A 144179-nucleotide genomic window follows, 5' to 3' on the forward strand; every position below is an offset into this window, starting at 1 on the left:
TACGCTCTTTTAGTACCATTTTATGTTAAATTACATCATTTACTTTTTCAGCTTCAACACACAAAGTGATAGGATGTTGTCTAGGTTCCCAGGTTGTTTTTTTAAATAAAAAATATTTTAAAAAGGCCCTCTCCACACACAATCTTAGAAACTGAAATTCCTTTCCAGAGAACGTGGAATAATATTTGCAAGAAGTTGCATGCTACTGTAGGTTTTCTGAGAACAGCTCTTGAATAATGCAGTCCTGTGTATTTGAAATGCTTGACTTAGTTCTGAAAAGGTAGTTCTCTCCATTATGTTTGAATATCAGGTTTTACCACATTTTTTGAGTGAAATTCCTTGTGACCTTCCCAAGAAAAAAAAAATTATATTAGGCTGAGTGACAGGCTTGGACTGAAGTGTACTGGCTCCTGAAATTCGCGCCATCCCCTGTCCCTCCTCTGCCTAAATCAAAAAAGTTGCCAGTCTGCAAAATTCCAGCGCTGTGTTGATAAGTCACAATATGATCAAATACAAAATCAGTAACTCTTTATTTAGAAAGCAAATGCCACAAAATGCTACCATGATTGTGTGGATCTTATTTTAACCCCAATTTTTGGGATTCTTCTAAAATATTGAGACAGATATAGTCTAACCCTCTGTTCAAACACAGGCAAGCATCTGCAAGACAGTGACTCACTTTTGTGGCTTGCAGACAGAAGGAAGTACCAGGATATGGGATTTAATCGTGAACAGCAGCCTGTGGACTTGATGTGTTAATGTGTTAAACACACAAGCATGAGGTAAGACTTATACATGTTTGACGTGATGCTCATTTAGTTATTGAAAACCTGTAGATCAATTGTTGGTTGCTTCATTGAAGGTTTAATTATAGCTTGCATGGGAAGCAAAAGGCACCTATACAAGCTATACCAATGTCAGAAAGCAATTAATAATTATTTGATAAGAGTATAGTAGTAACAATATAATGAACATAATAGAGATGTGGGCAAGTGCTCCAGATTGCAAGTGGTAGGCCTCACTTGTAACATCACCTCAATCACGCCAGTGGAAACAGCAGGAAATTTACACAAGAATTCATTGGCTCTGTGTGTGGAATTTCCGTACACAGTTCAGTAGTCTGATGTGTACGGAGTATGCTATTAATAGTTTCAAATAGCCTTGGGGTTGTTCCAGCGCTTTTTAATCCGCTTAGAAAACAACAAAAGACCCAGTTTAGGAAGGCCCTTGCTACATCCTGAAAAATGTTTTTTAGATCCAATAAAAAAAAACAGTAATGGTGAAGAACAGTCCGACCAGCAGAGTGAATGATCAGGTGACTGGCTGCCTTCATCTTTGTACTACTAAGAAGAACACCTATGTGTGGCTCTACTGTTTTATTACAATACATTAAAAATAAATATTCATCCATTTTGTAACCGCTTCTTTCAATTCAGGGTCACGGGGGAGCTGGAGCCTGTCATAGCAAGCAACAGGCACGAGAAGGGATACAACCAGGACAGGGCGCCAGTCCACCACACAAAGTTAAATATATAAACATACTGTAAATATAGGTTTTATAGCTTACACAACCCACAACCAAATTCTAGCTAATTAGATGAATATTAAACACACAGCCCTTCTTTCTACTTTAAAAAGTGTTCTTGGGGTTAGTGCACCTTTAACAATTTGTAACAATGTTAAACAAAATGTGTGTTGTCATTAAATTCAATTTTGCTGAACATTTAATTATCCTCGATCATTTTTCACAAAATGGTGGCTGGAATTGGTTCATCTTTAAATTTAAACTTGCAGTGTCTGGAGGCCCAAATTCCTCTGGGTTGTTTTCTGGAAAACCATTGAACTGCTCAAATTCACAGGCTGGTGCTTGAGATTGAAACATGTGCTCAGTATAAATGAGGAGCATGGTGTCTGCATGGGAGGTCCAGTAGCATACTCTGTGAGAGAAATGAAGGTGGGCTGAAAAACACTTAAAGTATTTATGTAAGGCACCTTTCTGCAAATTGGTTTACCTCCAATTCAGAGCAGTGTTAGCACTAAGAGAACAAAACCAGAAATGTCAGGTGGAAAAAATCACATTATGCACTGTTTATTAAATGTCAGGATGAAGACTGCTTTCTGTTTTTGCTGTATGAAATGCTCCCCAGCTACAGTATGTATGCTAACATCTGTCACGGTTGGTACCAATTTAAAATGAACATGATTGTAATATTGCTTTGATAGAGGTTTCCAAGTCTCTCCTGACGATGTCTTAAATGTAACAGTACATGTAACTCACAGGGCAAATCACCTCTGCCTGTGACGTACTTTTTCATTACCTGAGGGAATCCTGTCCTTGCATGACAAGCAGCATGCGTTGTTTCCTGAGAGAACCACCAACATATTTTGCACATTCATTTGCATTTCAGATGGCATTTTCCTGCAGCAAAATTAACAAATTCACACATTTATCTATGTGCCTCTTAAAATACAGTTTATGTTTAATAACACAATCCGAACTGTCTAAAATGGTACAAAAATATCTGATTCCACATGAAGCTTCTCTTCCTTTTATTAAGCGAGACTTTTGAATATGTAACTTGAACTGGAATGATTTGTGAAGCTTTTTTCTTTTTTTAATCATCTCTGTATCAGATTTCACCTCACCCCAGGCACATTGAATCTCTAAATAAAGAAATGATTGTTTTACGCAATGCACAGTCCAAAGGAAAGACCTGTGATAAACACTGTGTAACTAATCAAATTTTATTTCCCTAAATACCTCAGATGTAAATAGCTAACAAAATAGTCCAATATAGATTAGTGGTGTGACTTCATCACTTTTTAATACTGAAATGCCTTTCATACAAAGCTGATTTCCGTTTCAGAGTGAAAGGCGATTTTAAAGATTGTGTTTGAAAGAAAAGACCCATTGTAAGGGCTGTGGCTCTGCAACTAAACAGAGTATGAATTGAATCATTGGGAAAATGTTCATTCTTATCCTGCACCATAATAACCTTGAAACTATTTATGCACGTATTTTAAAGAGGCATTTGGCACTTGCATCCTTAAGGAGTCAAATGTGTGTACTGTATATCCTTGGGAAATGCTTTAGATGTTTCAGAATTTCCTGCATCTTAGAACTGCAAAACAGAGAGCCGTGTTGCTCTGTTGGTTAGTGCTGCAGTCTCACAGCTCTTGGGATCTGCATTCAAAGCTGGTCTGGAGTGCTTTCTCTATGGAGGTTGCATATTCCCCCAGAGATTGTGTGCATTTTCACCAGGTACTGCCTGTGCCCTGAGATGTCTGCTTCCCACTTTGTACACACTGCCTGCTGGGTTAGGCTGCACTTCTGCAGTACTGTATGTTGGATCAATTGGTAATTGAAAATGGATGGATAGATAAGACTATAAAATATTACGGCAGATTGTCACAGGAAAATGCCACCTCAAAGAAATTAGAAGACTGGTCATATTGCAAAATGTGAGCGACTAAGGAATGGACTGAATTACTGTAAATAGCTCATGTCAGGTTTTGAAACTTTTCAATCGTGTTAAAAAAGACATTGTCGGCGCCCCTTTGATGTAAATTCAAAATGACATTTTTTCCAAAGGATATTTGAATGTTTGCTGTTCTGTAATTTAAAGTGTGTTTTTAAAATGTTAAGTGAAAAAAGTGTTGTTTCAGAGGTTCACCAGAACTATTAAAATTATTATTCTACCTTTGCAGCATCCCACATACCACTGGGATCCCACTGCATCCCACAGTGTTGACTCTGTAGTGCTATTTTCTACTATCACTGCAGTTTTAATTCTGCTATGGCTTCCTGGGGTTACCATACCACTCCACTCCGCTTTGCCAAGACCATGATTTTCAGAGGAATGTTTTCTACTGTGTACTATCAATTGTTGAATTTACCATTGTAAATGGTCATAACAAATTATACAGTGTATCAAAAGCAAAATAATATTTTATTTAGTTTAAAGACTCTTCATCAGAAAATTGTCTTTTTTTTAGCAGTTTCCACATGTTGTTGTTTTCCTTGGTATAGACCTAGTAATAACCAGAGCAATAAGAGGAATGTGCAGCAAAGACAGTGCAAGACACACATCTCAGTCAGTGGAGCATGTCCTGCTGTTCCATGTCTTTTTTTTTTACTTTTTCGAATGGACAATGAATTGGGGCATCAGAAGAGATCACACAAGGGAACTACTTGATCTTTGTCAGGAAAACTAAGCAAAATTAACAAAGAATTTCATTTAAACAAAAAACACAGAGCTATCAAGTTTGGAATTGTGAAGCATGTTGCAGAAACTGTTTTTTTTTACTTTATAACATGAAACTGTATCAGAAGACATTTCAGAAAAGAAATCTTAAAATGTAATTTCAATATGAGTGATTTTCCTTGCTTGTACAATTAACATTTACTTTGTCTTCTTCAAATGAATTTCAGAAGCTTCCTTCAGAATCTATTTACAATTGATGAACAGGGCAATTACTAGCTTCTCAGATCTCCATACAAAATAGATCAAAATCCTGTTGGCACCAAAGTAGGACAAAGTGTGCTGAAATGTGCCAGGTTTTCTCCTAAATGATCGGGCCCCAGTGTTGCAAGGCAGCAATACTAACCACTGCGACATCTGTCTGCCCGCAAAGCCATTTCTCCAAGGCACCTATGGAGTCAGCGTCAACAGTGTAGCTAAGGATCTGAGGATCTCCTGTCTGGCTTGTGTTGCTTTAGCCAGCAGTTATGTCACCCTGCAACTCACAACTGGCAACCCACTGAAGCTACATATGCGTGAGCCTGGTCAGTAGAACCTCCTGGGAAAAACTAAGGCTGCTGCTGGAAGAGGTGTTAGTGGGACCTGTAGGGGGCACTCACCCTGTGGTCTGTGTGGGTCCTAATGCCCCAGTGTAGTAATTGGGACACTATATTGTAAAAAGGTGCTGTCCTTGGGATGAGATGTAACTGACTCTCTGTGATCATTAAAAATTTCAGGGTGTTCCTCAAAAAGAGTAGGGGTGTAACCCTGGCGTCCTGGCCAAATTTCCCATTGGCCTTTACCAATCATGGCCTCCTAATAATCCCCATCTATGAATTGGCTTCATTACTCTCTTTTTCTCCCCACTGTTAGATGGTGTGTGGGGAGCGTTCTGGTGCGCTATGGCTGCAGTCTCATCATCCAGGTGGGGCTGCACACTGGTGGTGGTGGAGGGGATCCGCATTACCTGTAAAGTGCTTTGAGTGGACTGTCCAGAAAAGCGCTATATAAGTGTAAGCAATTATTATTATTATCACCTTGTCCACAGCTTTCAGTGTAAAGAAATCACTCTTGTGTTCTGTCTTCAGTTCTCCTAAAATTAATTTTCACTTGTAGAGCCTGTTTCATGTATTATTTTTTATCCTCAACATAAGAGGTTAGAACTGAGAGAGAGAGCAATTAAATCATCTAGCTTGTCCATTAAGTGAAGATATTTCCTGGATGGGTTCAGTCAATACATTTTAATATCTGATTCAAATTCCCATATAATCTTCTCAGTTTGGGGGGTTAAAAAGATTCATTTCCCTTAATCTGTCCGAGACAGACATTCTCTGTGGACCACGATCTAGTCTGGCTGGTCTGCTTAACAGTTCCAAGAGAGCAACAGTTTTTCTTTTATAATGAGGTGTCTAAACTGAACACGTTCCATAGGAAATATGGATACAGCATCGTCTAATTTTAACATGAGGTTCCTTAATTTGCTTTCTAAACTAACTTTCATTATCATCTCCCACTGAAGTACAGACCCCTGTCTGCACCTGCAGCTCACTTGCATAGCAGAGAAAGAGGAGAACAGAGACAGTATTTAGCCAATTAAACTGCTGAGGGACATTCAGATCAGACAGAGGGAGAGAGCCTGAACTCTTTTGAATACTGCTGTGGGACCTTTAATAACCACAAGTAGTCAGGACCTTGGTTAAATGCCTCATCTGCAATTGTGGAGTTGCTGTTAAATTGATGTACTCCAAATACCATTAGCAGCTCTCAAAGAAAATTCATCACAGCAGTCTCAATTAAGAATCCTTTATTATCTAAAAATCAAGCCACACACCAGCCTCCTATGCAGCTCCTGAGTGCTTCTAGCCAATTTGTGGTTGTGTCGAATATTGTAATTTTTCACTGGTGAAAGAAGTTTAATCCCAAGCATTTACATAGGAAATCAATGCGGTTTGATTTTTCAAATAGATGGCATTTCGGAGTACATGGTCTCGCAGATACAAGATTGAATGAAAACGAATTAATCTGTGGGAGGCGAAAAAGCACTCAGTGAGGGGAAATAAAATATGGCCGGGGTTCAAAAGTGTTGGTTTTCTCTAGAAAGCCATTATAGAAGAACTTCCGTCAAGTCAAGCTCAGACAACATCCGATCATTCTGTGAGAGGAACAGTACCTATCCCCAATGAACCCATAACGTGCATAAAAAGTTTGGAGATATTCTTTATTTTATAGCCAATGATGATCATTTCCCGCAAACTACACGGCAATCCTTTATGTAATGAAATTGCCTTTGTTGTCTAAATTTACACAACACGCTCCGAATAGGACCTGTAAGAAAAAAAAGATGTGTTGTAGCAGACGTGTGCCCAGGCCAGGATGTCGGGGACACCGTGACACCAGTGTGGGGAGACTTGTACTGTAATGGTGTCAACATGTTCAAGATGGCAAAGAGGGAGGACTTACTGAGGGAATTAAAGGCGTGGTCTCAGGGGGCAGGAAATTTTCAGCATCAAACTCCCATGAAGAAGTATGTCCTGTGTCGTCTTTTTCTGCCACTGTAAGAAGTCTACAAATGGGGGTCTTGTTGTTAGAGTGCTGCAAGAGTTACTTTCATCAATGTTCATTTCTGTTAGCACCTGCTCCGCATAAGTGCCTTTTTATCCTTGAGCCCATCCACTGTGTCTTTAACTGTGAGTTAGTCTTCTAGTTCTGAAATGAGCTGTTTCACAGTGCAAGCTTTGGATTTGACTATTGGCTTATTAGGTGGCTGAATTATATATTTTTTGCAGTTATATAATTCTAAATAACTATATCGTTTAAAACAAATATGAAACTAACAAAGGCCAGACATGCACACTGAAAGTGCAGGCTAACACAATGTGCTACTGTGCCTAGAGTAAGCATAAGAAAATTGTGATTAAGGGCTAAATTGATGCTTATATTTTTTATTTTGAACTTTACCAAGGACCTGGTTACAGTCTTCTCTCAGAGTGCCTTTCTCTCTCTGTTCTGTGAAATCTTTTTAAATAGGTTCAACATTATAAAGTCAGATTTATGTTGGGAGGAAATTTCACTTGACTTGGTTTTATTCTACTGTTATTCTTTACCATTTCAAATGCTCTGAGTAATCTTATAAGGAGAAATACTGTATTTCTCTCATTCCAATCTTTTATATGAATGTTAGTCATCTCAGTAGAGTAGATCATGCTCAATGTCAGGAGAGAGTTGTACCTCAAAGGAAGTGGTGACAGGCAGATTCTACACTGTGCAGATAGTTTCATACTTACTAATGTATATATAGTACAGTATGCAATAGGTATTAGATGCTTTACAATTTCCTTTTCTTCTTGCTCTATGTTTTGTTACAGGCTGAAATGCTTTGGGTAGTTTTACCTTAGGCCAACATTACTGTTATCTCTAGGAAAATGGGGAGAGAAGGTGGATTGAGAATGAGTGAAAGACGTTGGGCACATTTTGTGAATGGGAGGCTTGTCTCGGCACAAGCTGTGAACAGTGTGCACGTAGGCTTTCTGTGCAGAGCTGAGACAGCAGTTTGCCCTCTACAGGTTTGACTTGGACAGGCACTGTTTCTTCTTCACTACCTATCCCCCACTGTGATATTTAATGTTAGTTTCAGCTGAGAGGAAACATTTCACAGTATCCAAAAAAAAAAACCCCAACAAACTATTATTCAAGGTGTAAACTCAATTTGAGTCTGTAGAGCTGTTTGTTTTCACTGGGGATGTTTATCTTTTATTGTTTTTATATCTGATACTTAGGCAGGGAAATGTGAAAATATGAGAACATTCTGTAACATGTTCCATCTGTTTAAAAGTAGATCTAAACCGTCCTTCTTCAGCAGGGAAAAGGAAATCATGTTAAATGTGGGTGTTCTGAATTATTTTGTAAAATATGCCAGAACGATTTTCTATGGCACTTGTATACTGTTACAACCTCTGTACCTCCATGCCTACTGCTGCTACTACAGTTTTTCATTTTTACATAAGAAATAAGAACTGGATTCTACACATAAAATAGATATGCTATCTTCCAGAAATTACTGATATACCTTCTAGAGTGGTGCAAATGAAATGTCATGGTTTTGCATTTTAATATTTCTGTATCTTTCTTTCTGTTTTTATAGTCATGTACATTATGAATTAATGCAGATGGAACTGTATCTCCATGTCTTTCAGAGGTTGTTAAATGCTTCACATCCATGGCTATCCTTTTATTTTTAAATAAAAACTGGAAAGGCAGCTTAGTCTGTGTCTGAGAATCTGGATGTTGTTATTCTTAAAATGTGCTCTTCTAGAAAGCACAGCCAGGAGAGACAGCTGTGTATCAAATGTGTACTATGTGAACCAGAGGCATATTTTTCTACAAAGCATGTGTCCTGTTCCTCTACACAGGATGAAAGAGCAATGTATATAAAAAGCCATTAAGAACAGGCCGGGCCACTAAGCTCTCATGCCCAGGTCAAACCTACCTAGAGGGAAAAGATCTTTGACCTTCTAAAGACTGAACTGTTCAATGGGAAATTTACCTCACGACCTATTAAAAATCAAGAGCGCAACTAACTAATTTCAAAAGCCGACCATAACAGCAGTGATTTAGGAAAACAATCATTACCAATCCAGTCCAGTTTTTGCTGTGAAGATGAACCCTTTTCACCATCACAGTGGTTTGCTTGGGAAAAGGCAGCATTATCTTTCCTCTCAGCCCATGTTGGATTTCTGCTTTCTTATTAATCACACCTAATTATATGCCATTTCGTTCATGACATCCGGAGGCCCGCATTTCAATTTGCCAGAAAGGAAATTATTCGTTTCAAGAAATGTTCATCCCTCTTTCTACAACTAGGATTGTTATTTTACTTTTAAATTGACAGACAATGTTAATAATTCCATTACTTTTTTACTTACTCTAATGGACTGTCACTGTGATGGGATAATATTGATGGACAGAGTGGAAGATGGGCTTTTCCTTTCTTCAAAAACTAAAATCATATCTCACTGAGTGATTCACGCACAAATTTAATCTCTGATAAAATTATCAATGCGTTTGCTTCCAATGTACATAACTAACTACCTTCTCTTTCCTTTCCTTCCCTCTCTCTGTATATTTTCAAGTTACGGATCATAGCATTCTTCAGACTCCCCTGAATATTTATTTTGAAGAGAAGAAGAACAACAAAAAGACAACTAAAATATTTAAAATCCTGTTAAAATTTCATTGCATCTTGTCCTTTTGTATAATTTAAAGGAGGGCTTTATATGCACTGCATGCTGGCATACCCAGGGACTGAAAGGGATGCAGAATGCTTTAATTAGCTCCAGTATATAGGAATATATGCAGCTATTTGTTCATGTAGTTCTGGAGGAGGTCTAGTGATGTTTTCTCTCACTCTGTGAAGCTGGAGGCTGATTGGCAATGAAGACTAGCAAAGCTGCAGGAGAAATCAGGGTGGCTGAAATGTCTGCGTGGGTGAAAATTAAGCAGGCTTCTTACTGCAGAATTAGGTACTGTTCAGCTCCAAGCTTCCTCTGAATACCATCAAAGCCATTCATTTAAACAGTTTCACCAGGATAACAAATGGCATGATCTGGCTGTTTCTTGTGCGTGTAGTGTGAAGTCTTTTCTGATGAAAACCGTGTGGCAGTATGTCTCTATTAATGCATTGAAAGTAATGTAAAATGTCTTTCTCCCCTGTTTTTGCCTTTATACAATATTAACAGTTGCATGGCAAGTAAAAAAAAAGGTAATTTATCATCTTTCTAAAGATTTTGATAAGCTGAAGATTTTCTGTTACAGTAATGGTGATTCTAACCAAGCCAGTTAAAATATCCATAAACAATCTGAACAAGTAGGCAAGGAGAAGCTACCTTTCTGCTTAAAACCTTTCAGTTTCTAATCACCAAAGCGGAGGAAAGCAACAATGAATTTTCTTGTGAGCTGATTATCCCCTTCTATAAAAAAGACAATGGGCAACAAACAATCCCAAAATAATACTGGACAACAAATGTGGATAATGGTAATGTGCGTGCTGTGAGTCAATCCATTCCAAGTTATCAAGTATATTAATTATGATTTTAGTAGAAGTAACAGCCACGCACTGCAGCTTCTTCCTAATTCCCCATGCAGATACTGTATTTCCTGAGGAAGAGTGTCCGTCAGTGAAGGAAACTAAATATAATCTACCCCATATACAGTAGAATGCACAGTTTTAATGAGCAGCAATCCTATTTGAGCCTTCTTGAACAATTGTTTTTTAGAACGGCCTTGATAGCAATGACAGTTCCTACATGTTTAGTTCCCAAGGTACATTCTAAGATTTAAGATTCTGTTTTTGCAGCTGTGTTTCATTCATAAACTCAGAGTTATATGTTAGCTAAGTCCTGTGTAATAGACCTCTCTGGAATATGCTGCCTAACGTTACAGAACATAAGGGACAGAAATAAAAGGGCGTTGGAGCGCTGAAGACATATAAATGCATTGAAAAATGTTTGACAAAGGACGCCAGTAAGTCCATACTGTTTTCTGCACGTTTTATTGCTCGGCCAGTCTTATATAATATTAACAATACTGTCTTCGCGCTTTGCGTGAAAAAGGAAATGTACATTCTTACTCCGCTTCTGGGATCATGCTTTTCAACGAAAAATACAAATCGCGGCCTCATTATTGCAAAAAGAATAGTTATTCAGTGCAGTTCACTGTCAAATGTGTTATTGATAAACTGATAAACGATACAGCACGAAAACAGTTAATTTTTCTACTTAGCCTAATTGCTATTTTTGGCAAGATGCACCAACGGCCAAAATTAAAACAAAGTCTGTATAGTGCTGAGTGGTGCGTAAATGAGGTAAAGGAACTTTAAGAATGCGTATCATGGTGTGCATACTGTATGTACAATACTCAGTGGTTTCTATTTGCAAAAATGAGTTTGTTACTCTAAAGTGATGATTAGAAAATGCGAAATATAACATTCATGAATTAGAGAGAATGTATTGTCTTTGAAAAGTTCTAAGGACGTTGTATAGGCGACGAGTTACGGTAGTGGAGCGGTCTACTGTAGCTGTTTCATGTAAATTACGGTAAATGTGTGGGTTTTCTGTCGGATTCTCTGATGTGTTTGCTAAACCAAAGCAAAGCGATGTAAATATATGAGACTCAAGCCTTTCACTTACAGACCGAATACGAAGGAGATACAGAGAAGGCATTGGGATAGCGTGCTGTAAGCCTGTAAGTACACACTTTATCCGTTTTCAATCGTTATGCTTTTTGTAGGGTTGTGACAGTTTTTTAAAGATGATAGCAAGTATTTTTATAGGCATGGGTAGTTCCGCTGAAGAATCTGCTTTTGATGAGCTTGATAATATTCGATATAGTTTATTTATACTGATGGTAGTGCACCTGTGTACGTTATAGTTGTACAAACGTTTGTGCGAAATTTCACCCATTTTAGCCTTCACCTTCATCTGAATGCTTCAGAGAAAACGTTTCCCCCCCAAAAAAAATCATTCACTAAAGATGCAAGCATGGAACACGCTAAAAGTTGCCATTTATGTCGAGGCTGTTCCATTTGAAAACCTTGAAGATTGAATAGCAAATAAACGTACTTTGACGGAAAATAGGAGCGGACTTCAGATATTTTGCTTAAGGGGACGTTAATAGTTTTGAAATCTTGTAATACCATTAAGCTTTAGAGAGTCACTGGATTTTTTAAAAAATACGTCTGCTTCCTTAAAACGACTCTGCAATTTCAGACGGGAATTAGCTCTTCATCTGTTACACCTGAGCTACACAGGTTTACAAAACTTGGTTACTTAGTGTCGTGAGCGAATTTAATAACATGGGTTTGATTCGAATGCTCTATGAATGGCGCAAGCAGGCTTTTATCCCCCTTCTTGATAAATACCGATGTAGAAAGATTTGCGGACTTTCATTTCTGAACGTGCACACGATTCTCGGCTTTGGCTGTTCAAACCATGTAGGTTTATATCGTCCAGTCAGGCTATAGATTTGACTTTTTTAACACTTAAGAAATGTTCGTTGTTTGAAACGCTTGCCTTTTATCTGAAGTATATTCTTTCCCCGAGAAGAGACAACAGGTTTGAGATACGTTGCTGTTTACCGGTTCCAGTGTGTAAAGCAAAGGCTTGTAAAACGAAGAGTACGAAAACAGGAAACCGATTACAGCATTATATTTCACAACCCGTGAGTCTGTTCTTTTATTTAAAATAGTAGTTATTGATAGAGACACTTTGCAAGTTTGTGTTCCATAGTTTTGCGCATAATATTGTCTACGGTCTATATGTGATTTGCTCCTTTTGTGGTTGATCAGTGTACGCAAGATGCTTTTTTTGAAGGCTACTTCAAAGTGAAGACCGCATGTTTTTTTATTGCTTTCTTGTTTTCTTTCGCCCTTTATGATTATCAATGAACCAGAGTAATGCGTCAAGCGCTGGCTTCTAGACGGATTCATAATGAATTCACAGCCCATTATAAGCCCTGCACTTTATTTTATAGCTATGCATAATGTATCAGTCCGTAACCCCAGGTTATCTTTAAAACCTAATCTTTTAAAGAATTTGTATATGAATCCTGTGTGCACCCATTCAGCATGAAAAGTTTTAGAAGACCTTAAACCGACATCAAAACTGTTCTTGGTAATTCCAGTTGTTTCAAGGAACCTAGCTTTTGACACTCTGATATTACAGTTTAAGGAAACGTCTGACTCGGTGTACTAATTTATAACAAAAGCTAATTAGCCGATATTCGCGAACACGAGCCATTTGTAAATATGCTTACAGTAAGTTTAAATTGAGATGCGAATCGGATGTTCTTCAAACGTTGTTTTTTTTAAGCTGCATAGTTACTGTTTCATACAGTACGTGGCTGTTTGTGGTTAAAATATCGCATTTTAGGAAACAAAAATCTCATTTTTTGTCCACGTGTGTAAAGCAATGTGCACTCTGCTTGGTGGAAGCATATTGAACTCCATAGTTTTGGAAGACGAAACTGTAAATACAGGTATCAGTCTTCAGGTGCTATTTTTTTCTCAAGCTCAGGAATATCGTTTTTGTCCTTTCAGGTTGCCAGCTATTTCAAAAGTGTCATATGCATTGGGATAATTTGAACCTTTGCTTACAGATTGATTTGAGCAGGACTAAATCTTTTTTAGAGATCTTTTCAAATCCTTGTTCCCCTGTATTTGTGAAAGTATATCAACCGGTGAAGAACTTATTTGGCTTCCCTTCTTAACGGTAAAGATGCGTTTAAGAATTAGTGTATGTACAGAAATGTTATAGTCCATTTTTTAAAGACTGATAGAAATGGATTCTCCAACACAGAACCTTTTATTCTGCACAAAACCAAAGTTCTGAATTATGTTTTCATTGCTATCTGAACAAAATAACTTGGTGCTCATAGATCCATGTGTTTTCTGCACTGAAAAAGCAGAATGAATAATTCCTGTTTTCCCTTTTGATTTTTTTTAAAGGTGTAGTCCTAGTGTTACCTGTACTGCTGTATCATCTGGAAAAAACACATTTGTCAATATGAAGGATGTTATGTTGGTATGAGGGAGGTAATGACTTAATGTTGTGTGACACATACAGTATACTGGTAATCCTTCCTGTGTTTTGTGTTCTGTACTCTGAGGGTTTAGATAAAATGTACACAAAAAACAGAGTGCCAGATCTGATAAGCAATGAAACCTACAGTAAAGCACATGGGAAATGTGAAGTTTCCCACTGTAGGAAATGTGATAGTGCATACAATTAATATTTGTGTTTTGCTTTATACAAATATAGATCTAAATACACAATACTTTTAAAATATATGAACACATGCTGTGTAAAATATATACTTGAATTTGACCAAATGCTTTTCAAATACGATTAACCACATCCCTGTTTTAATGGTTTAAAGCAAGGATAAGTGCTAACAATATACTCAGAAATAGAGTGCAACAAATTTTATGTCAGTAGTAATACTGTTTTGTGTAGCATGTCAAGTCATCTCAAAGCCCCACACAAAGAAAAACAGCACTTCTGTATGACAACTTGCTAGAAATGCCTTACTAAAGAAATGTTTTTTAAAATGGCCTTTGAAGACAACATGGAAAGGCTCACACAGTCTCCGGCAGAACGTTCCACAATTTAGGTGTACATCCGTGTGAAGCCCTGTCCCCCAGTCTGACGTCTTGTCATGGGGACCCACCCCAAGTCGAAATTGTAAGAACTGTTAAGGTGGAGAGTAAAAGTGAGGTAGGAAGGAGTCTTGATTGAGCTGATTTAGTGATTTGGAGGTCAAGAGAAGGGTTTTGAAATTGGTTGTATATCAAGCTACCTAAGGAGCAGCATTGAAACAGAAAGTTGTGGAACCAAAATGCTTTCTTATAAAAGTAACAGTGTGCTAGCACGTAAGATCAATAGAAATATAATCTTTTTGCTTATTGAGTTGTGGCAGCACAGTTGAGGTTGAGTATGTTTTCCAGCTGCCTCAAATTCTTAGACAATGAAAGGTTGAGAAAACACTTCCCACAGGTCAGGCTGGGGGATATAGTTGTCTGCTCATGGCTGTAAGGACCATTTCAACAACCACAGACTCTCTTTGCAGACCCCACAAAAACTGGTTAACGAAAGGCTAGACCTTTCAGTCTCCTTTCCTCCTCTTTCTGCCATTTGTCTGCCTCCAGGGTATGATGTTTTTTCTGAAAGTGAGATCAGTTCTGTGTCTTTGTCTTGAGCTAGAACATGATGTCACTGCCTCGCATCTTAATGTTCTCTGTGATGGAGTGCATCCTTGAACCATTTCCTTTGGTCCTCATATCTCATTTCCTCATTAGCCTGCAGCCTGAATCTTTCTTTGAGGTAAGTTGGAAGACAATGTGTTACGGCTTTGCCAGCCCTAAAAACAATCTCATCTCGTTTTTGCTAAGAGCAGAACTTTAGGGGGTAGATAATTGAATATTTGTATATACTGTATACTGTACACACTACAGCAGCTGTCCACACAATGTGGAATTGCCACTTGTGTGTTTCTCATGTCTCAGCTTATGAAATCTCACATGAAGGATAATGAGGAAGAGTAGGCAGATGTTTCTGACCCAACCATCTTTGAGCCATTTTACAGTGGCCGGCAGTGCATCGCTGGGCAGGAGGTTCAGAGTCGATTGGAGGTGAGGCGTGTTCCTCACCTCCAGCACCACAGGCCTGCAAGCACCCAGGGAGCTTCAGAATCGCTTTGTCACCAGGGGCCAAGAGACCCATGGAAGATACTCTCATCTCAGCTTTGTTGGCAATTTGTGCATAGATATCAAGAGGATCCTGATCATAGCTGGCTATTGACATGACCCACACACCCACGATCCTGCAACACTTGGATCATGGAGTTCACCCTGTGCTTGGGAGAGCACCTCAGGAGCCCACGGTACCCAGATATGACCTTTATTCAGGACAGTCCTACAGTAGATGTTCCCTTCTCCAGAACAAGTCTCCTCTCTGACTTCCCTCTTCACAGCAAAGGTTTGTCCCCCCTTCTCTTATTTTTTTTTTTTAAATGTGTGAATTCTGTCAAGGTCAGAAGTTCTGTCTGTATTAATGTAGCTGACCCTTACAGTCTTAGATTTTAAAATGCGGCCACAGTGGGCAGTATACATTTGTATTCTAGTCTGCCGAATGTCCTGGGGAGCTTAATGTGAAAACATCCACCATATTGTGTGGAGCCATGGAGCTGAATGGTGATAATAACTGAGCATAATACTGGAGGGACCTGGAAAATGGCGGTTTTGTTTAGCCATGTGCCAGTGTCCTCAGAAAAACTGCATGTACTGTAACTTAGCAGCTAAGTGGAGAACAAGGACTTTAATTGCTTATATGAATATAAGCAGCAAATAAATTAAGGCAGTAGTTTGTTCAGTTAAAGGAACTATGGGCATCGAGGTCTGAATGGTTTTGAGAATTTGGTACCACATGATCTCTAAATTGGTCAGCACAGTGGAGCAATGGTTAGCATTGCTGTCTAGTGGCGCTGGGGTCCTGGGTCTGATTCCTGGGTTGCTGTCTGCGTGGAGTTAACATGTCCTTCCCTTGTTCATATGGTTTTCCTCCCATAGTCCAAACACATACTGTACTGGTAGGTTAATTTGACTTCTGGGAAAAATAGTGCGTGTGTGCCCGTGTGTGCCCTGCCTGTGCCCTGCGATGGACTGGTCTGTGTGATCCAGGGTCTGTCATGCTTTGTTCCTGTTGTGTGTTGAGATAGGCTCCAGCTCCCCTACAAACCTGCACTGGATAAAGTGGTTAGAAAATTGATTAATTGCAAAAAATAACCAGTTTAATAGATTAGAGTAATAATGTACCAGGTCTTTAGATATTAATGATTTAATGGCAACCTATAAAACCTGCTGTGTACGACATTTCTGGAAGCAGGGTTAGAGACAAATTCAAATTATTTAATTTATTGCAGAATTGTAATGCTGCACGTATGACCAGATTCTGAGGTATTTACTGATAACTGGTAGCATTATGGAAGTCACTGCTTTAAATCAAGAAAAATCTATCCTGTATTTGTCTAACAAATAAAATAATTCTGTTAATTACTTAATTTACTGCTCAGCTGAAAGGAAAATAAAGGCCTCTTAGAACAGAGACCTCTTCTATAACCTGTACAGCTCAGAAGAGGACAGAAAGAAGATTATTGGCTTGTCCATTATTTTGATGTTTTCTTTGATAGTAGAGTTTATCAGACCTGACATTCTTCTCGTCAATACTGCTGACTAGTTTAGCCTAAAAGCATACAGTTGTTGCACAAATGCCCTGAAATAGTGATAATTCTATTAAATATTTTGATTTCAGTCTTCGCTGTTACTTTTACCATGAAAAGACTAAATGAAATATTTATTCTCCGTATATTATTTGTTAAACAAATCTTATTAATTTGGTCCTGATGTTACAGATGACTACAGAAACTGGCCCTGTTTTTGCTGGATGCTCAGGTTATTGTTCCCTAAAATGCATTATTTATATTTTATTTTCCTGACAAAATGCAATGTTCCAGAAGAAGTCTGTGAACAGAATAATAAATCTTGTAACTGCTGTATTGATCTGAAAGGTTGCCCTGCTGTTTTAGATACTGGAAAATATCATCGACGAACAGAGACACTGCCTATGCAGTATGACTGCTGGATAAGTGCAGGGCTCTTCATGTATTCTCACTGGACCCAGTGCTTTGTCTTGACAGATGGCTCTGCAGAGTTCTTGGAAGTGTGCTGTGACTATATTGTTTTGCACCTAATTTAAAAGAGATGGCTGTCACCCTTGACTGGAAGAGATGTGAAATTAGTACTACTGCCTGGAGGGTTTTACTTTGAGACCACTTGTTTCCAAAGAAAAACACTCTTGTAATTGCTGCGACTTCATGTAATCTGCTAAACCCAGTTTAATTGTTTCTGTTTTGTTCATGGTCAATAGTGATGGAGGGAAGGTGATGGAACAGTATATTGGGATACAATATGTTTTTAGAAGGTATAGTGCTAATGATATTTTCTGTCATATCATGAAAATATATCTAGTAGACTATGATTCATCTTAAACCAGAGTATTGAAATACAGTATATCTTATCAGTGTCTTAGATATCAATGTTTCATTTCCAATAATCTATATTTATTCCACTGTCTATCATTGTATATTTAAGTTTAAAATATGCAGTGATTTGAGGGTTGCAAAATCAATGAGTGATCATTGGGCTTTCAGGTCTTAGAGTACAAGGAAAGAGAGACGAGCTGTTTTTCATTGTTACATTGGTGATCTCTGAACTTTAATGACCATCTTGTATCTTGAGCAATAATTAGCAAAGTACTTTCCCTCCTAATCCAAGAACTAAATACATTTTGTGGCTTAAAGTAGGAGACCTCTGGAGTTTCTTTCAGTGATTGAAAGCATTCCCACAAAGTTCTTTCCCAATAATCTAATGCACCTTTATTTAATATTAATGAAGTAGGTACATTTTATGCCGAATAATAAAAAAGTCTTCTGTGTACTGTGCTCATGATGGAATCCATTAAGAGTTTTTGTAGTAATGTACTGTGTACATTTTCAGAAAAGGTTTTATCAAGGCAATTTTAATTCCAGTTATTCCACTTGCCAGCAAACAGGTTATAATTAAAAAGTTATCACTAAACAGGTGACTAAAGACATCCTTCCGAAACCACATTGGAATGGGATCTAAACCATACTAACTGATCTGTTTTATAATCATGATAAGATCTTCTGCAACAATATTGACACTTTGGTTGACTGCTTTCATGCTTCTAGGTTTATTATTTCTCTGTGGATGAATTCATTAATTATTTCTAGTTCACATGGCACAGGCACTGCATGTCTGATGCATTGCTTTCAGGATTTAAGGGGTGTTGTCTTGGGGGTCCTTAGAGAAGACACAGCAGGTTGTGATGGATTCTCGCAGTTAAAGCAGATGGTGGCCTACTTATTGTTATTATTTTTTAATCAGTAATCTATCATGAGAAATGTCTCTATGAATAAAGTACCCCATATTCATCCTCCAGTTTGTCCTGTTTTTCACAGTTGAACCGATACGTACTGTATGGAGGTTTGCGAATTACATGGACAGGACTACATCATAGGGGGACTTCCTTTCACTAAATGAAATCTTCATCCAGAGTGGCTTTTTTATGTTTTTTGAATTTTTCTATAATGGGAAGTTTTGTGTTTGATAAACCCTGCCTTAAAAAGAAGCGTGTGCACTTCAATTTCAATTTTCTGCATAGCTATTGACAGAGAGGGAGAAAAAAATAATTAGATGAATTGTATTAAAATAAACAATCTGGCATAAGGTTGAAATTTTGTGCAGTTTTAACAGTATACAGTTAAATATTGTATACTGTGAAGAGAAAACATGCGTACACATACGTCTTCAAAGGGAGGCAGCCAGTGAAAAGTTATACGCTCTTGACATTCTCTCGAAAAAGTTCAGAAAATAATTGGAAAATGTGTGTTTGGAGCATGGCTGTTCATTTTGGTATTGCTGCTGATTTTCTGGGACCAGCAGCTACCTCGATGTTTTCGCTGTAAAAATCTCTCCATGGATGGTATTAGCTACTCACAGCGTCGAAGGAGTGTTTATGGAAATCTTTGTGAGTGCGCTGAACATGATTTAAAGTTCAAGGAGGTTGTTTTGTAGGTTTATATGCAGTAGGTGAGAGAGTATGTAATCTGCTGCTGTTTCTCTCTTTTAAAACTGACGTGAACATGTAATGCCAAAATGGAGTGATATCATAGGAGTGACAGCTAGTTAGATTTTGAAAGAAATTTATCAGACAGTGTAAAAGAGTCTTACACGTGTAATGTGTTTCCAAAAGGCAGATCAGCATTTCGACATCGTGATGCTCTCACTTCAGTTTCAAACTTCGAAGAGAATGAAGTGTCTTCAATATAGCTCTTATGCTTCTTGCTCTGTGGTATACACTATGTAATTTGCCCTAATATCATTACAGTTGATTGCTGATTATGAAGAACTGTAAAAGGGGGTATTTACATGCCTGATTCCTTCAATTAAAGAACCTTAACCATACAAATGTCCATTGGGTTGGCATGTGTTCCAAAACCCCAAAAGAGTCCATAGCCTTGATCAGAACTGTCTTTTGTAACTCACTGGCCATCAGTGGCTGCTTGAATGTTTAAAAAAAGAAACACTTTAATCTGCAGTTTGCAGTTGTCAGCACATAGTGGTTTGGCAGTGCAAGATTAAATTGCTTATCTGTGATGGGGGTTTCTTCTAAAATCAGAAACATTGAGCATTTGCATTCTATTTATCATATTGAATGTATTGGCCATTTTGTGTGGGTTGATATGGTCCTTTTGTATAGAAGGAAAAGTTAAAGTACAATAAATCAGAATGAATGAAGGTCTTTGTTGCTGCCATCTGATCTTGAAATTGTATGATTGCTGGAGTAGTGAATGGGATTTGGTTGGATTTGAACATTATTTTAAAACAGGCCAGACTTTCTTTTCTGTGATGGTAGTTTATGGCCTCTCAAACAATATCCATACATGGTCCTGTAATGGGGCAAAACAACCTGCAATAAAACATTTCCACACCAAGTTAGTGTTATAACGTTCAAGAAGAGTGCCTTTCCTTATTTAAGTCAGTAATCTCCGCCTCTTTTCTTTCTGCTCTGTTGAAGTCTCATTGTCTTAAATTTAAGCCCTTATTTTGTTTTGCATTTTTTGTTAATCCTGTATGAAATAAACATTGTACAATAACAAGTGCATGATAGTCTCAGAAAAATGAATAGTTTAAAAATATTTTGGTATTGTTTAATGGAAAAAAATAAGACTAGAAGTTGAAAAATAATTAATTGAAAGCTATGTATGAAATACAAGAAAATATTTTTTGTAAATGTGATCATGACATGATTACTGTATAAAGTCCAGAATCTTTAAATCGGGGAAAAAAATCCTTTGTAAATCTTTTTATCTTTGTAAAATTACAAATTGCCCTTCAGTTAAATATGCTGTTACAATGGATTTTCCCATTGTTATGACTTTCATACATGACTGCTGACTTTCAAAGACAAGGTACATGTCATGTAGCTCCTGAATTCAGTGTAATCTAAATAAGAATAAGGTAGACATAGTTCTCCAAATGTATTTCCACTGATGAAATAAGAAGGGCAAACATCAAGGAAGTCTAGAAAATTATAGTACCCTCCAGATTTATTAAATCACTTGATGAAATAGGAACAAAATGCTATGATGTTTAAAGTATAACACTATTAGAATTTATAATTAAGATTATTGAGACAATTTATCCAATTTGGTCCTCATTCTGCTAAATGGTGTGTTTTGTTCCTGTTTCTTTGGGTGCATGATTAAATCTGGAGGAAACTGTAAATGTGATGAGGAACTGGTGATGCCCAAAAAAGGTCATTGAACGCCTTTCACTGTCTGACTACATTGCATGGCCTCTTCCAATAAGTACATAAATAAAGATGTTTTGTTCCTCTTTCTCTGGGATTATGATTAAACCTGGAGGACACTGTAAATGTCTCATCTTGTGTCCTGTGCTCCCAGATATAAGTTACCATGCCTCCTACCAGACACAAGGTAAGGAAGGATGCTCTCTTTCACTTAAAGAACCTTAATATTTTTAATTGTTCATTTAAAAATATCACACTAATATTTACCAAAGATGTAAGGAGGTCACTGTCTGACTGGGATTCCCTCAGTGGCAGCCAGACACCACCATGGTAGTGTTTGGATTAGCTGGCCAGCACTCTTGGCTTGCTGACAATCGGTGACTCCTGTGATGGAAACAGGTGCCTTCAGGCTTGCAGTAATGTAAGGAAAAGATGTAATAGTCCTCTATACAAGATCCCCAGTGTCAGGCACTGGGGATCTTGTAGCTACACTGAAGTGAGGAGGTGAATGACTGAAGAAGGCGGGTATAAAATCAGATCAGAATTTTCTGTGGGTGTCGTTCTCATAGAGTTAAAACAATGGACAAATGCATTTTGGGTGAGTATAAAGTCTATATATAAAGTAAAAAGGAACTGGCAATCCCAGAAATGGTTATTGAACGCCTTCCATTGTCTGACTAAATTACATGACCTCTTGCAATAAATACTGACTAGAGGGAACTTTATTCTGCATAAATACGTAGGGAAAAATTATTGAAGATCTTCATGTAGCTCACACTTAAACATGTACCAATGACAGTAATAGCTAAAAGCAAATGAAACTTTGGTGTGCTTTCTCTTAGGTTAGGTAACCTGTTTTTGTCTGTAAAACATTCCTGATTTGTTTTAGTACCATACCCCAAGGAAGCCATTTCCAAAATTCATGACTTAAGAATACCATGGTCCTACTGTATATTAAAGAATATGTGCAAACAGTTGTTTTGATATGTTAGCACATATTCCCAAAAAGATCTTTCAAGGATATTGGCACTATAATAAAGAAAGTTTTTTTATTGCTGCATTATGAGATGATCAGTTCTTTCCAGTGTGTCTATAATGCCTCATGCCTCCAGAAATGAAGAACTGACCTTTTGGAGTGGGTTAGTCCCTGACCAAATTACTTTATAGCAGCCTCTTTCTGTAACTCTTTTCTGTTGTGCAGTTGTTCTCTGAATTATTCACCACTGCTTTTCTTCTGCCTGTTATTGGCCAATCTTACTGATTCCTCCTTCAAAGTATATATGTTTTATAAATAAAAAATGCTTGTCAGAGCTGAAGAAAAGAATGGGCTGCCAAATAAAACCAAGGCTACTTATCCCCTAATATTACTACATGTATTTCCAAAGACCACTTTTTTAATACGCTTCCTGGAATTTGTTTTTTTCTCTCCCCGATTTGCTGGCTAAAATGTCAAACAGAAATTGAACCAGGAATGACAATTCCTGCTATGTAACAGAATGTATCTACAGCAATGGTTTATTTAAAATCAATGTAATTTGCATTGCTAGAAACCATCTCAAAGATCTAAGAAAGCTGTTGTACTCGTCTTGCTCATTTATTTGCAAAGATAAATTAAAATGTGAGATACGTTTAAAAAAAAAAGAAATGTATGCTTTCTCCCCTGTATCCTGTCTTTTATGGAACATAGGATGGGAGTAGTTATTCAATTCTAATGATACTTTGTGGAAAACTGAAGCCATACACACAATAGTACATTGTGTGTGTTGGACATTTTTAGACATGACGTTATATGTCCACTAGTAAAGAGGACCTTTCTTTTCAATATACTGTAAATTCCCTTTCACATTCGCAAACGATATGCACAGTATATTCATTGTGATAGGATTGTCATGCCGATTTCTTTCTGAAGTCAAACAAAATTATTTTAGGCTTCTTTTTTATTACATTTTAAACTCAACCTAATCATACACATAGTACAACAAAATGAAATGATTCTTCCTCTGAATTGCTTCTTGCATAATACTGTATATTCCTGAGGGCTTTTCTGTAAGGATGGCAGGGTTGCATGTTATGCTGTGCACTGTGAAATAACATTAAAGAAGCAATCATAGACATCCAAAGGCATTTTTGAGTGCAAACACTAAGTTCAGCAAGGTTAAATTACTACAGTAAAGAATTCATGCATAACATCTCAAACGATTATTCCCGGACAGGCTGAAAGGTTTATTTGTAAGATTTTGGACCATAACCCTTGAGTATTTTAAAATCCAGTGGTGAACTCATTTATCCCCATAGATGTTGCATTTTAAAAAGCTTTTATTCTAATGCTAGTTGCAGATTTTGTCAGGGGCTTTCCCTGCCTCCCCATTAATTTTTAATCGTATTGATCAAAACGAAGTATCTGGGAGAGACTATTATTTTTACCTCATATGAGCATGTTTATTCCTCTTAGGAAATAGGAAATGTAAAAATAAACCTGTACATACTGTATGTGTAGTATACTGTGATAATGTTATGCTGTTGGTTTGTGCAATGTGGTGTTCTGATTGCTTTAAGATTCCTGTTTCACGTTCTTAATACTTTGCTGTTTTCAGAGAAAGACTGATTGCTACTGCAAACTGCACTGCAAATTTTCGAACTGTATTGGTTATTGACTTACTGTATGATATGTTGCAGAATGCTCGTAGGGTTAGCACTTTGATGTACTATAACTGTTGCAACTCGAACAATGATGCTCTTGAAGAACCATTGTTAATATACAGCATATGGTTGCTTATTCCTGATTTAAGGCTGTTTTGTCTTTCTTTTGTAAGCTGTTCCTCGGTTTGGCAGTATTAAAGGCCTGCTTTGTAAACCAGAAGGTGCCTGTCCTTTAGAGTATAGTTCCCCTGTCTGTTTCTCCAGCAGGGAAATGTGCAGTATGTCTATGTTGAGTATGAAAAGCTTGCTTCATGTCTGTCTGAGAGAACGATACAAATCGTTCCCATTCTCAGACAGCATTGACAGTATTCTTCATTCCTTATTGTATTTTGAATTTACCTACTCATAGTAAACACCATGACCATTGCTTTTTACTTTTAATTGTAAACATAAATTATGCCAATGGTAATATTTTGTGTGGCTAAATGGTATGAACAGCCACAAAGTCACATACTGTAAGGTGGTTTTATAAAAATGCAGTTAATGCAGTTAATGCACTTAAGCAATTAACAGACCAAATTAAAAGGGATGAATGTGCTCCCATTTTCCCAGTGGATTTAAACTTTGACACTTAGATTTCTGTGGCAATTAAAGAGCAGTTAATTCATTTCCGATGCATACTGTCTCGTAACAGTTTAATTAAAATGCTGTTACTTCTGTCTAGAAATACTCATTATCTTGTCGTGCACTTAACATAACAACCAATCCCACACACTCTGGGTTTTACTCATTTCTAAATGTAATTAAAAGTTTTTAGAATTTCATGATAATAATTGGCACAGGATAACCCAAGAATGCCCTTTAAGAAACAAGAGCAACCTACTGTATATAATCCCATGTTACTGCATGAAGCAGTAGTTAAAACATTTAGATTTGTATCTTTAATTTTATCATGGCTTTTTCCTAACTGAATGTCTAGTTATGTGTACTCTGTGGATTTTTTTTCTCTTGAGGATTAAAACATTATCTTTAAATTGCCTTGCTGAACAAACGTTCCAGTAAAAACACAATGAACTACATAGACCCAGTTTCGCTGAGTGCAGTTTTCCAGTTAAGTGCGCCTACAGTACAAGAACAGTTTAATGTGGTATCTGACTCCCTTCCTTATATGGAGAGAAGTTTGCTAAAAAATAACCTTGCACATGTTTTGATCTTGTTCATGTTGGTTATACACAATTGCAGTCCTTAATGGGCTGAACGTCTTGACCAAGCACAGTGTAAAGAAGTAATATCAGGCTAACAAATAGACAGTTTAGTGCTCTGGCACTCAATGGTGGAGTATTGTGCAGCAAAACGTAAATGACACAGACATTTTTCCCTCCCTCATTTCATCATGCGTACCCTTAAGGAATCATTTTTATGACTAAATGAATTAGAATTTGTCATCATAATAGCAGAAAAAGCAAAAGAGAAACCCTAAAGACAATTTTAGACAAAAATGCAATAAACTACATGATTTCCCTATGTGTTGCTCTGTGTCTTGCTTCCCAAAGGCTTTTATGAAAGTATACTGGGAAGGTATTCCTATAAAGTTAGTTTTGCGTTTGTTCAATATCCCATTGAATACCACATTAACATTTATGGTACATCATAAAGTGAATTAAAGGTTTGATAAAACCAAAAGATTTGTTTGTTTCTGAGTAGTGAGCTACAATAATATGTTTTTGGATGTATGCTGAGCAGAAGGCATATGCTTTTGTTATCACTCATTCCATAGTGCTTACTATTCTGTTCTTTAATGCAAATCAATACTTTTGAAGTGCAATAATGAAAATACATTTCCTGCCTAGTTCTGTTGTTTAGCCTTTATCCACAAAATATGTGCTATTAAAGATCTGTATTTCTCGTTGTTCATTATGCTAAGTAATCAGTCCTTCTTATATATCTAACAAACATTCATTCTCACTAGCTTGCTGTGATGTGTGCCGTCTGTGAATTTGTGAGGCAGATTAGGTTGCTTTTTAATGTGGCTGTTTGATTTTTAGCTATTAATGTGTTTGTGTTTGATGGTCTGCCAGAATGACTTTCAGCAAAAGCTTGTCATTTGTTCTTTATTTCTAGATAAGTTTATTTCATGAAAGACTAAGTGATGGATTTGTTTTTAAATTTAGCAAGTTTAAGCCTCAGTATAGCACATTTGCACTAAATATATGGAAAGTACCAACCTATTTTTGTTACTCCTAAAATATTTTAAATACTAAGATGAGGGGACTAAATTGTTATAAAGAGAAATAATTAAGTTTATAGAGTTCTCCAAAATTAGATGCAAAGTTATTCAGAAACTGATTAATGTTTCTTCACTGTGTAATCCACCTTTTGGTCCTCTGTTGTATTTAACTTCTTAGAGTAGCAATTTATTTTTCTTTCAAACATTTGACATTTTACAATCTTATCTTCATCACAATATATCATATCTCGGTTTTGGTTGTAAATATTGTTCTTATCTTCCCACACAAATTCACAGGTATGTATTGCCATCAGTCTGTTCATAGTATCCGCCTCTGTGCTCACACCCAACAGAAAACACTGTAAATCCTAGTCCTGGTGAAGAGTCGTGATCCCTAATTCCAGATTCTGTCGGGTTATTCCTATGAAATTCTTAGGATTTCTAAGACCGAAAACTTGTTCTGCATACTGTATATGCAGAATTGATGATACACACCTAGTGAGACACCTAGTGCAAATTTACCTTAAGCTCTTCAGGACCATTTGAAAACTGGTGCCAGTCTAGCCCATTGGAAATTAAATGTGACCAAGACTAAAGAGCTTCTCTTCAGTGTTTAAACTGACTGTGTGTACAGATGGCTTATAACAGCCTTGTTGAGAGTGTCTTTGTATTTAATATGACAGTTTGCTATGAACATCTGGGGTTGAAAGGCAAAATCTATCTATATAGAATCGTGAGAATGGCAGGAAACATAAATGAGAAACAGCAGACCCAGGCTGGTGATTTATACCACAATTCAGCAGCATAACCTATCCCACCCATCCATCAGGGACATGGTTTAGGGGACTAAAGTTCCCTGTGTAAAAACTACTGAAGGAAGGTAATTAAATGGATTCTCCCTACTTCACCCAATTTATGTGCTGATTTATCTGTCATGTGCTGTAATGATTTTATGCATCTGTTTGTGATTTTATGTGACTATTTTGTGATTTTAATGTTTTCCTTTGTGTGCACCTAATGTTTAAAGTACTTCTTAGGGAGAACCAAAGACGCATCTCCTCAAGAGCGGAAATTAAGCACTTCATCTAGCTATATGGTGCTTTTTTGTGGTGTGTTGAGTGCTGTTATAGGTTGAAAGTTGATTGAATCTCTGTAGGAGCTAAGCATTATGAATTAGTTTGTTGTAGTAATTTGCATGCTCAGCAGGGATGTTTTCACATGAGATGTCTTAGTAGTTCTCTTGACTTTACAAGCCAAGGCCATGCCAAATGTTCTGTATGCACACCTGTAAAGAACGATATACAGTTATTCCCCTCAGAGCTGTTTTCCTCTGTAAGCTATCTTCAGGTTGGCATACTAGAATCCTGCCTCTTGTTGTCTTGTGGCTGACAGATCTCCACTAGAAAAAACACATATGTTCATTCATATAATTCATGATTATTTTGATTCCAGAATGTTTTGCAAAAGGAGGAGATAGCAGTACTCTGTGCATTGAGTGCAGAACAGTGGTAAAATAGAACATTTGGACATTTGGCAATATGAAGGAAATAATGGCTAATAAACAATGAGTAATTTGTAAAATGAGAGAAAAAAAGTCTGGATTGCAGAATATTTCCAATCCATTAAATACCCCTCTTCAAGTGTGCAGTAATCCATCTCTTCCCTGGACAGGCCAGTGTCCTCTAGCAAAACGTTTAGATTTTTTTTTGAAAGACTAGATCTTAAAGAATAAATATGTAAGGCATTATGGTGGCAGTAAAGGAGTCTTGTTAATTAAAATTTATGTGATACATATATATTTATACGGGTGCCATAATAAAAGTGTTGAAGCTGCAAGGGATAGCGTTGACAAGTGTTTCATTTCAGAATTGCTGTCATAGGAGCGGTCCAATTTGAAAGTCTTATTTTTGTCTTTGAAATATGTGCAGGTGATAAAATTACATTAAGCACAGAGTTCATAAATAAGTGTGTTAAAAAATCCAGATAAGATGTCTAATATAAACAGAACTTCTATCTCAATAACAAGCTGTGTTAACAGAATTTTCATTCATTATTCAATCATATTTTATGTACTTTTTTTCAAGTTGGCAGTCAATTCTTGTTCAAGACTCAAAGAATTCTTTGGGTTTGCGAATGTGTGTAGTAACGTAAGGATCCAGATCTTCTGGGTTGACATTATTCTTTAAGACAGCGCCTTTCTGAACGCAGTCATTTGCCCTAATAGTTACCTATCTGCTTATTATCATCCGCTGCAGCATTTTGCAAATTACTTTTACACCAGAAACAAGCAGCATACTAGACTTTCTTCAGCAGCGAAAGAGGAGATATTAAATCTGAGTGGGATGTGAATGAAACGAAAACATCAGTCCCGTTTTTAACTAAATGAGATTTTAATTGTTACATCAATCCGCACCTGACATTTAGGACCTGGTGATGGCAAATTCATTATGCCTTTTGAGTGCCATCATGAATTTGGCCAGCAGGGTACCAGTGAGAATTTATTTGCATCGTATTTCAGCCACGGTCTCTGACAGGGAAAGGAAGTAAATCAATGGAGTCTGAAAGCTGATGTGCTTACTGAAGCCTTTTCATGGGCACAATATGGAATTGTAGTATACAGTATTTTTAATGGAGGTATAATAGATTACTAAAAGCTAATGTACAGTACTTAATGGAACACGCTGCTGAAATTGTGAATTGTGTGTTTGAAGTACTCTATGCAGTATTTAAATTCACATTGACAGAAGAGTGGAAAGTTTAACTGTTTATTTGTAACATCTTTAAACACCTGGTGGGATGTCAGTATTATGCTGTGCTGTTGCTGACTATGCACAGTTCCTATAAATTACAAACAGCTGGGTTTCCCTGTCACCCTACCCTGTGCGCTGAGGTCCACAACCTGATTCTGAACGAGATCCTTCCCCATCTGCTGCGTAAATAGCATGAAGCGAATAATCCTGCACCCCCCCCCATCCCCCCAGTCAACTCTCAGCTGTCATGACGTCATTAAAAATACGGTGCCAGGAAGAGTTGCCTTCCTGCTTTTGCTTCAGCATCCACAACCCCTGACATGCAAGTGTGTAGTGTCAACAGGATGTGTTGCAGATAAAACCGTAAGCTATACCGAGCATCAAAAGAAACACCACTATTTATGGGTTTTTTATTTGAAAAATTCAAAGATTTTAGATATTGATTGTATGTTTTGGTGTCATTTTGATTAATTAAACACTCATGTCTGACTGTGATAGACCTTGTTAACTTGGAATGTTGCATGAACTTTAAATCTCATGAGTGAGAGTGTTGACCGGACATGGATGAAGGTGTTTAATATTAACTGTGATGACAATCAAGAAAGCATGGAACCATTATTCCCTGTTTATCAAGAGAACAACACCTTTGTGTCATTGTCTTGTTGGAGCAGTATCTCAGGTGGACTTACCAGGAATAGATCCAAGATGTCATTGGCGAACTGAAGTGTCGTGTGGACCACCCTGATAAATGAACGTAATGCAAATGTGCACCAGTGTCGGTCATAATGGAAAAACTCAGACCAAATGGACATAATTGGCTTGAGCTATAATAAATAATAATACTGGATTTCAGAAAATCCTTTTTGCCTTATTAATGGGTCAAGTATGTCTTATTAATGAAGTCAAATATAGACAACTGCCGTAAAAGTAAATTCAAGTATTGCAGTATAAAATAGGAATAAATAGTTGCTTTTAATGAAGGGTCAGCCAAGACCTAGTGAGGCTTTTTTTCCTTTTAACGATTAGATTTAATTGAATCACTACATAAACGCACTGTGTAGTTTTCCTTGTCTCTTACAGTGGGAGCTCTTTGGTTCTGAAGCAGAATTGGTTATCAAGCTGAACTATAGAAGTCAAACCCTAGTATCTGTTCATATTTCAGAATTGTTGGAATTGGAAAGGGCAGGCTGTTGAGTGCTGCTTGCTTGGAGATGAAGAGAATTCTGAAGTGCTTTTTCAAGCTGATTGTGAATAAAATACGTAATAGAGCTCAATGATGGGTCACAAGTGCTGCTCAGCAGAAGGCTTATTGACATTACCAGACAATGAGATTCCGTTATCATTCACTATATCACAGTCGGCTGAAATTATTCCAGTGCTACCTATGAAAAGGCTGAAATAGAAATGACCTTGCAGGTTTTTTTTAACTTGCTGAAAGTACAACCTCACCTTTTTTTCTGTTTTTTTGACAGGCTGTTTTCTACTAGGTGTGGTTTTAAAATCTACTTCTCACACTTGGAGGATTCTAGAATTTTAAAGAGCCGATTTCCATTTCCATTTTCCCTGTTTGATGTGTTACTCTTTCCTGTTATTTCATGAATCAATCACTTTCTCTGTAAATGAGCTGTTTCATTAAAAACATGTCTGATTAAAAGGATTTATTGTAAAAACAAAAGTGTGCAAATGGAAAAAATAGCATTATATACTGTGCTGAAAGGCTGTTCTACATCAGTCTGTTTTCATCAGTAGAGGTAAAGAGAGGTGCGCAATTCTGTAGGACTGTTCTTATATCTGCAGTGTCAGTGTAATGCAGACAAGAATTTACAGTGCTTCTGAGGGATGTTTATATTTTAAAAGTAGAATAAGAGAGAAAAACAGTTAAAAAGTGAGGATCTGAAACAAAATGGAGCATCATTGCTGGGAGAAAAAAACATTTAACATCGGTTAACAAAATATTTTGTCATTCATCTGCTTTAATGCCAGACTTTGATCAGCAAACCGATCAAAACATGTTCTCCAACAGAATAAAAGATCAAGAAAAGATTCAAAATATATTTTACATGGACAATATGATTTAGGATGTTTGCTTAAAAATGGCATTCTAACGAAGGTTGACAGTAGTCATTAAGCATAATAATACCAAATGTTTTTCTTGCTTTCAAGTATGTGGACTATTCAGATATTTTCTTAGTGTGGTTTTTATTTGTCTCTGAAAAGCATGTTATTGGTTATGGATTTTGCCTGTTACTTTAGTGTTGTACACAACAATCTTTACTTTTTAATAAGATGTTATTGCCTATTTTCGTTTTAAAAAGTATGTAAAAGCCTTTGAGAAATTAATGTTTTAAAACAATGCCCTTACATTTTTCTGATAATGTTGAATCATATCTGTAATGTTACCAAGGCAAAAAAATAGCAGGAGGCAGGACTCCTGCTACAGTGTGATAAAGTGTATAGACAATGACTGAAAAGATGAGATGCTGTATGATTTGAGGGAATAAATAAAATTAGTCAGCCATTATACATCTTTATGTGAGAGCACATTGAGGCATTCAAACTGTTCTTTAAAAAGTCTGTATAAGAACCCTGACAAAACAGAAGCAACAATAGGCAAAAATAGTTTTCTTATCTATCCAAATGGATAGGCATACGCTTTTAGGCTAAATTCTGATCACTTTTCCAAGGAAAAAAACCTTTAGCTGTTGTTTTTGGAGTATTGTATCTAGCTAACAAAAACCTTTGTGCTGATGAAAGATTGGATGATCTTTACAAAAAAAAACAGTATCCTTTCTCTAGAAAAATATTTTATTTCTGCAGTGATATGTCTTAATACAAAACATTTTTTAAGAGTGGGTCTCAATTACTTTCCAGTGCCTGCTCATTCAGCAAGTTTTTCATAAACTTGGCCATAATAGCATAGAATGAAGACTTAGAAGGTTATGAATAAATGCATTGTCACATAATTTAATTAGTATGTTATGTATGAAGGAATTTAAATGTGCTTTATAAATCTTAATTAAATATGGTAAATTTACTAAACTGTGGTTAATAAAGCAGAACTGCATTAGATAAATTACTCCTCAAATAGACTATAGCTTTGAGTTAAACAAAACTATGAATTTTCTCAATTTATGTGCAGTCAAATTTTTGTTATAATTAGATAAGACTTGTCATGCTTGATTTCCATAGTAATTGACCTAGACTTTGTAAGATTTCGTAAACATGTTTTGACTACATGGGGTTAGGGAGCTATCTTTGTAAATTCCATGGATGTAGACATTTGGGACCATGTTTCTCAGAGTTAAGCAACCTCCTGTTATATACTTTAACTGTGTTTTCTAGGATAGGGAAAAGAAGCCAAAATAAACAGAAAAATCTTTAAGTGTTTGCTTTTTATTTAATTTTGTTTCTGAGAAATGAGGGGTTTGCTTTATAATAGTAGATAACACAGAAAATGTTTTCAAGCAAATATGTAATTAAACGTAACACACCCAATGCAAAACCACATTTTTGAAACCACATTCTTGGTATGTTTATTTTTAGGTGTATATTATAGTGTAAATGGTTGTTTTTTAAACTGTTTTGTTGTGGATGACAATGTTGACTAAAACATGCAGAACCTGGCTAATTTATTAGCCTTTTCTGATTTTGGTTTCTGCATGATCAGGCACAGCTGTGCTTTGTACTTTTTTCTTAATTTACATTTTCCGAATAATTACTTAATATCAGTCCATATGTTTTCCTTAAGTTTAAAGTGAAGGAAACTTGTGTGGTAAAGCAAGTGAGCAGAAAAGTCAGCTCCTTTAGGGATACAGTCATGATGAGCCAGTATTTGATTAGGGAGTTGTACAGCACCCAAGAGTAACTCTGGATTGCAACATAATGCATTTCACAGTCATGTCCTGATTATCTTAGGTATCTCATGCAGTGCACAGCAGAGTTCCATTGATCTTCACACGTTAAGTGGTCTTCAGCAGGAAACTTAAAAGGGTGAATGTACTGTAGTGCAAATCGAAAATCAATCCTATAAACTGTATCGCACTGCAGTTCAGAATGTATTAGGTCATAGTATCATAAAAGCATGCTCTGAAACATGTCTGTAATGCCAGACAGCCAATCTAAAAAATCTGTTTTCTGTGGCAGCTTTCAGGGCCACTAAACACCTTCAGTATAAAACTGCACTTGGACAAAGTAGTTTTGTACGTCACTAGGTGGCAATATCCCATATTCACAAATGTAATCTCGGTCCTCCATCCTTGGCTATCGAGTACTGTATGGGTACCTTTATACCTTCTATGTGTGTATAAGTATGTATCAGAAGTAAATAAGATGAATAATAACAGTGACAGGTAATTCAGCCATTGCTTTGTGCTGGGAGCACAGAAGTATGGAAATGAGTGAAACAGTTCAATGCAGTTTTGCCCCAAGCTGTTCAGAGCTGAAAACTGTTTCCACACAGACTGTCCAAGGATGCTGCCTGCAGCAGTGACGTCATTTGCCTGTGTGGCAGTACAAAAATTTGTGATCAATAATAACATTCTTTATATAGTGCCTTTCATGGCATTGATGCCTTCATATATTCAAAACTGTATTATGGTGTATTTTTTTGTTTTGCACTGGATTTTCCCTTTTTTTTTATTTTCCAGCATTCTATGAAAACTGCTGTCATCTTGCATTGTCTATAGCATATATTAGCTGTTTTGAAAAGTTACCGATTACAAGCACATGGCTAAATTTAACTTTGCCTCTTTCTCAGCATATTTACGTCAATTTTCCCCTGTAGCAAGTCATTAGTAAATGCATTATTTGCTACCACTAGCAATAATAATTTTCTTCCCTGTTACTGTTTCTTGAAATTACAGGTAATTTATTAAATGTTACAGTTGACCGGTTTGTGCTTTTGAGTGACGGTTCTGTTTTCATTATTCCAATATTGGGTTTTACAGCTATATAACATTATTGAGTTATACATATTATTTATAGTTTCTGTGGTATGTATGGTAAGATATTTTCACTTTTTGGTCTTCAAAAGATTTTCAAATGATTGATGTTTCCCTTAGGAAAAATCTAAGCAATGTATATCAAGCGCTTAAGCACTGGTTTACTTACTGCCAGCTAGATACAGTATAAACTAGCTGCAAAACCTTTACTGTCCAGTATTATACAGTATTGTGTGAGAAAATATTCTTTAAGTTCTTTTTGGTTAATGACTCAAGCTTTTTCTAAAGGTCAAAATGTATTGTTGTACGCAGATCGACAGATGTGTTTTTCTGTTAGCATACTGCACTGGTTTTCGTAATGTAAATTCACTTCATTTAGTTTCTAAGCACTTTACACAGTGTTTGCAGGCTTTGTGGGAAGAACAAAACTTTTAAAGGGTATTACAGAAATTATTTTCAGGAATGTGCCTAATTTTTAAGCATTTTATTCCTTGATTTGTACCAAAAAGTTTGTTTCCAAAAATACAAATACATATAATTTTATGTAAGGAGTCCAATGTTATTTTTTTTTTAAATTGTGTTGGTGTTAGTTTTGGAATTAACTGCAGTGCTGAAGCTCTTAATATTTATGAAAGTTCCTCTCCTAAATCGATTTCAAAGTCCTGAGCCAAATACTACAGTGTTTTAGTTCATGTGTTTTTTCTTTGCACTTGCCAAAAAAACAACTTCGTAGGGAGAGTAAAGCCGACAGTTCAGTTGTAACTGGTACAGTCTGACTTGTCACCAACAACAGCGAATCAGTTCCATGAGCCTCAGCAATATGACTCAATGGAATGAGTGGGTGGGCATTTCTTGACTTTCAGCACAGGTTTTGAGACAAAGGTACAGTATACCTGTTCAGTGTGTGCCAATTCCTTATGATTTCGAACGGCTGCTATGTTGATTAAAATATCTTTATTCTAGTAGTGTAATTTGTGGGGAAAAAATGCAAGTGGGGATATGTTTAAAGAATCTTGTATTAATCTCTATTACATAATTCAGACAGTGCCTCAGTCTTGTTAAAATTTCTTCTTATTGAGTTCTGAGGGCTTGTGTGATCTTGAGGAAACATTTTTCAGAAAATAATTGTGGTAATTACAGAGCTAATAAAAAATATTAATTGTTAAAAACGTTCCACAACGAAGTCATGTAATATTTCATACGTAATGTTTCATGTATGAAGCGGCGCGGTGGCTCTGTGGCTCAGGATCTGCACATGTGGCTGGAAGGTTACCGGTTCGTATCCTGTGGCCGGCAGAGGAATCCTACTCTGTTGGGCCCCTGAGCAAGGCCCTTAACCCTAGCTGCTCCAGGGGCGCTGTACAAATGGCTGACCCTGCGCTCTGACCCCCAGCTTCTCTCCCTGTCTCTGTGTCTCATGGAGAGCAAGCTGGGGTCTGTGAAAAGACAGATTCCAAATAAAAAAATTGTATATGGCCAATAAAGTGATCTTATAAAAAGCAGAAATTGGCAACTGCTTGAAAAATAAAACCACATTTAACATCTAACTGATTCAAACAGAAACAAACCCTCAAACACATATGAGACTGTCAAAGTCAAGATCAACAAACCCCTTCGATTCAGTTAGGCTTCCTTATCTGTGGTTTCCCTTCATGTGAAATTTCTCACCAGCACATTTGTTACTTGCAGAAATCTCTTTTAAATCTCTTTTACCATGTTTTTTTATATTTTTTTCCCTTACGAAATATAGTATATATAGAAAATATATACTGTATTTCTTAAGGGAAAAAAATCTAAAAAAACATGGTAAGTAGTCGACCATGTGTGAATGATTAATTCACATTTTTAATACCTTTCAAAAACTTTGATCTCATTACTGGAGCCAATTTCTAAATATTGTACTGTATAACTCTCATAAACACACATACAGTATACACTGCTAATAATTGAATGCATTTGTACAGCACTTTTCATCCCAAGAGATCCCAAATGCTGTGGGAAAAGACCCACTGAAGTGCAGCACCCAACTAGATAACTCACAGCTCCTGCATGTACCAACAGAAGACAGAAAAAGGTCAGGGAAGGAGGAAAAATTACTTCATGGGGTGAGTTTAGGAAGAACTTTAAGAAGGCCACACTAAAGCAAGCAAACGGGTCTCTCCTCCTGGTATCGTGTTCAGAGGGAAGAGCTGCACCTTCTGGTCTCCCAGTCACTGACAGTAGCAATCTGCTTTTCCTTAAGAGGTCTCCCCTTATAGGACTGACTGCTTCAAATCTTGCTTAGGGCTCCCAAGATCTGTCACTTTTTAATTTCAGGGCTGATATTTCCATAGGCTAATATAGGCGAATTACAGTTTGCAAGTACAATTGCAAAACTATTTTCAAGTACTTTTGAAAGCTACAGTATATAACCCAGGTCTGGTCCCAGAGCACAGAAGACATGTTTCTTACAGCCCAGGTTTCATGATAGGTATCTAGGATTGTACATACTGTAGTGGACATTTAACAAAGCAATGAATGCTCCTTTATGATAAGGATAGGATTCCTCTGCTGGCCGTGGGATTTGAACTGGCAACCTTCCAGCCACAGGTGCAGATCCTTAGCCACAGAGCCACCGCACCACCCACCACCACTTTCAAGTAACTGTAGTGTAGTCTTAGGATACTCAGTGAACGTATAAAAATAGATACATTTTTAAGGTCTGTAGTATTAATTTGTTCTTTGTTTATACTGTTTTTTAAATATAATTTATTATAATTGAACAATTGTGTGTCCATTGATTGTCCAATATTAAGAGATGTTTCTGATTTTTGTTTTTACTGTTCCAGTTGCCAGAGAATGCTGGCAAAGATTCTCTCATTTAAAAACATGACCTTTATTTAATAAAACAGATAGTTTTGAGTTCCTTTTTCTCGTTGCAGACTGTTTTAAGTTATTTTTTGGGCTATGCACATTATTGCATTTGTGTACAGATGTACTTTAACAGAATACGAGCCTTTTTTCTTTTTCTTCCTGAGAGCATTGAAATTGTTGCTTGGTGTCATGCCTGATATAATGATTTGTGTTGTACGACATAATTGACAGATGACCGCAGTGGACAGTATGGACTATAAAAAGCTGTTGAAAAACAGTGAGTTATAACTTTAATAATTCATTCAATTTACCAAGGGAAAGGTAATGTCATTATTACTGTACTGTATATACTGGAGTTCTATAAAAATTAAGAATAACATACCTTTCTCCTGACAGCTTAAAGAATCGCATTCAAAGGTTTCAAGCAGTCTCTTGCATAATAAATTGGATTATTATTTAGACAGTTCTCCAGAGTTTCTGAGAGACAATCAAGAACTGGTTAATAGAAGGACAGATGAGTAATTGTATTCTTAAAGATTTAATGCTTTGCTGGAATACTGTAATGAGATCTGGTTTTCCTTGTACTTTTCTTAATTTCAGATGTTTCACTTCACATACAGTATAGCAGTGGAAAAGGCACTGTTGTGTTGGTGCAGTGCTGCACCCAGTAATTTCCAAGCAATTGGCAGGACCTGAAGAAAACAGTAGCCCACTGTTTGCTTAATAAATTTAATTTAGGGAGAAAAGAAATCCCCATCTGTGGTCATTATTGCTTGATTCTTAGAGAACATTAAAAAGCTGTACATAGCACACACAAAGAGGTATGGAATTCTCATCCTGTTGTGAAGCTGTAAGTGCTTTGGGACTATCTGCCTTTAAACATAAACACTTTTGTTGTAGTGCTTGTGCTGTCATAACAACATGTAAAACTCAGATGGGTTAAGTGCTTCTGTAATCAGAATGAATATGAACTTGAGAGCATCCAATTGAATTTCTTTCAAAACACAGTTAATAAGAATGGATAGTAACTCTCAAATTTGAAGGTACTGCAACTCTGGTCTGAAATAACATGCAGAAGGTTTGAAGCATTCTGCCATAGGGCCTATTCTTTCATAACCGAGATCTGATCTTCCAAGGTTCAGGGGACAAAGCATGTTTTAGTTAAAAAGATGCTGTCAGCCCTGCATACTGAATGTTGGCAGATAAAGTTCAGTGCTGCTAGCTGTGCTTCTCATTGCGGACATCTCTGCTCAAGGGCAGACCTGGTAAAAAAGGATTTGGGGTAAAAAATCACTTTGCAGTGAAGCAGAACTGACTTTTCCCCCTGTTGGAGTTCCAACTAAAGCAGCTCAGTCTCTGTCACAGCCAATCGGTCACTGCTGACAGTAATTCCTCAAATCATGCTTTAATCACATTATTACAGGTCTGGAATATGTTCGCCGTTCAATATCAAGACTGTGTCTCATTGATAGGGGGCTTCAGGGTTTTTTGTATTGAGATCTTAGTTTATTATTATATCACAATTTGTTTTGACTTCTGTGAGAACGTTTCAGCCATAAGCCTAGTCTGCTGATACAGTAGCATTGGAGAGCATGTGAAAGCAGCTGGTTGTGAAACACACTGCTGTGTGTCAAGTAACTAAATCTGAAATCTGAGAAAGTGCATGAAAAATCAAACACAAATTCATTTGTGCACAAGATGTTTTCTTGTACAGTTGCTGCTGCATATTTGTCTCGTGTGGGTGCATTTGTTCTGTTAATGGGTGAGTTTACTGTATGATTCTTTTATGTTTTATACAGTCTTATAGTTATCCTTTAGTTTTGTTTGCTGTTGTTTATTGAGTTCTTTTCTTGTTTTGGACTTTCTTACCTAATGGCATCAGATGTATATCCACCCATCCAGTTTCTAAACACTTCATCCAATCCAGGGTCACGGGGGAGCTGGAGCCTATCCTGGCATGCAGCGCGCACAAACCAGGATTCACCCAGGTCAGATTCCAGTCCATTACAGGGCACACACAGACACAAACACGCATGCACTCACATTAAGGCCAGTTTTCCCCAAAGCCAGTTAACCTACCAGTATGTCTTTGGATTGTGGGAGGAATCCAGAGCACCTGTCAAAAACCTATGTGAGCAAGAGGAGAACATGCACATTCCTTGCAGATAGCACCTGAAGTCCAGAATTAAAGCCAGGGCCCCAGGGGAGGGGAGGGAGGGAGCAGTACTAACCACAGCACCACCATAATGCCACCCCTGTAAGATGTATATAATATACCTTTCAAATTTTATTTGTTCATGTTGTGTGTTGTTTGTGGTGTTAATCTTGAGTCTCGGATCATTGCCTGTCTTTGTCTGACTGTAGCTGACCCATCGTGCCAGGTTAGGAGTTGCTGGTAATGGCATGATGGCATGAGGTTTTTGCTCTCTTTATAGATGGTGTCTATTTGTTCCTTTCTGTTTCTCTCTCTCAGATTTTCTCACTGAACATGTGACTGTCAGTCATAAATGACCAATTAATCAAATCATGGAAAAAAACATTTAATCAAAATTCAAAATCCTCAAATGCTTTATTTGTGTAAAAATATCCATAAATATATTTTAAAAAAATAAAGTATTTTGGTGCTTTGTATACATATCTAGAAAATGTGGAAAAGAACATTTCCTTCTACCATACTTTTCTTAAGAAATCATTTTGTGTAGGAACAGGCAAAATTACTGCTTGTGTATGGTTCTTAAAAACTGGTTTGTGAATCCATACCAGGCATCATTATACAGTATATGTACCAGGAAGGATTTTAATAGGCTGAGAGAGCTCTACTAAACTGAGCTATTTCATTAATCTGCCTTTAGAAACTCTGTTGACATGATTTATTTCCTGCAAATAAAATCATCTGTTGCTCCCTAGCTGGTTAATAGTACATTTTTTGTACAGAATGTTAGTTATAGCTCTGCCAATACCAACAAAATGAAACTGAAAAACTAAGCCTATATAAATTACAGAACAGTGGTACAATGTTGCAAGGAAAAGGCAGCAACCAGAATGATGTGAATTACTTAATGCTCACAGGGAATAGAAACCATGAAGTATGAAGACATAGTCAGAGTACTTAATGGAGGAGCAGAAAGTGTAAGTCCTTTAAATCAAATCTAAATGAGACAGCTAATGAGTTTGGTTTCTTTTAAGTTGGTAGTAATTCCACTGTATTTCAGGTTCAGGTCTGTAATGAAGACGTACGCTACATGCAAATTAATTCAGTAATATCTTTCTGCAAAGTGCTTTGGTTTGCTGGCAAAAAGTGAGTCGGGAGCAAAGACTCAAGAGAACCATAAATGAAGATGTTAAAACCCAATTTGTGTTTTTAGTGAACTTTGTACAAACATCAGTTCGGTTCTGCTGAAATGTAGACACTGTTTTCAGATTGTATTTTTACAGTCATTCAAACCAATGCACAGACTCTATGAACCTTTAAGCATATTTTTGTGAGGTGTACAAAGCCCACATCACAGTCACTGAAGCCCTGTTTGTACACAACACATGGCTTTTCAACATGTACACTATGTTACTTCTCTGAAAAGGCTATGAGGAATTGGAATATAAAGATATAGGAAATTATTGTTAAGAACAGTAGAGAGTGAGTCTTCTTTATAAACATCACCAAAAGAGTCCAGAAACCTTGAAAATAGAAAAGTGCTCATTTATTTTAAGAAACTCCCAGTGCAGCAACATTTCTCAGTCCTATGTGAAAAAGTCTGGAATGTAAACAGTTGGTGACAGACCTGTGAACTTGGATCCAAGTCTGAGGATTGTAGAGAAAACATTTGAATCATTTATAATCCTGACCTCTAAGCCAGGTTTTGTCATGTCTGTTGGAACAGGCAAAATTACTACTTATGTCTGATTCTTAAAAAATAGATTATGAATCCATAACAGGCACCTTGGTTTCAGTGGTCAAAGACTGTGCTACTAAACTGAGCTTTTTCATTGATCTGCATTTGCAGATGAAGTACAATATAACACATTTATTGAAAAGAGCCTCTGTTACGACCCCCGGTGTAAAGGGGTGTAACATTTAGGATGGGTTTGGATGCAGGTGGGTTTCTGGTAAGGGACTTAGGAAGCTTTGTGCAAAAGGGTTTTGAAAAGTGAATCGGTGACTGGTACAGTACGTATACAGGACACAATAACACACAGGGAAAAGGAACTTGAGCGGTGCCAAAGGAAAGAAAATAACAAAACCAAATGGATCTAGCTAATATAGTGAGGACTTACCTAACTAACCCAGACAAACAAAAATCGTCTTCATGCGCACTAACTTCCCTAGACTGAACTAACCAGAACCAAAACACACGAGTGGCACACGCCCCTAACCTAGTGTGTCTAGACAAAACAAACCTACGTGTGCACAATGTAACCCGATGACCTTGCCTGTACCTTTTCCCCTGGTGTACAACAAGTTCACAGTCAACAATAACACAACACAAGTGAACCAATTGCACGATTATGGGAAAATGGAAAATACCGACGAAAATACACGAGCAAGGAATAGGGTAACAAATGAGCACAAGCAAGGTAAAAAGGAAAGTAACAAGTGCGGGCAAGGTAATAACAAAACACAGGTAATCAAAACCAACAAACGAACGCAAACTGAAGTTGAGCCGAAGCTGACCGAGGTCAGAACTTCTTCGGAATTTAAACTGTAGATCTGGTTGCTGATTGGTCAGGAGTTTTTGATGATGACGTCACAACTGCAATGATGGTGTAGTGATGGACCAATGGGGGTACCTGAATACAGGATGTGGAAAAAACAAAACAAAAACACGGATACTCTCGGGGAAAAGCCGTAAACTCTTCTCTTCCAAACTGCAAAGTAACACTTCATTGAGGTATTGATCCTCTTTTTCTTACTTCTGTACCACATTTTGACAAAAGCTGAAAATGCATGTAATACAGGTCATAAACAGTAGCGCATTCAAGGAACGTACCATAATGTAAGTCACCAATACCTTGTGTTTCCTTTTGGCCGAACATCCAGAAAGCATGGCATTGCACACAGACCAGATGGATGTCCCCCTCCTTGCAATGTAAGAAGCATCTGGACAGCCAGCAGGGCTATTTGGCAGTAGTTGACGTTGACTGTCCACCCCGTTCATCTCTATGGGAGTTCAGTAGGGTTAAGATCCTGCAATACAACCCTGCCTGCCCACAGGAAATGTTTTACTTGATAATTATTCATCTCCTGGGATGCAGTCCTTGATCCCTGGCAACACACGTAGAGGTTTAAGGCTTTCCCTTTAGGCCATAAAGTGTTTTTTGGTTGTAGAAATAAATCTTTCATAATTACTCTAACCTGTTTGTGCAGTTTTTTTTGGTGGTCTGTGTTTCAGTTTGTTGATAAAAGTCCATCCAGATTCACAGAATTACTTGCCCTTTCATGTTCAAGCTTGATGCAGGTTTTTCCGTTTTCTTGGGAAGACCACATTTGTTAAAAATCGCTTTAGCTTTTAGTTTTTTCTACTTACCTTTTTTATGGTAGAGTCACAGAGTTCTTAACCACAGAATTCTTCTGGATTTGGTGCAGCTTTAATTATGCGCTGATTTGAATTTGGTTTCTTCTAAGAACATTATGCCCTGTGATTAAGAATTTCTGGCAAAATTACACCCCCATGACGGGCATCTTTTCTCAATTTTTAATATATCTAACCTGCTTTGGACCTTTTTGAGGCAATTTAATACCCTAAATAAAGAACCCTGACGCAAAGCAAGTGATTTATTGATTTCCGTCACTTTGACATGCCCTCTTCCTAATGCTGTTCTCTGGCTGTCACAACCAGGGATGATTGCCTAGCAACCAGGTAAACATGCACTGGAGGAAGATGGGTAGAGTGTGCTAGTGAGGCGAAGTGAAGCCCCCTTCCATTAAGCTTCTCTTGCTACATTCTAAATCAACTCAAGCTTAAGAGGTTCACAGAAATGCACGAAATAAGCCTTTTACAAAGAAATGCACTTGGATAGTGGTCTGTGCGTTCCTGCAATAATGGTTAAGTTCTTGAGGTCCATGGAAGATGTCTCCTTTCACTTGCAGCTTACAGACCTGGTAGAATGTTTTTAGATCAGCATGTGTTCTGTTTCAGCATGCTCCCCTACAGGGGTGTGGTAAAGCCCTTTTTTCATCAGGGTTGAATCTTTGGCTTGCATGGGTAACCAACCTTTTCTCCCTAAGGCATCCCTGAATTGTAAAAAGATAAAACAAGCACTCATGCATTCAACAAATCCACAGTATCCAGTACATGTCAGAAATGTTTTAAATCATTTAATAATTTAATATCACTCAATGTATGCTACAAGCTACAGAAGTGATTTAGGAAAAAAAACATGGAGATTGGTGTTTCCTCTTGGTGGCTTGTGATTTGGTGGGCTTTTCCTTAAAAATAAATCTGACTTTGTGGTAGCATTTTATAGATTTGCACTCAGTCTTTTCTCCCCTTCCTATTTCATTTCCCATTACAATTGTGGTGGAACTGGCTTCCTGAAGATATTTTCTTTAAACCTGTTGCCTCGAGGTCTGGAGAGCTGACTCCTGTAGTGTGTATCATTGCAAAGTGGCTGCTGTCTGCAAATCAAATCCTCCATCTCCCTCAGTGACAGCATGCTTTAGAGTCCAGACCTCTAGGGGGTGAAGCGGGGAGATGTGTGACAGTCTGTCATCTCACCCATTAGGAACTAAATTCTAGTCTCTTTTCAACCAATTCCCACCCATTCATGTTAATTGTCAGCTGTTGAGAATTACTTGAGCTGACATAAAGCATAACACTGACATTTGCTTCGATTATTGCCAAACAATCCAAGATCATAGGCAGTGTTTGTTTTCAATGTTGCTGAGATTTGTATTCTGCTGTAAGTACATGTCAGATTGCAATGCAGGTTTGAGAACCGGCATTCCAAAACTGTGACATGAGGCTGAGTCGCATGAAATAAGAGACCTTGTCCCCAGCTAAATTACCTTTTGTCCAGTGAGGGCTGCGTAGCTGCATAGCAGGAAAAAGTGAGGTTTAAGTCTGAACTGAAGTCAGTGTTCTACATTTTTGCAAGGCATTGTAGAGATTTAAAGTGTGGCAGATTCTACTGTAGTCGAGGTCGGAGCACAATTAGATAAATGTCTATACCTTTTCTTTGTATTACACTGTTATAATGTTAGAAAATGATGTGCTCTGTGCCATGTCATCAGCAAAAGCTGAAAAATCCTGAAAAGTCCTGTTTTTGCAATGCACTTGCTGTTGGTTTGTAGGGGACAGAGAATGGAGTCAGTATGATGATAAGGAACACGTAGAGGTTATCGAATCTGTTAAGAAAGGACCCATGCATGATAAAGATTACAACTTAGAAGTGGCATATGTAATTATGGAGAACAGGCTTAAATCAACATTGTTGGTTTTCTCATCCGTAATGCTTGGCTTTGTAGAAATCATTTATGGGTCTTGATTTCCTGCTCAGGCTGTTTTCATGGATTATTTTAGTATGACATCGTCTTCTACTAGTCTGGATTGACCTAAACCATGCCTTTAACAATACAAATTCTAGGCAGATGGCTTTTTTAACAGGATCTAAAGGCTCTAATTAAAGTTTATTTGGTGGTTTTTATCTAAAATTACATATTGTGAACTGCAGTACATTTATTATTGCTTTATTTGTTGAAGATAAATAAAATCCCAGCTGTAAAGAAATTATATTTAATATTTCTTTCATGAAAATAAACGTTTGGCTATTCAAATAAGATATACTGTAGGATGAGAAATCTTCTGCCATGATTATAACACCTTTTTGGGAAAACAACAACAACAAACCTATTGAGGGATAAAGTAAAGTACCTACTTTATAGAGGATCAATTATCCTGAAAGATTTCCATTACACTTTAAATCTTTGTGCTGTTTTCATATTGTGTTATACAAGCAAAGATATAAACCCATGTTTTAGGAATGTGTCCCCCGAGTGCAGTATGTAGACCTGAAGATTTAGCATGAATTGGAAAATGCGGGTTACATCAGGCTGGAACAGGTTTTTTCTGAAACTGCACCCACCTCTTCTGTTATTGTCTTTGGGCTGTTTTTCTCTCCCTGTGCTGCTTATGAGCCATCTCTGAGAATGAAGCATAGGGAGCGTTTCATTATTTCATTTTGTACTGTACATACTGTTTTTTTGCATGCCATTCAAACATAATGATGGCTTGTACATTCTCCAGAACTTACCGCTTAATAAAAAGGAAGGTTAAAACTAAATGGACTTCTGAATGAAGGCACTGCTTTTGCATAGTTACTGTGAAGTACAGTTTTGCCTATTTGATTGGTTTTTGAGATTGGTATCTAATAAGTTTATAAGCTCTTTTACACTTTGCAGGAATCCTATAGACATAAGGAGAGGAATTGACATAAGTTTGACATAAAAAACATTTTTTCAGAAAAAATATTTATACACTTTCATTTATTTTATTGTCATTTTGAAGTTGAATAAAAAGCATAGCCTTGACATAACCTCCTCAATGACATCAGGACCTACAGCAATTCTGAAATCTAAATGAAACTAAAGAAAATAGCCCATACAAGACAGTATAGTGGGTATCAAGAGTCCCATCATGCTGCTTCCATACTAACAGCTATAATCCTTTGCTCCCCTGGAAAACAGGTCTTTCACCAAGCAGTATGAAATTTATCAATGCATCAGAACCACAAGTAAACTTAACTGTCCTTCTGCATGCATGTCAGATTGTCTGCTTTTGAAACATTAGTAGTTTTTGTGACAGTGAAAAAACTTCTCACACACAAAAATAAAGCTTTAAAGAAGAAATCATCTCTAAAAAAAATGTGAAGCGTCTGTATGTGGCTTATACAGCACTTCTCATCGGAGGTCTTAACCTGTAAGAAACGATTTTAATCTCAGGGAAAAACGTACAGAGGCCCCTGGAGCACTGATGTGTCAGCTCTGTGGCAGCAACAGAAGAGGTTTCCAAGGTCTGAAGTATTTGCTGTTAATTTAGAGAAGAAATACAATGGAGTGTGATTCACCTTTCCTCCAGGTGTGCTGGAGCTGTGCAGCAGAGAGCAGCCGAGACGCAGCTGCTAAGGGCTAGGAGCGTTAGCCCAGTTTGTGCTTGCTGTTCAGCCAGGTTTAATTGCCTGTCAATCTGTTTAAGTCGATGTGACAGAGCTTGAAATTGTGACTGTCAAGCATTGCAGTAGGAACCGTCTCTCTTCCTTACCACAGTGCTTGGCAACCCCTGACAGTTACAGTATCTATCGGCAAATGCGACGTGGTTTAGACGAATCTGAATCCAAAGATTTTGATCATTCCAGTACAAAATACTTTATTCATTCTCAAGTTTGGTAGCTGGGAGGCAGGGGGGGCAATTTAAAGTCAGGAATATTTGCTGTACCTAGCAAGTGGTTGGCTTTGAACTCAATAAAAGTACTACTAATTACCATAGGTCAAGTTTGCTTGGAATTTAAGAAAGAAAAAGGATTGTGTTATTGTTTATCAGAGTAAAATGTCAATTGTATTTGTCCCAGTTCTTGTGTAAAGTGTTGTTCTATGTTTTATGTCTTTGTGCTAAAGCATTCTTGCTATCATCACCTCCTATGCTCACAATATGTCACCACTGATGATAAAAGAATGTGTGCCTTTAAGTCCTGTGTGATTTGTGATGACCTTTTGGAGATTGTCAAGAAACTGTTGCTATGGTACATACTGTACGTGGACACAGCATCAGATTGGTAGATCACCATGTGAGCTGGATTGGGTGACTAGAAATGAGATACTTCTGCTTTTGCTGGTTTTTCCAGGGTGGACTTGTGTACCTGTCACTTACTGAACTTTTCATTTAAGTCCAGGTAAAACTATGAAGTTGAAACCAGTTTACCTCAGTTTTTAGTACAATCTTTTCTTTAAATGGCAGGAAGAACGTAATGACTGTTTTACTGCGAAGGTGCTTTACTGAAGGTCATGAGGCCCGTAATACACAGCCAAGTTACCTAGCAACAAACTAAAAAGGCGTAGCGTGTTTTTCCAGTTTGATGTCATCGTGCGAGTTGGATGTACGGAAAGTGGCCTGTTGAATGATAGCTCTGACATTTGAAACGTTTGTAATTTTCTCTGCGTTTATGTAATGTGAGGTCTTGGTCTTAAAAATAAAATCTTATCATTTTAAAAATAAGGTCAATCAACATGTGGAATTATATATATTTACATTAGGCTAGATTTTACACCCCTATAATACTGACCATTTAAAATGTGCAAGGGTTGAAACTTTGTTGGCTGTCAGTAAACTTTAATTGAGTTTTCTACCAGTCATCTAGAGAGCTTCATTCTCAGGGCACACTGAGCACTGCAGCACTGATGTCTCCAGTCCAGGTCACCGGTTACCATCAGCTCAGCAATTATGCAAATATCTAAGACCAAATTCATTTTAATTAAAACAATATAAACTGATGTATTATTGTTTAAATATTGCCTCTGTTTTTACTGAAGGGCCACTGAGGTGTTGCACCTTAGTTTCTTTTTTATTGTTGTTAGGAAAAAAAAACCAATTGTACTGCTACTAACAAAACCTATCTCAATGTCACCATTGCTGGAGTGCTTTCAGGTTGAAGCAAATATTTTGTGAAAGACGACAAGGTTTCTATAAATGACCAGAGCAAGTAGACTTTCATGCAAGTAGGCCATTGGTTTTGATTTATATCCTAGATGATTACACACACAGAAGAGTGGTTACAGATCCTTTGTTTTTCAGTATCTAATTACTTTATCCAACTATTTATTGAAACAATAAGTTCATATATATATTATATAACTGTTCACATATAATATATCCACATTTAAATTCTTCTTGTCCACACTTTGAACTACCGCATTATCTACTGGGCTCAGGGTTGCTGTTTACTTTGAGCTCTAAAGAGAAGGTGCTGTGGCTTATCCAAGACTTCCCTGCTTTGACAAATACCATCATTCCTCATAATAGAAGTTTAGCATCTTTGTTACTCAGACACTAATTCGCTGTTAGACTAAATACAGCTCAAGAATGGCACCAGACCTAAAGTTCTGCAATATCACTCACTTCAGAGTAATTTAATGTATTTAAAATTAATCTGTTGTATGTTATTATCTCATACAGCATTGAAAGGGGCAATGACATTTTTGTTTAGATTCTACTGCCTTTTTAAAACACTTTACAGATTTTCATTTCACATAAGTCTTTGCTTTCCCTAAGAAGTTATTCAATTCCAGAGTGAGACCTAATAAGCTCTTTCATTTCTCTTCGTCAGTTTACGTGGTGAAATGCAAATTGATGAGGTGAAATTAGCACAACTCTGGCTATTTTTAGTACTCATCTGGCAGAGTAGGTGTTAGTTCACGTGAAAATGGTTTCAGTCATCTTGGAGAAGGGTGGGGGTAGTGACCCAGTGAAAAAAAAGCTTAATGTTTAGAAGACATATCTGGGCGTCTTCTTTTCTTGTTGGAAACCACCTTTGCAGTATTTTCTACCAAAGACTAGACCTATGAACTAAAATGTGTTTTCTTTATTCATATATGAGCAATGGTTCCAAAATATGTGAGATTCTGCATTGCGATTTTCGTGTTCCAATGCATCACAGATACATAAAGACACATGCATTTCTAGTTATATTTGTACTGTACAATTTACATGTACTGTATAGTGCCTGTTACATACCTTTTTGATGCATAGTACTTTTACAGTATGCTGTTACACTAGTGGTATTAAAAACTCTTTGTATTGAATAGTTTTTACCTGACTGCAGTGCAAATTAAATAATAGTCCAAGTACAAGAATGTTTAGACTGGTAAAACAGAGCAGTGGCATTTCCAGGAAAGGTCTTTTCAGAGACAGAACCGTGCTGAAAGAAAACGCAGTTCTCATTGGTGATCTTCAGCCACAGTTTTTCAAGCACAGTGCAGAGCAAGCCAGTGCTTCTCTGTGAAGCCGAAGAGCACAGTGCTCCATTAAACCTGCCAGGCGCTGGCCCAGGGATTTCCTCCAGTCCTGCCCAGACGCAGCAGGAAACTGATTGCAGAGTGTGACACTGTAGTGCCTTTGTGGCTTTGCTTTCACGTTCCAATGGACGCGTGCCAGACAGTGAGGCTACTGGATGCAGCTGAATGTAATGATCACGTCTGCAGACAAAGTCAGCTCTGGAAGAGGCGACGTGTGGGCAAGGGGGATTGGAAGCTTTGTGCCTCCCTTTAGATGGATGAGGTGTTTGGGTGTACAGTAAATGATCTTCTTGCTGATGTATTGTGGCCACTGACTATTTTTGGAGGTAGCTGCTTCTCAGTCGTAAGATGAGAGAAATTCCCCTAAAAAGATTTTGACTACTGTGGCTCCAGTGGCATTCTTTGTGGTGTAACTAATCTTTATTTATTGGGTAGCATTCCATGAAAGATCTTTAGAAAGGCCCCTTTGTGTGTCTGTACAGTGACTTTCCAGTAGGTTTAAGTGTGCAATTCATTACTCTTTATGTCAACAGTAGAAATAAACTTCTGGTGGTTGTCAATGTCGAATGTGCATGCATGCAGCTGTATGCCCAAATTATTGGATTCTTAAGTATAAGACTGAAGTATAAAACTGGAAGTGTAATTCTTGTCTGTTTAACTTTTTAGATTTTTGTTTTTAGATGGATCTCAAGGGAGAAGAAACTAGCTGCAAACACAAATAGAAATAATTGAATACTCCATGCTTTTCCCTCACTAGAATCTTTGGTTTATTTAATAATAACAAATGGTGATTTCCTACCCCAGGGTACTGCTACTGTAGGGAGGATTTGAGCTGAGCAATTTACTTCTCAGGAACCTAAGTCCAGAATTGAATCTGTCACTCAAGAGCTGTGAGACAGCAGTACTTATTTCCGTGCCACCTTTCGCCATCTTCTTAGTTACCAGTTTTTCTTTATAAAAGGAATATAGGCAATAATCATAATTAAATGAAACAATGTTTATGTTAATTATGCTAGCACATCACTAATTGGGAAAAAATACATTAATCTAAAGCTCATGTTCTGATGTTTGAGAGTTTCTTGAATCTTCTCACTAATGGGAGGTAGGGTTGCTAGGCAACATGAGCTCCAACATATTACTGTTGAGGAAGACTTTATAGAGATGTAACAGCATTTTCAATTTATATAAAAGGCTGAAGTTTCAGATCATCAACTACCTTCTTTAGTACAGATTTCTGTATTTCCTTTGGTTAGTAGAGTCAGGCTTAAAATTAATGGTTTATCAAATAAGAAATCTTAATTTTCAAGATATATAGAACCACATAATTATTGGTAAATGTATTGCAATGAGAGTACAATAGTGAAGGTGGTAGGTGGTGATATCCAATCCTACAATCAAGAAGAACAATGTATCATATTGTATTCCTTGTAATCCTTTTGAAGTAGTGTACGTCAGTATAAGAACGCTTTTTTTCCTAAATCTCCATATGTTATACAAGAATGGATGTTCATGATTATTTTTATTTTCTATTTGTATTTTTTTCTCTTCATTTGTTAAGGTGGTTCTTAAATTAATGATTAACATTCACATATAATTGGGTGTATAGTGCTTTTCACCCTGTCCAACATCTATTGCATTCTCTTTCTCCCTATTAGTCCATCACTGTAATGGACTAAATTATACCGGTAATTGGACTAGTGTCCAGTATTTAGGTTGGTATAGGTAGGTCTTTTTTCTGCTGTCACCATTCAAACAGGCTTGACCATATCCAGGCTTGACCCTCAGAGCCATTTACTGTACAGGACAGTGCTCTCAGAAAACACGTCCCATTTCCCCTTTCTTATCACCTAACAATGCTGAGCAGTAGCTGCAGGATAAATGGAATATACAGTAGCACAGGTGAGTTTCCGATTGTGAGCTCATAATTCATGGCTTAGAAATAAAATACTTCCCAGTGAAAGGTGCATTGTAAATATGCTGCTTGAGTCTCAACGGGTGTTCTCTGGGAAACAGAATATGAAGAATCATAATTAAATACTATTTTCCCCTCTATGTCAAGACCAGTGTAAAGGTTTTTCCAGCATTTGAATGCAGGTGACTTCCTGACACCGAGCTTGTGTGCAGTGTGTGTAAAATAAGAAAAGGTGGTAGGAGTGACAGCAGCTTGGAATAGTGGCTTTCAGCTGAGGACTAGAGGTTATGGGATCAAGCCATGGGTGGACACTGCAGAATAAAAGTCAGACAAATCAATGAATGAAATAAAAGCTATAGAGGGCTATTGCAGTAGCAGTTCTTTATCAGGAACTGTTTGAGATTTAACTAGGAAAGAATGGATACAAAAGCTGCTTGGAAAGACTAACGCCAGGTAGTTTGCTTACTAAACCCCATATAATTTAATTTAGCAAAACTTTATATTTTTTTCATCATTTTAAATACAGGAATCATAAATGACAGTGTAGCAAGTAAAGACTGGAGAGTTTGTAGCACAAACATTTTTATGTGACAGTGATGTTACTGTATGATGCAAGGGACTAAAATTGAATACACAGCAACTTTGTCAAACAGGAAATACCCAACTAGATCTCAAGAAACAAAACAGATGGTTACTTAGATGCCAAAATTAAATCAAGACGCTTGCGGGAATGTTGTGAATGTGGATATCTGGAGACACAATCTGTAGAAGAATTTTGGGAAGGTCAAGTGGCTTGACAAACAGGTGGTATGTACAGTATCTACTTTATATACATATACAGTATATAGGCGACTGGCAACACCTTCCTATGCATATAGCTTTATACAGATTGAAAGTACTTCTGCACACAATTATTCCCCCTCCAGTTAAAGCATAGTATCTGGAATTTTAAATATATTTTCTTTATTCATCTTTTTAAATACTGTTTTTTCACCATGAAGGTAATCTTGAAGACTGATTTCTGAATCGTTTGACCCTCACCTAGTAATTTGGCTGTCAACTGCTGCTTCTGTATTCATGAACTCACATCCACTGGTTATTCAGGTATCTGGTTTTGTATAGTCCTCCTTTCACAGTCTCTAAACCCTTTTTGCCTTAATTGTCTCCTGTTGACTGTTCAGCATATTGAACATACTGTTCTGTATGTGTCTCTGTGCCTTAATTAACTTCCACTCAGCGGTTCTGAACTCTACTATAGCATCTTATTATATTTAAGTTCACCACAACATTGACATTAGAACAGACATCAGATGGTCAGTTGGTCACATCTTGCTATTTTCCTGGTCCACCAACATGGTTTCTGGTATCAGACTTTTTTTCTTAAAGGTCTCTCATCCCTGTACTGGAAAGGCTGAACCTTGTGCAGCTTCTGAGATCCTGTCTTTTTTCTGTGCATTACTAGTATGAACCCATTATATATTTTTTCCCTGTTGTTGTTTTATATTTGTGACATATTCCATACCAATCCATTAATCCATTCTTCTCAATTAAGATTACTTAAATCAATTTCTGTATTAACAGGATGAAATTGCCGCAGTTTTTGTTTGCCTGACTTTATCTTTGTTGTGCATAGAAGTGGTATTTCATGTGTGAAATGCTCAGATACATTTGATGTCCTGAAGAAAAATTGTACATAATTTAGATTAAAATTACACTGTATATTTCAGTTTAGTTGAAAGTTTATCATTAATAATGATAGAGTGTGGAGCTGCATCATTGAGTGAGCTTCAAAGAAAGAGGCCGAGGTTAATTCCAGGCTGCAACGTAAAATGAAAGAAGAAAAACAACCTTTTGGCTTTTAGCCTTCAAACCCAAAGAAGGTTTCATGGCTAAAATCCTTTTTTTTTCTTTTTATATTTCAGTGAGGAATTAATATCTACTTGTTCCATTTATAATGGTATGCCTTTGTACCTATATCTCTGTCTTTCTAATCCAATCAAGCAGCTTCCTGTACAGCTGTCTGTTAATGGAATGTGCTCGAGAAAGGATTAGTACTTTCATTATACCTTAAAGTCCTGTTCACTTTACAACAAGTCTGATATTTTAACACTGAATTATGTTTTCTGTTGTGGACTCTGTTTTCATTAGTCTACACCAGTGCTATGCTAGGTGTAACAGTTCCAGCAACTGATTGACATGTAACTGATGCAGGTGTAATGCTATTGGCTGCTTTGTCACACACAAATGTGTGTCAACCCTTGAGAGACACGGGTCTAAAAAATTTTCATGCACTTCTGAAAGAAAAAAGCATGTCAACTACCTCTCTATTTAATAATTTAAAACCAGCTACCTCTGCTAGTGTGCTCTCGGTCTCTGGTCATGTTTCCATGTGATTCAAGGAGCTGCAGTGCAAACAAACAGCAGCAAGGGCCCCTTGTTCACTAGAGTCCTGTGGTTAGCAAGTGTTACTGACCTAAGTGTGTATTTCTGCAGTTTCAATACATCTCAAGTCGAGGATTATCATAAACATAGTCTGGAAGGAACGTATCCTGATGCAATTTAGAAGCAATTCACATAAAAGGGATAAAACATTTATTACTCATTATTTTAAATACTAAAATACTTTAGATTTTACAAAAGGACAGTAACGGTAACAGTAAGCTAGCTAACAAAACAGTAAGCTAGAATGGGAGAAGAATGGCTTGGCACCTGAAATAAATACAACTAATCAAACAAAAAACATAATTCTAACAGTTTTGTCTTTATTTAACAGTTCATGCAGGCGCATGATTTTGCTTCTTAGAATAACAGATTTTTTTAGAAGCAGCTAAGCAGTTAACAATAGAAATGAAGATGTATTAAAAATTTTTTGTAGCAGAAGTAAAGTGAAAATATTGTAAATTTGATCACTGCCCTTTAACCACCTGTAGAATTCACAGGAGATGAATATAATTTAGCTAATGCCTTCTGCTGTTCACATGAATGCATGATGACATTACTATACCTAATCCTGTAAATGCCTTGAATGCCTTTTGAAGCTTCAGATTTTTGCAGAGGCATATCTTCTTTGCATTTTGAATTGAGCATTTGTCCCAGTTGTGTAGATAAATTCATCTGGACTACAGAGTATAGGCCAGTAGGGGTAACAGGGTGAAAAGAGTGCAGTAGGTGGAAAATTTGCAGATGAATACATTTCTGCATTGAAATATATGGTTTTCAAATGTACAAAGACTTCCACGTCCATTGGAAGGAAGGCTGATTTTTATTTCTTCTTTTGTATGTTTTTCTTGGTGGTACCTATCATTTCAAATACATGCATTTCTAAGTACCAGGATCTGCCTACCACTTTGACATAGCCAGTACAGTTGCAGCAAACAGTTATTTAGCAATTCATCCAAGTAAAAGGGTAATGGATTTAAAGTGAGCTGTTGGGGGTACTGCATTTTTTCTTTAAGCTGCAGCTTAGACAAACACCAAAGGAGTTATAGGCTGGCCAGTCACTAAATCTCATATGAGAAAAATGGCTGGTTTCTATAAGAGCCAATCTCAGACACGCGTATCTGAGAGCAGACGTCGAGACGTGAGCACAGCTGTTTAGACCAGGAGGGTCCTGAGATTAGACAAAGACATTGACTTAAGGTCTCTGATGTCCCAGAGGTCTTTGTCATTTGTGCTACTCCTGTAGGTAAAATTTGAAATGCAGCCACCCAAAGTTGAAGAGATATGTCAAGGGTTACCAGTTAAATTGTTTTTTTTAGCATTTCATACAGCTGTTGTTGAATGGACATCACTTTGAGTTTACAGAATAAGCACTATAGTGTTCAGCAGGATTTTCTGCCTTATAAATAGTTTGCTTCCTTGTTTTGGTTCAATAGCTAAAATGAATTAATTTATTTCTGGCCAGTCTTTGTGTAGACTTTTAAAGAATTTGTGCATGTCTGCTAGGGTGAGCATGAGAGAGTTATTTTTGATGACCCTTGTGAGCTGCGAGCTGTTTGACAATAATAAGATGACCATATTGTTTGTTGGTGCTGTTCATTAAAGTAGAGTGTCAAGAGTCATATCTAAATTGTAATTAAACTGAGTTTGTTTCCCAACAGGCTTTTCAGCCACTGGCTTGAAATGTGCAGTAGTCAACTCACCCATAAATTCAGAATTATTAATGTGGTGGAAACTAATTAAACAGAATGGAGGTCAGTAGGAAAGTACTGTACTGTCAGTTATGCCTAAAGCTTTGGTACTATTGTAGTTGCAAATGTCGTTCTAGTGCAAGTAAATATCTTGTCAGAGAGTTTTTTTGTCCATAGCTTATCACTTCATGAATAAAAGTATGTTTTGTGTTGTCTTTGTAAATCAAAGCTACAAACTTCAGATTTTTCAAAAGATTAAATATTTTTCAGGTCAGGACGGAGAGAAGTAGGAGTAATCTTTTTTTAGGGTGAAATGTATTTTCTCTTTACAGTCCATGACTGATCATTCTATACAAAACCAATATGAATGTACAGCAAACGTTTATAAAACGGGGTAATGATTAAGTCTTTAATACAAAGATTAATGGCCTAGCTGCAGCCTGTTAGAAATTTCACCATGCATTGTGTTTGACAGACAGCTACACTGGCAGTACACAAAAGATGAATGTGGTTAAGCTCTTGAAGTGAAACATGGAAGGATAAATGCTTTTCTGCTTGAACACTCTAAGTATCAGTGTTTGTTATAAATAAACACACAGTATTGTGTACTTTGTGTGCAAACCTACAAGGCTCTCTGAAATACATTAAATATTTCAGTTATGATCAAATTGGTACTTCATATTCAGCTGAACAGCAACAGCAGTACAGACAGTAGCTTTATAATGCCTTACTGTTGTTTCACATCTTTATTTAGTTTGGCATTAAACTGTATTATTGCCCTTTAAAGCAACGAAGATCTCCATTACACTGTCACTTTCAGAAATTGTGAAAAGCTCTTACTGTAGTGCTGGGAAATTAATTGTCTTAATATTTCTTAAAATATTGAACCAGCTCTTCCTTTTGTTTCCTCAAGCATTGTAAAGGACTGTGTCAGCAGCAGTTTAATACTCTTCAGAGCGTCACAAAGGAGATACATGCTCTTCATAAATAAAGCTTTTAGAGATAATTAACAAATGGAGGTATAGACTTGTAGAGATTCTGCACATAGAACTCAACCATATCTTTTATTAGCAGTAGCCTACAAATATTATTCTTAAATACCTGTATAAGGTACTTTTTCTTTGTTACCTGCACATAAGTCATCAGATCTGGGAAATATGACCACCCCTAACCATTGCATCCCGCATTGTGAAATATGTTAAAAAAACATGTCACTATAAAGACTTTCCTGATGGCCTAGTTGCATATCACCAACTGCAGAATAGGCATTTACAGTGTTTTACTGATTGGTACTTTCTTGGCTCAATTGGGGGGTTTTGTGTTTTATCTTACATCACACAGCACAAGAAGACGACTGGGAAGTTTGTTGTCTATTGCTAATTGAATAATTTTGTTAATTTGTGTTTAGCACAAATGTGTTAGGTTTTATGTTTAATAGGAGTAGGAGCAGTTTAATGGTTAGCTGCAACAGGTCTTGGGGGATTTGTCTTTCAATACTGTCGTTTCTAAATTTAGAAATGTGCTTAGCGGTTTCTAAAAACTTTTCGGGTTTTTAAATGTGACGAGAAGGAAATCAAGACCGAGAGGCAGTTTTTTTGTACCGAAGAGGTGCTTTCTGCTGCGGTTTCCGGGGGGAGGCCTGGCGGCTGCGCGCGGCGGAACGGGAGACGGGGCCCGAGCGCGGGTGCGCGGGTGCCTCGGGCCGGGCAGCTCTCCTGGTCCCGAGCGCACGGGACAGATTTCACCCCGGCCGGCGTGCGCGCAGCCGCGTCTGGGACGGAAGCAGGAGATCTGATCCCTGTGCAGCTCGACTTCGCCTCTTTACTCATTTGCACCATTTTTGTTACATTTTATCGATGTTTCAGCTTTAGCAAGGGAACAATGTCGTTATTATGGTGTCCTAGGCCATGTTTTTTCATGCCGTGATTTATTACCCCACTTGAAATGTTTTATTGCTCAAGATACTGTATGCCTGCACATTTGAAATCTCCCAAACCTACAGATTTCAGACATTCCTGTTAATGTGTAGTTGTTTGTTGGTTATAGTTTCTACTTATTAAGTATAAGTAGAAATTTCTTATACTAATTATTACTAATACTATTACTAATTACTATTACTAATATCATTACTAATATTACTAATATTAAGTATAAGTAGAAATTGTTTGCATTTACAGTAAGTGTTGGGTCATCCGCTTCTGTGCGGTGCGTGCCTGGTTTTACCAAAGGGAGAAGACAGTATCTGGAAATATGTGACACTTGTTTTTGTGTGCGAGGTGCTGCTCTCTAGGGACATTGACTTACAGTATGAATGTTTATATATGTCATGGATTTACAGGGCCTGTGCTGTGTCAAAAAGTGCACGGTTCAAAGCACATAATGGATGTTTTGGGCGAAGCAGCTGTGTGTGTGCGCACCAGACTGCGCTGATCTCAGAGGTGGAAGCTGGTGATTATGATTGGTGTGGCTTGAAGCTGAAACGCGTGCCGAGCACTCAGCCTGGCTCGGTGTCTCACTGGGTTTTACTGACTGGAGGTTCTGTACCTGCTCTCCATGGTGTTTCATCTCTCCCAATTCCTCCCGCCTGCCTCAAAATCCATTCGCATTTCTCACAAACAGCTCCAGTGCACTTAACAGCTGGGTCCTACTCTTACATGTGCAACTGTGCATTATTTTAGGAACCCTCCCTGTTTTGCTGTAAATAATAAATTGCTGTATTTCTTATTTCCATACCTTTTTAAATTTCTGGTTTTGAATTAATAAGTGTGTTTTCTAAAACTGGCCCTCTTTTCTGTTGTAAGCATCTGGGAGAACGTCTGGAAACATCTTTTGAAGAGGCAACATTATAAGTCTGATCTCTGTAAGAAATTCCCAGATGCATGCTGGTACAGTGCGTGCGGTGCTCTTAGTGTAACTATGCAATATTGTTTTCTGCCAAGAGGCAGAAGGCTTTTCTTCACAGAGCAGGTTTCTCTTTCAGAGCATCTCGGATAGCAAGTTATTCTTCCCTTCTTATCGCAGAAATGCACACTTTTTCCCCCCACAGTAGCCGCCTGGCTTCTATTAGAAAAGTTGGGGAAGGAAATAGCAGCACCTGCTGCACATAAATTTACACAATATTTTGGTCTAAAGCCACAAAGACTAATAGATTATTCACTTGTGCTAAGATAGATTTCAACCATTAAACTCTTCCCCTCCTCCTGAGTAAGTAGATGTAAAAGATAAGTTTTTTTCTTGAGACAAGTTACATGCGTTGAACCAACAAAGTAGAATATGGAAATAAAATATGCACTCATTGCACTTTTAATATCCTGGAATCTTAAGTGTTCTTGTCATCTGTAAGTCATGTTTTATTGCCAACCTTTCATGGAACATCTAGAAATTCAGCGTCTTTCTGTATTTTCTATATTCTGTATGTGCAGGACATTGAATGCAGTACGTAGGATATGAGTTGTATTTTTTATGACATTATAGCTCTGAGTTTAGCAGATTTTTAAGATCAGCATGGTAATGTTACAAAAAATTTAGCTCATCTAGAAAAAGTATTTTCGTGATTCTGAGGCTTTTCATAGGTCACTGTCCCTACAGTACATATTCTAAGTGTGGAAATATTTTAAGATTTTCAATATTTTTTGTGCAGAGGCTGTAGCATTTGAATTGATTTTTTTTATAGGATGTTGGTGGTGGTTGTTTCCTCACATCGCAGGGATGTATAGGAACTGGCACATTCATACCTCCTCACATACGCAGTATGACTTAGCTGTCTTATCTGACTGATGTGTAAGTGGGAGAGGTGGGCAGTGAAGCGTGGGGCTGTTGTGTCACTGACACTCTGCCTTCTGTGTCCCCAGAGTCTCTGGAGTGCTGGTCAGCAGCGACATACATGGCTACCAAACCGCACCCCCCCTTGATGAAGAAGCACAGCCAGACAGACCTGGTCAGCCGCCTGAAAACCCGCAAAATCCTGGGAGTAGGAGGAGAAGACGATGATGGAGAAGTACACAGATCTAAGGTCAGGGGACCCTGCTGTCTTTTGTGAGAGTTTCGAAATTGCTGTAAGAAAACAGTAAAACTTCCACTGCATAGCAGTTTGAGCTATTTACACTCGAGCAGAAGGCACATGTGTAAATCTGAGCTGACCAAACAGAAAAACAATGTTTGGCTTAGTAATTGTATTCAGTATAAGATAAGGAAACCAAACTATCCAGTGTGTAGTTTTAAATAAGCAACTGCAGCTTAGAAAACAGGGCGTATTTGTCTTCCAGTAAAAGAAGTTTAGACGGTTTTACTTTAAGATACAGTAATCAAGGCCTAGAACCTATAGTTGGAACCTTTTTTCCCCTTTATAAATGACTTGAGCATGTTTGTATATATAAAACTCAATTTATAAACACTGTTGTTGTAATCTGAAAGTATCAAAAACACAAAGAATGCCTTTTCAAGCTTGCTACATACTGTAACCAAAACTATTACTTGCAACTAATGCTTTAATAATATAGTATATCAAGATGTTGGCTGGCAATCAAATGGGGGAAAATGACCAAAATTAGCATTACGCTGCAGTAGTTTAGAACTAAATATTCCACTTAAAACGTTTAAGAGACGGTTAAGTGTATACACACTGTGTTGATTTTTTTAAAATTTCTTTGCTGTATTATTTTGATTGGAAGAATAATCACACGTGAGTCAATAGTAGCAGCAAGCCTGAATCAATGTGATTTGTACCTGAGTGACAACATTTCAAGCCAATACTTGCTCTACTGAGGAACTGAATGAGAAGTTTGATTTAATCTGCCACACTTCAGAGGGTTTTGGAGAAATCGACTGTAACCTTGTATAATGTCATTAGAAGAGAACATACAGTATGCACACACATGAGGACATGTTCTGTGGACTTGTAGTATGTAAGAGTAGTTTACATTGTAATTCAGTGTACAGGCCTACTAACTTTGCATAGCTCTGCCATTGCACTGATTTTTTTATAGCACATATTTATGAAATGTAAAAATTATTAACATGAAATAGAAGCAAAGGTTTGTAAAACGGAAATACAACACAGCAAAAGTGGCATCTCTGTTTACGAAATATCATTTTAAAACAAAATTATTCAAATCCACATTTAGTCAAAAATCAAACAGAGAGCATGTTTCGTGGCTGCATTTTGGCTCGTCCCCTCCCCTTGAATAAAGAGTACAGCAGTAGACCCAGTTAGCTTTTATCATCTGGGTGGAAGGTATATAACGTAATGAAGTCCAGCGACAGCATCAAAGAGTTTGGCCAGATGTCTATTCTAACTGTACAGAGTATGGAGGACATTGCTGCCACATTGTCCTGAATTGAAGTAGCTCGCGTTCAATATTTTTTTTAACTAAGAAAATCAGACTAACTTATCACCAAGTAACACCATCTGAACTGATGTTGCTTAACTCAGACTTCCTAATTACTGGAATATGTTCTATATTCTAAACTTGGTTATAGAAGGGCATCACCTTTTTTGAATGAATCTTTGGTAAAGGCTAATGTGCGTCATATTTATGTAAATACTCCCTACTGCCTACACCGCAGGTATTGTAGCTCCCCCCCACAGAAAGACCAGACCTTTGCCATGGTAGAGTTTCACACTGTCTAGCTTTCAGAGGGGGGTGACACCCACAATGTAAATCCCTTGGTGCTCTAGCCCTGGCAGATGTACATGTGCTTCTCTTCTCAACTTCAAAAATTAAAATACTCCTTCCAACACATACTGATTATTCTCTAATTTGGATGATGAGATGTATGTCCCCAGAGATAAGAGCAACAGGGATTTCAACAATACAGCAAAGAAGGATATTTTGAAGATCAGTGTGCCTCAATACATTTTCTAATACTTTCAGTTCTAAAATACAGCAGATACTGCATGGTGTAGGAGTTGTGTGAATTTATTGGCACAATTTATATGTTGTAACAGTAAATTGCCTGAGCTTTTCTTTGCTATTAGTAATCAATCAGCAGAATAACAGACAGTCTGCACACAGATTCAAAATACACAGAATGCATTTAACACCACATGTGTACATAAAAACAATCAATAGAAATGCATGAACAGTCTGCCTAGATACAAACAGCAGATCATTCACTTGAGGGTTACCAAGATATAATGGATGTCAAGATTACAAAGAGATACAAACACAAGGATTACGCATTTGGTATAAAACTGATTATGTTCAAGTAGGTAGCTGCGTCAGCATGCGTGGGCTGCAAAGGAACAGGTATCGAGTTTATTCCGTGCTGAGAAGAAAAGAAAGGAAACACAACACTTCAGTTGTGGAGCCTTCTTCAGGTGTGAGAAAGACGGGGTAGACGACATAGATTAAATAGCACAGGAGAACAAAAGCTGGAAAAGTGGAGGAGAGCGGCTGAGAGGCCACTCAGGAAGTGCGAAGTGGAGAGGGGTGGAGAAAGGTGTGGAGTCAAAACCTGCATGAGAGGAGAGAAGATTACACGAAAATAACTCTTTCATTGAGAGAAGGGGGAAGGTGTGAACCGAGTTTCAGGATGAGTTTCGTTTCTGTTGTCTTTCAGCTGTGGGAGTTGAGAAATCCTTCTTTGAGAACAGAGGCAGAGAGATCAGCGTGATCATGGCTGTCTGAGGTGAAATGAGAAACTTTGGGCTTGGAGAAATTGATCATACTAACTTGTTATCATTAGTATCATACGAAGACTTTTCATGCAAATACTCATAAGTAAATACTGTTATTTAGATATATTAAATTGATATCAAACATTTGAATTGTCGAAAACAATAATGTTGAATAGTGAAACACTCATCCAACAGACATGCACTCTTAACACCCGTGCAGGGAGGAACTGACAGGGCCTGTCTAACTGATGTCCGATCAGTGCTCTGCAGGCCCAATACCAACCAGTCCTGGTGCAGCATCCGAATGTTAGAGAGAAAGAGAAGCTGCTGCTGTAGCCTCATGTTCTCTTCAGGAGGTTAGCTTTGAGCTGAACTAGGAAAACATTTGTGGACAAGGGTGACTGCCTTTTTAACTGGGGAAAATAAGGTAAGAGGTTGGCCAAGTGGTCACTAGGTGGAGTGGCTCTTTACACCCTGTAGATCCCCGATTCGTTGGTCTTCTTTTGGGTGATTGACCGTGACCTGTGTCTTAAAGGCCATCGTCCAGATGTGCCCATAACTCTCTGCTACACACCCAGGTTCCAGGTGTGGAAATCCATCATGGGAAGCACTGCCCTGGGTTCAGTGACTCTCCTGAGAGATGCTTGTTATCAATCAAGCTCATCTCCCCTGCATTCCTGCATGCAAGGATCAATAGGCTATTCTGTAGCTCAGACCACAGGGTGGGGCCTGACTGAAAATCAACAGCAGCACTTAGTTCTGTGGTTTATTCATTAGCATTGAGCACGGCATCACATAATTTTTGGTAATCTTAATGATACAATATGCGTCCCTCAGATTGCAACCTCAACAGACAACACCAATGAGTTTAAATGTATGGTACTTGGAATCCTTTCTTCTGAGCACATTCAGGGTGCATTGATCCTGTTTTCTGAACTCTGAACAGTTTGAGGTTTTACAGTAGCTGGTTTTACTAATAGTGGTTTCTTCTCCCTGAGCTGTTATCAGTTTTGGTTTATACATTAGCCTTTGAGTTTGTTTGAGTTTACCTTCTGATGAAAGATTTCAGTGATAAATTGCAGTGCCTGTAAACAAGTGAAGGACAGTCTCACGTTTATATCATTCCTGATGTGTTTTTTTGTGATGTCACATATCCTATCTACTGATATTCTACATTACAGCAAATGTGATTCTCTGTGAATAAGTTTGTTGTAGGAAAGAAATGATTAAATTTGCTAAATCGTTTGAGTTACATGTTCTGTATGTGTGTGCATACCAGATGTACAGATACCGTTTGGTAACATTGTTTGAGACCAACAGAAGGGCAATCCTCAAGAGCTTGTGTTTGTTAATTTGAGAAACCTGGATGTCCACACACATCTGTAGTAGCTATGTGTTTGGAGAGTCCCATCAGTTAAGCTTTCATCTCACTTTTGTAGATAAGGAACACACGCCAATGGTGTAGTATCTTCTAATTTTTAAATGGTGAGATAATTCCCCTGCCAGAGCTGGAGCATAGTAAGCCCGAGTCTCACGCTGTGCATTCTAAAATGTATGTTCTGATGTTTTATTATCCTGAATCATTCATGGGCATGAAACCTAATCTAAATGACTTGAGATACAGGGAGAGGACAGAGGTCATAAGAAATCTGGTATTTTTCCACACCTCGTTTTGCTTCTCCTGAGTTTCGCCCCGCTCTTGATTTTAAACCAGGTGTAGGAGTAGCCCTGTACATTTTAGGGCCTGGAAACAGACGCACAACGTAATACACATGCCTGGGCTGGTTGAGATTCTAAAATGCCGAAATGTGATCCGCTGAATTACATTTTAAGCCTAAAATATCAATATGGTAGGTAAGAGCAGAATGGACCAAGGTTGCAGAGAAAGGGAAGGGGGAAGAGAGCCGTCTGATGAAAGATTTGAGTGATAAATTGCAGTTCCTGTAAACAAATGAAGGAAACAGTCTAACAAGCCTCCCCCTTCACTTTTCCTGCAAGGTGGCTTCCTGCTTTTCCCTCTGAGCATCCTAAGAATTGAAACTCCTGATTTCCCCCCTGACAAAAGATATAGACGTCCTTTCCTTCCTCACTGCAGCTGCGTGCAAGTTTGTTTCCCAGCAGGGCAGAAGGCGAAGTACAGGGGTATTTTTGGTGTGACTCAATGGACGAGTTTTATTGTTCCACCTTAGCTACGTACAGTATATACTCCCACGTCTCCCTCACACAAATATATGAAGACACATGCACACACAGCTCCGGGCCTGGAAAATTCCTCTCTCTCTCATTCTCTCTGTGCCCACTCCTTGATATTTAGAGCAGCCTCATTGAAACATCAATAAGCGGATACTGAAACGTGTGTCAGTAGATTTGGGGCTGAATATTTAATCCCTTTCTTGAGGATTTCTTTTCTCCCAAAACCACGTTTTACCTGTGGTCATTCCATTGTGCATAATATATGTATATACAAAGGCACTGCAGCTATTCCCACAACAACAAATATGTGAAAGATTCGGAACATTACGAGGAAAATTGCATTGCTCAATGCACAAAGGATTGTAAGTGTAAGCGCTGAGGAAAAAGTTTTCTGCTGCGTGCCAGAAGGATATCTTCACTGATTTATGGTTTGTAATGGAATACTGCAGCTAGTGAAGTTCTGTATACCACCTCTGCAGTGCAAACCTACAAAACCTGCAGAAAAAGAAGTTACAGTGTTATAGTGTACCTTAGAAGCAAGGGAAAAAAAACATCTAAGAAAGCTTCTCTTTTAGTAAGCAAAACAAAAAAAAATTATATGTAAAAAAACATATAAAGAATAAAATCCGTTCTTTTAGCATTGAGGGACGTGTATTATCTTAATTTGAAGTGATTTTGTGCAAGGAGTAATTTGGGATGTGGGAAAGGAAAGTTACATCACGGTGCCATGACTGGTCTACCAAGTGGATTCTCGGTCCATTCACCCATCTTCAATCCACTTTTCCTGAGAGGGTCACAGCCGAGAGGATAGATTTTAAATAGCTGTTATACTACATTACATTTCTGATCAGTTACAATTTAATAGATCCAAATAAATTAGAATTTATTAAATTATAATTTGTCATTTGGAAATCAAATTTGCTTTCCTAATAGCCATGCTATACAGTAGCAGAATCATTAGCTTTGATTTCATTAGGTTGAGGTTCATTCACATAAAGCCTCTGTATTGTTGAACACATTATCACACCTGTTTCTTTCCAATGTGTTTTGAAGGGGTTGAAGTGGGACTAAAAGGTCTTTGTTCATCTTTGTTCTTCTTGTCTCTTTTGACAGTATTCTACAAGCCTTGTGTGAAATGTATTTTAGCAATCCTGAAAGCAGTACTTGGTACATTTGGAATAATCAATGCCTTAGGATGAAAACCTAAATCAATTTCTTGAGTGTGTCAAGTCCAAGTGGAAGGGTGTTGCAGTTAAAAAAAATACAAAAGAACAATATAATTGTTTTTGGAACAAAATGCTAATTATTCTACCCTAATGGTTGGAGAGCTGTGAGGCCTTCTTTCCTTCTTTGTTTTATGTTAACTGCTAGAAAAAATGAAGATAATAGCTTGAAATAGTGTTTATCAAAGGTTATGCTGCTTATTTCGTGTCAGAGATGGATTTTGGCGTGTTAGACTGGGTTCAACATTTGCCCTGCACTCAGCTACCAGCTAATCTCATTTTAATCGTCTATCTACAGATCGCTGCCTTTCACACTTCCCTGTAATCTGTCCTTTACCTTTTTATCTAATTAACCCCTTTACCCACCCCCACCCCCTTCCTCACCTCATCACTGTTGTGTCTTTCTCTCCTCTGTCTGCTGTCTCCTTGTGCTCTGTACACACCTGAAGAAAGGCTCCAGAGCCAAAACACACGAACATAAGGTTTGTGAAAAACAGGAGGTGGTTTGTTACATCTATGTATTTTTTGGGGGGGTTTAGTATCTGATTGATCAAAGGAACCCATCCAGCCATTTCTCAAAAATTCAGAGGAGTCGGCTTCAAAGCTATTGCTCGGAGGTTTGTTCCAAATTCTCACACGCCTTTCTGTGAAGACTATTCCCATGTCTTTAACAAGGCTTTTAAATGCTAATTTAGTACAATCTTCACTTTATATTTTAGACCTGTACTATAGAGGCAGTTAGTATTATAAGTTTAAATGGCAAAAGTATGAATTTCAAATAAAAATGAATTAGGCTTCATTAATTTTTTTCAGGTGCTACTGCTACCCAAAACACGCCAAATGTTTATGGTAATTGTAATATTTACACTTATGCAATCCCTAAACTGGAAAGCTGTATTTGTCAATAAGCCCCAGGCTGGGGTTACAATTAGCTTAACCATTAAATTATACATCCTTTATCAGCATTTTTTAAATGTTTCCATGTCTGTAAACAGGGTTTTAATGTGAATTTAGTCCCATCTTCACTTTTTTAAGACCTACTGTATATTGCAATTACAGTTAATGTTCTACTAATCATTGGCAGTTCTTCCGTGATACATTAAAAGTGTGGATTTTAAATCAAAACTGAAATGCAAATGAAATACCCTTAATTAAGTTGTTGAAAGCACTGCCACTGCCCAAGAACAAGTTACTGTAAATATTTATGTTGATTGCAACATTTACCCTTGTGCAAACCCTTAGCTGGAAAGATGTATGTTATTAAGCCCCTGGCTGAGGTAAGGGTTAGCCGTCCCAGTAACCAAGACATCCTTTAACATTATTTTGGGATTTTTATATCTCAATCAGGAGAGAATTGCCTGCAGTGCTGTTTTTCTGTTCTTGAAGAAATCCATGGGTTTTCACTTTGTGAATGCTTTGAAGATAGTGTATGCTTGAATCAGGTCCCTTTATTGTGTTAAACCTTCAACACTAAATAGAGTTTTCTAGCCTCTCAACCCGAAGAATGTAACTGGTTGCTCTTATCTGGACTGCTTCCAGATCACCAGCATAAAGTTTTGTACTGCATTCCACTTGTAACCCCGATATGAACATTCACCTCTCATTTTTACTTTTTTCTATTCTTTAACCAGTTCAGAATATCCATGCCCTTTGAATGCCTACCACCTGCAAGTTGAGAATTATTATTTTTTGTGTGTGGAAAATAATCAAAATCTTTTGGAAAATCTAAATAGATGCTCTCTGTCACGCCCAGGCTGGGAGCGGATCCGGTCCTGCCGTTGCCAGGGGTGACCAGCACATTCAGAAGGGATTCAGCCTTCCTCCAGCCCCGTGTGAACGGGATTTCAATTAGACCAATTACTTATCAATCTCGGGCATCAGTCCACTGGCCAGTCATCCCATTAACTGGGCTAATGGGGTCTAATGGAGGCAGGGCTCTCCACTAGACTGGCACTCTGACATTTGAACTGCGTTCAGGCCACTGCTTACACGTGTGACGGTTCTGGGGGTTCCCGCCCCTGCCCCTCCTGCCCTGCCAGTTCGTCCCTCACTGCCTGGGTGCGAACCCGGGTCTCCGGCGTCACGCAACAGGGAACTTGCCGGCTGAGCTAAAGGAGAACTCCCCCAGCCCGGGCGGCTGAGATCCCTGTTATACGCAGGGGTATAATTCCTTTCACACACCTCTTTAAACCCCAGATTTTTCCCTTAATATTCAGCAAGCACTGATCCAGCGGAGACCTGTCATTCCCCGGAAATCCTCTCACCAGCACCTCGGGATCTCAAACCTCTGTTGGCCCCGTTGCAGAGCCTGCTATTCCGCAGTCTGTATATTCCTGGCGGACTCTCCCCAGCTGCCCTGCTGCCTACTTTCCAGACAGCTTTTGCTGGTCTCCTCCGCCTTCCTCTCCACAGACAGTTCTCTACAAACAACAGCCTTCTCCCTCTCCTCCCTCTCCTAGCCTAAGCCTGCTTGTGCATCTCTCCCTCTGATCTCTCCCTGCTTCCTCACCTCCATCTCCTCTCTCCAGGATCTCCCGAAGATCCCCCCAAGTCTTGCAACTGGGTCTCTACCAGTCATCTCGCTACAGCAATGCCCAACATCAGATGCAACATTCTTAGGATCCATTACAGTACTTTATATTATTCAGCAAGGAATTATTTTCTGCTTATCCTTTTTCTGTTAGCAAACTAACACAGTTTTCTCCTCTTACCCTTTCAGTAATGTGTCTCACTAACCCAAGGAAAGACATCTGTTATTTAAGTGTGGAAACTCTGCCATTCTCTGTGCAGTGGGTGTTGGTCAAAAGAACCAGTAACCAGAGAGCACTACTGAAAACCATGTTGAAGTGCATTTAAAACCAGGAACTGGAGGTTATTTTTTACCCAAAGGACTTTGGAAGTGTAGAACAAGCTGCCCAGCCATGTTGTTGAAGCCAGTATCCCAATTTCAATCAAGAAATAGTTGGATGGGATGTTTGCATAACCTGCTCTGACCACCTCTCATTTGTAACCTTTCTTCAAGCAGTGGCGATCCCAAACACATTCTCTTCAGAAATATTCCTGCCCGTCACAAGACACAGTTATCTTCACTGTTCTCAAATACTGTCAGCTGTGCAGTGCTTTACTATTCTGATCCAAAGGGTTTTCTGAATAACAGATGCATTTGTCCCCTGAGGCAAATTTTCAAGTACTCCAGAAACATCAACACTAAATTTATTTTTTTCTTAGACCTTCTAGGCTTTTGGCGACAGTGACTCCTTTGTTTATTTGGAACTGGAATCCTTGTTTATCTCCTTTGACCCTGTGGTGATTTCTCTTAGGATTATGACAGGTTTGGAGTAACAATCATGATTAAATATGTGACCTTTTTGCTAAAATGTGTGCTATCTGTATATGTTACTGTTTGAGTCTCCCTTCCTCACACACTGATGCCTGTTGGTGTCGTAAAGAATTTAACAGTTAAACACATGAGAGCATGCAGCACACACTTAGTCTACCTTATAATGAGAAAAAAAATATGAAGTTGCAGAGGCTCTGAACAACTTAACAAGCCTGAGTTTATTTATTTCTAATTGAATTTGTTAGCATATTGCATTATATGCAGAAACCACATAGATCAGGCATGGTCTATTGTCTGTCATTAGGTCATGAAGTCACTGTTGAATGAACAATAGAAATAAAGCAATGTTCTCAAACCTGGAAAATAAGTCTAAAATGTATACCTCATCATTAGTGTGTTTCAGTGCCACATGTCATGAGATCTGTGACACTAGAGGCAAGAGTTGACACTTTCGTTCAGCTTTAACAAACATGTTGTGTTCTCTAAAATACTGATACATGTCATAACAGATTTCTGGAGCAGAGATGGTTGGCTTTTGCACCAAGCCTTAGAAGATGCAGTCAATTTTCTCACTGATGCCATTCGTAAACCACAAATCTTAATATTTTTCAGGTTCACAATGGATTATTTAAATGTGGGAATTTAACACCAAAAGTGCTATTATTATATATATGTAATATTTATATAACAGTACAACTTGTAAATACAGAAATATGCAGAATTAAATGTGACATTCTTTACTTTTGCCTCATATTCCTCTTTTTATCTCAAATCCAAATTATTTGACTATACAGCAAAAATAGCCATTTTAATTTGAATGAGCCAACACTGTGGAAAGCACTATAGCTGGATGTTATGCTGTTCTGATTAGAATATGAACTACCTTAAATATATAATAGCATCAGCATCAGTTTGAATGTATCAACAGTGTGCTAAGATTAAGATAAATTCACTTTTAGGTAGAATCACAAGTGACTGGCTGTTGTGTCTCTTTGATGTACAGCACTGTATCAAGACAATGTGCTACAAAATAAAATTGGCTTGCTAAAAATAGTTTCCTATTAACAAAGCTCTGTGATGGAAGACCTTGTTAATTTAATGACTGCATAAATGTTAATTGTGATGCATGAATAAGTTAATGTCCCAAAATTAGTTCTTTAAAAATTAAAATCTCTTTTATAGTTATGTGCTTCTTATTCTCAGTTATAAGCCCTGCACTGAGGGATATTGAAAGCTGCAGTCTTGGATGCAGAAGAAGAAAGGGCTTACTTATTATTAGGGAAAATGCATTATTATTATTATTTTATTATTATATTATTCGTGTTTGTTTTGCAGATCAGTCAAGTCCTGGGAAATGAAATAAAATTTGCAGTTCGTGAACCTTTGGGTCTCAGGTGAGAGAATCCATTTGCTTTCGTACAGTTGCACATTTGAAACGTGATATTAGCGAGATATTAACACTGAAGACGTTGATTCCTGTGTTGCTTACTTTCTTCATTTGTTCCATGTGCTTTTCTGTACCATAGATCCTGGGTCTAGAGCTGTGGGCTCAAACCTCATGTCTTTCCAGGCTGTATGAATGACTGCCTTCGTTACTGGAAGGGTTAACCCATGGTGGACTAGAAATAGTATCTCATCCAGTGGAAGTCTTTCTTTCTCAGTTTGCTGGACACTACAGAACATGACATAGGCTCTACTGATGGCTATTTTAGGAAAAGTTAGTCAAGTGAAGGTTTTATTTCTAATGAAAAGTCATATAGCATTTCAATATTAATTAAACAGTAAAGAAAAATCTGGGAGATCCTGTCAGTTTTCCTGTTGGTTCATGTCTCTGGTATTCTTGAGGTCACCTAAAATGTGTCTAGGAGTTTTGAACAGAGAAAGTACAGCCTTTCCAATTGAACTTGGTTGTGTGGTATTGTTTTTTATTACAGGGTCTGGCTGCTTGTTTCAGCAGTATTGTTCACAGCTGTGGCTTTAATGGTAAGTTATCTAAATACTATGGATATATTTCTTTCTTGTAACTCTACATTGACCTCTGTTGGCTGAAACCCAGAGCAATAGGTTCCTAGTACCGGAAAACATAGTTCTTAATTTGGCAGGCCAAAATGCCTGACCTATTAGGTGTTTTGTTAAAATGGGAAATTCATATTGTAGTGAAAAGTTTAACATACAATGAGGAGCAGGCACTCAGACACATACCAATGTAATTAGCCAGTGTGGGATTGCAGTGCATCCAGAATAATCATAGCTCACTCCCCGCTGTCTCATTAGGTTAACAGCTTTGACACACAAGCAACTGCAAATATGAGCTGAGCTGCCAATGCAATTGTCTGTCTGGAAGGACCACAGAAGGACTCTTCTTTCAGGTCTCCATTCTTTGAGAACTACTGTCTGAGCTGATAGCTCTCTGACAGATGAAGTACCGAAATGATCAATTATATTACACTCTTTTCCTATTACTGTATATATACAGTATTAATAACAGTATGAATTCATTTATACAGGAAATCGAAAATACAACTTTGAGCACTTCATTGGATATAAGCAGTCATTTTTCATTACACTTATGAGAAAAGCTTACTTTAAAAAATAGAAAAGTTTGAAAAGGTTTTATAACCTTTAAACCTCAGTTTACAACTGAAAAAAGTATTATTTTTAAATTTGGGATGCTTAACATATCTTATTAATTAACGATTGTGATATATGTATATCTTAAATAATTTTCTCTCCAAATTTAAGCCACCCTAAATCATAATCCTTAGAATCATTCAGAAATGTTTACTGAAACACTTTAAAGACATCAAATGCTACTGTGATTTTGTTTCTCTTTTTTCTCTTACAAGGTGCAGTTAGTGTAAACAGATATGCTAAACTGGCACTGCTCTGCATTTCTGTAGAACATTTTTCCTGATCACTCCTTTCTTGCAATGTGCAGAGGAGAAGACTGAATTTCTCTGTTCTAGAGCCTTTCTCACTCTTGACTTGCAAGTTGTTCGATAGTCTTTAGCGTCTGGGTCTAAACTGGGTAGGAAATATAGTGTGAGGTTAAGAGAGGGAGGTATAGTAAGGTTGCTAGTTATATGTGAGACTTAATTGGCTGCTCTAAATTGACTTTGATGAGTCATCTCAAGATAGTATGAAAATGGATTACGCTCTTTTATAGGATGGTGATAATCTGGATTTGATTTTAGACCTTTAGTGCTGCAGCAACTAAGGAGCTAAGGAACCAACTAGTCAGATCTTAGTTTATATAGTTCTCTTCTATAGTATGCACCATCACAAAGGAATTTAACAAAACTCTACTGTTTCATGTTTTAGGAGAGGAATAACTAGATATAATTAAAACATTGTTTACAAGAAATGGGCAGCCTGGGGGGTTCATGTGGATGAAAAATGGATTGAAGCTTAAAAAAAGAACACTTGATCTCCATCCATCCCAAATTAGTTGTGAGACTAAATTGAAAATCGCTGTTGGGTTGCTGTGGAACATGGAAAACATTCCTGCTTCTACGTTTAATGTGGAGCAAGGAGGGAAATTTGAACGATTAGGTTTGTGGGAGCACAGGATAAACAAAATATTTTTTTCAGCAACAGCATTATTCTATAAGTAATCCAGATTATTCTGCATTGCTCCGTAACAGTGATTAAGAGCTGTTTCTGTCAGGATTCATGATGGTGATTGCCAGGAGATGCTGTCTGAAGAAGCAGACTGGCAGTTTCTGTGAATCAGAGATCCCTAACAGGCTCTTTTTTGTCCACCTGTGCAGGCTCTCACATTCCCCAACCAGCTGTATGATGCAGTGTTTGATGAGGAGCTGTCTGGCACAAAGATGTCAATTAGACTGTACGGAGGTGCACTTCTCAGTAAGGGCTTTTTTCAAAGTTAGTTTTTATGTCTTTCTCATTGTTGGTAGAGTTTCCATTTACAATGGAAAGGTGTTAAAGGTAAGTGAATTTATGTAATGTGTTCCTCTAGGCTTGTGCTTGTATTACGTTGTTATTGTGAAGACAAATTTATTGAGTAAATGTGTATTACGGATTGTGTCTTTCACCCCCTCCACTGCAAATTCATACTTCTCCTGTCTGGGGCACGCCTCTGTGCCCCCAGGTGCAATACTTATAGACACAGGAAATCTTTCATTCTCACTGCAATATCTCTTTCAAAACAGTGTATTTTACGGTAACTATCTTCTCCTTTATCTTACTGTAATGCTGTTTTACTGACTTAAATATGTTGTCTGTCTTTGTGGTGTTATGTTGGGAGTGTGCTGTAAAACAAATTTCCCCAATGGGACAATAAAGCTTGCATTGAATTGAACAACTAGAAATGTTATTTCGGAAAGCTTCTGGTGAAAGAAACATTGCTTTAGAAAATCTGTCATGACTTTTTATGAAGGAGGAAAGGAGCGACTCATATTTGAACTGCAATTTAGGCAAATTGAAATGCTTGTTATGAAATATTTTTTCTGTTTTTGAAGTCTCTTTCATTTTTAATGAAATAGTCAATAGGCTCTTGATGCTTTAGTTAAAACCCATTTTTATCATGAGATTCATTATAAGGCGGTTACTCTTGACCTGTAATTGACTGCTCTTGAAAAACTAGCTAGGTCACCACTTTGACCAGGTGAACATCTATCTAAGCATCTAAACATCTGTCACATTCATCTAAAGCTTTTCTGGGATGTCAAGTGTTGACACCTTTTCCATTTTCATGCAGATATCTGATGTTTACCATTGGTGCTTTTATTTTTAAAAATTAAATATAAATGCTGCAAGTTCTGTGAGTTTTCAAAGTGCAAACTAGGATGGAAAAAGATTTAAGACACGGCACATTCTGAGACTTGCTATCAGTCGTGTTTCTGAAAGCTTTTATATTGTTGATGTGCTTTCCAGCTTGAACTTATTCTGTGTTCCAGCCTGAGTCATGTCACTAGCTGACATTGGCCAGAAATCTCAAAATGGAGGCTGAAATTAGTTGTCCTTGATTTTCAGCAATAAAGTAACTACTGTAAGCACTTACAGGTGCTAACAGGGCTGACGGTGATGTCACTGATAGACGCAAACTCACCCATCAGCCACTGTGGAACTTGCAACAGGCCACAAAACAAAATGGCGCTAGAAGGAGAGCCTGTTGAATCTCTCATCTGTCATTCTCCCAATGGAGTTATTGAAAAGATAAGTCTTAAATTGACAGATTGGGTGGGTATGTGCTGTAATTAAAAATAAGATACAAATAAAAAAAGAGGTTAACATATAAAATGAAATCTTCGAAATTCTTTGTGAAGAAGGCTCATATCATTTCTAAATAATTTCATATTATACTATAATAGTATGGTCTCCTACATGTTTTTTTTTACATGACATGGTTATTTTGTGTGGATTGTAGTACTACCTGTGAGGTACAATGTGTCCAGCCATCTGTCTCCTACAGACTTAGATCATGTCTGCTGGATTACAGTGGCCCATAGTGTTTACATGCCTGTTCTCTCTTTCCTGTTTCTGGGACCTCCTGTAGTGCTGAGCTGGACGATTCAGATTCCCATCAGGCTTTGTAACATGAGCCCCTTTTTTAATCAATTGCAAACCAGATGGTGAGCACAGGTAGAGATTTGTGATAATCCACCACACAGATGGTACCTGCTAGGAGGAAGGATTCTGTATCAAGTGATGCCGCTTCCCCAGAAGCTCCTGAAGCCTGCAAACACGTTAACACATTGTGCCAGAAAAGAGCGTGCTTCATAAATCATCTTGCCCACCTGCCCATCTGGACTGCTGAGGGCTCATCAAAAACTCGTCCTGTAACATGGAAGAGCCTGCATAGAAGCTAGAACCTGGGAAGGGATGGCCACATGTTGCAGGATGCATGACAGGAACTGTGTTAGAAACCTGGTTTCTGAAAAGAAAGTGAATTCCTCCATTTTTTCTCAATGCTAAAAAAGTACTAGAGGTTTCTCTTAACCAACATTTCCCTTAGTCTTTGCAAGTTCATCTGGATATTATGGGCATAATCCAGCAGGACATGGTCAGGCACACACAGCAGAAGATCAAAACACAGTTTGGTTGTCTGGAGAGACTGATGTCAGTAGACTGTAGTACATACACATTACATGTTTTTGCTTTTGTGGACCAGATGTGACCTTTGTGTCTTTGAAAAACTTTTTTTTTGTTGCTTTGTTTTTAAGTCTTGATCCACCTGCTGAGATCAATCAATGGTAAAATTAGTAACATTAACCCACTTAAAAACCTTACCTTGTGATGTCTCTCCTGCTACTGCTCTGCTGCCTCTACGGCTCTTGCCCCTCTGTTGGTCTGCACGTTCCCCCCCTGACAGCAGCCATGATGGTCTTTCTTCGGGGTTTCTCAGCGACAGATTGCAGAGATTAGGTGGCCGTTTGCTTTGGCCCACATGGCATGTTTGATAGTAGGTTGACGATTCAAGGGTAACATCCAGCTCCTTCTTGATGACCAGGACGTTATCATCATCAACAACATGGTGTTCCAGATTTTGTGTAAACCGCATACCCCTTGCTCTTTTAAACCTGGGATCCCACTCGATTTCACTTATTTGGACATCAGTCTTTTTTATTTATGACATGTTAACTAAACTTCTGTCTGAGATTCTAAAACAATGTTTTACTGGTTCATCGTACAAATTTGAGGAACGGGACAGAATCTCACAAGACTGCACTGGCAACCTGATGCAAGAAGTGTTGCACATGTGCAGCTTGAATCGCTTGCAGCAGCAGCCAAACATTCTTCACAGTAGACTTCCTGCTGGTTATTAACGTGAATGTGGGTTAATCATCAACATTATACTGAACACATGATCAGTACAACGAATGTACTTAAGTTAAATAAAATGTCAGTGCCCCTGCTTTAAAAAAAATATTTTCCTCATGAAAATGGTGAATTATCATGAGGAAAATCTTTTTTATAGCAGGGTAATTATTTATAACATTGTGAATATTTTGCATTTGTAAGTGATAATTTACTTTTGTAAAATTTAATTTAGTTTCCATTAATGTCTTTTGTCTCTGTCTTGGCCTTTCCAATATATTTTTGATCTTGTGCTGTGAACTGTGTTGCAGTTCATTACGCACTTTTTTTTAAACAAATGTTGTTTTTAAACATACAGTTTAGTTTTTCTTAATGTATTCTGTTTCAAATATCAAAGCATTTGCATGGATGTTTTCTATTATTGTGTGTGGCTTACTTTTGGGATAAAGTTGTTCTGTGCTTCAAGGACACGTTTTTAAGCTGTGGCTTTCTAATCTCGACTGATTCAATTCTTTCATTCATTCATAGTCTGTATTCCTGAAATTCTACACTTTTATATTCCATTCTTTCATTTTTCTCAAATATTATTCCTCATTCTATCTTGTAGTCTTTGCTATCTTTACCTGTTGGAGGTACTGACACACTGAATAAGAAAGTAGCTGTACCTTCTGACATCCCTGATTGGGTTTCCCAAGTATTTGTGAGGAAAATTAAAATCTCCCATAATAACCACTTCTACCATTTCACAGTTTATGTAAGCCTGAACTGTAATTGAATCCTGACTGGTACTGTGGTATGAAGCACACCACTTAATATTGTACCTTGTGATTTTCTTATTAATTTTAATGGGAAAGGGTAATTCTATTTGCCAGCGCAAACAATTCCTGATTTTTGCAACTCATTTTTGCTCTGCTCAGCTCTGTCTGCTTGATTCCCATAAGGCTCATGTGACCCTGTGTGTCTTCTGCTCCCCACAGGTATCTCACTAATCATGTGGAATGGGCTGTACACAGCCGAGAAGGTGATTATTCAGTGGACCCTGTTGACAGAAGCCTGCTATTTCGGGGTGCAGTTTTTAGGTAGGTGTGGAAAAAAGCACAGTTACCTCAGCACCAGCAGGGATACCTTAGTCACAGCTAATACACCATGATTCCTGATATTCTATAAATGTGTGTTTGAATGACGCATAAGTGTCTGCAAAAAGCTCTAAAAGAGAGGATGGCTTTGGCCCCTTTTGCTTATTTTAAACCCCGGCGTCCTGGCCAAATTTCCCATCGGCCTTTATCAATCATGGCCTCCTAACAATCCCCATCTATGAATTGGCTTCGTTACTCTGCTCTCCTCCCCACTGATAGCTGATGTGTGGTGAGCGTTCTGGCGCACTATGGCTGCCGTCGCATCATCCAGGTGGGGCTGCACACTGGTGGTGGTGGAAGGGAGTCCCCATTACCTGTAAAGTGCTTTGAGTGAAGTGTCCAGAAAAGCGCTATATAAGTGTAAGCAATTATTAATTATTATTATAATTAAACATTATTCTCATCGGGACTCAAACTGACAATTATCTGCTTCTACAAACTGCAACCAGATAACTGCAGACTTACTGCAAAAGAAAACACATTTCTGTAAGCTTTTTAAATTTCAAGATATAATTAAACACATATTAAAATGTATGTTGTCTACATTTATAGTTAACAGCTATTTTCATGGATTAGATACTTGACATGAGTATAAGACACTGCAGGCTCTGGCCTTCACATTCACTAGACTTCATCTGCTTTGCCAATTGGTTGGACACGTTGACCAACACTCCCCTCTTGTGGTTGGGTCTTGTAAAATATAGCTCTGACATTTGCGTTTTGAGACTAGCAGTTTGCTTTGTTTCCTTTGGCTTGCAGAAGTTTCTTTGCTTTTGAAGACAAAAGGGTGTCAGAAGGTTCCACAGCATGTGATGGATAGAAAAATACATACTTAATATTCCATGCTTTTTTTAAAACAAACTTATTTTACCCTCAGTTTAAAAAAAATATTGTTTCTGCCATGGGCAAAGGAGTTGTTCAAGTCAGTGTGTTCATTTTGACCCCAGTCTCTTATGCTTTCTGCTTTTTCTTGCCTTTGTTCCAAGTTGTCTTTTATTACAAGAAGACTGTCATTTAAAAAAAAAATTATAAATAGATCAAGTAAACAACTACAGACAACTTTTTGAACCAGTGGTTTTCCTTATTTTGACATTCATTTTGTTTTCAATATTCAGTATCTTCCCTCACTTGACCCATTGTTAACTGCGCAGTGGTAAAATTACCTGAGTGAATACATTCACAGTCATCTAGCTTGACTAGCCTTTGACCTCATTCATTTTAAAGTTAAAATGTGCAATTAATTTTATCATCGCTTAAAATTTAGCAAACCTTATAACTTTGTTTCACTGTTTTAATGGTCATTTATTTTTATTCACCTTTCAGTTTTTATTTAATAAATTACCTGTTTATTCCTCAACAGGGTATAAAAGTTATTCACAGCAGATACTTAAAAGCATATGTTTACATACACAAAACAAATGACCATAGTTGATTTATGGAATAAGTTCAATCATGGTTATATTCCATCCATTTACTTAACTATATATAAAACTGAAAAGAATACAACTTGCACTTAAAAAAATTGAATTCGAGAAAGCTCAAGTCCCACTGTAATCTGTTTTTACTGCAGTTCATTTAATATTTGTAAGGCTTTTTAATTGATAGTGCCCTATTAATGCTATAACTATAACTGCACTGCAACTATAGCTCTGTCAGATACAGTACTAGCCTGAATGATATTCTGCATGTAATTTATCTGACATCTCTGAAAAATGTTGACAATGTCAGTGCTTTGGCATCAGATTAACAAAAGTATTTAATCACCCAGAATTGACTTCATACAATGTCTTTCAGATATGACAATTTAGAGCACTTAATAATGAGATTAACTGTACGAAAAATAGCATAGAGGTGTTCAGACTATCTTTGTAAAACACAATGCGCTAAGATTTACACTTGTAAAGAAAGCCCTCCTGTGCCAATCAGCCTGTCCTCCCCTCTGTCAGCACAGAACTAAGATGAGTGATGGCGAGTTTGTGTTTCCCTTCAGTAAGGAGCTGTGGCCTGTGTCGTTGCAGTGACAGCCATCACTCTGGTGGAGAATGGGTCGGTGTCTAACGGCGCGATCCTCCTCCTCCTCAGTCGAGTTCTCTTCATTGCCATCAGCCTTGCTTACTACCACCACCTGGGGCGCCGGGCCAAGAAGATCTGAGAAGACCTTCGGGGACGGGGGGAGGGAGGGCCTCACCCCTCTTCTTGCGAGGGGTCCTGGTGCAGCACACAACCCTCACATCCCCAGCCCCACGATCTAAATACAGCCCCCCATCGGGACCTGGGAAGGCCAGCTTCTACCAACAGGCGATCTCCAGAGGAGGGCTATTACCTGCCTATATAGTTGGTGTAAATTAAGCCATTGGACCCAGATTGGGCAGAGACCAGTTCCTCTCTCTGCCACAGAGCTATGGTATAGTTAAATGATAAAGAGCAAAATATTGCAGTTTCCTGCAATGTGTAGAGCACTAATTTATAGCGTGTTGCTTAAGCAGTTACTGCAGAGCAGCTGTAGGGTCCTAGGAAATTAGACAAGTCCTGTGGCTCAGTTTACACCTGGTGTAGAAGTACATTGTGGGACCAGGATAAAAAATTGTTCTTAAATATGCTGGCATAGTTATTTTAAATCATTCAGTATTGATTGTGTACTTTATGCAGTGTAGGTTGGCATTTATTGTACACAGTTTCTGAGAACATCACTTTCTATTTCTCACTAGACAAAGTGTGATTGAAGGAATTCTGCTTTTTTTGCTGATGTTGTATTTTTCACTTCTGTATATTAAAATGAAATCCTTATCCTGTCTTATTTATTTAATGAAAACTGGAACAGCTACTCTGGTATAGCATCCCAGTTCTGGAGTTTCAAAGAACATGCAGAGGCTGTTCCACTGTAAACGTGTTCAAAACAATTTACAATAGGAAAGATCCAGGGCAAATGTATAAAACTAGTTTCCGAATTGTTCAAAGAGTACTCATAAATGCACCTATGGAAATACAAAAAGTCTTGGATTGTAATTGGTTCTGAACTGCTCTAAAAATGTAGTGTACCATCTGTTTAGTTTACTGCAGTGACCCCATTGAATTGACAGTAGGCTGTTTTGGGAGTGTCTAAATAGTGAAAACTGACGTCTGTGTAACATTAACATTTACATATTTAGAGTGTCTTTTGCCTTGGATAATATCAACTCTGATTCTTCCCGATTTTAGACATTAACAGTTTTGCCTGTGGAGGGGTCTGTTATTCAAAGAATTGATTTCTCTGTGTACAATTTGAAAGGAGTGACAGCTTTAGAAATCTTTGGCGGCTATAAACTTTGAGTGAAAACAGAAGTGTGTTTGAAATAGCTGTTTATATGCTGTATCTACTTCTATTTACTTTAAATGGAATTTAAGTCTGAACCAGAAAACGGGAAAAATTGCCAATTTAGTCTGGGGGGTTTTGGCAAAAAGGAAGTCAATGACAAACTTTCTATTGTGAGGATGACTGAATGATATGCAGTGGAGGTTAATATTAGCTGCCATAGCTGGTAAAGCTGTTTTCACAAAAATAAAGCAATTAAAAAAACTGCTAAATGCTAATCACGAATCACTACTTTTAAAGTACAGATCCATAATGCGCATGCTTCAGATAACCACATAGGTCTGCCTACAATTTTAAGTTTGGTGTGATACAACATCGTGTTATGTGCTTAAACATAACATAACTTATCTATCACTGTACAGTATATAAACTTATTGCATAGCAGATGGCTGGTGTATTTCATTAAAATATCTTCATTTGCTTCACTTGATTTTTACAAGATACATGTAGCAGAATTTAAAACAAAACATATCCTCAGACTTGCCTTAAATCTGAAAAAGAGAACAGCACAAAGCTCAGTTCGACAGTTCTTCATTAGAACGTACATAAGGTTTTCTTTGCCACTGTGGTACTTTTATTTGTATAGACCAGACTTCAAATTGTTTTGTTGTGCTTTGACTTTATGAGCTGAAAACGAGCACATTTGTGGGCGGCTAAAGCAAAAAATTAGTCTTTCCAGTTGTTACCCTAGTATAGTCACATGATTGAACAGACTTTTTGGTTGGCAGCAATGTCTTGTTTTTGCGTTTAAGCTTTTTGAGATTCTGTAATAGCTTCGTTTATTTCACCAACCATTTTCTTTTCTTGATTATAGTATTTTGTAGCAAAAGTTTGTTCCTGCTGTTTTATTTTTTACTGAGCGTTTCATCCTCCTAATCCCATAGCATCCACACTGTAATATTCACAATTGTATTGCCTGTCTCCTGCAAATTAACCCAGTTTATATAAAGTACACCTGGGGCTACAAAGACAGATCTGTCTGTTAAAGATACACTTTTTCAGGTATGTAATGAATGCTTAGTAACTAAAAGAAGTTGTGCAGAAGATTATTGATTTTTAGAAACAGTTTGTTGGAAAACTAATTTTATTTCTTATTGTGTGTGTGTGGCGTACTTATTATACATACATGTACTGTATGTGAGTGTTTATATTCGAAATGCTGATAGTATTGCCATGTTTTGTTTTTTAGCTACTGCTGTTCTGAAATGCTGCAATCTTCCCTGGGCTGGTTTGTATCAACAGTCTTCCCAAACAGTTTTAGTTCCCTAAACCTAAGTTGAAGAGCCAAACTATGTTATCCAGTTGTCAGACTTTAAGCTTTTACCCCATTTTACATGGTATGGTTTCATACTGAAAAGGCAGAAGTAAAGAGGTCTCTTCAAAAACGAGAACTGCAGGTTTTATTCAGTTATATCCTGGATGTTGGTAGAATTAACAGACTAATTTGTATAAATTACGGGTAGAGAAGTGTCCTTATCTTTTGTTTTTGTTTTTTAAAAGTGATCTACAATACGTACCCAGGCATGAAAAGAGCATTCTTGTGGCATTAGTTGGTTTCATGTGCTTTCTGCTTCTAGAGCTTTTATCTTTCTGAAAAAAAGCAGCTTATTAAACTAGTGCATTTTGATTTTCATGTGGGTAGGACTGCAAATGTGACAAAATGGTTAACAGTTTAGAAGGAAGAAGAGGGATTTTGTTCCTGGAAATGCTGTGTCAAATGCACTTTCCTCTGTAGCATGTTCCTTCCAGTTTTAAAACATAATGCCAGTAAAGGCTTTGTATTTATTTTTTAGTGTGCAGAACTATGGTTGGTGTAGTGTACTGGAAGACATCTGTACTCTAACCACATAGACATAATGAAATAGCTAAAGCATCCGGAGTTAAGCCCTTATTAAATTTGTTCCTTATTAAAATTGCAAATTTTTATTACTGGTCCTTATTCATTTGTTTTCAAAGTTCTAATTTTTTCTGCAATTTTTTTTAATACTCTGATGGTAAATTGCAACTATATTACAGTAGAAAAAAATAAAGCCATCTCAGTGATGTAGTCTCATGCTGGGTTAGTAATCTGTTTGTGTTATGGGCTGTTTCATTTAACATAGCAGAAGCTCTGTTAATTGAAGAGGAGCTTTGCGTGACTAGCTGTTTGACGGGGTTGATGGAGAATATTGAACAGTTATGATTAGTGTCTAGAGCTGTAAGATTTAGGAAACTGTCTGTGCTTGCTGAGTTGTGCAGTTATTCTCATTTGTAAGAAAAGACATACTGCTTCTTAACCGTTGTTTCCCAGCAGTGTTCAAATTGCTGACATTATCATCTTTGCAGTGTTAATTTAAAGAAATGCATGATTCAGTATGTCTGACATACTGTAGTATATTGTGCTGCTGTATTAGAACTGTCATTTTGTAGCTTAGCATTATAATTGCAGTGTATTCTGAATTTTCTGGAAAAATTACCCCATTTTATAAAAGAATTTTAGTGCAGAGGTCAATTCCTTTCATGGGTATACCTACAGTATACAGGGTGTTTCAAGACACAGTTTAATTTTTTATCATGCCTTTAAAATGTTCTGTGTGAATTACTGTTCCAGTGGCAAGCAGCATCTTTTAGTGTTCCTGTGCTGCTCCAAGCAGTGTAATTATCTGGAAGGCTGTGAAGGTGCCCAAGTTCATAGCACTCCCTCAGCTCACTGCCCAGAACGTACAGTTTTTCCTTAACATTCTTGGGTAGAGAGATTCTGAGATAAAGTCTAGTCTCGTGAAGCTATAAGTGCCCTCCATTGTGCCAGCAGTTGAAGGGGTTGGGTTAGAATTTTTTTGTGTCTTAAACATACGTGAAGAATGAACAGAAACATTGCTTTAACAATCAAATGTTTTTTTTTAAACATTTTACTTGAAAGGAAAATGGTTGTTACAAACATTCATTTTGTTTTGTTAGCTTTGGAAAATATTTACTTTTGGAAACTCCAGATGGAATATTGTGTGTGTATTTCCTTAAAAATAAATGTTTGTTTTTTCAAGCTGTGAGATTGTCTTTTTTTTCTACCATCTTGGCATGACTTTCACTTTGCGTATCATTAATAGAGGCATCAAGTTTTCTCAGGGTTTCATACCTGACATGTCATTCTAGATTTGAACTGAGGGGGTCCCTGTTGCTCAAAAGTGAGCACCATGCTTTTTTTTTACTTGTGCTTAGATCACCTACATAAATCTTACACCTGCTGTGTGCAATGAAAGACATGTTTTATCATATAAGCAAAAACATTAGAAAAGGTAATATGGAGATGTATTCAAGTAAATTACCCTTTGTCTTCAGTTAAACACTTTCATCTTGGTAATTAAACAATTTAAAAACATTTCCACTGCTGTCACTGCTAATGCAAATTTGAAAAAATAATTCACAATAGCACATAGAAAAACGACTGTACTCATATTTGTGATTTAACATATCAGTATGTGATGCTTCCTATTTAGGTTTTGAGTGAGATGTGTGTTTCCCCAGTTATTTATCCATTTCAATGATTAAACACTGAACTACTGCCCTCCATTATCCATAACATTTCCTTATAGCTGTTTGCGAATTGCAGAACCAATCCACAGTTCATTCCAGTCATCACAGGTGTGATCTGCCTTACTAGCTTCTTCCTTGGAAAGAAACCCCCCAGCTTCTCTTTTAAGTCATTATATTGATTAATGTTTCATAAAATGAGCAAATATTTGCTTCCAGGTGGACTTACCAAGTGAGAGCTTCTTTCATTGCTCAATATAATTTTACTGCTCTTTTAATACATGTCTGCTGTATCATTTACTTCCTCAGCAATGACTTCAGTTTTTTTTCTCGCTGGCTATGATAGTTTTTCATTATTTAGCCTTTAACAAGTATTTTAATTCTGCCTGAGTGCCTGAGGTGGTTATTATCTATCATAGCTGTCCGTAGTTATAGTCTAATAAAACTGTAGCAGTTGTAGGCTGTAAAGGAATAAGCAGTGGTTAATTACACGCTGAAAAGTAGAAAGAAGCAAAAACAACAATTCACTTGTGAAGCATTCTTCACATGTACACAGAGCCATGTTTTTATTACTTGTTTCTTTCTTTGTTTAGTCATTCCTGCATGAAATTAGTTAGTTTATAATGATAATGTTTAAATTGACAGAGGTGAAAATACTTTTGTGATGATACCTAAAGTTGAAAAGCACGCTTGAAGTGTTGATTAGTCACATAAGTCCACAAGAAAAACTAGAAAGAAAATGTAATTTGGCTTTTAATGTTGTGGTGAATAATTGCTTATGCTGAAGGTCCAGTATTCTGGGCAAATGAGTATATTTTCAGGCTGCATCAAGCAAAGAGCCATTGTCTTATCCATAAAGCCAAATCGTCAGTCTTCTTGTTTTATGATGTGGTGCAGTCGATCTAACGATGCTAGTTTTAAGATTTCTAGCTCTACAAGTGTGTATATTGTACTTAGAATCTCTGGAATACCTGTTAAACATGACTGCTCTCTCCTTGTTCTCAGTGCTTATTTGTATAAATTTGACTGGGCAAATTCGCACTGGCTTTGTGATCACTCCATCTTGCAGACAAGCACTGGGGAGCTTTCTCATTATTTACATATTTGCTCATGAAACAACACCGTTGTGTTTACATTCCTGTTGCTATAACAATATGGTTTCGTTAATGTGAAACTGGAACTTAACCCTTTATTTTTATATTATTCTTGTATTAGGATTACTATTTTCTGTATATAACTGAATACTGATATATGTAGATTACCGAAGAACTTGCTTCACTTGCTGTGAAATCTTCAACAATCATTGTTCTAATGGAAGATCTGGTCAAAACAAAAATGAAAAAGTTCAGGAATTAAACCTGTAATAAGGGAATCCGTCTTAATTTATTATAATGGTAGATTTTACATCATGAAAATAAATCCATTCTGGTGAACCTCAAAGTTCTTGTGACCAATTATTTTTACCCAGGTTTAATACAATTGTGTCCAATACAGACATTGAGCACAAAACCACAATATAAAAAATGAATTTTCTGAAGATTACTTTTTAAAAAAAATATGGAACTAGTATTGTTCCATAAATATGCACTGTTATTGAGTGAGTTCAGATATTCTGCAAGGTAGCATCACTTATTAAAATCAGAATAAAATGCTATTAAATATTCTTTTCTGTTAACAACGAAACGTCCATTTCAGCCCTGATAATCAAAGAAGCCAACCAAAAGTACGGTCGTTGTATGAGAATTTTCCTAAAGATTACAGGGATAATTTATTTCAAGACTAAGTGCATTTTTTATAAGTAAAGGGACTGTATGACTTAGTCAAGTGGCTCTATTTAAAGTACAGACACCTCAGTACTGTTATACTTGATTACATCATTAAAACAACAAGGGTTTTACACATGTGTTTCATTAAGTCCACCCATCCATTATTTGAAAGCCACTTACCCTGGTGAGGGTAAGAGCAAACTGGAGCCACTTGTGGACGCCAAGGGCACAAGGTGGTGCTAAGAGCACACACCTGCCCCACCCTACCCCAGAGAAGGTCACAGCATAAGGGCTGCTAAACAAACCCAGCCAGCATATCTCTAGCAGGTGGGAGGAAACCACGACACCTGGGAAAATCCCACACAGAAAAACACAAGGTCAAGATCCAGAGCCCAGGACCCTGGAGCAGTGGGGCAGTGACACTACCACACCATCACGCTGTCCCTAAATCCTAGGAGTGTGGGGATTTGGAAACAGAAAATAATGTGGAGCATTTTCTTATTTTTTTTACAATCGAAAACTTGTTGTAATTACTACGTATTAGTGAACCCTGGAAAGTGAATCCAAACTATTTTTCCCACTGACCTACATGGCTTTATAGAGGCTGAGAAATAAGTAATCAACAGGTAACAGTGACAGGTCAGCTTCTCCAGGGGTGATTTTGTAGGCTGATACAACAGATACTGTCTATTTTCACATGTGTTGGCCATGAAAGGGACCTATCAACATTTTCTTCATTGTATCCCTTCTTATTCTACCCTAATACAGGCTTCTACTTGCCATTTAATTGCTTTGAATGCAAGTAGCTTCCATGATATGGTTGTTAAACCTGTTGAGTGATACAAACACATGGGTGTGATTCATAGCACGCCCTTTTAACTCTGCCAAAACTCACCAACCTTGAGTTTATATTTGTTGACGTGGGCAGTATAGGAGCACAGTGGTTAGGATTGCTGCCTCTGGGGTCCTGGCTTCAATTACAGACCTGGGGTGCTATCTGCATGTAGTTTGTATGTTGTCCACATGTTTGCATGGGTTTCCTCTGGGTGCTCTGGTTTCCTCCCACAGTCCAGAAATATACTGGTAATTTAACTGGCTTCTGGGAAAGTGGCCCTGGTGTGAGTGTGCACATGTTTTTGTTTATGTCTATCTGTCCTGTGATGGACTTGAGCCCCATCTAGGGTGTATTCTGCCTTGCACCCATTGCTTGCTGGTTAGTCCCAGCCCTGAACTGGATGAACTGGTTAGGAAATGGATGTCTGTTGTCAATGTAGACGATAATAGCTGTTTGACTAGGGGCTAAAGACCTGCTCTAGTTTTAACATAGATTGGTTTCAGTGGAGTTGTCAGACTATCTGTATTGTTGGAAGTTAACTATGATAAATACAACTGACCCTAGAATAGAAGCAGATGGTCCAGAGGCAGCATCTGCCTAATCTACCAAAAACCAGTACTACTTGACCTGCACATGTTATTCCTACTTAAGAAATAACTTATCCCCTGGTCAAACTGCAAGATATATATTTTGTTTAACTCACATTCCCACATTGAGTCTTACCTTTTTTCAATTTTAGTTTCAATTAAGGCTGGCAAAGCTTGAAAGAAAACAAATGCTCTGGGCAGAAACAGTCGTGCATTTTTGATTAATTTTCATAACAGTCAAAAAGGGAAATCCATTTAAAGTAGCAGCCAACAGAGGGAGATTTGCAGTTTATCTTGCAGCACTTTTTTAAAAAATAGTACATGTTACTGGATATGCAGTATGTCTGAAGAAGATCCAATACATTTGAAATTATATCATATCTGTTTAATGTGGTTTGTTATGTCGCCAGATTTTAAGATGGTTGAAGACACTGAGCTTCACATGGGACAAGGGTGTATTTGCCAAAAGCACAACTGGCCATTGCTGATGAACTACACACCTGGGCTCAAACAGCTGAAGAAAAAATGACTAAGCAGACAGTCATCACTAAACCCACTTTCTCAATGCACATTCTTAGGCTCTCTAGGTTGACTAAACAGTCACAATAACATAATGCATATTGAGACAATCTTGTAAAACAGTTTCAGTTCTTAATCAGTACTGAAGCAGACTTTGTTCTTCCTGTTTATTTGAAAAATATATTGTTTTAGCATGCAGTCACTATGAATATTGGAGTTACAGTAATGTTGTTAATGTTTAAGTATTATTACTGCTGGCAAAAGAGCATAATTTCTATTCCTGTTGTGTGCACAGTTTTCTTACAGGCAAACCTTTTAGCTGCCTAATCTATTATTATACAAGTTTAGGTCTGGCCATGATTAGTTTGGATCAGGAGGATTTATTGTACTATACTTGAGTTTCACCACTTCATTCCCTTTTGTAAGCAAGCCTGGCTGTCACAATGAAATATCAAATTCAGAACAAAAGAACGAGAAGAGGAGACCTTCAAAGGAAATTGCAGAGACAGGGGATAGGCTAAATTAAGAAAGAAAGAATGCTTCACCTTAGAGGCAGGGTGGAGGTCACCTTCTGCAGCCAGCCCTTTTCACGAAACTCAGATTGTCAATTCTTCCCTCCAAACAAACTGGGAAGACTCCAGCTCAGAGAAACAGTTGTGTGTTTTCTATGACCTGATTTTTTAGATTGTATCATACTCACAACTTGAACGAACCATCCTGAACGATGACACCTGGTCTTCAGCGTTTTTCTTTCTGTTGTGAAGTTAGTGTTGACATCTATACTGATGTCACGAGACTGCTGGTCATTATCACAATGGCCTAACTCAGAATCAGAGCTCTTCTAGTCTCAGCAGGCCCTGTCACACATGGAAACACAGTAGAGGGCATTTAGGCTGTGTTCCACAGAAATTTCTAACCACTTACTGTATATAGATCCAGATGGAAATAGTGAAATTTGAGCCTGTGCATTTCTGTTTCAGATAAGTAATTCACATTAGCATTTTCTTTTTCATTGCAAGACAAAGTTAACTAACACAAAACAACCAAGCATGTCAAAGAACATTCGCTTTCCTGCCTGTACACACATCTGATAAAACACACATGCATTTTGTATTTGTTTGTGGGTGGATATGCACCATAGCAGCATTCACACTTTTCTGAATGGAAATACGTTTACAAGAATATGTTTTCTTTCTGTTTTACATTCTGTAGAACCCTTCCAGTTGACTCATAATATGCAAGCTAAGCACCTTCTGGTAGACGTCAACACATCTGGCTCTTAGATGGTATATTGTATAATAATGATAATGTTTCTTTATTAGCCCTATACAATTTCTTGCATTAGGAATTTGTCTTTTCACATACCCCAGCTTTTCTCCATGAGACACAGACAAGGAGAGAAGCTTGGGGTCAGAGCACAGGGTCAGCCATTGTACGGCACCCCTGGAGCAGTTGGGGTTAAGGGCCTTGCTCAGGGGCCCAACAGAGTAGGATTCCTCTGCCAGCTGCGGGATTTGAACCGGCAACCTTCCAGGCACAGGCGCAGATCCTTAGCCACAGAGCCGCCGCAATAGTACAGCAAATGCAGTATAGTAGAGCAATTTGCAGTAATTTCTTGTTTTTTATTTTCTGCCACCTGCTTCCACTGAATGTCCCTGTGTGACCGGATGGAGCTGTGCGAGTAAAGCCTGCTGTCTTCTGAGCCACCTGCAGGGACCGGTTCCTCTCCCATTAGCCTTACTAGGTCATGCTATTACTGGACTGCTGTCACCATCCTCTGGAAGCACTGACAACTGTGCTCTGTAGTAAAACATGAAGTATTCAAAGTGAACTAGCATCTTGCCATTATGTAACAGAAAAAAAACAACCACCCTCTCTATGATACCACAGTGCCCTTTGCATACTTACCAGCAGCTACAACCCCAAATAATACAGTCCCTGAAGACACTTTCCATACAAAAAGCAATAATGATGACAAAATACGGTTTTGAGCTATGTTTACCTGTACCACATCATTCAGTTCTCTCCCTTAAGCAACAGAAGAACCCAGGCTTATCTTTTTCTTTCTCACTCTTAATATGATTTAAAAACAAATAAACAAAATAACCAAACATAAAAAGAAGCTACCTGAATATTAATAACAGATTCTGACTTGACACTGGCAAGCACGAATTTCTCATGTAAAACTGCAAACATATGCGTACAAAATTTATTCAAAAACAGTGCACAATGTAATGTTCAATAACAGTTTCATCTAACGCTTATCGCTTGCATCATCTGCACAGTACATTTATTCCAATATACTGTCGTCTTGTCAGATACGTTCTAGGATAATTATGCTTTTTGCATGTCTCTTCCATGCTTGTTTTAATATACAAATACATTATTGTTTATTTGTATACGGGTGGATTACAAATAAACAATACGAGTACATACAAATCAAGTAATTGTGTATTTTTAACTAAAGGGTTAATATACTTAATTCCCATATTTGCCACATGGCGGGGATTTAGAGACGCCCAGACTCATCAGCGCTTGGTTCGTCATTATTCAGAGTGCATTGTGAAAGTCTTTGGAGGCAGTTCGGCTGGCATTTGTTAGACTTTTAGACCCCTTTTGACTTCTAACGTAAGTATTTCTAATATTTATTCGACTAGAGAATAAATAGACTATCTTAACGAAGCTAGGGGCGACTTTGTCGCTGAACAAAAAAGGCTCGGTGTTGTTTCTAGCGCTTCTTTAAAACTTTTTTTTATCGTACATTGCACAACAAATAAGTTAAGTGGCTAGGCATTTAAACCATTTTTATAAAAACTTAATTTTCTCTTTGTCTCTCTTGGAGTTTTTTAAAAAATGTTTTAAGTACTACTGTAGAAGCTCTGCTGATGTGGCATTTGTATTGGTCGTGTTGAAATGTACTGTAACTAAGCTTACCCACAAAAGTATAATTACAAACAGGTGTGAGAATGAGGAAATCGGGGTGCTTGAGTACTTGAGTTAAAAGAAATATGTTCTTTTCACCTTTTAAGTTTAATGTTCTTGCTGTTTTCAGCGATCGACTTCTGGAGTTGTCTGTGAAATGGGCACCCTTAAAGAATTTTAAAGTAGTTGCGGTGGGCATGCTAGTGACGTCCACATTTCCCTAACTCCATATAGTCGCTTGGTTTCTTAAAAGGTCGAGTTCAGCGAACTACCGCAACGCAGCGATAATTCAGCAATGAAAATAAATGTAACAAAAATGCAGATGACTGTACCTGCAGGCACTATTCAGTCTGTTAGGAGTTTTAATATTAAAAAACAGATATTTGACAAAGCATAGTCGTTTCTGTTACTATATGCTATATGTTATACGCTCTGCACCGCATACTGCTGTTTATAGTATTGTTTTTGCATGTATGGCATTTTGAATTATGCCAACAAGAGGATACTTTAAAAAACCCAATTCCCATTTCTATAATTAGCAGGCTTTCATTGAGTTTTCTGGCAATGCTTTCAAGTTCCCGTGGTGAGATGTTTCAAACGTTTCACACGCATAAATACAATGTTTCAATAAACATCCAAGGGGAGAATTATACTTTTTGGAGTCCATATTTTTCTATAAATGTTGCTTGGCCCTATATTACTCTCTATCCTAGATGGCCCTGGATTAAGAGACCCATACTTAAAACTATCCTGTTGTTAAGCGACTAATCAGTCTTTTTCTGGAAAAACACCATGAGAAAACCCTGACCATCCCGATAAAGAGCGTATCGTTTGTTTTACAGTAGGTGTTAGGGTAGGAATACATTGTAAAACATGCTTGTTGTGTATCCAGAAGGAAGATCCGGCATTTAGTGGCTTTGTCACAGCCGTTTAAGGACATTTTGAGAGTTTAGCTGCTTTTCTTTGGGCAGTGGTTGATGATATGATACAGTATGTGAACAAGACGCAAAGCATTTGAAGTATTTATACATTGGAATGTTACTGGAAAAAAAACTTCCTTTGTTTTTGTCTGAAAAAAGTAACAAAAAGCTGTTGCTTCAGATGCAACTGACTAAATCCAGGTTTGTTTTTCTGTAATGTAAAATTCCCAGTGGTAGTAAAGAATTGACTGGAACATTGTGTTTTGATATAATGGAGAAACCCCACCAGTGAAGGCACAGGATGTTTAGAAGGTCAGTTTCATTTTCTTTTTTAGTTTTAAATCTAAAAATTCCTAACTGGATTTCATTGCAGGGAAACAGAGCAGTTTTTCAAAAATCCCCTACACATGCACACACTACTCAGGGATTCACCTACTGTACCAGTAGTTATATTGCATTTTCACTAGAATGTGTTACAGAAAATCTTTGGTGATTTTTATTCATCTAAATAAGAACTAATAGCTGTTAAAATGTAAATAAGCTATAGAATTGAACATAAGCAAAGTATGATGTACTTAATTAATTACTAGTTTATTACTACTTAATTAGTAATAAATTTAATGTTATTAATAGTGCCTCAGATTTAGTCTTCATAAATCTTATTTGAATGGAACCATGAAAGAGTGTAATGTAAGTGTCACGATTCTGTGGATTTTTTTAATGCAACGATATCATGCTTTACTTTTCTCTCCTTGTACAGCTGTTTTGTAAAACAATCCATTAAGAGCTGTTGTTGGCATTGAAACAATCTGAAATTTGAACATTTTAATCAATTTGCCTTTATAAGTACACCATACACAGTACTGTATGAATAAACATACCTAGATATACCACACATTCTACAGCTGATTTATTCTGAAAAAAATTCAATTTTTAACATTAATTATCCATATAGCAGTAAGGGTTTAATGAATGGTTATAAATATGACCTGCTTTGTGTTTTTGTTTTTACAGAATATCTGTTTTGGGGTAAATAAGAAATATAATCTTACTTTTTCTCGTAAAAGCACATTTTGGTATTTTCACTGATCTTCTCAGATAAAAAATGCCAACAACGGCCAAGTTATGGCTTTAAGTTTGGTGTTGAGAAACACGATTAGTGATTCTAACTTGTGGGCGAGTCATTAGTTTTCTCTAAACAAGTGTTTGCAAAGATAGTGTTCCAAGGAAAGTGATTCCACGTGAGCGTGGAGCACCCTGGTCGAGCACAGCACAACTACTAGACACTAACCCGGGCCTCTTCTTGGATGTGGCTGCATAGTTGCCATAGAAACCTATTCAGCTTGTCGTGGGAATGAAAGGACATGTCTGGGAGAAAATTTCTATTCTTCCTCCTCCGAGACTGAAAGATAGCATGGGTATTTTGCAAAGTTAGAGCAAAATTACCTAACGAGAAGCTACGCAGTGCTTTTCTTTCATGTACTGTATCATATTCAAATATTGTAATGAAGCAGGCCAGTTGATTCTGTATGGGACCTTTCTCACTTTCTTTCACTGTCCTCCCTCCTATATATTATTCACACTATAGCCTTTTTAAAAAAAAAAACAGCTCTGTATGGTATTTTGTTACCGTTTGAATGTGAACAAACTTGTAAGCTCTCAGTTTCATTCCAAGAACTGCAAAAGACCATCCCTCGCATTTTGATGGGCTGTTGTGGGTTGGAAAACATAAAGGCTGGAGTAAGGTTCGGTGTATTGGGTCTTCCTTTGTCAGCAGTGAAAGCTGCCATTGTTGTTTGTGAAAATCAAAGCAGAGCCTGTGTTTCTCAAGCCTAGTTGAGAGAACAGGAGTATGGGCGTCAGCGCCTGAGGGTGTGGGGGCAGGGTGGAACACTCAAGCCAACCATGTAAAGGTGAGTTGAATGCAGAGTCTGCTTTTCTTCTTTTCTTAGCTTCTTTGGTTCTGAGTAGGAGAAAACAGGACAAAAAAAAGTTTCTGCTCTTCTATGAGGAACATATGAAAGAAAATGGAGAAGGAACCTTTTCCTTTCCAGGACTACAGAAATAAAAGCTATTTTTGAAGGTTTTCTGCAGTAGCAGCTTTTTATTTTTTGCTTGATTTAAGCAAAAGATATTTAGAAGACTTCTATATAGGAAGCAACAGAGCTGCATCTTTCTATGTTTTAAAACTCCTTAACTCAAAGATGTGGGAGGAAGTGTGTACTGTGTTTAGATCCTCTGATAGTTGAGAAGATTATGCTGATGTACAAAGATGGCTTATTCTTTCCTGAGGTCTTAATTTTCTTCTACGTTGATAAATATATTCTGTGTACTGGAAACTAAGCTGTGAATTGTTTTAAAGACAGTGGTGTTTGCAATCATCTAATGAGTAATCAGAGGCTTTTGATCCCATTAAAATGACTAAGTTTACACAAAATACTGATAATGTTCTTTATTTTTGTGTGTGTACTTTATCATATTTAAGGTTACATGAAATTACAGGAAAATGAGATTTAGTAAGTTGAGGTATGGTTTTGTTGACTGCAGCACTTTCTTTGGGAATTGGTTTAATTTAAAAAGAGTTCTAAATTGGTCACTGCAATCAACATATTTCATAAAAAGTCTCCTTATTTAAAGATGCAAATTCTAAAAAGTGAGTCACCTTTTGCTTTCATCTGTATTCATTACCCATCAGCTCTTTACACTCAGCCTTGTGTCTGCTTGTCTGTTTTTTACCATTTTCACACATAAGTAACCTCTCGGTAGTTTGTCCTATGAGCTTGTCACATTGTTTTTGAATGAAAAACAGAACAATTAGGCTTGCATTTTGGATACTGCAGAACCACTCAAATGGGAATGTCTGTTGTTGACAGAACACTTCTAAATAGTATTCACTAGGAATAATGTCATCCAAGAATTAAGGGTATTGAAAGGCTTGAGTGTTTTAGTCAGAATAAATGTGGCTTGGCTGAGAGCTGGCCTCCTTAATGATGTTTTTAGGTGAGGAAATGATGTCAGGATTAATTATGAATTACTGACAGCTGAGGTTGCTTGAACATAGCTGTTGTCATCCCTCACAGACTTTTGTTATAAGCCCCATTCATCATTCTGAATATTGAAAAGCACCACCAATGCAAATATTTCAGATGGAATGATCTCAAGACTCACAATCTCTGGCATGTGACGGGGACTACCCTTTAGGTGGCAGTATCTGTGGCTAGACATGTTGCATGCAAGCAATAGCATCATCACTCAAAAGCACCGGGCTGGTGTTTCCTGGGAAGCCCTCAACCTCAACCAAGTAGTTTTCGTTGACATTGCCAAGGCAATATTAATTTTAACAGTTGAATCAGTGGCATCCTGAAACACATCAGGCTGAATTAGGATATCATCTCAACAAACTTCCCTTTTCTCCCATTTGGAAATGTTTGCATGCCTTCCCCATGGGAATGGGAAGCATGGGATTACATTCCAGTGAAATTAACTTTAACACGATTGGCTGTGTTCCTGATGTCAAAACATTGCTGCCCTGCCCTAACTAGGCCCAGCTAAAGGTCCCAGCCTGCAGCTCCTGGGTCAGTTGATTGGCTTGTATGGGAATATGGTTGTACTGCAGTTCTCCATGTGCAGTCAGTCAACCAGTTAACATATCCCAGGCATCACCTCCTATTGAAACCCACTGCCCTGAGGCTAGCTGAGGGGCCAGAGTGAGAGACCAGGAGCGTTCAAGTTTACATTACATTAGATCTTTGTTCATTATTGGTGTTTCATGTGTAACCAATGTCTAGATTTGTTAGTATTATTACTATATTGCCAGGAACTTTTCTGGAGCGATCCTGACTAAGGTTGTAGGGTCATCCTTATCGGAAGATGGAGCCTTTTGCAACACCTTATACAAATCTTCTCATGCAATATTTGATTCTGTGAAAGATATGCTAAGTATTATAGCACACCAGTGATAAAATCCCTTTTTAAGAAAAATGATGCAGAGATTGTGGTCAGCTTTGCTGTGCCTATGAAATGTGCTTGATAGCAATATGTCACTTCTTAGTGTTAGATTTTGACTAAAAAAACTGTGCAAATGCTGGTCATACAAATTTTGCCACAGGTAGTGAAGACGGAACCATGAAAAAAATTACTAAGGAAGACACACTGCTCAAATCATCATACATCTCCTCTAAGCACTGTTGCGTTTCTGTGTTCGAACCTGACCAAGTCACTTCTTGGAAGGTCTAGTGAAATGTCATCCACATGCCCTTTTCAGTTTTTCCATGTGCTCACAATCTGACAGGTGCATGTTAAGAATGGTTCCGTTTCCCCCTTTTAGTAGGAAGATGTAAGATGGACCCTTTCTGGAACATAGTGACAGATTGAATCATACAGGCTGACTTGCATTTCCTCACCCTTTAGTAGGGCAATCTCCTCTGTAATTTGTCTAATATGGAATCACTTACTACCAAAACAAATGTAAATCTTAGGGGCTCTGATGGAAATGATGCTACATTTGTAGAACCAGGCGTCTGCAGTTAAAGAGAGCCAGTGTTTGTCATGATTTGTGAGCTTAATTTTATTTGCCCTCAGGAGTTATTTTGAAACACTTCCTTTAATAAATATGGTTGTTGTTGTTGTTGTCTTTTCACTTTTAAAAAAAATGTGCACCTTATACTTTATAAGGTTTCACAATCTCGTAAGTTTTTAACTGAATGCAGAATAAGAAATGCCTCGGCCAATTCTAGTTCTAAAGAATTACTCTGTGAATATTGTGTACATCCTGATACTGACCAAAGTACAGTAGTTCATTGTGACTTGACAGAGTTTCAATATAAAGTCTGAAATGTCTTTTTTTCAGAAATCTTTAAAATTCTAAAATGCCTGGCAAAAGCAGTTATTAGTCAGACTATGATTTGTTTATTTTTTGTAAAGGATGAATGCTACTGTATATAGAGATTTATTTTTTTATGCTGTTTTACAGTAGGAGCAGGAATTCAGGGGTCTAAAACTGAGTTCCTTGAAGGCCTGGTATTTTTTGTTCCAATTACATTGCAGTTGGCTTAATTATTTAAATATCCACATTAATTTAAAACTTCTGCCTGGGCTCCAAAGTTATTTTTAGGTTACTACCTTTGATGAAGTGAATGACCTTAAATATCCCATATATGTCTAATTATAAAAAAATAGGCTAATTGTTTAATTGACTGCTCAGGTTGAAATAAAATACAGAGGTCCTCCAGGAATCTAGTTTGAGACTTGTGGTATAGTTAAGTGTAATAATTAGAATTCCATCAACTTTTTTCAATGCTAGTTACTGTAGCTGTTTACAAAGTAAAGCTTTTTTTCAGATACAATGGAATGAGAATCGCAGATGTTTTGCCACACGGGGCACGCCTCCATCTTCTCTCTGTAACCCTTGAGGTGGTAGGGTTTTGGAGGTGGATGTCAGTAGCTTGTGGTATAAAGTTCTGACCTGAGTTGCTGAAACAAAATTTCTCATTTACTTGAAAGCTGTTCCATTGGAGGCCTTGGGGGGGGGGGGGGGGACTTTTTACAGGTCTCTTCTTGGAAACTGTTGAAGGTGGTTTTATTGTTTATATAGAGAATAAGCTCAGAATGCAGAAATCTGTCTAGTTTTGAATGTTCTGATTTTGTTTGTTTGTAAAACTTTATTCCTACTGTTGAATGTTTTAAATGTTATCTACCTGTGTTTTATTTCAATAATGAGTCACTGCAGAGTCAGCTCTAAATTAGCACTATCAGGCAATATTAATTATAAGAAAACACGACAAGAAAAACAACAATGATAACTGTTAAAAATATTTTTTCACAAATGCGTCAGCCTGTGTTCTCAGTTTATATTTTCACAAACGTATTTTGATCATAATACAACAATTGTTGTCATAGCAAGGTTTTTGTGTAGGGAATGTGCAAAATGATCACCCCTTCATATATTTTATTTATGTAACCTAGTAGATTTTAATATACTGTAACGCAACGGGGGCTCAGGCGGGCGCCCTTGCCGCATCAGGTCGGCCCCACACCGTCCGGGGCTCGAACTTCCGCGTCTCTCTGCAGCGACCTAGCCCCGTGAGCTAAAGAGAGATCTGTCTTCAGCCCAGTAGCCCATCACAGGGAAGGGCGGTGACGTCACCTGCTCTGGTACGCCGGCTCTTACACAGTACCTGTCGGCCGTAAGCGTTACACTCTCCCCCGCTTAAATCGCCGTCCCCGGCGAAGGGCTATCCCATCCCGCTTCTGACACCAATGTAACGCAACGGGGGCTCAGGCGGGCGCCCTTGCCGCATCAGGTCGGCCCCACACTGTCCGGGGCTCGAACCCGGGACTTCCGCGTCTCTCTGCAGCGACCTAGCCCCGTGAGCTAAAGAGAGATCTCTCCACAGCCCAGTAGCTGTGGTCCTGCTATCACAGGGAAGGGCGGTGACGTCACCTGCTCTGGTACGCCGGCTCTTACACAGTACCTGTCGGCCGTAAGCGTTACAATACTAATAAATAATGAGAGATATTAAATATGCAACAAATATGTATTGGAACCAATAGCATTTGTTTAATTTCGAATGCATCTCGGTATATAATACCTTCACAGCCAGCACCTCCTGTTTATTAAAATACCAGTGGTTTCCCAGTCTTTGTTATTCACTGATGATCAATCTTTCAAACAGTTAAGGGTGTGAAATGTACAAGCATTGCTTTGCAAGGACTAGTCTGCACTGTGGCACTCTTCATCCAGAAAGCCCTGTCAATTGCATAGGCAATAAGATTAGCCTATTTAAAACAAGTGTGGGTCGTGTTTCCTACATTAACAACCGATCCTCTGGGCCTTTGTAGATTTGCCAAGAAATTATTGAACAGTCTATTTGAAAGAGCAATTTCTATAAACGGAGGCAGAATGAGTGGTTTGGGCCTAATGGCACTGGAACACACAGGTATTGTTCAACTCTATGATCTCATGTTACCTAAGGGACAGGCTCACCTCTGTCTTGTAAACACAAGCAATATAAAATGGTGGGAAAAATCTGGCAGGATAGCGTGGCTAATAATTTGGCATGTTATACAGTACAGTGAAACCAGCTGAAGTGCCAACCTGATTTGATTGGCAAGCGTCTATTGTGGTAAAAGCAAATGTCAAATCCCTAATTGAACCCATATCTCTGAATGCATCACTGTATTGTTTATGTGAATTACTTTACATGACCATTTATGAAGGCAGACTTTTTTTAACATTGCATCAGAAAAAGTTGCATGCCTCTACTTAGAAGAACATTCAAAGAGAAAGAGGCAGTTTGGCTCATTATCTAACGAGAGGAGACCACCTTGTATGTTTGATTGCAAGTAGCTTCTTACAATGGTATATTGTGTCTCTTGTTGTACTAAAGGGCATCGTCTCTAATAGCATTTAAGCCAAACAAATAACTAGGGCATCATGTAGTTCAAATACAGAATTCCTGGTGAAGTGATGTAACTTGTGTTTTTCTGAGGTTTTCCATTTTCTTTTTGGTTTCCCACAGGTTCGGGCCATGGGGAAGGGCTGCACCACAGCAACGAAATACTTCTTGTTCTTGTTCAACCTCCTCTTCTTCGTAAGTTCCAGAGGATTTTCTCCTTTCATGACCGACCCTTGCAAGGTGTATGGGAATGAGGCTGATGATCTGGTCGGTGTCTCTTAAGAGCATAAGAAAGGTCACAAACGAGGAGGTAGCTAATGCAAATCTCGTCCAGCCATCTTCTTTCATGAAACGGCAACGCGGCTGGTTCTACACCCCTACAGCACTCTGTGCAGAAAAGTGTTCTCAGCTTTAAGAGCACTTCCGGTTTCCAGTCATAAGCTCTGGTTTGTGCTCCACTATTTGATCTGAAGAAGTCCACTGGGTTGACTTTGTCAATACCTTCAGGATTTTCTGCAAAAATTTTTTATCAGGTCTGCTTATAATGAACTCTGGTCAGGATTTTAAAGTTTCAGTTCCTTCAGCCTATCAAAGGAGGGATTCTTTTGGAAAGTGAGCATGATGCAAAGGCACGCTCTTCTGTTTACAGTCCACAGAGTAGCCTGCAACAGCCGCATGTCTTGAGCTGTTCAGAACCATCACTAATGTTAGTTTCCACGTTTTCGAATTACAATGGCAGATTACAGTTTCTTGAAATTAAGGGTTTGGAAGTTTAAGCATTGATTAGAAGTTTGTAAGATACAATCGCAAAAAGCTTTTACTTTAAACTAAACGGAAGTTTAGTACGTGTACTTTTAAATGTTTTAATTATTAACAGGCTTCTCTCTCATTAGTGTCCCTGAGGCTGTGAGAGAACAGGGTCAGCCGTTTATGGCTTCGATATTAAGTCTAGACTGTCCAGCTGAAGACAGGAGTTGTTTTTCTAATGATATAGGTATTAAACAGCTCTTTACATCTAATACTCAATTCTGAGCATAGAGAGTGGAGGTGGGGAGCCCAGGCCACTTCATCAGTGGTATCAGGGTGGAACTGAACCCTGAACCGTGATGTTACAAACACCATATTTAAATCTTTTGAGCTACTTTATTCTACATACAAGATTCTTATAAATCTAATTTCTTCTGTTACCTGTTGACCTTGCAAAAAAACCCTGTCAATGAAAGTGATGATAGATGTGGTTTTCTGGGTTTTCTCCCAAATAGTGATGGTGATTGTTTTTTGGACTGATACCACTTCAGAGTTGGAGAATTAAAATCATAGCACTCACTGTTAGCATATGAAGATATCACATCAGTACGTTTCTTTTAGTGTACGCAAATACAAAACAAAAAATACCCTTAATCCTTCCAGGACATCATTTTTTTTCTTCGCCAGGCCACAGATGGATTTCTGTGGACAGTAGAAAATGAGGCCTAACTCTCCCTATTTATGCCCAGTGTTTCTCAGTAAGCTTTTCTGTTGCTGAGTATGCTAGTGGAGTTCACACACGTTTTTTACCTCATGAGAAATCTGTTTCCTGTCAAGCAGGACTGTCTGTGTGAGTCTCCCAAACACATTCCGTATCCTTTGTGCTTGTTGTCGTTGGAGACAGAGCCTGGAATCAAATCCAGATGTTGGAGAAGTGGCTGTGTTCCATGAGAAGCTGCCCAGAGGTCTCTTTAGGCAAAGCATTTTACAAGAAACATGCACAGTAATTTGCTGTTAGTCACACTGAAAATATAGTCATTGGTGTCTGCGTCAATAGCCTTTCTGCATACATTAGCATGCTGGCTATAAAAAATGTTGTATTGTAGGTTTCAATGGCAGTGTGGGCTTTCATTTCAGTTTCTGTTTTCGCTTTCTTTCCCAGATATTTGGAGCCGTGATTCTGGGATTTGGACTATGGGTTCTTTTGGACAACCAGAGTTTTATGAATGTTCTGCGTAAGTGACATAGTTTGCTTTTCTTAGTGCACATACCATTTTTAACATTGGGTAAAGGTGTGCCAGCTACAAATGAAGTACGATTTTAATTTAACTGTTAATCTGGTAGATGCACTGTAGATATGGTAGATAGTTTTATCAGCCTGTTATGTCCTGGACTTTCAGAATACCAATATATATGCAATGTCTAGAAACTGTACAAAAGCAAACTTTAAGCAAGTAGATTAAAAGTTTCAGCTTAAGTGAAAAGTAAAGCATTACAGAATTTAAAAGAAAATAATTAATGAACAAGAACCTTTTTTCAATTGATTGATCATCTGCTATTTAAATTGATTTTTGTTGTGTTGTTGTAGGTCATTTGTGTACAACAAGGCGTCAGACCCTTTACTAAGTTATTCTTTCTTGATATTCCATCCATCCATTTTCTTACCGCTTCATCCAGTTCAGGGTCGCGGGGGAGCTGGAGCCTGTCCTGGCAAACAACGGGCACAAGGCAGGGTACACCCTGGACAAGATACTAGTCCACCTCAGGACACACTCACTCACACCAGGACCAGTTTTCACAGAAGCCTGTTTACCTACCCATATGTCTTTGGACTGTGGGGGGGAAGCCCATGTGAACTTGGGCAGAGCATGCAAACTCCACACAGATAGCGCCCCAGCTCCAGAATTGAACACGGGGCTACCACTGTGCTACCGTGCCCCCCTCGTTTTCATGTTGTGCTATATATATCTTTTGTCATCAAGGATATAACTGATAGCATTTTAGTTGTGCATTTGAATGAAGAAAAAATAGGCACATGGGTCTCAAATCTGCACTGCCGAGAAGAGCTGTGAACACCACAGGAAAGTGTGATACTAGCATAAGCCTGATTCTGCCTCTTGCAGAGAGCACCTGAGCATACAGAAAGCTTTCAGAACTTTGTCACTTTTACTCTGACCTAATGTTAGTTGTGAAAATTTGTGAAGTTTCCAGTAGTTCTACCTTTTTTGAGAGACCAGACTGGTTTTAGTTTTGGTTTTAGTGTTCTGTGATTTAGTTTTTCCTTTGACATTTTTCAAAGCATTGTCACTGCAAATAAGTGAAAGAGAAAGTGAGCTTTGCAGATAACAAACATAGCCTTTAAATAGTTTGTAGCTGATCTCTGCCTTTCTCATTACCGACCTCTCAGTCTGGGATTCCTGGTAGTTTTAGTTTCCAACAGAAAACCCCAGAAGAAACACCATTAGCTTTTCCATTAATTTCTTACCCAGACAGACCTAAGAACTTTTTTTTAAGAGTACAGCCTAAACGTTGTGTACTGTACACTTGAAAAGTAGTTTTCAGATCATCTTGAGTTTGACCATCACATCCTTGTAACTTTAAAACAAGACCAAACAGTTAAAAAAATTCAAGAAAATTAACACAGTAACACTTTTTAGACTGTTTAGGATTCCTGACAGTATTGGGCAAATGTATAATAATTTTAAATTTATGTAGTTAGTTCTTGAACAGTCAACAAACTGTTGTGTTATGTAAAAATGCAAATTAAATTTAAGATGCCATTGAAATACGATGCTGTAACGGTGCAGTAGTATTAAAACAAAGCCCCTGTCCTGAAAAACACAAATTTTAATGCTAATACTTGTATCTGCCGATTGTACTTGGCTGGCTTACAGGCTGTTTGGCAGGCTACAAAGGACATAAATGCTATTTTTCTTTCTTCAAGGGCTGTTTGAAGCAGAAGAAAACTACAGCTTTAGGATTTTTCTTTCTTGGATAAGCATATGGGCAATGAAACTTCCTAGTTTTAGCTCATAAATTTATTGGAAGAGGTGAAACAGAGCCTTCTCGTGAAGAGCCAAGATAGAAGACAGAAAAGTTAATCTCCCTTGAAGAACAACGCTGTGTTGTAAATAGATTTGAGGGTTTTTAAAAATTAAAGATCTGCAAAATATCTACTTGGATAATCTGGTCAGATCTTACATGCTTTGGACCTTTTTCATCCCTACTTCACATCTCACATCAGGCCCACCATCTTAAATCCATAGAAAACTCTCACGTCGCAGAGTCAGTATTACAAATATTGCTTCTTAAAAAACTGTAGTGACTAAAGTTGCAGAGTTCTTCAAGGGGGGTTTGAATGTTGAATCACATGAGAGGAGATATTTCATGGGTGTGAAAAGGAAATGTCAGGAACAGGACAATTTTACAAAATGGAGGAGCATTTGTCTTGTTGTTTTTAAAACAACCGCCACATCTTGATTTCTGAAAGTGCAGTAGATTTTGATTTCACTGGCATTAATGTAGTTTTAGTTCTATGATTCTTTGTATTCTTTGATCAAGGTTTTATAACCAGTGAATATTTCTCTTACATACTATACAACTTGATTAGTCCAAGTTTTCCTTCCTTTTAGTATATTACAGTAAAAAACTATCTTTATGTTTAGGTGACACATACTGTATACAGTAGTATAGCTATAGGAGTTACAGCTGGTTTCACACATAGCCATGTTTGTAAAAATATGCATCTTCTGTGCGCAGATAACATGGAGGTAAGGAGGCCATCTTGCGAAACTCTATGGAGCCATTTTCTGTTGATTTGTAGTCTACCTGACTTTTGCTTTTGTACAGAAGCTGTACATTTCTTGACTATTAATTTATTCAAACAGAAAATAGGAGTGCACTGAAATAAGCACTAAAAAAGAAGGGACTTTTTAAACATGTTTTAAGGGAAAGAAAAAGTATCTGACCCTGCTATCAATTACATTTTGCCAAAGGTAACGTAACTGATCTGTAGCTGCAAGAAATTTGATAGATAACCACTCCTCCTGTTATTCAGTATGGCTCACCAAGAGAGTACTTAAGGATACTATTGGTACTTTTTACCTGACAAAGGAAGATTCCTGTTAGTTTGAGTGTTTTAGTAATGTTGAACTGCACGATGAAGAGCTTTCTGCAAGGAAAGGCCTGAGCATGAATCCTCTTCCCTGATTTACTTGAGGGACTGGAATTTAGGGGAGTACAATCAAACACTCGAATCATTTGGAGTTGTAGAAGCAGAACAATTCTAAATTACAGTCGAGGTTGCTGCTGGTAAAAACTGGAAATGGCCCTAATTTCAAAGAAAAAAAAATTGAACAAACCTGTGGTGAAGAGTTGGTTTCTTTTTAATAAAAATCCTGCCTGGCATGTCAGACTTTACTAACACGGTCATAGTCATGGGTGCATAAAGTATTTGTGTCTATGAGCTGAGTGAATATAATAATGGAAGGTAATGCTTTTCATTTCTAACATGACTGAAAGTCATTTCTCTGCTGTAGCATGTGTAGGTTTGAATAAAATCATTCGCTTAATGATAGAACATCTTATTTATTATTTTGAAAAGGATAGATATAATGATGAAAATATTAAATGTTATACGTTTATGATAGAGGAACATTGTGGCATGTCATGCTGTCCTGTACGGTAGTTTTACTGTCTAATCAGTTCCATTATCTGATAAGTGGGGGAAAAAAAAACAGGTACTTTTGGGTTCTAATGAAAAGGTTCAGGAAAACATAAACAGCTGCTTGGCAGTTGGTGTTCCTGGTGAATAGAACCTGAATTTAAAATAAAATATTGTGGTTTCTGAGCATGTCTGTCGCCACAGACTGATTGCAGTTTATATAAAAAAATATAGGTTACAGTTTAGCGCATAATATGGTCAAAGAATATGTTTCGTGATATTACTGTAAATCCAGAAAGAAAGCAACATGCTTCACTAATACAGGATGGGACTCACTGAGTTAGTTAAATGTCTTTGTGGACATCAGATTATAAATTAACAAGTAATAGGTTTATTCCATGCTGAAAAAAAGAAGAAAGAGAACACAACGTTTCGGCCGTGGAGCCTTCCTCAGGTGTCTTCTTCACACCTGAAGAAGGCTCCACGGCCGAAACGTTGTGTTCTCTTTCTTCTTTTTTTCAGCATGGAATAAACCTATTACTTGTTCCTTTGCAGCCTACGCATGCTGACGCAGCTACCCACCTAGATTATAAATTAGTCATATAAATAGACAAAAAGGGGTAATAAAAGAAAAAAAAATCCAAAAGCTCTTATTCCATACTGGATGAAGACATCCCTGAACTAGATAGGTACTTCAGGAGCTGCTAATTAAGGAAAATAAAATATATTTCGAAATAGGAAAAATAATGTTTTGTATTTCTTATAGAATAAAGTCATGTTTTTCATTACTGTCTGGAAGGAAACATGGCAGTAGTACAACAAACGCTGTGTACAATGAGTGGTGAAAAGCAATGCCTTTCATTACAAATTGAACAGGAAATCCCCAAATACTCTAATTTCAGAATGTAGTGGAAATGTTCTAAGGGATGTTTTATAATTTTTTTATTGTAATTATGTCAGTTTCCTTCATCTTTCACGCTATGAATTCAGAATCATAGTCATTTGGAATACCATGGAATATTTTTGTTTCTGTTGTGATTTTGGGTGAAGTTCAAAGGCCTGGCTATCTTTGTGAAAACAGTGTTTAGGGTTGACCCTGTCTTGTAATTCATCATATAACATGACTAGCTTTAAAACGATTGCCAAGAATCAGTGAGCACTTTATAGATGTTTTACTGTGTAGATAAACATTAAAATAGTTCTGTGGTTTGCATGTCATTGAAACAATGGATCACCAAATTTAAGAAAGATACTGCAAAATCACCATTGAAAGTGGAAATTATAAATGATGCTTGACCCTCATAAATTAGTGCAAGAATTTTAATTTACAAATCTATAGCATTCAAATAATGAAAGTAATACAAAATGTGTATCTATTTTTTTTATGTGAAGCAGAATTAGGTAAAAAATGCATTTAATTTACTGATATATCACCATGGCCAGCATGATTTAATCCTGCTGGAATTAAATGTGTGATTTTACAACCCATCTGCAGAGAGAAATTGATTTAGTGTTGGATATCACAAATGGGTAAGAACCATAAGCAAACAATGTCTTTTATTGTCTTGGGTAGAGGGCAAGCAGGTGTGTTCCAAATTGTGCACCTGTGATTAGTTTTGCTAACTGATTAGTTTTCCCTGTCCTTTTTAATTAAGCTGTCCCCCTTTAATGCAAACATGCAATTAGGTCTGTCATTTGTTTCTTTGTTGAAAGTGTGTACATTAGTTTATAACAGATGTATATCAATCCTTTTGAATTATGAAAGCATGTGTTTATCATTTTGTTGTTTAGTTAGGTCAATTAAAAAATAGAACTGTTTTCTATTGCCATTTATCAGTCTTTGGCCTTATTTAAAATCATGTTTAAACACTGCATCTGTTATGGGCTACAGCCAAATACAACAAGGTGCAGAATCCCAGAAGGTGTAATCATTACAAATAATTTGTAGTTAAAAATTGTAATTTTATATTTATAAACACAGTTTATATAATATATGAAGAGCAAGAGGAGATAATCAAGCCCATCACCAGATTATGCATTTCCTTCTGAATTTCTTGCATTTGGTCCTTCTTAGCAAATTACAAGGATAGAACAGTGGTAGTAATAGGCACCAGAGGAAGGCACTATATTGAGGAATATGATGGAGCACATGCAAAGGAGGAGAAGATTGTCATCATTCATTATGCCACAAGTCATTGTGCAGAGGAAACTCATTACATTCCCAGAAAATGTCTTTGTGTTTAATGAGGTCTTCAAATGTGCAGAAGTGACTCTCATCAGTCAAGGGACAACTGCCAAATTTGAATCCACCTGCAGGATTTGAATCCATGTCATGTCCCTTTTGTCAGAAGACATGACATGGTATTTGGAGACAGGCTGGAACATTTTCACCGCACACCAAATAGAGAACATTACAGGAGGCATTCAAGTCAGATGGAGCAGGTACTTCAAGTAACTGGATAAGGAGGATTCTTTGGTTTCACTAACTTTACAGATAATTTTTCACAGTAATGCATCCTAGTGCTTAAGCTCTTCTCTTGAATACAGAAACTCAAGCTCAAATCTCAGAGAAAACATGCCAAAAAAGCTACTGTGTAACGTGAGTTTGTAGTATTGAAGTGTGAATGTTCTGCTTGTACTAAGTTGCACATATGAATAATATTAACATAATCCTGCAAATTTTGTTTTAATTTTAATGCTTTCTTGATCAGACGTAAAACTTGTATTTCAGGAACACAAAGCCAACCAGATTTTTGCGTAAGCAAAATAGAATAATTATAGAAAAAAGAAAAGGTTTCTTGAAGAAAGGGTTACCAAAAAAGGGGAAGAATTTGTTGCATTAGTAACCGATGTCCCATGCTTGCCAGGATAGGCTCCAGCTCCCCTGCAACCCTGAATTGCATGAAGTAGATAGGAAATGGTTTTTGGAACTGTTCCGATAACTTGATCAGTCATGACTGACTGTGTTGCACGTGACTTTTGCAGTGCTCAGATCATGCAGATCGTGTATCAACCACTTTCTAGCAAGGTTAAAAGCTTTAAAATAACGCAAGCAGTAGACATTTCAACCTAGTGAAGCTGTAGATGAAGTACTTATTGGTCCTTACTGAATATTAGTTATATAAAGAAAAATGCTTTTGAGAAGGCCTTTATACTCATATCTCTTAGTAAGCAGTGGTGGAAAATTGTGCAACATTTAACAAAACTCTCTGCACTAGTTCCCAACTGTACAGTAAATGAAGAAGAATAACAAGTTCTAACATAAGCCACCTTGTACTAAAAAGCCAGCTAGTCTGCTTTATAGTTGGCGCAGCAGAGAGATGAGTATTAAGATTGTGCCTAGAGATGTTTGGCTGCCTATTCTTCAGGCTGAGGTTATCAACTCTGCTTCAGATTTTTTGTACTGCATTATGCTGAGGTAAACGAATTCTGATTCCTTGTCTTTAGTTCTGATCGTAATATTTTCTTTTAGGATGAAATGTAGTTCTTATCTCAACTGAATGTTTTTTTTCTTTCCTTTTCTGTAAACAATCTGTAAAATTACATGCTGTACACTAAAATATTTAAAACAAGAGACTTTTCAAACTTCGTAACAGAAACTGACCTGTTACAGATCAAAACATTACTTGACACATACATTTCCATCTGTTTTGTATCTTAAGTAGTTGTGGTGGTCAAGAAAATAACATACTGTACTATACCGATATTTGGTGTATTGATGTTTGTCTGCAATCGAAAATGATCATTTCTGATCTATTTTACAACTTTGTAACTTGCCACTTAACTCAGCTTATTGCTGCAACCCTTGTGCAGTTAGAAGAGAATGAGGACCTGTTCCTGCTGTCCTATCACATTCACACTTATCAGAGCCATTCATCGTCTAAGCTCCACAGTCTTGCTGTCTTGCTCGATATTGATCACTATCTGGAGGAGCAGTGTGTCTTCCATTGCCAACACTGCAAGCTTAAGGGAACATGAAGGATCTCAGAAGTACCCTTTAACCTGAAGGACAAGGGAAGTTTAGGGATCAAAATCCCTATCAACCTGGCACTTTCCAAATCGTGCATGGTGATCTGGAGAATCTGTCACAACCAGCTGATGGCAGCTCAAACTGGAACCTGAGAAATCTCAGCTTCAATTGCTCCAAGCACATTCCTTAACAGGCTGAACGTACATCACGTACAATGTAGCTCAAGGGGATGTCAGTCTCAACTCTAACACCTTAGTCTTCTAAAGAATGTCCAGAGAGAAAAAGATCAACTATATTTTGTATGTAGCCATCATTGTTTGATGGCACTCCTGTAAAAGGTTTCGATTCTTAGAAACCTTGTGGTGAGATTAAAAGTTGCTTTTTGTCAGCGTTGGGCATAACTGATATCCGAGTAAGAAAAAAGCCATTTCTTTTGGAGAACCAAAAGAGCCGCAGAATGTCTGGCTCATGGGCAACTTCTTGTTTCTGTCTGCTGTGCTTGGTATGAACTTCTTTTGGCCAGCTGGGCGCTTCCAAAGCAAGATATTTTGAATGTATTTTTTTACCATGAAATGTGCGAGCATGGTAGTGCAGTAGTTTTACTTATAGTGTAGTACACAGTCATGCCAGCCATCCAACAAAGCACTGTTCTTCCAGTTTGTCATGAAAGATGAGGACGCCCCACTTCAATAACACTGTATGGTCATGCACTATTAAGAGCATTCATGATATCTGCATCTAGTGTCTTCTGATTTCAATTTATCTTTATTTTTCTGTTATTTCCTTTCCAATGTTATAGATCAGCAACCATATTTAAATGTGATAGATGATTTTATTGCACATTCTGTTTATCCCCCATATTGTTTTTGTATCCTCAGATTTGTGTTTCACTATTGTTCCCTATGAAAGAAAGAAACACGATGTGAAAGACCTTTGAAAGCAAGTGTGTAAAGGGGGAGGTATACTAGCGTTTTGTCAGATAAAAGGTCATTATGTTGCACAACTATTTGTACAATAGAATTTACTTCCTATGTTCGTTTCATGACAAGTGTCAGGAGCTTTTTAGAAGATATGTGTAATTTTAGGCTAAATGTTCGATTATTTTTCAGGGGAACAGTGCAGAATTGAACAGAGCACTTCACAGAATGGGTCCAAATATTTAATAATAAAAGTAAAATCCATCTCTTTTCCAGCAGCTTCATCCAAATCAGAGCGGCAGGAGAGCCAGAGCCAATTCCAGCAAGCAATGGGCACAAGACGGGGCACGCCCTAGACAGGATGCCAGTCAATCCCAGGGCAGACACACTGGCACAAATACACACTCACACCTAGGCCAGATTTCCTAGAAGCCAATTAACCCATCGGCATGTCTTTGGACTATGGGAGGAAACCAGAGAACCCAGAGAATACCCACACAAACACTGGGAGAACATTCAAACAAGATAGAAGCTCGAGTCCGGAACTGAACCCAGGGCCCCAGCACTGGAAGGCAGGAATGCTAACAACCGTGCCAAGTTGCTGCCTATTTATTAAAATCGCTACAGATGACTATTTAATCGTATAATCATCAGTGTATTTTATGGACGTTTTAAGGAAAGTTCGGGAGAAGGGAAGCTCGAACGCTGTAACACACTTACCTTCACCAACGCATAAGTGTCAGGTTTCTAACAACTTTCCTGCATTTGCTACTTGTATCCCTCTCCACCTCATCACCCATGCGGAAGCTCTTGTACTCTTTTCACCCGGGGGTTGGTTCTGATGGGCTCATTCTTGCAGTCAGGTTGTCCTTGTCTCAGCCAAGATGGCTAAACAAACAATTTAGAAGTGTAATGACTTCTGTCAGTCCAACTTAATTAGGGCTGTTTGAGTTACTGAATCATTTATTAATTGCAAATAATGTGATATACCATGCCTCAACAGTGTGTATTTTAAAGCGCTTTGTAGGCTTTGAAAGCCTTGTCCAATTGGGTGTTTAGCAAAATAAAACATAATAATAGCAAAATCCTCTTTTATGCAAGAGGTGCGCAGGCCTTTTTCCTGTTATTTAAGGACTTATTTGCAGATTCCAAGCTGTTTTGTTGTGACACTGGCCGTGTTATTGTTGAGGTATATGATGAAAACTGAAGTAAGGGCTGAAACTCAAAGAGCCAGATGGTCTAGTACTAACCTTCCGGTGTCCCTGTTCCGTTTCCTTCACAGAGCAGTCTTCCACATCCCTGAAAGTGGGCTCCTACATTCTGATCAGTGTGGGCTCACTGTCCATGCTGATGGGATTCCTGGGCTGTATTGGTGCCATCTATGAGATCAGGTGCCTTCTGGGTTTGGTGAGTTGTTTTTGCAATTTACATTGAAAATTCACTGCTTAGTTTCCAGACAAGGTTGGCTTTAATGAGTCAAGAGAATCTACGCCGTCTTGAAAATAATGCCATTCACTGCAGTAATCTTTAATTCTGCAAGAGTATGAACTCCAACTGTCTTAAACTATGGCACCCAGCAATATGGTACAGGCAATAATTTTCAGTTTTGGAATTTTTTGGCTTGGAGTGTTTTTCCTCAGCCTGACAACAGACTTTTTTATAAAATATCAGACACTTACTTCCACACCTGCTCGTGTGATAACATGTGTTGAAGCTCAGAGTTAACTACAGTATCCTCGCCATTTTTACTTTAAAGATCAGTTGTTTTGTCAAAAACTAACTAAAAACTACCACTTAACACAGACACAAACCTGCCATCTGTTGTTAGCCTGAAAGCTGCACATTTCAATCGGAAATCTCTGAAACTCCCACCTAGCTTTTCCCTTGTCTGAGCTCCTTCCCTTGGGAACAAGGTTAAGATGCATCAAATCTAACAGAGGATCCTGAGGCTATTCAGTCTCTTAACTCAACACTGTTGTAAAATTATGTTTTGGTAAATTAGAGGATTTATGTCTTCACTGTAATGTAGTCTTGTACTCTATTTCTTATATGATAAGTGTATGTTATACCTTTTCTTTCTCCTTAGTATCTGTCTTTCTGTTTTTGCGTTACTTTGAGTGCACCACAAAAAAATTCCTAGTAACTCGAAGGATTGGTTTGGCAATAAAGTTGACTATGGCTTTAAAACATGTTACCTGCTAGATGAGTTGCTGTGATTTAAATTAGTTTTAAGGCTACTACCCACTACAGCTGTAGCAACATGATGAGCTACAGAGAAGGTGCAAATGAGCCCAGTACACTCAGTTTGGAGAAGAATGGTTTCTTTTTATGATGGATTAGCTCTTTTATTGAGAAAGGAAGGATGCTACAGAATTGCTTGGCTAGTTCGCTCCCTAGAAAGTGTCATTTCCTTTTCTCTTCAGTACTTCACCTGCCTCCTCTTGATACTGATTGCCCAAATCACTGCTGCTGTCCTGATTTACTTCCAGCGAGACCTGGTGAGTATCTCTCTGCCCAGAGCCCGTGCATTCTTATAGCGATGTCAATGCGAGAGTCATTGTTTTGAGAGCTGATGTTCACTTTCCTGTTACGACACTGTGAAACTTGCAGCACTTCACATGGTAAATGGTTGTGGTAAAAGGGCATGTCGGGCACCACATGAAGCTCCCTCTCCACATTTGCTAAAGTGATTGTAGCTGTAAAGCTGTCACAGTATTGGTGATTCCACATTGAGTTTGTTGAAAAAAGAAAAAGCATTATAATTGTTTAGAATTCCATGAAAGTGTTTATCATGGTTAAATCTGTTTTTTTTTTACTCTACTTCGTTTGTTTTGTAGGATAATATAGATTTATTTTTGTCTTTTTTGTTTGTTTTCACTAATGAGATTTAATCACTTTCATAAATTCTTAATCTTAATCTCAGTCTTAATCTCCACTTTTCTCACTTACTGTAAAATGTTTCTGTCTTGCAAAGACCCTTCTGTAAGTGAAAAAGGAAGGGAAATAGTGGGGGGGGGGGAAAAGTGCAGGCCTGAAAACCACAGCCTTGCAGCTGTTTTACAAGCAAAAAACTGCGAGCACAATCTGGTAAAATAAGCAGAAGGAGAAAGTGATGTCAGAGCAGGGGGAACTGGAAAAAGGGTATCAGCCTGTGAATTTCCACTGCGCGTACTTGTGCTGGTGTGAAGCTGGAGTCTTTTTTTCTTAAAATTGAGAAAAGCTGGTAACACTAAGCTCATTACCCAAAAGTAAATTAACCTCAAATAATGCCCCTTTTCTACTGCACTTTTTTCAGTAATTGCACAACAGTCATCTGTAGTCAGAACAGAATCAAAATTACTGTGAAATAACTTACTTTAAATAAACCAATGTCATTGTAAGTAACCAGGTTGCTCTATTTGCTGTAGCAAAAGTACATGTAAAAGCTATTGGCTGCTCAAAGAAAGAATAACGGTCCCCAGCAACACATACACGCTAGGAAGAAGTGTTTAACAGGCTTGTTATTTCAGTGCAGGCCTAGCCACAGTGAATCACATCTTCATCCCCATCCAGTAAAGAGCACTGGGGTTTAAGGAATGCACAGTACCAGCACCCAAAGGGTGAAGCTGAGGACAATTGTTGTTGCAGCCCACAGTTCTTGGCACAGAACGTAGACTGCAGCTGCTATTAGACTGGCAGAGCCTATCTGAGGATTTGAAGGGAAACATCTGTACCAGGAAAGACCATGAAGAATGATTTACACTCCTGTCTGTTCCAAGATGCACATTCAGTTCTCGAGTGCCTTTTTTATTTAATTATTCCTAAAGGAAGACAGGGTGGTTTTATTCAGAGAGACATGACCCTTTCCTTTACAGAATCTCAAGTAATGCTTTATTTCATAACCTTTTTCTTCATGTGTGGAAAGCAGTCCGTTTTTGTTCTGCACCACAGTTCGGAATAATATTGGTTTGGTAAGAAAGGGGAAAACAACAGCAAGGCAAATGACATTTTATTTGCAATATATTGTGACTAACTGATAAAGAAAGACGTGCTGTTTTTTCTTTTGCACAGTCTCAAAGATCACAAATGAATTTAAAATAGATTTCTTAAGAGAGAGTGCAGTTTTGCAGCTCATGCACACACAACAAGCAAAGGTGTGATCTTCTTTTTTCTCTAATAATAACTCTGATAATTGCAACTCTTGCTTTCAGTTGCACTGACTCAACAGTCACTGGGATTATTGCCAAATTAGACAGGTTGAGGTTTATGTTAGCACTCATTTGCTAAGATCTAAATCATTCTGTGCTAGGGTGCTCAGTTAACCATTAAGCCCTATACAGGTGTGTATCATGTTTGTAGACCTGAAGTCATAAACCTTTACCAAGAGCAGAAGGTAGTTATTCTTGTGCAGGGAATCCCTCTCTAATCCTGTTCATTTGGATAAAGAGGTTTGTCACAATTTAATTGTTATTACAAAGAGAAATACAAAGGCAGCATGGGCAGAACCCAAAATGCCTTTTCCTTCTTTTAATTGCTACAATGCATTTCACTGCAAGGCAGGCCTCACTTATAAAAATTGCTTTATTACAAAAAAAAACTTTAAGATACAATTTCTGAAAGTCCATCTCTAGATCTGCAACCAGGACCGGCAGATATTTCATGGAGAGAGAGAGAATCAGGACTGTGTTTCAGCAAGTTCTCATGTTATACATTGTTCTGTAAGATTATTTGTACTTTATGTTGTATTCTGTTTGTCCTATGCTTTTGTTTATGCTAATGCACTGCAGTCTTGATTCTAATCAAGCTACCCTTTGAAATAGTAACAATCACTAATGGGAAAAAATCTTGTGTAATACTAGGTTAGTTTCTTTTGTGTGCTTCCTTTAGATATGATAAGCTATGAGCTTCACAACAGCATCGAACTCTTAGCAGTCTTACTATGACTCATGCAAATCTTCAATCAAAAGGATATGAATTAAAAAAGAAATGTGAAAACGGAACAATTCATGTAATGCTTATTGTTAAAGTACTTACAGTAGTGTTTATAGCATTATCAAATTCTTTACTCTCCTCTGAATAAATATTGTAATTGTTTAATGTGACATCTTCATTCCAGAGCAATTATCATTCAGAAGTTACCTCTGAGATGCAGAGATTTTGCTGAAAACGTTTTTTTAAGTTTTAAATCTACAAAAGCCATCTTCACCTTGGAGAGCCCTGGCAAAGAAGAGAGAGTCAAAATACTGTTTATGTAGTATATACATGAAGTAAACAATTAAAAAAAATTGAAAATGTTTGTTGTGGTTGTTTACTTTTCCATTTTATCTTTGACAGCTGAAAGATGAGATGTCAGTCATTGTTAAAAAAATAATTCTGGACTATCGTGAGGGGAACACTACAGCGGACGCGGCCTGGGACTACATTCAGAGAAGTGTGAGTAATGGCATGGTCACTGCAGGAAAACCTGCTGTTGTGGCTCTTGCCGGCAGTGTTAGGGGGTTTGGATGGAAGTTGGTTGTTTTTCATGAAACGGTAATATCCTAGTTAACGGCAACTGAGGGAGCTCTTGTCCTTCTCCAGCTGTAACCTAAACTCTTTCTGTTAATTATTCAGAACGGAAAAGAGATTGTCCATTTATCACATGTCGCTATGGGAGACTGTGCTTCTTTGGATCCTGATATGTCTTGGCTGGAATGGTGGTGATTTCACAAGAGGGGTGAAAAGGGATAATATTGGCTTCCAAATTCAGCAAAACACAGACAATTCAAAGTAAATAAAAACTATGTTTTGTACAATAGAGGGATTTTTATTAATTGGCAACTATCTTCAAGGCCAATGATGATGCCAGGCCATTTTAATGGGGGTTTTAATAGTGCGGGCACAAACACTTAAAACCCTGAAGTCAGTACATTTGATTTAAGAAAATAGCTTTTTGCAGCTTATCCACCCTTCCAAACAGCATCCATACTTAAATGTCAAGCATTCGGGAATGTTTGTTTATATATGTTAGTTTTTATACATTGCCTCTTGGTCAGATTAATTGCCTTCATGGACTTGGGTTTCATTGTTGTGAAGATAACTGAAGATACTCCAGTTTATTTTTAGACCAACTCAGATACTGTTGTGGCAGTTTCTGCAGTTTACAGGTTATCGTTCTGGAATAAGCACGTTATTAAGCTGAACTGTGACTGAGCTAAAGACTGAGGCTTCCATATCAGTTTTGCATCACAGCTTTTGCACGTGTTGACTGTGCTGAAATCAAACCTTTGATGAATTTCTAAAGACTCTTAGAACCCTTAGCCTTTCTTTTGATTCTGTCATTTGATGTTCATGTTAGGAGTGCCACAAAGGTATCTTCCTCCTGTGGAACATTGCTTGGTAAAGATCCTGGCTCTTTCTGTCTGATGCTGAAATATTGATCCATGCATTTGTTTAATCAAGATTGGGTCACTATAATGCCTTATTGTCTGGGATATCGTCTAAGGTACTGTGGTGGTTTCAGTATGTTCAAAATTCAGCACCCCTATCAATACTGTAAATTAGACATAATGTGAAATTTAGAGTGGACATTAAGGTGTGTGCTTAAGGCATGGAATGGTCTGATTCTAGATTATTTTAATGATTTATTAAATGAAAATAGTTCAGATCTTAATCTGAGTTGTGTTGGTTCTTACTCTGCTAAAGACTGGGTTCTACAAATGGAGACAGTGAGCCTTCTCATGTGCACTGCTGTTTGTCGACTTGCTAAACTTGCTTAAAGACCTTTTCATATACAATCCATAATTTATTTTTACACTTGTTTTCACAAACTCAAGTTCACTGGGATATTTTTCACTTCATGTGATTGTTATATACAGTATTGTGTGTGTAATATTGTACTACATTGTGAGTTTCTTGAAGAGCACTAAAATAAAATGGTGTTATAATGTAGCTTTACTCTTCCTGAATGCAACTTGGGCTTCAAACAAGGATGTTGCTTGTTACAGTACCTTAGAAAACTTTTTGAAAACAAATTCTCTTATCATACCCATATTATGATGTGGGATTCTAAATCTATTTTCAGAATGGAATGATAAACTGCTTGAATAAAGAAATTATCTATTTAGCAGAAAACATAATAGGATAACTCTTGTTTCCCCTCACGTAAATTCACCAGCCTCTATATCCTTCCTGCTTTCAGCTAATGGAGATTTTCTGAGCTTTCCTTCTTGATGTTTCAGCTGTTTTAGTTGTTTATGAAATCTACACAAACTGCTTCTTCATCACCCTAAGGTCGACCACGAAACCTCGTGATGGAGCATCGTTGTTCGGAAATGAACCCAGATTAGAAGCAATTCTTCGTATTTCTTTGTCTGTTCTTCTTGTGTCAATGTACAGCAGTAACCTTGATGACAAATACAGACATGTAATGGATAAAAACATTTCAGTACAACAGAAAAGATGTTGAGGTGTTTCTTTTATAAAGAGAAAAAGAGATGGCAGAGTTTCCCCGTTTTATTGTAAAGATAGAAGTAGTTTATTTTTCCCTTTTATATTCTCCTGCTGTGAGCTGTGAGAATTGCCTTTCCTTCTTTTAATAAGGAAACATGGTGTTTGAGTAAAAATGCTACAGAACAAATGGAGATATGCTGGAATAAAGCCATTTGGTCTTGCATGTCTGTAGTGGGACTCATAGCATTGTGTTAATAGGAAAGGTGTCCGTCATCCTCCCTGCTCTTGTTTCTAGATTCACTGCTGTGGCTGGAGTGGCCCAGGGAACTGGACAGAGAACCCGGTGCTTAAGAACAACTCCAAATCCGAGTATCCCTGCTCTTGTGCCAACCTGACTGCTGTAAATTCCTCTGTACCAAACAATGGCTTCTGTCAGAGTGAATCCAAGCAGTGGCCGGTCTACACCATGGTAAGGCCGAGTTTCGACACACTGATGTACATTAGTCGCACAGCCTTCTTTTCCATCTCTCTGCAGCTTCCAGGTGAAGGCTGGGACTATCCTCCTTCAGCCTGGATTCACCCAAAGCCTGTTATCTTTCCTGTGAAAGCAGGTTAAAATTACCATGTAATTAAAAGCATGGTCAAATTAACAAAAATAATGACTTTGTTGGAATTGGATTAGTTATTACCCTGTATTATACAGCAAATGCAGAAGGTTAAGTCTCAAAGTGACTGATATTCCATGATATTTCTCTATGTACTTCACAAGAACACTGAACTTCCTGCCAACACTTTCTTGTAGCGAAATGAAGAAAAAGACACTTAGAACCCTGCAGGTTCAGGGCCCTTTCTTTCTGAAATATTTGAAAACTGGTCTGCAACAATACCCAGAAGGTAGTTTGTTATTGTTGCATTCAGAGATGTATCCTCTGCTATGATTAGAAAGAGTGTGTTCTTGCTGCTCAGGGTGGTCATCCTTTTTCCTGCTCTCATTCTTTCAGGGATGTGCTTCAAGTGTGGAGAATTGGATCCTCAGTAACTCTGGAGTTATTCTTGGAGTCTGCGTTGGAGTGGCAGTCATTGAGGTTTTTAACTTTTTTATAATCTACAATCAGAATATCTCTTAACTTTTTTGTCACTCCTACAGGGAGTAAGCCTGCCCTGAAGTTCTTCCAGAGCACGTATTGGTATTCTCCCTTCTCTCTTTACACTGTAGTCCTCAAGATTCTCTCTGTGAATTATAAACGTCTCTGCCCCCAGGAGAACAGTTAAACTGATCCAATTAAGATTTAACTGAACCATTTTGTCCTTTCTTAGTTTTAAGCTGTTGATGATTTCCAGTACCCAAAGGCCAGAGTTGTCTTTAAAAAAAACCCACACATTTTATGAATGTATCAACCATTTTTGTCACTTAATTTCAACATTCAATTATGAAATCTGAATATTTTTTTAATTGCATTCCATTTTTAGTTAAGTTTAAAATAGATTTTAGTCAGCAGCTTTGTTTCATGATTTGTTTCTCTCACAGAGATGCTTGCTCAGCAGGTTTTACTTGATTTGACACACTTTTTTTGCATTGTTTTTACTGTGCAGCTGCTGGGGATGATCCTATCCATATGCCTTTGCAAGAGCATACACCAGGAAGACTACACTAAAGTGCCCAAGTACTGAATCCTTTTCTGGAAAAGAAAAACACTCAGCACCTTCCTGTGCCAATCCAAAAACAGGCAGTATGGGAAAATGAGAGACATTGTGCAATCCAGTTACAATTAGAAAAGTGGGAATCTACTCTTTCTCTTTCTCTCCCAAGTCATGTAATTTTTTTACACGCTGAAGGTTTAATCCATGTGGGATAACATCATGCTGTTTCTGTCTCTTTTAGGGTGCCGGAAATGTATATACTTTTTTTACATGCTCTTAATTTTTGGAGCGTTCTTTGCTAAAACATTAGAATATGCCTATTCCTAAGATATGGTTATTCAAGTAATTTAAGACAGAGAAGTGATGAGTTATTTAGCCAATTCATTTCTTCTGTTCCCAAAAGCTACATGTATAGATGTGTTTTTTTACTTTTTTTTAAGCACTTCATATCTTAGATTTTTTTTCCTTAAGAGCACTTTAGTAAATGTTTTTTACTGTTGATCAGTGACACAAAGACTGGTCAAGGCAGTATACACAATAGCAGATTCTATGTAGTCAAAACGTGAGTGAGGAAGGGCTGTTATTAAGTGAGATAAGAGGTGGGTGTTGGCAGTACAAAGTGCAGGTGGGAGCCTGTGAGTGACATTATTGGTCTGAATATTAATTCATTTCTTTCCCACACTGAACAAGATTAGAAAGAATTGAGTTATCATTTGAGTTATCAATCATTATTAATAACTTTTAATCACCATAAATAATTTTATGTAATATAGTGCCTTTTAAAGCAATCGTTTTTAAAGCAGACCTCATTTTCCCATTCAATTACTCTGCAAGCTGCAAATTGATTTGGAAATTACCTCAACACCCAAAATACAGTAGCAACAGTTTATACTTTTTGACAAATCCTTCTAACTCTCAAAAAGTTAGGTTGATGTGTTCACAGTACAGCTCAGGCTTTGATGCAGTGCATATGTTGTCAGTCCACTTCTGAATTCTTAAGGATTTCACAATACCCTTCTTTTATTAACTCAGTACTGTCATCTGCTTTAAATTTTTAAGCCTTGATTTTGAAAATCCCCATGGTTTGGCCTGGTCTGATTGGTCTTTTTACCATTAGGGTATGGTAAATTAGTTTTGCATGATGTCTTTTTATATGTATTTTTGTGTATGTATATATTTCTGCAGTTAATAATTAATGAGTGCCTGATTTGCAGTTTATGGCTTAGCATTTTATATGAAAAGATAGTTGCCAATTTCCTCTGTAATAAAGGAATACAATTTTATTTCTGTGACATGTTTACATGTGAAATATGAAGAGTTATTGGAGGAAGAATCAGCAATATTTGACACCAGATATTTACTTTAGACTCTCACACCACATGTGCATGTCACTCTTTAAGTATGCTGTGAGTTGACACTATCTCATTTAAAAGTAGGTATGTGGGTTTTTGTTGTCCTTGTGCAAAGTTTTGCATGGCTAAAGTATGCCCTTAGGCTCTGGCTGATATAAGGCTCAAGTTATCCTTCTTTGACCTAAAATAAACAGAAGATTAAGCAAGGGTTAGTATTTTAAAGTTTTGAGATGGGTTACACTATACCAGATGCTGTTTACTGTATTATCCAGTGTACTCATGTCATCTTCCAATTACAGCTTTTTATGTACTGTGCTTCTTTAAAGACCTTTAATAGTGTTTTTTGTATTATGAATGTTACTTAAAGACGTATGAAGATTCTCATTTTATGATGATTAAAATGTCAGGTACTGTTTTAATGTACGTGACACTGCTTTAAGATTTCTTGTTGTGTGGTCAAGTGTTAACATTCCACACTTTAACTGTTCTTTAGAAGACATATTCAAGCACATTCAACAGCAGAGGAGCTTTGGGCTTGATCTTGTACAAAAGAACACCCATTGTGGTAATAACATAACAGCTGGGTTTCTGAAAGTTTCTTGTAAAGTGAGTGGCTCTGATCCAGAGAAGAAAATGTATTTAAAAGTAGATGAAGGCTCTTGCTTCTTTCCTTTTGTTTTTTTCTGAGAAAATATCCATGGTTAATTTTTAATTTTTATTGCAGATAGGTATTCTTGTTTTATTTTTTTATATCTAAGGAATAGATATCAGTTTCTAGACATGCTGTAACTGAAAGAAAATGATAGGGATTCTTATGAAAATTGAAATGTGCATTTCTGTTCAGAAAGCCAAGCCATTAAAATAAAGTGAACTCACCCCAGATCTTTGACCCAGATCTTTTGATTTCAGAGTGATAGAATTGTGTGTTTGTTCACACTGATGTGAAAGCCAGATTTATTTTTTGTGTTTAATTTTTCATTTGTTGTCAAAATAGAATAGATTAGAATTGCTCTAACAATTTTAAATATTTTAATATGATAAGAATGAACATTTGTTTTGACTCCAAACAATTTCAAACTATTGAACATTGATATTCCATTAAGCCTTGTCTTCTTTTATGTTTATTTATGTGTTGTACAGTATTGAAATCTAAAAGCATAAAGCAACCCGTGGAACCATATTATTCCACCAGAGGGCGCCAGTGAAGTGTCAGATGGAATTTTCGAACTAATGGAAGTGTACTAATGAAATATAATTTAACATTATTTGCATGAGTTATAAACCGTGATACTGTAAATACTGTATATTCTGTTTAGTTGATCCCAGCTTCTGACTTCCCTTTTTTGCTCGTAGATCAAGTGAACTTTCTTTAACACCACTATAATAAAGGTTATGTTCAAAATATAGGCACTCATGCTCACTAAAGTGTGGTTCCCTCTATAGGGTGGTTATTGAAAGGTATCTAAAAGTGAGTAGGTGAGGATTTCCATATATATCTTTCTGACAGCAGATTCTATAACAAAGACAGCAGGCGCTCTCCGCCTTGCACAGTGGGTGACAGCCTGGTGGGGGCAGTATTGAGCTGTGCTCTGAATCAGCTGATGTCTGGTGGTGATGTCAGTGGCTTCCTGAACCATAAACTCTCTGCAGTGGTGTGTGAGCTGTCAACCATGGGAAACTGGAGTAGGCCACCTTTTTCTACTCAGATTCTGACTGCTTGCTCCTTGTCAGATCGTAGTATTAAAAGAGAAATGGTGTTGGACTGGTATTTTGCTGAGGACAGGAGACAAAGCCAGAGATGTATGGGAAATGTCAATAACACAATTACACACCATTTTTTATACTTCTTAATATTGATTCCTTGTATTTATATAGAGAGTCTGATCTCGAAGCATGTCACAAACAGAACAGAACCTACTCCTCCTGCCTCTGAGGTGCATCTCCCCCCATGGTGGTGAGTGGCAGCCATTCTTCACCAGCAGAGGACTGGGGGGGGGGTAATCCTTCAGTTCACTGGAGTTTACATTAATTTATATGTTCTGACAATGCAGCTTGGTAACAGTATGCAATTTTTTCCTTTGATATAATTTTCTTTTTCATTAAATATATTGTGCTCTGCAGAAATCAACTCATTTTGTTGCTGACAGTTTAAAATGCAACCTGATGGCCTGTCAAGATCATGTCAGTGAAACCTGGATCAGAAGCCCTTTCCTGAGGGCGAGAGGCAGAAAATCAATGTAAATCACAAATGTACAGTAGGTAGTTGCCTGACCTCTGCTATTGCCAACCCTTGGTAGATAATCAAACATCAGTTCCAGTGGGGACTGGTAACCAGCTTTTGGTTATTAAATGTAAAAATAACTACGCATTAAAGAGAATGTGCCAGACCAGGGTTGAGGATAGGTCTGAATATGGGTGCTTCAGATTAAGAGCACAGATGTGATGAGCAGAACGATTTGAATGCAACATTGAGAGATTTGGAAACTAAATACATTTCAAGTCAACTTCAGGATTGTTACAGTAGAGTGGGTTTCTGACATTAGGACTGTTACTGGAAATGGAATGAACAGCAGTCCACATGTGAGCAAACACTTCACTTAGGGGCCCTGTGTCAGGCTTGTCTTTTAAACATCACGTGGATCGTTAATAGACTGATTTGGTCATTGCAAGGAGGATGTAGTTCCATTTGGATTTGACACTAAAAGAGTGTGGGTTTCTACTCCATCCACAAATCTGTTCTTTAAAATTTGATAAGGAAGTTAACCTAGAAGGTCAGAGGTCACAGCAGTGGTATCCTGTTCACATATTCAGAAGTGCTCCTCATGAGGACCTTACCTTCTACAACAATAGGAGCTCCAGCTTCCACCTTCCTGCTTTCTCCCTGCTGGGATCCGACGTCCCCTACCCACATATCCTGTTTGGAGACATGCAAACCCCCTATTTGGAAGCTGCTAACGCCCACATCAGAGACCTGAAACTCACATGAACAAAAACAAAAACATGCTCAGTGGCACAGCTGGTCTATGGATTTGAGCTGAAGATAATGCTTAAATCTCTACCTGGAAGTCAAGAGTGTGTAAGCACACTTAAAACCAAAAATCTACCAGTGCTTGTCTTGCTTACAACAGTTTACAGAAAGCATTATCTCATGTGAAAAGACAGTATATATGGAGCTGTTGATTTTGCAAATGTATTAAACGTGGGAACCTAACACTTTCTTGCAAGGAGACATTTTCACTTCTGTAGCTACTGTATAATTCTGCAATTCCCAGACTTCTGCCTCATCCTTCTTCTGAAGTCAAGGGAAGGGAAAGAACTTTGGCGACCCAGTAAAATCAATTGAATTTCTTTTTTTTTTATTTGGGAATTTAATTGGGTTGAATATTTTTAATTTTCTGCAAACTACAAAAATATCTGGTAATTCTATGTACTAAAGTCAGTTTTAAACAGGAATTAAATCCTTCAAAATCTGGGTTGTGGGAGACGTGTCAATTTTGCAATGTTGATTTTGTGCAGGGGGGAGACACTAAATGGTGTAGGACCTCACAAATTCCTCTACAAACAATAAGCTGTACACATTGATGTGCCTCTTGTTTACTTGAAGCCAGAAATGGATTTGTTCCCCTGTGTAAGAAGCTGAACCTAAACAGCAAGCCTTACTCATGCTGTCATGCACAGGCAGAGGTAATTTTAGAAGAACAAACATCCTATTCTTTTAAAATATCCTATTCTAAATATCCTAGTCATCAAGTCAGAAGAAGATGTAGTCGTTGTGTTAGGTCAGGAGCTGGGAACATTGTTTACACACAAGCATTTCTCTGAAGGTTTCTGACATCTTGGGAAACTTACTTCTGAAATACTGTGCTCCATTGTGACCCAGCTATAGGAATGTACTTAAAAATGAGTCATTGTAAATCAGTCACACACTAGCCTTTTTTAATGTGATCTTTGGGGAATTCTCTTTATCATACTTGCCTTGATGTTTTGCTTTGTACATCACAGCAAACTCTAGAAGAAGGAGGTGAAGGACTTCCAGCACAGCCAGCATAGCTAGGGGTACTGAGCAAACACTTGGTCAGCATAGCCAACTACTGTAGCTGTTCTGCTGAGAGGTAACTACAAGTCTTCGTGTATCAACTGAAAGCCAAAAAGTGACCTTTAGGTGACACAACAGCTGTTTTTAGTCTTCGCTGTAGTACCACATTTCCCCCAGATTTTTGCAGCTGGAGTACAGCTAAATCACTTCAAAGTTTCAAAAACAATATTTAAGTGAATAAAAAGTAGCTAATCTTTTCACAGCTAAGCTATTACAGTAGCTGTAACAGGTGCAGTAAGTAGTATTCACTATAATCAAATAAGTATGAATCGCATAGAACTCAACAGCAGTTTTAATTAATAAATTGTACAATATACATAAATGTGCAAGATTTTATATCTCAATGATGATGAATGGTTATGAATAAAAATACAGCTTTTGTGAATTTAAGGTGATAATTGCACAAGTATATTCTACCACTGTACATGCAAAATATTAATGAACGTTGTTCAATGTGAACTTGAATGTTTTTCAAATTCATATTTCACCTAATTATTCAATAACTGTAACCAATTATGACAGTCATTATAATTATTAAATCCTGAAGAACTACATATAACATGCTGAAGAGAAAGAATTAGAACCTGGTTAGAGTAAAAGTAATCAAATATCTTTAAAAAATATGAAAATGGAAATAGTAGGAACACTTGGCATTTCAAGTGATTTTGTTCATTACATAATTTTTAAAATGTTAAAAATACAAGTCAAGCTCTCCATAGTCATGTCAAATTGTGCTAGGGGGGGCTTTTAACTACATAAAAGAATCTGAAGGTTCAGGAATTAGCCTATGTGACAAATAAAGACACTTTTAAAATACTGAAAAGCTTCAATGACACAGATCTTGTCAAAAACGACTCTTTAAACAATACTTTAAGATAAACCAAAAAATCTCTTAGAGAAAAGCTTTGAAAAGCAGCATGACAGTGTTAAGATTGGTCTTCCATTAATCTTAGAAGCAGGTTGTCTCTGTAAATCTTTGAAATCACATTGAGTTCTATGTTTTGCATCGATGCCTGGAATCTTGTTGCTCATTGTACCTGAAGCAGTGTGGGTTTTTTTCAATAGACAGTAAATCAATTTTACCCTTGTTTTTACAGACCTTTTGTTAATCTAGTCTTTACTCTTCGAAAGTCAGGATCTGTCAGGAGGTCGATAAGTTGCTGCAGATCATGGATAAAGGAAAAATAACTTTGCCTAGGCTTTGTCAAATAAGAAAAATTAGAAACCTAATCCCTACTAGCTTTGGTTAATACAGTGTCACTTTAAGGAGGCTGGAATAATACAACTAAAAACTGTAATTAAACATCACCTACTTTTCTTAACTGACATTGTTTATTATAATAGGCTTTACAAACACTGTTAAAAATAACATCTGGAGCCCTGGTTCTCAGCTTTGGTCCATCTGTCTGCTAGTTTTTATTGCAACTTTTTATCACTCATATAGAGTGCATATGGACAAATATATTAAAATTAAGGAGTCAATGCAATACCATATTATCTTTTCCTACTTCCACTATTTGTGAAGTGTTTAAGCTGGCTGTGGATATAATTAAGATGGCTAGTGGACCTATTGTGAATTATGCATGTTACTGCATCTACTTACTGAAGAAACTGGTTTATCTAATCAGGCAGCTGTTCTATAACCTCCACATTTCTTTCAGAAATTAACATCACCCAGAAGCCTGGGTCAGTCCCCACACTAATGGTTCTCTGTTCCTTGATATTACAGTGAAATTAGTAGCTGTGTTGCACTCAGGCTCAGTAGTACAGTAGCAGTACATATTGTTCAGGGTGTCAACACACTTGACAGATATTTGGCTCTTGATAAAGTCAGTAAAATGTTACTGGGGAAAACCACAGCTGACAAGATGTAGCAGAAACCCGTGACCAGATTTAAAAGAGTAGAGCTCTGCTTTTTTCTGTGAAGAGTCTTCCTAGGCTATTGTGTTACTGCTATAGGCTGTGTTTTAATGACCTAGACTGTAGTAAATCCAATTCCTTCCTTAAAAATGAGTGTTAATCTATTCAGTAGGGCTGGTAAGGGAAGTTGGGAGTGAGGATATTATCCCCTGAGCTGTTAGTTACCTTCTTTCTTTCCTGTTGTTTATTGCTTAAAATGTTTAATTATTTGACATTTCTCAATCTTTTAAACTATTCAGAACCACCACTGTATAAATGATCAAAATAGGTGTCTGGCAACTGAGCACATTCACACAAGTCGTTGCTGGCTTGAGATCTGCTGTGCACACCATTGCTCATCTACAGTTGATACACAGAAAACGTTCCGCTCATTCGGCTCTTAGAATCTGGCTTTCAGGCTTGTCTTGTCTTCAGCCGAGCTGTGACAGAATGCTCTGTCAATTGCTCCCTACAGCTTTCCCACACAAAACTACAGCACATGCACTTCACCACTAGGCTCTTCATTAAATATACAAACATTTAATTTAATTTCTCACTAACGTTTACCTCTTTCTATCTAGTGATGTTTGTTTTATGGGAGCACATGTAATGAATCATTCCCTTGATGCACTGCTATGTAAAAATTAATCCAACAAATATTGTACACATACTTATGACAACATTGACCATTTTGCATCCTCATGACTAAAGCCAAGGAAACAGTGTTTCTAGAACAGGCTGTCTTTATTGGCGTTGGTATAAAAAATGCTCTCAGGCCACAAGGGAGATCAATTTGTATCTGGGCGTGGGCGCTACAGTGAAGTGTACAGTAGGTGATTTCTAATATAAAAGGTATTTCTTTTCATTTGTATATTTTGTATATAGTCAACACTGTAAATATTTGTACACTGGTATTTCTGCATTATTGTTGATTTTTTTATGGTAGTGGGAATCATTAAACATCATTGCACTCAAGACCTACTGTTGGCTTGTCCATCATTTGCTTAGTTGTTTTTTTACCTTTGATCCTTTGTCCAGCCATGATCAGCTCAGTCATATTTTCTTTTTTTTTGTTGATCCTTTTTGTCTGTTCTGTAATTCTTGTTGTTATTGAAGTGTTTTCTTACTTTTTTGGATCATCCATAGCATCATTTTGGAATTAATTTCCCTCCTTTAAAGCACAAAGGCAAGTCCCCCTTTAGTTTTCCTTTACTATTTTTGCTCTTCTGCAAGACATACATTGCATACGTGTAGAAAAACAGAACTTCCACCTTCTTCTGAGCTTTCTAAATTAAAAATATTCTTTACAGAGATCACAGAATGGTTGATATGCTGATGATTCATTTCCTTTTTTATGATCTTTATTCTTTAAAAAAAATGAAAATCATGACTAGCTGACAATATATGTCTGAATAATGTTATTGTTTTTTGTGCTTTTTCATTACAGTGTCATTTGTCATTGAATGTTGACAGCCTCACAGCCACTGACTTCATTCTCCATAATGCCTTGACGGTTACATTCATCCATAAACAACAGGTTCTAATTATAGTTATGATTATCATGTGTATCCTTGTACGTTTAGCTAGATAAGCAACACCCAAGCATTATAAAACATCTTAAAGTGCAATGAAAAGCTGTTAAAGCTTAGAAAAAATGTTTTCATGGTTCATAGAAGTGAACACTGATAAACCACAGGAACCAAAGGATAATGTAAGTGTTGTTCAAAGTAAGTTTTGGAACATCGAGAATAAAAATGAAAACCTGTATAGATTTCCATGAATCTTTGTACAATAGCTACCAATGTTCCCTCTAAGCTGTGCGCATGTGCGCGCGCACACAGGTTATGCAATCAGCGCATATAGGAAATTGAACTGCGCACAAAAATAAAAAAAAGATACAGTATAATAACAAACATGGTCGTCAATTGAAAAATGTTAAATTGACCACATGAGACTGGCTGCGAGAGGCCCGACTTGGCTGTGTGCATTATTACTGCTACTCGATCATCGATATCTGTGCTCTCGTAGTCTTGTACCTCCCTGCTCATGCTCGCTCCACACTCAGTCTCTCTGACTGGGCTCGTGGAATCACTGTCCTGGTCTTTTGGATCTCTGTGCTTACACGAGGATGACTATATTAACAAAAAATAATTTCAGGTTTACAATTTTACATACACTCAATTTAGTGTGCACAAGTTTTTGGCACTGGGAAAACATTGGCACAACTTGACATTTTTGCGCAGACAGGCCATTAACAATTAGAGGGAACATTGGTAGCTACCCTTTCTGACATCTATGTTGCATTTTTTGTGTCAAATGAAAATTTTACAGAGCTGTTCTTGAACTACTGTGTTAGGTTTCCTGCATCACTTTTATGCAATTTCTTTACAGTGTGATAAAGACAGGAAATTAAAAATAAGAAAATCCTGTTCCATTTGAGATAGAAAGGAGGCATCATCAATGGGCCTTTTGAAATTTACTCCTCCATAATTTATTTAGAGAAATTCATATCTGCTTGGCTGTCATCTTGAACTCCATAGGAAACGTGTTTGAAATGTCTCGTCAGTTCTTGGGTACAATACTGTCAGGATTCAAATTTCAGCTTCATCCGCAGGCTTCGCAGCTACAGTGCACGGTTCCAGCTGATAGCGATGCTGTTTCCTAATGAGTGTGTGGTCCAGCTGTACCGTTCACTCATGTGTGCCTACATGCTGTGTGTTTCCTTCTTCTTGAGCGGTCTGTTCCTATCAGTTTTATTTCTCATTGCCCCTGTTCTGCTGCCCCCTTTCCCCTTGTCAATATAAATTTTCCGTTCTAGTTCTTTTCTCATTATGTGGTGAAGGCTGACGGAGGTTTGTCAGAGAATTTCACACCCATGTGCTCTTGGTATGGTTTCTGATTTTCTCCTGCAAATGGAAAATCTAGTTGTGCTTGCTAATAAGAAGCAGTAAGCAATGCTGGGACTAATACTAAGACATTCACTATATTTTGTCACTTAATACACAGAACACAAAATCTTTTTAGGAGGATTGGCTGCTAGCTAGTCAAAGGTTCAGCAAGTGTTATTGCCACTATAGGTGGATTATGATCTGCTAGATTAGGGAACCAGCTAGCTCTCCTGACAGATTGTTCCACTTAACTCCATGAAATCTTTAAGAAGTAGCTTAAATGAATCTAAGCAACTACTGTAAGTGAGCAAGATAGGCCAAACTGTCTCTGATTTGTTACTTTTTAACATTATGACAAACCATAATTGTTTAACCAGTGTTGTTCAGTATGATTGCAGCTAGTAGATAAAGTTTTGATGCTGCTATGAACAGATGAAAACAATCTAGAGGAATTATCCCTTAAACCAAAGTCCTCTCATGTCTGGGTCTTTGTGATTCTTTGCTGGTTTTCATTTCAGCTGAGCTCTCGATTATGTAAATGAATAAAAAATAAAATAGTAATCTGATTCAGAAACTTGACTTGAAAGTCATATAGTAGCACTATATGACATTTAAAATGGTTACAGCAAGAAAAGTATATCAATATATCAAATTGTGTTGCTACTGTAACAGTACAAGAGATTTGAGAACAACAGAATACTATAAGCCTGACGGAGGCAGTACACATACATACACGTAGAATTGGCAGGGAAATGTACTGTCTGGTGAAACTGAGTTGAATGAGAACTTCATTGATCTGCAGGGACTTTTTAATGGTAGGGATTGGGATGTTGAAAAGCAGCCTGCCCGCAGAGCACAAAAAAAAACCTGAGTGAGACGTGAACTGCAAAAGGCGGTGAGCAGGTTGTAATCGAATGAAAGCTCTGTAGCCCTGCTGGTTCAGCAGAGTTACAGACAGGTCAGGTAAGGACATGTAGCGAAATACAGGGTGGGTTCCACGTAGTGTGGGGGGCATCTGTGCCTGCTGGACTGAGAAACATAGTTTAAAACTGTCTCTGGCAGGAGGGGCCTCGCCTTTACCACTCTGACAGAAGGAACAGTGACCTTGGGCTCTTTCCCTCCAGCCTCGCAGATGGCTTCCATTTCCAGACGCCTCCTGCCCCCTTAGGCCAAGTCCGCCCACTCAACGAGCAACAGTACATGTGATTAATCCCATTAGGATATCTCCCTTCGCTGCTTTCAGTGTCAGAGGCGGGTCCGAAAGCCAAAAGACTACTACATACAGAGTGCGCAATCTGTAAAATCCAAGATGCACTTTTTTTTTCCACAGGTAAATAAACAGACTTCCATGTTTGTTATTCCACACATTGAAATGTAAGAAATATTGTGAACCTATTTCTCATCTAGTCTTTCAATAGGTCAGTGAATCTAAAGCTGTGTTTTACCATTTCTTGAAGGAGCTCACAGTTTAGCCCTTGACCACCACCCGGCAAAGCAGCTTGTTCCACCTATCCACAACTCTTTGAGTAAAGAAGCTTTTCCTGTTCTGTACCATGGAAAGCTATTTACACCAGGTTATTGTACGTGCTAGTCTGAGAAGTCACTGTCTACTTGGGTTAAGTCTCACTTCAATCTCCTTTGTTTCAGACAAAAGACATTTAGGTGCCATTGCTTCTTTGGGTATATAGAAATTTAGATCACGTCTTCACCTTTCCAATATTGACTTGCACTGTGCACAATTGCACCTTTAGCATGAAAAAAAGCTGTATCAAGATCTCCCATCCTTCTCAGCAAGTAACATGGAATCTATACTGTAACCTTTTGCTGCCCATGTCTTTTTCAGCTGGTTTCTGCCGTCTTCCATTGATCTTTCAATCAGAAAAAAAGAAAGAGAAAGAAAGGCTTTTTGAATTTAGGAATAATGTTCCATGTGTTTGTGTACCATAATGTTTTTTTTTTATTTTATCTTATTAAAGTATTCACAGGGAAACATTTTTAAGTTTTACGAAAGGGAAGATCTTTGTCTAAAGCATTAATATTAGCTTTGTATTTAAGATAAATGTGATATTCATATGCTCCCACTTGGCAATTCTTCAAACCACTTAATAAATAAGCTTCCAGTATTCATAAGTCTCTTCAAATGAAGCCTAAAATGAAGCTAAACTCCTGAACCCAATGAATAATAACATTGATATTTTGTATATCAAAAACATATTATTTTGTTTCTTATGATTTGTCTAGCATTGCTTCAGCTGTCTTGGGACTTCCAAGAAGATGTGATATATTTATTCATGGTTTGTCTTCGTATTCTCCCTCTGAAACAAAAGCAGAGTTTTGCATTGGTTATGTGTTTCCTTTAGAGGTTTGAATGCAGCTCTTGGTGTTTTTTTTACCCAAAATGCGATATGAGCTGTCAGAAAGAATGCACTCAGAGGCAATAACCTGTAAATGGAGTGTGAAGAGATTAGTGGGCCTCTTGTATTCTTGCCTGTACTCAGTACAGTCAGATTTGTTGACACAGAGAGAATTCTGTCTATAAGGTTCACAGCTTTGTTTTTGGGAATGTACAAATTACTAAAACTAAACACTTATCTGTGAAATGTTTTGTTTTAAACCAGTTCTTGTTGGGTGTTCGTTAACCTGAGGTGGCTTTTCAGGTATGCCCAGAGATGAACTGCATCAGCTCCATGCCATCCTAACTGCAGAGTAAATGAAAGTATGAATGCAAACCAACCTTAGCTCACACTGGCAGGGAGTGCTGCAAAGCAGCACCTCCGTAGCAGAGAACAATGTTCTTCAATTAGAAATGGGAAACAGGGATACAAGCAAGAAGAATCTGAGGAAGAGGGTTTTTTGGCTGCTGTTTTTAATTTTTCCTTGGTGCTTTCTATAACTTTTGATTTGTCATTTTTGTTGACTGTGGCAGCATTTTAGCTTTCTGCTTTGTAATCTATATTTTTGTGTTAAAACTTCATTATCTTTTTTATAGGTTAATGTGAGAACATGAAAATGGTCACAAATAAATGGTGGATTTTTCTTATCAATCTAAGTTGTTTGGTTGCTTCATCTGAGGATCTCGCCCAGTCATTTCTTGAAAGAAGCCCAGGTCTCAGCTTCAACAATGTGATTTGGTGATTTATTTCAAGCTCCCACAACCCTTTCTGTAAGAGAATGCCTCATGTTTTCTGATTGAAACGCTCTCCCCCGCAGTTTTCAGCGTTGGTCTCTGGTTTGTCTTCCACTGTTGAATCTGAAGGGATCTATAGGGTTAACCTTTTCAGTGCCCTTGATGATTATGCATTCTTGAATCAGGCCTTATTCTCCGTCGAAGTCTAAAAACGCATCAGTATTTTTAGCCTGTCAGCACAGGACATTCCTTCAAGCCTGGGAATATACTGTTTCTCTTCACACTTCTCTGGACAGAATCCAGTTTTGCAATGTCTTAATTGTAGCATATTTACTGAAATTGTACACAATATCCCAAATGAGATCTTAATAGTTCATTGTACAATTCTAAGACAGCATCCTTAGCTTTAAATTATATGCTTTTAATTGTATGTCTGAATATTTTGTTTGTTTTTATTGCCTCCTCCTGGCTGTCTACAAGATGAAAACGAACAAACACCTCAGTCTTCTACAGTACACAATTAGCTCGATCAGGCTTGGTGTTTCACATCTTGTATTTCTAATGTATGTTCTTGCTACCTGCATCTGCCATCTGTCAGGTGGCTCTCTGGTCTTGAATTTTCTCTTTTTTAATTTCCTTTGCAGGTTGAACCGAGTTTGCTGATCCTCCTAGTTTTGCATCATGTGGTACCAGGTAGTTCACTAACTATACCAGAATCTAGAATATTTTAATAAAATATAGAGCATCAGTGGTCTGAGTACAGATTCAGGCAGTATTCCTCTAATTTCTACAATCCAGTTCAGGCATTCATTTCTTATCTGTACTCTGTTTTCTATCTATTTACCAATTCTCAATCAAAATGCATGCATTTCTTTGAATGTCTACCTGAAATGTTATAATTATAATGCTTATGTGAATCCTTATCTGTATGCTCTTTATACATTAATTGCGGTTGACTATTGGTTGTTCAATGAATTATATAACAAGTTAGTTATAAATCCAAGCTGACTCTGATGTAATCTATAGTGTCTAGTATAGCTATGTAGTTCACAGTAAAAATCAGATTGTCTACATGAGATTGTTGTTTGTTTGCTGTGCTTCCTTCAATATATTTCTTGGAGGTCTGGAGACCTTAATTTCAGGACAGTGAAGATGACTTGGCACATTTTCTAATTGAGGGTTTTACAAGCACAGGTTAGATCAAACTCAGCTTAAATACCATGCTATGTGCATTTGGACATAAATAATCATAAAGCTCTTGGAAGAGCCAGCAGTATCAACTCATACTGTTTAGAGATGAATTTCCAGTGTAAGCATTGAGGAGTTATGCATCATTGCTCCTTTATTGCATTCCCTTTCCTACCCTGTAGGGGTCACTCATGCTCATGTTTTCTTTCCTGTCCAATACCTCATAGTGTGGACGGTTCTTTTGCACTTTTGCAATTAAACACAGAAAAACTAGGTGTGATTTTTTGATTATGTGCTGCTGACTTGAACTGACTAACCATTTCTTCGTTTTCTTGGGAAGTGATCTAATAGCCTTAGTCATAAAAAAAAAAGATCGTAAGCGTTTTTTTTAGAATTAAGACAAGTGAGAAAAGAGTCCTAGATCAGCACAGGGTTTTCCTTTCCCTGTGACAATTTCCTGACATTGCCCTGTCTTACTAAATATCTGACCCCTTTTTCCATAATGCTGCCTATTTCAATAACCTTTTGTTTTGACTTCTTTTAAGAAATGGCCTGGGTTTCTTCCCTTTGGTGAACCATATTTTTTCTAACAAAACTGGCCCAGTCCAACTTTTCAGAATTCCCTGTCTCCTAGACACCTCCCAGTTTTTCTCAACGATGTTGTTATTTTTGTAGGTGACGGTGTCTGACAATAAAGTGTTTCTCGAGGTTCTGCAGGTGGCTTGATATCTCTTGTCTGAGCTCTGCCATTGCACCTCCCACCCCTGTCTCTCTCCCCCTCTTTCCTCCCAGCCAGCCCTTGAGACAACATTCTTGACCTTGTAATCAACAGTGACAACCACAGATCACTGCAGCCCAGGGCAAGTGTGAAGCACACCTCTAGGTTTCTGAAACAAAAGGTCATTTCCACTCTTCCAAACCACTAAAGCAACTGCAAATGAATACATTTTATCTATTAACTTTTAGCATACTTCCAATACTCAGTCAATCAAGATGCTGTTTTTTTGCATTGTTAAATCCATACAGTAAACCCACGTGTTTATCTCCAAACCAGTATCAACTAATCCAATAATTAGAGTTTATTATATTTAGAATGGTAAGAAGCAGATGGTACAACATTTATGTTTTGATACTACTTAACATTTTGGCAACAGCCAGTAATGGAATTGTATTTTTCAGGGAACAGATTTATTTAGTTTTATGGAGAATGTTGTTTGTCTAAGCCTTTTTGTTTAAAAAAAGTTAGTAAAATGTGAAATGATAGCAAAGTCAACCCTGAGTTAAGTTTATATTGGCTCATTAAAAGTCATTTGGAATATCTTTTGTGTTTTCAACAAATGGGAATGTATTTGAAAACTGCTTAATCATTCTTGTGTGTTTACAGTGTATTTGAAGATGAAAGGGGAAAGATTTACAAGTCTTAAACTGGAATAAACAACATTGCATCCTGATAGTCACTGAACTAAATTTTTCAGAAATTACTTTTTTCAGCAACAAGAGTTGTATAAATCTCTTTTCAGAAAATGTTTATAAAAAATTTAGAAATAGGAAGTTATCATGTTTGTAGGTTTCCAAAGGATTCCACTCTACAATGACTATACAGATGATGAAATACTAAGAAAAAAAAACACACCTGGCCATGAAAACAATTTGCCTTTTTTAACCTAAGTTTCCTGTGAAGAGGAATGAGAAAAGAGACCTTTTGCGTTTTTGCACGGTGTCTGTTTGACACACTTCTCTCCTTTTTCAGGTCTAACCTCAGCCCTCTGGCCGCTGTGAAGCAGCTGCTCTGGCCCAATCATTCCCAGGCCCTGGGGGAAACCATTACTCCTAATGTGACTCTCCTTGCTCTTCACGTGTTTCCAATAAACAACAGTTCACAGCCTGGCTAAAGCCATCTGCACAGATTAAAGCAGTACAATCGTTTTTTCATCCATGCCCAAATATATGATTTACTTTTTTTAAAAACAAACTTGTGTGAAGTTCTTGTGGTTAGTAGGGAAGTCTTGTTTTTTATGACAGTGTTCAGTGGCATCATCAGATCATCCTGAGGTTTCAAGCAAAGCATGAAGCAATATGGGTCTTAAACATAATTATAGGAAAAATAATTTTTTTACATGTTTAAGAGCATTTTTGGGATTCACAGAGCATTTAAAATCCTTTTTGTACTGTAAATGAAAACAAAATATATAAAGCATAAGAAAGAATATGGCAAGTTCCGAATGGTTTGAATGAGAATACTCACACAGTCTTTTCAAATATCAAGCTATTGGTATTATGTTAAACAGTACTTAAAAGAAATAAGGAGTGCATCCAGACTGTCCTAATCAGCATAATTAGAATGATCTTTTGAAATACTCCAAATGAACAACCTAAATGCAGACACTGAACAAAGAAAGTAGGGGAGCTACTTGAATTTTATCTTTTCAGATTGAGTGAAGTAGCAGTTAGTATTAATGGTATTCATAAGCACACTTTAATCTCTTCTGTATAATGTCTTGTGCAAGAGGTCTTAAAATGTCTCTATTAATTAGTGCCACTTAGCTCAGAGAGGGACTTCGCTACTTCAAACCACCAGTATCACTGAAATAGTTTGATAAAGGGGTATTGAGATGTTTGCTTAGCTGCAGAGGTATCTAGGTAGGTCATTTGAGTGGAGGCCAGATTGATTGACCATTTTATAGTCTGGACAGTTCTGGAATACGACATGTGGCCATGTGGTATGCCAAAGACAGACACCAAGACACAGGCAGGGTGCATGTAAAGCATCCAGCAAGAGAAGAAAAGCAATGAAACAGGAAAGAGTGAGTTACAGCCTACAGTCTGTTTCCACCACTACATGCTTCATTGCTGAACTGAAACCTATCAGGTAAGGGACATAGTTCCGCAAATATAAAAATGTGCCTGCTTTCGTTAAATTCAGTCTAAGTTTCCATTTTAGATTTCCAAGGTAGATTTGTCACTCCATTTTATTTGTATGTATTTTTTGTTAGGGACAAAAGTTTGTCTCCTTTTTAGAATTTATTTAAAAGCCAGGGTAAGTCCCATTTATGAAAGTAGTCATACTTATCATTATGAAGATTTACAGTATATCCAGTTATAAGTGCTTTAAGTGGTCAGTGTTGTGAATTTAGTGAGAGCGATTTGAACAAAAAAGATCTATAATTGTAAACATAAACATCTAAATATTTGTTTTTGGGTTTTGTGATATGTTTTTGTCTTGCAAGCTACTGTAGAGGTTGTTTATTTTTCCACCAGCAATGTTCTCATGTAAGATTAAAGAAGCCATGTGACCTTGCTTGGTATTCCCTGATCACTAGTGGTATGTAATTGCTTGACTTTTATATTTTGGTTGGACTCAAGATGGTGTCATGAACGACTATTAAGTTGACTTAAATATTTGGAATTCGAAATAAGCATTTAAACCATTTCCTCATACCCCCACATAAAACAAAAATTTCCAGTTTCCTTTCACATGTGGTATTGTTTGCCCTTACTACACATTATGGCATGTGCTATCCTGTATATATCTGGCTTTTTATTGTGGTTCTAGCGTGGAATGCTGCTGTAGTTTCAGAAGAAACACGTGCCTCTTCACACCTACATATACTGCACAGGCCACTATAGGAATGCCTTTAGGATGAGGTCAAAACCATGAAAAGCGCAAGTACATCATCAATTCCACAGAAGACACATGGCAAGTACTGAAGTGATGAGGTTATGAGATTGCAGATTTGAATTACACGAACACTGTATCTCTAGGTTTTTCAAATGACATTGAAACTCCTGATACAAAATATGTTACTGAACATCATTATTCATATTCCGAACACAGGCCAGTGTATGTTCTGTACTCCAATGTAACTAGTTTCACAGGGAACGTTCCTTGGAAAATGCAGACATACTGTAGCTCAAACCAATACTCGTTCCAGACCTCAAAAGTTAATTGTGAAGCATGTTGAAATCGTTTGATGGAATGAGACAAGAGAGAGAGTCGTAGCTATGGTAGAGTGTGTGTTAAAACAGCTGTGTTGAGTGACAGAGCTCAGAGTGGAGACTGGGCCTGGACAGAGTATTGTTATTAAGTGGCGGAGTAAATGGCCTTTCTGCTAAGTGAATGTCTAGCTGTCGCCGCACTGTTGTGTACTGATAAAACAACCACAGACAAAGGAGATCTTGTTTCTGTTTGAGGCAAAATGAGTTTGTTAATTGCTCCCTTAGGTGGCAGGGAGACTAAGATTCTGCAGTCATGTTAGTTCAGCACTTTCAACCGCAATCACATTGGGGAGAAGTGGCTCAGATTAAGGTGGAGCCCTGGGGTCTGTTTTCATTGCACAGAAGTCCCATCAGGAAGAAGAAAAAAAGAGCTAAAACCACAACCACATAGTTAGAAGGCTGTTACTGGGTCTTGACAGAATGCTTCATGGGATATAGAACGTGGCTGCTGGGTACAAGCCAGGATATTGTACAAACACCAGGATCCTTTCCCTTTCTCTTAGCAGGTTAGTTTTTTCCCTTGCAAAAGAACGTGAGAGGGCAATGGAGGAGTTAATTATGTTTCCTTTCAATCTGTTGTGTTACTGCAGGCAGAAGAATAATGAAATTAAAAACAGAGAGAAATGTCAAATGAAGACATGCAGAAAAACAATGTAGTAAACATTTCAACTTTCATTTTAACAAGCTCATTGGCAGAATTTACTTTATTCATTCTTATTGCAGTGTACGTCCTTGTTATTGTCTTTATTATATTGACTGTTAATCTAAATATTGTATACATGTTACATGTTTTGTTAGATGTATTGTCAGTTATCACGTATTGTGATGTTATACTCCTGACAGCTATAAAAGTGTGGGTATTCCTTTTAAGCATTTTCTGTGCCTAGCAGAAGTAAACTCATAGTAATAGAAGTCATTCATCCATCCATATTCTAACTGCTTTCTCCAATTCAAGGTCGTGGGGGAGCTAGAGCCTGTGGAGGCAAGTATAGGGGCAGACACACCCTGGATGGGATGGGAGGGCACATAGAAACAGAAACACACAGTCATCCCTGGACCAGTTTCTCTAGAAGCCAGGTAACCTACCAGTTTGTCTTTGAACTATGGGAGGAAACCCACACAAACAAACTCTATGCAGATAGAACCCTAAGAATTGAACCCAGGACCTCAGCACAGCAAGACAGCAATGACAATCTCTGCAAAACCATGCTGCCCAGAAGTTATTCAGTATAAAGTAAAATACTGACTTTGAAACAGTCAGCTGTAACTAAATATTTCTCATGTAACAAGCTCTAAGGAACAGAGGGCGAAAACCCCATCAGTCACTTCTGGTGCAAGTCCACAGGACCCCAATATCAAGAGAAAAGTAGCATACAGAGTCAATGGAAGAGCCAGGTTGTGAGCTAGGAACCTTCTGAATCAAACCCTACTCCTTAAGCACAAAACAACCTAATTTTCTAGGTCTGTGCCTGTCTTTTCCATATTTTTAGCTAATCCTTTAACTTGAGAACCCCTCCGTTATAACTAAAAGAGGCTAGACAGTAATTATTTGATCTATATCTGCTTAATCTTATTATTTTCAGTTCATTTTATTATATTTCTACTAGAACAATCCAATTTAAACTTCACTCCCCCGTACAACAAAACTGTAGACCCTTTAGCAGGTTTATAGATATCTGGAGAACAGCGGAAATGTCCCTGTGCGTTGAAACGAGACAAGTATCTGTGGAGATGAAACTTGTCTTGTGAGAAGTTGTGGGAGTCTGGACAAGCTGTCAGAGAGTCTGCTGCTGTTTTTTTTCCTAAGCCTTTTTCCAGGTTGTAGCTGTTCCTCTGCAGTTGATCTCTGCCAAAGTCTTTCATGTGTGTTCCAAAGACAAGGCGGGATGGTGCAGTACCATTATTCTTGCTTCTTCTCTGGCAAGTGTGATGCGGACTGTACCTAGAAACAAAAAGAGATTCATTCCCAGATTTGCTGCACCACAAGAGTGTTTTCATTCTCTAGTAAAGTGCAGCCCATTAAACAGTACTTTTGCCAGCACCTTGGTAGGACTGTGATGCTTTTTATAACAGGGACTTGGCAGAGTTTTCTCAGCAGCAGAAGTGCTCATATAATGTGAGATTGAAGTTTCCCAGTGGTTGGATATCACACATTTCAGCAATCTTCCCTGTGAGTGACTGATAACATTCTGAACCAAGAAAGTGATTTTCTAAAGTCCTTATCCATCAGTCTTTCCTTCATTTATTTCACATATACGGTATTTTAATTCCAGTGAAAAATCAGACAAATGGAGACTTTAAGTGCCAGAGTAAAGGTATCTCAGTGAAATGAAGACTTACACTGTATCCTAGTTTCATTGCATGTACCTCTTGAATAAATTATATCCATAGTACTTTGCTGACCTTTCACCTCTTTATTTTTTGTCAGGTAAGTTTTAAAAGATGGTTTAACTCCCTCAACAGAACATTGGTTCTCCAAATTTAATTAAAAAAACTTCCAGTTTTACAGTATGCATGGTTAAGAAATAACTATGTGATTAAAATATTTGGCTGTCTTGCTTTTTTCCATATGAATTGAATGGTGGGATGTTCTCTTTCCAACAACGATTCCAGTGAAGGATTAACCTTTAAAAATTTCTGGCCTAGCGATGAATTGCTGCTTTGTGATGAATGTTATCATACTGGAGGCAGTACCATCTCCGCTAATGTCAAATAAATCCTGGAATCAGTATTACAAAAAAGTCTGAGTCACGTTTTTAACAATATTTTGCAATGTGTTCTGTATCCCTGTGAAATGTATCCATCTTCGAAAGGTATAGCTATTAAAGGTGCTCCACTTTTGCTGGAGGTAATAGGTATTGTGTTCAAGATCTCTGGCTTGAGTATAGCAGAGGGTGTGCGCAGGCCAGGGGACAGTGAGGCTGGTGACTCAGGAAGGAAAGCTGAGAGGAGATGGAGCTGTTTGAACAGCTGCACTGAATCAGCACTGCTGGCGCCAAGTTCAAGACACCTTCCTGTGATACAGAGCATGTCAATGCCTGGGAGAGACTTGCTCGTGATATGGCCTTTCAGTTTTCAGTACCACTAATTAGATTGTGTTTTTCTGTCTCTTCTCTCGCTAATATTTAAAGACATCTACGCTGCATTGTGACCTCTGTTGAAGTGAGAGAACTGATTGCAGAAACGTATTGGACTTCAAACCCTCAGAGATACTGTAATCTTTGATGGCATGAAGGCAAGCCAAGGTGCAGGAAGATAAGCCCCATTGTCTAAGACTAAATATCATAGAACTAGTTTTACAAAGCAGCAATTGTTTACTATGTTCTTGGAACAATCAGAAATAAAAATGGGATAAAAAATGTTGGTACCAATAACTTGTGTTGCTTTCTCATTTTTACTAACAAAGTAATAATATATGTAAAGTACATTTCAAGGTACCAAATGATATAATATCAGGCAAACATAAATCTAGGCAAAAGGCCTCAAATCCAAGTTATATTGAGTTACTTTTTTATGTGATGAATATTTAAACACTAATGCGCCATTTTCTTTCCATTTCTTTCTTAGAATTACATATTTATTTTGAGATATCTGGAGCAATTTTGCAAGAGGAAAAAGCTTTGCAATTTCTCAGACAATTTTCTTCATTCTTGGAAAAGGCTTGAAAAGAGGTAGATAAGCACATGCTTTGTTGTGTACTGTGTGGTTTTAGAACTTGCTACCAAGACATTAAGACTGGGAAAATGGGTGGCTTTTCCAAACCTCTTCCAACATCAAGGCTTTTTTGTTCAATGAGAAGATATGATGCAGACCTGACCATTAAGCTGTTTAAAAGGTTTAACATAATAAACATCTGCTGGGTGCCTTCAAGGGTGTTACAGGATCGCTGGACCATGGGCTCTCTTAAAATATCCCAAGTGTGTTATTAAGTTAGCATTCACATGCACTATATAAAAATACTGAAAGGTCGTGTGGGAAGAAAATGATATATTTTAAGGAAAGCCCATTTGGAGGCTGTAGGGTGACTGCCGAGAATCCTTGCAATTGAAATGTCACTTTTTATTGCAGCCTGCACTTACCCTTGAAGCCAAATGAAAAGCTCCAGCAAGAATGAGGTAGCATTTATTCAAAATAGCTTACAGAGCCCATTTTCAGGCTTTACTCTTCTTGTTGCTGTCTGAAGTCTGAAGACTTTGCCAGCAGTGTAGCCAATAGAAATGTCTGATTTATGCATAAGATGACTAATTATATTCTGCTTTGGGAATATAATTTGCACGGCCTATGAAAAACATAGCATGGCACTAGTGTTCATTGGCCATCTAAACCCACAAAAGTGGTTTATACAGTACTGCACCTTCTAATTCACTGGGATAATTTACCTTATCTGCATGTTTCTTTCTGCACTTGTGTAATAACACGGGAGCCATAGGTTTGAGGTACGATAAAAGTCCTGATAGCAACAGTAACTTTGACATTGTTCTTTTAGACTTTTCACAAGAATGTCCTAGTCACATATTTCCATTCAAGAGAAGACATTAAAAATAGATCAATTTAATTTATCTGCTGTATAAACTGTACATAGATACATACCAATAAAGGTCCAAATTTCTACCCCTTAATTTGCCTTCTACACCTTTCTTACCAAGGGTCTTCAGAAACAAAATGAGAGTGAGCAAATGAAAACCCAAAAGGCAGCAATCTCCTAACCCCATCAGTGTTGTGAAAGTAATGGGTTTATATAAGAAAAGCCCCAAGATGTGCTGTGACAACAAAGCACATCCTGTTCTTATACAACAAAAAAGAACATGAGAGGTAAAATGTGTTATGTATATTTCTAGCTGTAAGGTACCTCATTGTAGTTTTTTTTTAACAAAGATGGAAAACAGTTGTCACACAAAGTTAAGCTTTTTTGTTCAATTTCAATCTTTTTCTAATTATTGGACCAGTAGCATCTATTTTCAATGCCTTTTGCAACTACTTTTCTCCCAAGAAGCATTCGAGAATGAACAGAAGTTTCTAATGATTTATAATCAAAATAATTCTGAAGCAGATCCCGTGCTCCTACCCTGTGGTTGTAACACTAGACGTAAGCACAACATTCACAGCAGGGCTGTTTCACAGGGCAGCCAAACAAGCCCAGCCTAGTCAAAGGAGTGTTCGGCAAGGCAGAGAGAGGAATTACTGTACAATAAAACACACCCATGTAAACGGCTGATGTGAATGGACACCATTTTTACAACTGGTAAGATACTGAATGGAAGGCTATATACATGAAGTAAAATGGGCATCCAGATGGAGGCCAGGTTTTCTGTGTATTTTATTTTTTTTATCTACAAAACCACAGGAGCGTTCTCCGAAGCTGAAGCTGCAGAGCCCTCTGTTTTTCTATCCACTTGTCAGCATCTGGTTTTCATTCCCCTTGGTCAGTTGGAGTGTCTGTTGCTCCCTGGCACAGTCCAGGCTTTTGCTGTCGAACTGGAACGAGACCGAGGAGCCAAACACGGAGAGTGTAGGATAGAGATCACTCAGGGAAAAAAAATAGATCTGGCAAGTCACAGTGAAGTGCCATGTGTGAGGGAAGGCTTCAGAGACTTTTAGGAAAAGACCAGTTTTGCAAAAGATCCTAGGACTAAAAAGGACAGATTAAACCTGCAGAAAAAATGAATCCAGGATACCATTTGGAGACCTTATGCCAGCTGTCTCTAGTAAATTATAACCCAGCACTAATTCTCTGCACCTGACAAGCACCACACTGTGTAACTTGAATTCACTGTGTATAGGTTCAGGATGATAATGGTAAATGTACTCTGGTGCCTGTTACCAATGACTTCCGTTACTCAAGAATGACTCTGCATGCATTACAGAAAAAGTAGAAAACATTCTATTTTACTGTATATACACATGTATGTAGTATGTACAGTATGACGTTTTTTGGTCCGACTTGTCATGCCCCAGATCTGCATGCAGTACGTGTCAAGTTTCTTTTTCTGTCACTAGGACTTGTAAGCTTGTAAGGACTTGTGACCACAGTGTGATAATCTGCTCAGTCCCGCTGCTTTTGATCTGTGCGCTGTGCAGGCAGTTTTCTAGGTCAAGTTTAATCAATGACCGGTAGTGAGGACATTGAACCCAGTCAAGGTCTCTGGCCTGCTTTCTGTGAGATTTTTGTCCTGAATCTCTGCCTGTCCCCTGCTGGGATTTTGTTTTGCACTGTTTTCCAGAGTGGCTCACTCCCTGTGGCTCCTCGTCACATCGGATGACTGTCAGGGAGCCCTGCTGCTGCTTGCTCTGCTCTGTGCATTGCAGTCACCGCCCAGGGCAGTGCACACACATATCGGCACCTCCGTGAAGGAGCAGGGCCATCAGTGTCAGCCCTGTTTAAATTCTAAATTAGCTCCATCTCCAGTCCTCCTCCCTGCTCTTGGCAAGTTGAAACATGGGATTACTCGAGTCAGTAGGGGGTGAGCGGGGCTTCTTGGCTCATTTAGTGCAGAAATTGATAACATTGTGTCGAAATCTAATCGTAAAGTATTTTCCTTCTTCCTGGGTGTGCATCCATTCATGTGCTGAGGCATCTCCTGGGCCTTTTTTTCAGTCGTTTTCCTTTTAAAGTCATTTTTCTTCATTGTTTTATGGTGTTTTATATTTTAACTGTAAAAATAGAATAATTGCTTCATGCCTTGGAAAACAGCTTTTGCTTGTGTTGTTAGTAAAAGATTTCAGAATTACATTTCCCTGCACATTTCCACATTTATTATTTATTAATATTATTGAATATAAACAAGAATGTAACCATGTCCCGATATTACAAACCAGGATTTTTAAATAAGTTCTCCCAGGTACATGAAACAGGTTCAGAACAGAAACCAGATGTATTACATTTATTAAACTAATTTTACTGTTTATGATTTTTAAGAAAGCACAGTAAAGCTTTTCAGATGTTTGATTATACTTTCCTTTCTGTTTTTACCTATAGTAAGCAGCTCTGCAGAGAGATGGGAGAGAAGCATTTTTATTAACACCTCAGTAAAGAATATGTGGGAAAACATTCAGTACAACATGAGTCTATGATCCTGGGACACTGTCCGTGCACACTTTAGGTGATAATGTGACAATGGGTCACTTTTGGGCTTAGAGTTAGAAGGCTGCTGTTTTGTATTTAAAATCTTTTCACAAGTTAATCTGATTTGTAAACAAGAATGATTACTTTTAAGGTTTTATTTTAAAAATAATTATACAGGATTGGATTGCTTTGTTTGAATCATTTACCCAGGAGTTAATATAATATTTTTTTTTGTGAAGAGTACGTGTTTAAAAAACAACAACAAAAAACAATCTTTAAAGAGAAGGCTGTGGGGGTCAGTGACAAAGTAACATGTCATGCTGGATAACTAGATTCCCTGGGAAATTGTTTCAACAAACGAGATCCTAAGATCCGTTACCTGATATTAACTTACATGGCAAATGTAACAAATGGCCAACTTGTCACCTTTCTTAGTTTATGTTAAATTCTTATGAACATAACATTATATTCAAAGCATTATCCAGAATAAGTCGTTTGTCAATACTTCAGACTCGGATGGATATGGATTTGAAGAATTGAGCATGATGTAATTCAACACTCTTAAATAAAAGTAAACATTACAGGAAGTTGTAAGGAAAAAAAAAAGCCCATGAGTTTGTTGTTCCCACTAACTGGAGTGCTTCATTCATCCTGCTCACAAAGAGACAGATAATCCCTCAGCCGCAGAATACAGTTTGGAAATAATAAATAAAACGACGTTAAAAAAGCGTAAATAAGCCTTTTTCTTATAAGAAGGCCTGCTATTCATGTAAGGAGAGACCTGCGTCATCATCCCCCATCACAGAACAAAAAGACAACCTGAAAATCCGTTTTAATCTGCTGGGGCTGTTGAATTATCAGAGACCTATAAATACCTACACTTTTGTTTCGAGGCACTTTGAAATGTTATCATTTCTACCTGACAGCACAGTTGGCTCATTTCTCCAGGAAAATCAAATAGATCTAGTGGTAATTTGTTCTACTTCCATAAAAGAAATTTTAAAACTAAAAGCTGTATTTATGTATTCATAATGCTCCATCAAAAGTCTGCATGCAAAATGAAAACTGCAATATACTATTCAAGTAGTAGTGTTACCACCTTGCAATCTGATCTCAGAAGCTAAGCAGGGCCTGGTCAGTACTGGTTGGCAAATCCAGATTCCTGCTGCATGTGGACATAGTGGACCAGTCGGTGGTGCTCTTCTCTCCTGACCAGAATTTCTAAACCTGTATTTTGACTGGGTACACTGCACTGTCCTTTGGACGAGATTTTAAAGCAAGGCCTTGACTTCTTGGTCATTCAGAATGTTTCAGAAGAGAACCCCTTGTGTCCAGGCTAAATTCCATTCTTGGCTTGCACAATCTGGCCTTCCTAAAGTTCTCCGTTAATTCGTTTGTTGAAGCAATTTCTCACTCTGTCTGATCTGCTGTGAAGTGGGACTATTGGAGTAAATTAGCTGCTACAGTACGTGTCACCCAGAGAGTAAAT

General features: G+C 37.7%; 2 protein-coding genes across 4 annotated transcripts; both read left to right on the top strand.

The window, feature by feature from the left end:
- The first annotated feature begins 10704 nt into the window (after nt 1–10704).
- Nucleotides 10705–82299, top strand: LOC148819445 (tumor protein p53-inducible protein 11-like). Of its 3 annotated transcripts, XM_088935048.1 has the most exons (8): nt 10726–10760; nt 11428–11480; nt 58489–58649; nt 69348–69406; nt 69947–69995; nt 71783–71879; nt 75770–75871; nt 77947–82299. In XM_088935048.1, exons 3-8 carry the CDS (start codon nt 58521–58523, stop codon nt 78078–78080), a joined length of 570 nt encoding a protein of 189 aa, XP_088791174.1. In that variant the 5' UTR covers nt 10726–10760; nt 11428–11480; nt 58489–58520; the 3' UTR covers nt 78081–82299. The 3 variants fall into 3 exon arrangements, with proteins under 3 accessions (XP_088791175.1, XP_088791174.1, XP_088791173.1); XM_088935049.1 differs by lacking the exon at nt 11428–11480 and having other exon boundaries at nt 10705–10760; XM_088935047.1 differs by lacking the exon at nt 10726–10760 and having other exon boundaries at nt 11340–11480.
- A 6722-nt stretch (nt 82300–89021) lies between these two features.
- On the top strand, nt 89022–119313 carry LOC148819446 (CD82 antigen-like). The gene is made up of 9 exons (XM_088935050.1): nt 89022–89122; nt 97857–97928; nt 99643–99715; nt 109313–109437; nt 110454–110528; nt 113344–113442; nt 115736–115909; nt 116442–116525; nt 117034–119313. Exons 2-9 carry the CDS (start codon nt 97866–97868, stop codon nt 117109–117111), a joined length of 771 nt encoding a protein of 256 aa, XP_088791176.1. The 5' UTR covers nt 89022–89122; nt 97857–97865; the 3' UTR covers nt 117112–119313.
- The last annotated feature ends 24866 nt before the right edge of the window (nt 119314–144179 follow it).

This window comes from Atractosteus spatula, chromosome 16 (genome assembly GCF_055471065.1).
Source record: "Atractosteus spatula isolate fAtrSpa1 chromosome 16, fAtrSpa1.hap1, whole genome shotgun sequence".
NCBI lineage: Eukaryota > Metazoa > Chordata > Actinopteri > Semionotiformes > Lepisosteidae > Atractosteus > Atractosteus spatula.

Excerpts from the sequence above, each read along its gene's own strand:
- LOC148819446 (XM_088935050.1), top strand. The coding sequence starts at position 97,866 with ATGGGGAAGGGCTGCACCACAGCAACGAAATACTTCTTGTTCTTGTTC. Across the intron at positions 110,529-113,343 it reads TTTACTTCCAGCGAGACCTG|CTGAAAGATGAGATGTCAGT; the intron begins GTGAGTATCTCT and ends TATCTTTGACAG. Across the intron at positions 113,443-115,735 it reads GGGACTACATTCAGAGAAGT|ATTCACTGCTGTGGCTGGAG; the intron begins GTGAGTAATGGC and ends TCTTGTTTCTAG.
- LOC148819445 (XM_088935049.1), top strand. The coding sequence starts at position 58,521 with ATGGCTACCAAACCGCACCCCCCCTTGATGAAGAAGCACAGCCAGACA. Across the intron at positions 69,407-69,946 it reads CGTGAACCTTTGGGTCTCAG|GGTCTGGCTGCTTGTTTCAG; the intron begins GTGAGAGAATCC and ends TTTTTATTACAG. Across the intron at positions 71,880-75,769 it reads GTACGGAGGTGCACTTCTCA|GTATCTCACTAATCATGTGG; the intron begins GTAAGGGCTTTT and ends TGCTCCCCACAG.